The sequence below is a fragment of the Anabrus simplex genome, chromosome 6 (assembly GCF_040414725.1).
Source record: "Anabrus simplex isolate iqAnaSimp1 chromosome 6, ASM4041472v1, whole genome shotgun sequence".
NCBI lineage: Eukaryota > Metazoa > Arthropoda > Insecta > Orthoptera > Tettigoniidae > Anabrus > Anabrus simplex.
This window is the reverse complement of record NC_090270.1, coordinates 109779806-109923984: the sequence shown is the minus strand read 5'-3', so window position 1 is coordinate 109923984 and position 144179 is coordinate 109779806. Positions and strand designations below refer to the sequence as shown.

At 38.8% G+C, this 144179-nt stretch overlaps 1 long non-coding RNA gene across 1 annotated transcript; it reads left to right on the top strand.

Annotated features, from left to right (window-relative positions):
* The first annotated feature begins 54266 nt into the window (after window positions 1-54266).
* On the top strand, window positions 54267-143642 carry LOC137501199 (uncharacterized). The gene is made up of 5 exons (XR_011018404.1): window positions 54267-54345; window positions 64453-64566; window positions 99776-99868; window positions 120968-121097; window positions 143543-143642. It is a non-coding gene; the product is annotated as an uncharacterized lncRNA (long non-coding RNA).
* The last annotated feature ends 537 nt before the right edge of the window (window positions 143643-144179 follow it).

The following is a 144179-nucleotide window of genomic DNA, read 5'->3' as shown; positions in this document are numbered from 1 at the left end:
GCCTCCGCAGAGGTCGAGTGCAGGTCTTTCGAGTTGACGCCGCATAGGCGACCTGCGCGTCTATAAGAATGGGGCCCTACCTGTGATGAATTCTAATGAATTGGAATTAACCCATTAACCAATAAAGGTTAAAGGGAGTCGAAACCGGCGCCCTCTGGCCCAAAGGCCAGCACTCTAGCCATTTAGCCATGGAGCCGGACAAGATCAGTGATAAATGTATAGTTCTTGAGGTCAAGTGGATTGTGTTTGTGTAGTCTGTGTAGTTGTCAGTTCGTGCTCGTGTTCGTGCGGGGTGTTCTTACTTCGAATAAAAAATGCAGAAGGATGTACAATGGATCGTAAAATTAAAAAGAAACGTTCCGTAGGTAAACTCAGGGGAAAAGAACGCAAAAGTATAATGAGTGTCCTGGATTATTTTTTAAAGACTATGAATATGAGCAGCGCAGTCAGTGAAACAGCTAAAGCTACAGGTTGTTCCGAAAGAACAATCTATGCTATAAGGAAGGAACACACACACGGTCCTTTACGAACTCACGCAAAAATAGAAAGAAAAAAAAAGAGCAAAGAAGAGAAGGACGGCAGAAAAATGCAAGGACAATTAAATATGATGAAATTGTGCGAAGTGGAGTGCGTCGGATGGTTCACTCTCTTTTATTTGCTAACATACCACCGACATTGAACGTGATTTTGAATCGGGTAAATGGAGAAGATTCTTTGCCACGATTTTCCAAAACTACGTTGTATCGCTTCTTACATGATATAGGCTTCCGTTATTTAAGACGGGGTAATAAAGCACCTTTCATTGAAACCGATGGAATTATTAATTGGAGGCATAGATATCTCAGGGAGATAAAACGTTTGAGGGCACAAAATAAAGCTATAATTTACACAGATGAATCATGGGTAAATATTGGGCAAACAGTGACAAAAGAATGGAAGGATACGACAGTGAAAAGTGCACGGCAGGCCGCCATTCAAGGGGTGAGTTCGGGACTTACTGTAGGCCACCGAAAAGCCGAGGACTGTGATTTGTCTTAGTCCACGCGGGTAATGAACATGGTTTTGTTCCAAATGCTGAATTAACATTTTTATGCCATAAAACATAAGACAATTGGGCAAATTACGTGAACGAAGTAAAGAAAAATGAAAGAGATTTGTGGAAAGCAGACGAATTACAGGACGATGTTGACGATGAAAAATTTTTAATACGACTTTCTTCATTGTCCGGATCATCCTCAAGTTCATCTCCCGAACACAGTTCATCCAAAGCGGGAACATCAGGCCTTGATGAAATCAGTGGCGGCCGGTCAGTACGTGCTACCGGGCTCCAGCACGTAGCTTGGAACTGTAAGGAATATTATTTATGTACAGTACAATTATCCTGGTGCCGTTTCGTTGTTTTGAGTACGATATGAATTTGTGTTTTGTGAAAATCAGGACGAGATCTGTCGAACACCTAGCGCCGTTCTCCCGGGGAACAAGTCTCGTGCTCATGTGAAGTGAGCCCTTGCCTGTAGCCTGAAGGAAGCAATACGCAGGCGCAGCCAAGCTTGCAACACTCCCCCTAGCCGGTGGAGTATACCGTAAACCGGGATCAACTTTCACTGATCCCGTTTATAGTTACTTCCTCTCCCGCAAGGGGGTAGAATTACTCGATGTCTCCCGCTACCCGGAGCGCAGCGAGGGATCCAGTCGGCCGTGCTTATGTTGAACGTGGTAAGCGAATCTGCCACTAGAGAGTAGCATCGTCTGGGTTCGAAAGTAAAGCGTAAGTGGAGGCAATCTATCTCACACATGCTTATTAAAATATCCATCTTCCTTTTGTGTCAAAAATAAGGAATTGGTAGGCGAGTCAAAGAATCTTTGACTGACCCTAAATGTTATCCGCATTACAATGTAATTTACTCTGGTGAAATGAAATAGCGTATGGCTTTTAGTGCCGGAAGTATCCGAGGACATGTTCGACTCGCCAGATGCAGATCTTTTGATTTGACTCCCGTAGGCCACCTGCGAGTCGTGATGAGGATGAAATGATGATGACGACAACATGTACACCCAATGATGGTTAAAATTCCAGACCCTGCCGGGAATCGAACCCGGGATCCCTGTGACCAAAGACCAGCGCGCTAACCATTTAGCCATGGAGCCGGACATTTACTCTGGTAATAGGGGAGGTCTCAATGAATCAGTTGACAGCTCTTTCAGTTGCTTTGTGCGGTTTTTAATCTCGCGGTTATATTACTGGTGCGTGTTTTTTCTGTCATTGTGTTAGTGCTAAAGTTTATACGAAGATTTATCAAATTATTTATCCACTGCAGTGTATATAAAGTGAAATTAAATTAGTGTTCTTAGTGGGGATCTATATTCCCACGATTCTATTTGCACTGATGTAAGTTGCGCCATTAGGTTAGTAAAAACAATATTTCTCCAATGAATTATTTATCTCGTAGACAGTTGTCGAAGAATTCATCTGCTTCCAAATTAATGTTGTTTTTGTTTGTTCTGAGTTATAAATTGTGAGAAAAGTTGTATTATTATTATTATTATTATTATTAGTAGTAGTAGTAGTAGTAGTAGTAGTAGTAGTAGTAGTAGTAGTATTACCAAGTTTGAAGTATGCGTTGTTCATCATGGCAATATGCAGATTTAAAACAGCGTATTTAGCTTGTTTTTTGTAGCACGTAGGACGATTTTTTCACGAGCCGCCACTGGATGAAATGATAAAAGGTGTACGTCCAATGTCTGAGAGCAACGCCAGTGATTAAGGTATGTTTTATTTATTTTACCATCCTACAAATATTAATTTATGAATGAATGAACTTAAAATTACAAAATTACAAACAAAAAATGTGGAACAGTGCCGCCCTGTTTGAGTCATACTCGAGTGTGATCTTCACGAGTCGATTTCGCAACAGCGCGCTCCATCTACGCTGTACTGCAATTTAAGGTTGGAACGCTCTATAGTCATATTTTACTAGAATAACTTAATGCAAACTTAATTACACATCATAAACCATCAATCACCGTTTATCTTTACAAAGTCTGTAAGTTTATTTTGTCGTAGTGATTGGAACCTACTCGAAGATGCAGTGTTAAACCAGCGTCTCATAAACGTCACATCAGTGGGCGTAGCAGCGGAGTGTTGCTCGACGTAGCGTACGGCAAGTTCTAAGGCGACCGCGGCATCTGAATGTGACACTAGTAGTTGTTCATTGTGGTCTTCTTCGTCGTCACTCTGTTCCTCATCAACTCCAGATTCTTTCTCCACCATAGCTACAATTCCTTGGTTTGTTTGTAATCGATGACAGTCAGCTTCCATCCACTCGCTAATGTCATTTTCACTGTCATTTCCTCGTCTACGGGTTCTTAAATACCCTACTGTAATTTTGTATTTTGTTCATGTAACTGCTGAAGAATGGACGTTTCAAATTACAGTATGTACTGTACTGTATTGTAGAAACTATTTTCCGCAGACGGTTAAGGCGCTGGCCTTCTGACCCCAACTTGGCAGGTTCGATCCTGGCTCAGTCCGGTGGTATCTGAAGGTGGTCAAATACGTCATCCTCGTGTAAGTAGATTTACTGGCACATAAAATAACTCTTGCGGGAGAGAATCCCGGCACCTAGGCGACTCCGGAAACCGTAAAAGTAGTTAGTGGGACGTAAAAAGCAGTAACATTATTATTAGAAAATATTTTCCGGTTAATCCGAAAATGTCGTAATCCGAACAGACTCCGGTCCCAATTAGCTCGGAGTAACGAGACTCTACTGCCGATAGTGGGATTCGAACCTACTATCTCCCGGATGCAAGCTCATAGCCGCGCGCCTCTACGCGCACGGCCAACTCGCCCGGTATTATTATTATTATTATTATTATTATTATTATTATTATTATTATTATTATTATTATTATAACCGTATGACGTATACCGCCGGGAGTGTCCGAGGACATATTCAGCTCGCCTTGTAGGGTCAGTCAGGGTAAATATGAGGCATTTTCTACAACTTTGCTCATAAATTATAAACTACAACAGTGACAGTTATACAAATAATCATAATAAGTTGTGACTAGTGTTACAAAAAACACTGGAAACAACAGATTACTATATATTCATTAACTTTTGAAAAATAAATATAAATGTGTGTCTAATTTTTAACCTGCAAAGGGGGAATTATGAGACAACCCAGGGGAAAAGTGAGACAGTATTGTAGCAGAGTTGGAGAGTTAATAGGGTAATTGTGAGACAGCTTAGGGTCAAAGGAAGACAGGAAAAAATCTGGGTGTAATAGTTTGCAACACTTTCCTCAGTTTTATTATAGGAACAAAATGGCCATGTTTTGATACCACCGAATTAAGGCTTGAGATACATTTTTATACTTATTTCTGACAAAAATTACTTCGTATAGATTGTTGACATTATACCATCTAATTAAATGGTACTTGAGTTTTATGTCTGAATTTATGTTACATTTTAATTATACTAAATAAATACATAGTGCCCATTGTAAACAGAATGGTGAAAAAATGAGACATATCACTTGGTTAAAACTGGCTTAACAGAAACTGTAGTTCTAGTCTTTTTTTCAAAAACATCAACTGTTCCTGGGAATGCAAATGCAATGCCTCTACCTTTCCCTGTTATTATTGGAACAGGTAATTTCCCTAGTAATTTTAACTTTTCCACAGCAGATACATCATTTTCATTAAGCCTGAACACAGTTTTGTTATTTTCCACACAATTGAGACATATAATTTGCATGTCTCCACCTTCCAGAACTTTCTGAACAGTAGCAACATATTTATATTGAAAAGAATGCCGCTTTCCAGAACTTTCGAAAAGTACAAGTACAAAGTCACCCGGATTTACTTCATCTGCCATGGTCATTTCCACAGCATCTTTGTCGAGCAGATCAACTTCGTCAAGACTGTCACCGCTACCTTGTTAATCTTCATCTTCGCTTGTAGCTGAGTCAGAAGAATGAACTTCTGCTCTTGTCTTAGATGGAGGTTTCACTACTGGAACTGTTGCCTTTTGAATACCTATACCCTTTCTATCCTTCATATGAAGTGGTTTCTGCTTTTCCCTCAAAAGCTGGGAATACTCCTCAGATGTTATCACCTTTGCTGTTGGGTCCACTCTTCTTCGCTTCATCGTGGTTTTGTCAGTGTGTTTGACATTTGAAAGTAGGATATTCTCAAAAGAATTTTCAGGAAGTATATCAGGAAAGGAGTCTGTAGGAATGACAAACATAAATATTTAGGTACAGAAACAAGTGTACCAACTGTCTCATTTCCCCCCTAAAAGTGTCTCACTTTTACCCTAATGATGTCTCATATTTACCCCTTTTTAAAAAAATGAATTTTCTTCTCAAATCAAAAACTTAAAATTGTGTTTTCAAGCTGAAAAAGAAGATTCTCCATTACACTACCAAATAAAACCAGAAACACTTTCCTGGATATTTGGGTTGGACCAGAATAACAAAATACAAAGTTCAATGCATGAAAGTTTTTGGTTAGAAGAAACACCACGCAGGAAAAACTTGTCTACTGCTAGATATATAGTTCGGGCACTTTCCAATTATTTTACCATAATGGATATAAGACTAATATATAATAACATTCATGCAAAGTGTTTAGATTATTAATCAGAGCAGAAAAAACTGAGTGTCTCACTTTTTCCCTTTCTTTTGTCTGTCTCATAATTACCCTGACTGACCCTACAGGTTCTTTTTATTCGACAGCTATGAGCGATCTCCGCATGTGGGTGTGATATGATGATGATTGTACCGGGCGGTACACCTCTACGCGACGCAAGTTCATATCTTGCGCCAATTGAAACTCCTCTACTGGAGAAACCCGGAACTTTACCACTGAACTAACTCTACTAGTTATCAGAAGAGGTCACTGGGTGTTTTTGATTTGCTTTTGTTTTTCATGTATCAAGAAGCGTGGACATTCTCTAACAGATGTCTCTACCAAAAACTATGGTAATACACTCGGGTGTAATGGAATGTACTCTCCTGAAGAAATTTTGTATTCCTACGTTTTGTTTTTACTAAATTTTGTTCTGTGGTTTGTGGGTTGGCAACAGTTATCCTTTCTCTCCGCCTGTTTTGAATTTAACCAATCACTAATTTTTGTAATTAATTTTTGACCAATAGTGTATGTCTTCTTCGATATGGATATGTAACTCTAAACTATCCAATAAAGTTGAGGGGGTGTGTCTATTCATTCTTGAGAGGTCTCGAATTTTCCACGAGGGTATAAAAACTGCTGATTTTCTTGTCTCGGAGCCACTTCAGTAACATCTAACTTAGTGTGTGGATATGTAGCAGGGGGCGGGAAGCGCCTCTTTCTTCAAGCAGCAGCTCTTCAACAAGGTAATGGCCTGTTAACATCTTTATTTCTCGCTTGCTCAGCAATTTAACTCTCGGGGAGGGTTCGAAACCTTTTAATATGTAACCTACCACTTTAAAATGTAAATTCCTCTTCGGTCTATGTAAAACTACAAATCTCTTCTACTGTAAAGCGGGGATAGAGAGTGCTGTACCCTCTCGAGCTCCCCTTCATTTTTGAAATTGAGGTGACCACGTTTTCATAACCGTTTCTTCTCTTCCTTAATGTATTAAAGTTTTCTCATACGGGTCACCTCCCTAGCTTGGGACTAGCCCCTGTGTATCGGCCTAGAGCCACTTAGGTTTTAAAAGTGTATTTGGAGTGCAAGTTCACGCCTCCAGTCCTCTCGGTACTTTGGGCCAATAACTTAACCTGTGGTTTTATTTTCATTGCGAAGGCCCTGTAGGTTGGGTATTAAATACCCCTGTTTCCTTGTGTGCCTTGAGGGCAGATAGAAGTAAAATTCGTTGTGGCCTTTGATAGGCTTGAACTTTGAGAGCGGGTCTGCTCTTTCCTAAATTTGATTTCTGTGTGCCTCTAGGAGGCTTAACATTGTAGTTAGGAGCAAGTGCTCCTTGGCATGATGGGGTTTTCTGCCCCTTTGTTTAATTCTGTACCTTGGTAAAGTTGGGCTAATAGCTCAAGGATTGTGATTGTGGGGCTCGAAGCCCAGACCTTGTAATAATCCTCTAACATTTGTAAATTTTCTGTCTTTGATTTTTGGCTTGTTGTTGACTTGTTAAGTTTTCAAATTCTATGTTACCATTGTTAAGTTTTGAAAATATAACCTTGTTGAAATTTTAATTCATCTTTCGAACTTCTGTAGTTGAGACCTATTCCAGCCCGCACCTTCTTTCACCTCTAACTACCACGGATATCTCCGTAACAATGATGATGATGATGTAGGGAGAGAGTGAATCCCGGTGTCGGCATATAGCCTTCTCCTGTGGAAAAAACACCATGGAGTCTGCACAAGGCTTAACATCACCATCAACAGTGTTTTATGTCCTCACTACTCATTCCGCTAAACTAATGTCTTCTTGGCGTTGGGATTTCATTTTTCGCCGGCGTATTATAATACGAAAAGCACTAAAAATTGTGAAGGCTGTAAGTAAAGTAACACAATAACTCATGTTTGCATTATAGAAATTATTTTTTAACGGGTCTCTATTTTACAAGAATTAAGGAGGAGACTACAGAGGACGCAACAGGTGTGTAAAACTACCACACAGCGTTGCGCATCGAACCTGGAAACTACATAACTTACTGTACATCTGTAAAACGAGCATCGAGCTACCTTCGACAATAGAACGGGACATGTTAGCTTCCGAAAACACTGGACAAGTCAACCCGTCATTACCCGAATAAGTAACGACTAACATCACGCTCGGTTAAGAGGTTAATAAATATTCAAGTTAAAATGTTACAATTGAAGAAAGAATAATTAATACGAGTAATATTGAATATGTGAATTCGGGACACGCCATTGTGTTCTTAAAACACTCTTCTGTTGTTGTTACTTCATAATCCTAAATCTTTAGGAACACTCTGCTGTTCTGGAAGCTTCCTTCATTGCATTACTCATGTAAATAAACTACAGTACTAACCTTAGTACTCCTCATACATATAATACATAGTCACAACATAGGGCAGATCAACGAACTGGTTGAAAGAACATCGAAATATCTCAGGAAGGGTTCTCTGAATCTCCGATAAGTTTTATCTTATCTTGCGTAAGCACTTCCTGTAACTTAACGACAATGGAGATTGCGGACATAAACACATCGCTAGGGATAGGACAGCAAGAAGTAATGGACGCTCGCTTCGGTTTCATTTGCTGAGCTGGGGAGCATCAGCCCATACCTACTGTGCATTTATAGAAATAAATTCAGTTCAATAAATTCAAGTCGTTAATATTTTTCAAGTTTTCTTCCCCTATCCAACATCAAAAACAAACAGACAACTACAGTACGACAACTGTTCATTCATTCATAAACCCGCAGTATCAGACACCTGCGTTCTCGTTCAGTATCGCCCCGTCATTACCAATTGAAGAGCCCGGGGCAAGAACCAGACAGCTCCAAAATATAAAACTTTTCAGGAGACATAAAAACTTCATTAAATAATTATATGTTGAAAAGGTGAGGGTTATCTACGTACACCAGCTAGAAGTAGTACTAACATACATAATGAAGTGGAAATGATACGGTTTCTGTTACTGGACTCTTCTCAGTTTATTCCTACAACCGCTGGAGCTGTCTTGTTTCATGCCCCGGTAAACTATGTTTACTATGGAGAATGCAATAACCAGTACTATTTACCTGAGTTATCAATGTAAGATACTTTATTATACAGCAGACTTACTGTGAGAGTAAATATCGTTACAAGATTTATATACACCTCCGACCTCGATACCTGCAGTCGCTTAAGTGCGGCCAGTATCCAGTATTCGGTAGATAGTAGGTTCGAACCCCACTGTCGGCAGCCCTGAAAAAGGTTTTCCGTGGTTTCCCATTTTCACACCAGGCAAATGCTGGGGCTGTACCTTAATTAAGGCCACGGCCGCTTCCTTCCCACTCCTAGCCCTTTCCTGTCCCATCATCGCCGTAAGACCTATCTGTGTCGGTGCGACGTAAAACTAGCAAATATATATATATATATAGGCCTACGCACCAAGGAAATGAGGTGCATTATTCAGCACCAATATCACAAACTACCAGTTGAAACTATCATATTTTTTGTAGAACCACAAACAGTCAGGTGGAACATATGTCGAAGCTGTATCTTTAACATTCTTTACCTTATTTGCATTGACTTTTAATGTACTGCAATGCAGAACACACTTGATGCGTCTGGTAAGGAAAGAGTAGTTCCTGCTTTCTCCAAAACAAAGACATCCCTTACCGTGGTAGTCGCATTGACACTTCACGACAGTCCATTGTCGTAGTATTCAACGTGTCAACTTTACGAGGACTGACGTTTGTTAGAAGAAGGTTCTGAAGTGAGTTAAGTAGTCCAAATACTTTGTTCGTGTTACATCATGAGCAATGAACTTGCGACTCGCGTTCTCTACCAAAAGCAAAAGCAAAGTAAAAAAAGCAAAGTCATTTCCATACAGGCCATGAAGGCCCTTGGAGGGGTCCGTAACCTCGGCACTTGATGGGGTAGAGTGGTTAGCTCTACGCCCGGCCGCCTTTGCCCCCAGGAATTAACCTGCTACTCATTTTTTGGTGTAGGCTGAGTGAACCTCAGGGCCATGTGCACATCCGGGAGTGGAACTCTCGTTTCTTAAATTTTACGACTTTCTGACGGAGATTCGAACCCACGTCCTTGTTGTCATAAATATGTCTTTCAGTAAAATGTGTCACTCGATGTTACCTAGCAACCATGCAGGCTGTGTTGTGAAGTACTGTATGGATGGATGGCCATGACATGCAGATCCACGGCCGGCGCAGCTCTCAAGGTACTGTTGCTAGGTAACATCGAGTCACACATTTTGTTCATCATCATCATTATCATCATCATCATCATCATCATCATCATCATCTGTTTACCCTCCAGGTTCGGCTTTTCCCTCGGACTCAGCGAGGGATCCCACCTCTACCGCCTCAAGGGCAGTGTCCTGGAGCTTCAGACTCTTGGTCGGGGATACAACAGGGGAGAATGACCAGTACCGCGCCCAGGCGGCCTCACCTGCTATGCTGAACAGGGGCCTTGTGGAGGGGTGGGAAGATTGGAAGGGATAGACAAGGAAGAGGGAAGGAAGCGGTCGTGGCCTTAAGTTAGGTACCATCCCGGCATTCGCCTGGAGGAGAAGTGGGAAACCACGGAAAACCACTTCCAGGATGGCTGAGGTGGGAATCGAACCCACCTCTACTCAGTTGACCTCCCGAGGCTGAGTGGACCCCGTTCCAGCCCTCGTACCACTTTTCAAATTTTCGTGGCAGAGCCGGGAATCGAACCCGGACTTCCGGGGGTGGCAGCTAATCACGCTAACCACTACACCACAGAGGCGGACCACACATTTTGTTACATGACACAATTTTCGTAGCAGAGTAAATTTTTGAAGGGCTTTTTTTTTTTTTTTTTTTTTTTTTTTTTTTTTTTTTTTTTTTTTTTTTTTTTTTTTTGACCGATGACAAAGTGTTTTCCTTCTCCGCTGCCAGGAAAGCGATAGTCCCAGTTCTGATCTTGAAAGCCGGTCTGTTGCCTGCGAAGTCAAGTGCTCAATCGAGGAGTGTTCAGGTGTTCAGTCGAAGATCGAAGCACTGGATTGTTCATCTGCAAAGATGCTTTCATTATAGCAGCGCACCTTCGTGTGTTATAAAAGTATTTTAAATACGAATCATCTAGTCGGGTGCGTGCTGAATGTGTTCGGAACTTTCCCGCTGAAGTGCTTCTTTCTAGAACAGCAATACATACTATTGTAAATCAGTTTTACAGTACTGGCTCAGTGGAAAACGCAAGCGCAAACGAACAATTTTAACAAGGGAAAAGCTATTCGAAATTCGTGCGAACCTTGAACAATCGCAGAATAAATATTCTCTCGAAATTAGCGCAAGTAGGGGTTTCATTTTCTTTTTTCTGCACACAAAGCAACAAAGCTACTAAAACTCAAACCGTGCAGATTTACATGGGCCCATTGTTTAAAACCTGCCGAGCTGAATGGCTCAGGCTGTTGAGGCGCAGGGCTTCTGACCCTAACTTGGCAAGTTCTATCCTGGCTCAGTTCGGTGGTATTTGAAGGTGCTCAAATACGTCAGCCACGTGTCGGTAGATTTACTGGCACGCAAAAGAACTCCTGCGGACAAAATTTCGGCACCTCGGCACCTCCGAAAACCGTCAACAGTAGTTAGTGGGACGCAAAAACAATAACATTATTATTGTTTAAAACCTGGTGATTACATCACGAATGAGATCAGAAACATTACAGCGGAAGAACTCACTCGCGTCAGTCAGAACGTGCTTTCCAGATACATTCCGTCCGGCTCCATGGCTAAATGGTTAGCGTGCTGGCCTTTGGTCACAGAGGTCCCGGGTTCGATTCCCGGCAGGGTGGGGAATTTTGACCATAATTGGTTAATTTCACTGGCAAGGGGGCTGGGTGTATGTGTCGTCTTCATTATCATTTCATCCTCATCACGACGCGCAGGTCGCCTACGGGAGTCAAATCGAAAGACCTGCATCTGGCGAGCCGAACTTATCTTCGGACACTCCCGGCACTAAAAGCCATATGCCATTTTTTTTCTTTTTGCTTGAATAATCGAGGAAGGACGATCACTTCCAACAACTGTTATAAAGTGAGATGGCAGTGTACTGTACCGTACACGCATGCACACAAATGGTGTCTCGATATAAACAAAGCCTGGAGTTCCTCCACCTCCTCGCTTGATGTATTGTTGCAGGGGGGGCATAGTGGTAGATGTACTGTATTGCAATACACACACTGACACTACCCATTCACGCCCTTCCCCTCCTTTTATGGTATTGGAGTGGCTTTCAACGCTACCCCTTCACTTCCTCCACTCCTCTTCAGTACTAGAGTGGGGCATTGTTCAATGTTTATGCCGGGACACCATTTAGGTCTATGTGCATGCGTGTACGCACAGTATTTGAAGCAGGGAGTCCGAGAGTGCGCGCTGCACGTACTCTTGCTGTCGGTGAGGCGAACGCATCGGTCAAGTGTTAAAAATAAAGCCCTGTATAACTTATATTTACTCAAAAATGTTCTGTGGGTTTGAAAATCTATATATATAAAATGAGAGTTTTGTCTGTACATTGCTCAGAATTTGAAAATAATTGTATTTCTGTATCGGTCATGTCCATAGCAACAAGGAAATGCATTTTTACTTTTCCGTAATTTCTGTCTGTCTGTCTGTCTGTCTGTCTGTCTGTCTGTCTGTCTGTCTGTCTGTCTGTATGTATGTATGTATGTATGTATGTATGTATGTATGCATGTATGTATGTATGTACACGCATCACAAGAAAACGGCTGGAGAGAATTTAATGAAAATCGGTATGTGAAGTCGGGTGATGAGCCCGTACAATCTAGGTTATAAATCATTTTACTCACGCTGAGTGAAATGGTAGTTTAGGGGAAGGCCTAAAATTTAACCATCAAATATTTATATTATTAGTGGTCCTATCGATAAATACTACATAACTAAAGTTATACAGAATTAAATTTCCGATCATTTACGTCATACATTGTTACCGTACCGGCTTTGAAACACAGATATTCATGAATTTGTATTTTTGTTGGCAAGTCCATATCAACGCCGAGCCACGAGAAAATGGGTTAACAGAATTTAATGAAAGTTGGTCGAGGAATAAGAAACTACAGACTAAACTATAAACATTTTTATGCGCCCTGTATGAAATTGTAGTTTAGGGGAAGATGCCTAACATTTAATTTTTAAATACCTATGTTATTGGTCCTATCGGAAAGTTCTACATAACAAAAGTTATAGAGAATACAATTTCCGACCATTTATGTTTTATTCAATTTTATCGTACCGACTATGATAAGAGTGGTATTTCAGAGTCGGAAGAAAACTAAATGTGAAGGCCTACAATATTGAAAGCGCGTAACATTGATCAACAATAACATTACATTGACCATTGTTTGTGTGGTAGGCATTGTGTCTTCTGTTGCCACACATCTACGATAGTTAGGATGAAAATTGCCTTACGTCGCACCGACACAGATAGGTCTTACGGCGACGATGGGATAGGAAAGGGCTAGGAGTGTGAAGGAAGCGGCCTTGACCTTAATTAAGATACAGTCCCAGCATATGCCTGGTGTGAAAATGGAAAGCCACGGAATACCTTCTTCAGGGTTGCCGACAGTGGGGTTCGAATCCACCGGATGCAAGCTCACAACTGCGCACCCCTAACCACACGGCCAACTCGCCCGGTCGTACCGAGTGTAACAGCCTGCCTGAATACAGGGTGTTTACAAATGAATATCGGAGTTTTAACGCCTTATAATATTGAATACGTTAAACATACATTTATAAATTATATAGCAAATGAAAGAGCAACTCAAACAGTTTTGTTTGTTGGCACCAGTGCGCATGTACGTGCAATGGTTTCGCCGCAATCCGCTAGACAGCGGTAGTAGCAAAGATGGCGACTAGTGAACAGAAAGCTTTTTGTGTTTTGCAGTTTGCAAAGACAGAATCTGTTGTTACTGTGCAACGTGCGTTCCGCATTAAGTTCGGTTGTGATCCTCCAAGTGATAATAACATTCGCAGATGGTATCATACGTTTGAAGACACCGGTTGCCTTTGTAATGGGAAGAGCAAGGGACGACCAAGATTAAGTGAAGAGACTGTTGAGCGAGTGAGAGAGTCATTCACTCGTAGCCCAAAGAAATCAGTCCGGAAGGCTAGTCGTGAATTACAACTTCCTGCGTCGACCGTTTGGAAAGTTGTAAGAAAACGCTTACAGCTACGTCCTTACAGTTTACAGTTATTACAGGCTCTAAAGCCGGCAGACCACAGATTACGTGCCAACTTCGCAAACGACATGTTGTTACATGATTATGAGTTTATGAATCGTGTTGTTTTCAGTGATGAATCGGTCTTTCACCTTAGTGGACATGTAAACACTCATAATGTGCGATTCTGGGGCTCAGAAAATCCTCACGAGTTGGTACAAATGCAACGAGATTCCCCTAAAGTGAATGTTTTTTGTGCCGTATCCCGGCGAAAGATTTATGGGCCTTTCTTTTATGGTGAACGTACTGTAACTGGTACTTCTTACCTCGATACACTAGAGCAATGGCTCTTCCCTCAGTTGGAAGAAAATGTACCAGAGAACTTCATTTTCCATCAAGATGGTGCGCCACCTCACTGGCATAACGACGTACGCGATTGGTTGAACGTCACCGTACCCGAGCGCTGGATAGGCCGCAAGGACCCCAATGACAGGACTTGCTTGGCATGGCCTCCACGTTCTCCCGACCTAACGCCATGCGATTTTTTCCTTTGGGGCTTCAAGGATCGTGTGTACGTGCTTCCGTTACCAGCTGCCCTTCCTGAATTAAGAAACCGGATTGAAGCAGCTGTTGCTGAGATTACTGAAGACACACTTAATAACGTTTGGGAAGAACTGGACTATAGACTTGATGTATGCCGTGTAACAAATGGTAGTCACATTGAACATTTGTAAAGTTCGTAATAAAACTGTTTGAGTTGCTCTTTCATTTGACATTTAATTTATAACTGTAAGTTTAATGTATTCAATATAATAAGGCGTTAAAACTCCGATATTCATTTGTATTAGCGGGAAGTAGTTGGGGAGTTAGATAACTTTCTTCTTTAGCATGCTATTCCTCTGGTTCATAAATTTTCTGATACTACTGGTACATAACACACTGGTTCATCATAGCATTCGAGCTGTTCAATCCGTACTCTGAGGCACTGATTGGTATGAGGAGTTTGCATATTTAAGAGAATTATGGCAGAGGAGTGATGACGGATGTCTGTGGCCTGGTCATTCCAGCTCTGGAACTTTGGACTGTTGGATCGGCACCGTAGTACTGTTCGTTAAAATTGAGAAAATGTGCGGTTTTTCATTTGATCAAGTATTTTGTACGATAACATTGTCCGGCTACGTGGCTAAATGATTAGCGTGCTGGTCTTTGGTCCAGAAGTCCCGGGTTCGATTCCCGGCCGGGTCGGAGATTTTAACCTTAAATGGTTAATTTTCTTGGCTCGGGGACTGGGTGTTCGTGCTGTCCCCAACATCCCTGCAACTCACACACCATACATAACACTATCTTCCACCACAATAACACGCAGTTACCTACACATGGCAGATACCGCCCACCCGCTTCGGAGGGTCTGCCTTACAAGGGCTGCACCCGGCTAGAAATCGCCACACGAAATTATTATTATTATTATTATTATTATTATTATTATTATAACATCGCTACTTTCCTACTGACGTTTTTGTAATGGACTTTACCGAGCTCGATAGCTGCAGTCGCTTAAGTGCGGCCAGTATCCAGTATTCGGGAGATAGTAGGTTCGAACCCCACTGTCGGCAGCCCTGAAAATGGTTTTCCGTGGTTTCCTATTTTCACACAAGGCAAATGCTGGGGCTGTATCTTAATTAAGGCCACGGCCGCTTCCTTCCCACTCCTAGCCCTTTCCTGCCCCATCGTCGCCATAAGACGTATCTGTGTCGGTGCGACGTAAAGCAACTAGCAAAAGGAATGGCCTTTGTTTACTTCAGTTAGGAAAAGCACAAGGTCAGTCTTTCTGAGAATCCCGTAGCGAAGCGCGGGTACATCAGCTAGTTATCTATATTTATTCAACAATATGCCCCCCATAAGTCCAACCCCTCGTCGCGTTGTGGGGGGCAAGCAACGGTATGAAGTAGGGGATAGCCTGTAAGGGCGAATTACAATGGGGACCTTGTGTGCCCCAGGACCGCTACAGTAGCTGTGAAGCCCTTACAGGAACCCTGAAAAGTAACGACTTTCGGGGTTCTGGTGAACTCCTTAACAACTGAGGCGGAGAAGGAGACCTTAGGTACGGCAAAGTTGGCGGAGGAGGCAACCGTCCATTTTGGGGTTACATGAAGAGGGAAACTATTGCCTGTGGTGAGGGATCTTCAAAGGCTAAGGGAGACATCGACAACAAAAAACAGCATGCCTGGAGGCTTCAGGTGGCAGCCCCTCAACCAGGCACGGGTTCTGGGGGCCAATAACTCGCTCATCCTTAGATTAAGCCATTGCAGAAACATCAACAAAGAGAAACCGGACTGATCCAAAGATGACGACTTTTGGCTTGAAAAAGGTAAGGGGGACCCAAGAAAACGTGGCGAAGATCTGTTCACATGGAAGCGCTGGAAGAAGGCAAGACCTGAAGTGAGGTAAAGAGGCTGGCTGTCAACATGACCAGATGGAGATACAGTACTTTGTTGATGCCCTATGTTCCACGAGGAACAGCAGGAATTATGTCAAGTAAGTCATTAAACAATAATGGGTTTATCCATCACACTTCTCTGGTAGTATCCACATAATTATATTGTTTCAGTTACCACAAAAGCTGCAACTGAATATGACAGCTATTTTGGTAATTACGAAGTGATGTACTAGGATTCAACAAAAGAATTACGTGCGAAATTTCCTTTTCTTTTCTTTTTTTTTTTTAAATTTTTGTCACCCTTGGAATGATCTTCGGGTTTAAAATGGCCTTCTCATATGCGGATTTTGATGTTTAATGATGTTCAGTGATGGGAAAAGTATAAGGAAAAAGTAATTGGTAATTTACAGTTAATTGAGGAATGTTGTACTCCATTACTATTATAAACTACTTTCTCAAATCCTTTTTCTTTCTTTCTTTCTTTCTTTCTTTCTTTCTTAATCCGTTTACCCTCCAGGGTTGGTTTTTCCCGCTGACTCAGCGATGGATCCCACCTCTACCGACTCAAGGGTATACTGAGAGTCAACTCAAGACCTAAGCGGTCCCTTTGATGTTGGCCAGACTTCTGGTCAGTGAAGAGGTTTCCGCAGTGGTAAATAGTCCTATGTTTGTTGCTTGTTGTTGTAGTCAGGAGCTTCCCTCAGTTTGGTCAGATATTCTGGTGAGCTCACTTGACTAATTAAGAAATTTTGCGCTGTAAAAATATGGAAAACATTTCACAAGTTGTATGTTATTCGGGTTCTTTACCAACTCTTATATTTCATACTAGATGGCTGTGAATAGTTATTGTTCTCGGTAGTATATGTAACAAAATAAATAATTATTTAACATGAGTTTGATATCTGTGTACTTAAAGCTTTGTTCGAGTTCATTCCATTGATGTATAATTCACATAATTTTTACGGCGTTGAAGATGGATTCAAGAAAACTGTTGGCAGTACTGCCATAATGGCTGCCAGCCGTGAGCAACACGTGGGCGATTCTGTGACGCTTGAGTCGCAAGTGAAATACGTTAAAGCTAATGAAAAAAGGGAAATGGGGGGGGGGGGGGGAGAGAATTATGTAGGAAGTCTAAACAAATTGTTATTAACGTTTACATTAGCCTACGAGATGAGAATCCGCTGAGGACTGTGGAAAAAGTGGTTTAAAAAAGGAACGGTATGGGTATAGGATCCTTAGCGTAGTCGAAATAATAATAATAATAATAATAATAATAATAATAATTTGTACTTTATTTTCGTAACAGCCCTCTATCGGCAGAAATGTAGCCGTGAGGGGATTATGAGTTCGTTTTTACCTTCCAAATGAAGAGACTATAATATTTACAACATTCCTGGAAACACTGTATTTTGCAATCCCACTCATAGGTGGGTTTTCAGCTTGTTGAACTGTGAGAAACTGCCACTGACAGTCGTTGCAGGAGAAAGGATTCGTATACTTATGTCGTCATACTTTTCATTGCAAGTCCTATTGTGCCTCAAACAAACTGCCTTATGAAATAATAATAAATCTTTCTCTCTTACCTCGGTATTTACCAGTAATCCGTAGGTTTTACATGGTCAATAAAGGAATAAATAGGCATAATCAAAGTACAACTATGAAGTAATGAAATGGCGTATGGCTTTTAGTGCCGGGAGTGTCCGAGGACATGTTCGGCTCGCCAAGTGCAGGTCTTTTTTTGATTTGACACCCGTAGGTGACCTGAGCGTCGTGATGAGGATGACATGATGATGAGGACGACACATACACCCAGCCCTCGAGCCGGCGAAATTAACCAATGATGGTTAAAATTCCCGACCCTACCAGGAATCGAACCCGAGACCCCTCTGACCAAAGGCCAGCACGCTAACCATATAGCCATGGAGCCGGACAACTATGAAGTGATTTATTTTGATGCTACATATTTGACAATTAAGTACTTGTCAGATAGACGACGACGACGACGATGATGCTTGTTTAGAGGGGCCTAACATCTAGGTCATCGGACCCTAATGGTACGAAATGAGACGAAATGCAATGACAATTAAAAAGTAGAAAATTCATCCACTGACCAGAATTCAAAACGTGATTATGAAGAATGAAGGAATGAATATGAATTTAAAACAATCAGTGGATCCGACCCGCAATGCCTCACCTAACCAGAAACAATATTACGGACCAAGGGACTGTTTCCAAAGCACAATCCGGAATCGATGATTCTTGTTGTCTAAAGGAGTTCAATATCCCTATCAACGGTCCCTCATAATGACACTTATCGCTAGTAAAGGAGAACCATGGTATTTCTCAGGTTGCGGTACTAATCAAAGGTAGCGTAAACTCACGGTGTTCCGAACATTATGGCACTACTCACAAGTAGTCCGACGCACGACGTTAATAATAAGCTGGCTATGGCGGAGAAGGAGAACCGAGACGGGAAGGGGAAACAGGGGACGTGCTCACATGCGGAAGGATACTTTTCCTCAGCTCTTGAGTTGACTTTCAGTATAGTGTTCTGGAGCGTGAGACTTTGGATCGGGGGTACAAATGGGAAGGATGACCAGAAGCTCAAACAGGCGGCCTCTCCTGCTATGCTGAACAAGGGCCCTGTGCGGGATAGGAAGATTGGAAGGGATAGATAAGGAGGAGGCAAGGAACCGGCCGTGGCTTTAAGTTAGCTATCATCCCGGCATTTGGCTCCAGGAGAAATGGGAAACCACTGTTCAGTATAGCAGTTGAGGCCGCCTGGACGAGGTACTGGACCTCCTTCCCAGTTGTATCCCCCGATCCAAAGTCTCACTTCTAGGACACTGTCCTTGAGGCGTTGAGCCCGGAAGAAAACACCAACCCTGGAGGGTAAACGGATTAAGAAAGATTAAATACGCAAACTACCAACTGCTGAGTTTTAAAACGTCTGTAAAATCGCTAGGAATTTTTTCCTAGTGAATTACTGAATAACACAATTCGTCCCGCAAGCGCAGTACCGAAAATTCTTGGTTTTTGCATACTAGTTTTCTGTTTAACTCTTAACAAGTTGGTTAATAATTCTCTGTCTCATTCTAACACATCATAAATCTTTAGTCACTTTGTATGTGTAAAGACGATTGACATGTGCTCCCGTAGTTCACTATTCAATGTTTTAATGTTATTTGCTTTACGTCCCACTAACTACTTTCACGGTCTTCGGAGACGCCGAGGTGCCGGAATTTAGTCCCGCAGGAATTCTTTTTACGTGCCAGTAAATCTACCGACACGAGGCTGTCGTATTTGAGTACCTTCAAATACCACCGGACTGAGCCAGAATCGAACCTGCCAAGTTGGGGTTAGAAGGCCAGCGCCTTAACCGTCTGAGCCACTTAGCCCGGCATTCAATGTTTTATATCACAGGTCAATTGTACAAGAAATCAGTATTTTTGCATCTTAACTCGCTCCTCGTGTAGCCTATCCAATAACATCTACGTAAATTCGCATCTAACAAGTGGCTGTGCGGGATGGGTCACGTAGCTATTACTTTGCATTCGGGAGATAGCGGGTTCGAACCCCACTGTCGGCAGTCCTGAATATCGTTTACGGTGGTTTCAGATTTTCACACCAGGTAAATGCTGGGACTGTGCATAAATTAAAGCCACGGTCGCTTCCTTCGCACCGAGCTGGATAGCTGCAGTCACTTAAGTGCGGCCAGTATCCAGTATTCGGGAGATAGTGGGTTCGAACCCAACTGTCAGCAGCCCTGAAGAAGGTTTTCCGTGGTTTCCCATTTTCACACCAAGCAAATGCTGGGGCTGTACCTTAATCAAGGCCACGGCCGCTTCCTTCCCAGTCCTAGCCCTTTCCTGTCCCATCGTTGCCATAAGACCTATTTGTGTCGGTGCGACGTAAAACAAATAGCAAAATAAAGATTCCTTCGCACTCCTAGCCCTTTCCTATCCCATGCTCTCCATGTCGGTGCGACGTAAAACATAGTGTAAAACATAAAAGTAAATTCGCAACTTTAGGCTTCCTTACCCGAACCTTCCATTCTCAAACTGAAAATCAAGCAAAGAATTTTGCACCCTTCTTTGTAATGATTGACTACTGCGTCTATCAACCAGTGCAATAGGGTGGTGCTCCAACATGGAATTTTATTTCTAATTGCTGTTACTAAAAGTCATTGAAACGCAAAGCATCTTACGTATTTAATTTGTTTCACCTCATGATATGCCACGCTGAATCGTTCCCTTTCCTACTTGTCTTTCACGTACACGACTGAGGCAAATTCGAGCTTTGAATCCCACGCACTATATTATACCTGCGTAATTTAATGTCATATAAAATCAAACCACTAAAATCAGAGGAGGAACGAGTAAAAAAGGCATTTACAACTTCAAATCTTACCTTTTAGTGTCACAGAAAGATGAATGCAATCACAAAGAACGCGTGGAATATCAAAACAACAAGCAAATGCCTGCTTATAATCGTAACAGCCAGCTGCAGCTTTCTCGTTGGTCATTCCTGCTTGCTAACAGGGTTACCAACCTCGTGATGTCAAATGCCACTCTCAAGTCATCGAAGAAACTTGAGATTTGTTCCACCAACTTAAATGAAGACACATTTTATTTACAGCAGTAAGACGATTGATAAGTAACTTGGAATGATATGAACAGGGGTATCAAAAGTTTGGGTTTGAGCCATCAGAGTCATCAAAACTCCCTCCCTTGTACGTAAGCCGGACACGTTTTGACCTACATTTTGAGCTTTCGCAGTAATTGTTTGAAATTTGAAATGTAATCTACTTGAACAAGTTTTCAAAATATTAATTAGTATTAGAGAGCAGATAAAGTCTTTTCCATGATCTCCTCAGTAGTGGATCCACAGTTACGGAAATTTAGCAACGTTGCGTTTCCAAGCAGCCTCAGGGATTCCCCTCATCTTCCCCAATGAATCCCTCTTGCGTTTTAAAATACATGTCCTGCAGAATGTGGGAGAAAATAAAAAATGAAAGCTCTTAGGAAGGAGGACAATCATATTGGTGGAATTACGCTTGAGGAAGTGGAAATTATGGTAGATAAACTTCATTGCCATAAAGCAGCAAGAATACGGTAGATGAAATTCGATTCGAAAAGGTGAAATAAAGTGGAAAGGCAGGGATGAAATGGCTCCACAGAGGTATGAGATTACCATGGAATGTTAGTAAGGTACCTTCTGATTGGACGAAAGCGCCGGGCTGAGTGGCTCAGACGATTGAGGCGCTGGCCTTCTGACCCCAACTTGGCAGGTTCGATCCTGGCTCAGACCGGTGGTATTTGAAGGTGGTCAAATACGTCAGCCTCGGGTCGGTAGATTAACTAGTACGTGAAGGAACTCCTACGGGACTAAATTCCGGCACCTCAGCGTCTCCGAAAACCGTCAAAAGTAGTTAGTGCGACGAAAAGCTATTATTATTATTATTATTATTATTATTATTATTATTATTATTATTATTATTATTATTATTATTATTATTATTGGACGAAAGAAGTAATTGCACCTATCTATAAGCAATACGAACGATCGAAAGAGCTATTGAGGTATTTCATCCATCAGTATAACAGGCAAGGTGTTCACTGGGCACCGGCATTTTGGAAGAGAGGGTGCGATCAGTGGTTACGAGAAAGTTGGATAAGATCCATTGACAGAAGGCTGTCAGGATCAAATTTTCAGCATGCCCAGGTAATAGAAAAATGCTACCAGAGAAATGCACGGTTATATTTGTTTCGTATGCCTTTGCTGGCAGGACCTAGTGTTTGCAGTGCACTGTGTCTTCTGGTATAGGCTAGAGCAATTTTGCTACTTTCATAGATCTGTCTCTGTCTTATCCTTGGCTTTGACAATATGAAAGTGACTGAGGTATGAGTGATGCTAGTAATGCCATTCCTTATGCAACCAGTCCCTGCTACGAATGGTGTGAAAATGTTGCTCATAGGGTCAGGCGGTGCATGCATTTCAGTGGGCTTGGCAGACTGATATGTAATAGCAACTCTGGCTCGGTGAGGAAAGCAACGGGAAACTACCTCACTCCTCATTTCCCTAGTACGCCTCTTCAGTGATGCCTAGGCCATCTATGACAGCTGATGGCAGAGCTGTTGAGGATCCAACCAGCCTTAGGGCTGAGGACTCAACATACATACATACATACATACATACATACATACATACATACATACATACATACATACATACATACATACATACATACATACATACATACATACATTTGTTTCGTAGATTTAGAAAAGGCATATGACAGGGTACCTGGGAAAACAATGTTAGCCGTAATGAGGGATTATGAGATTAAGTGTAGATTATTAAAAGCAGTCAAAGGCATTTATGTAGACAGTTGGGCTGCAGTGAGAATTAAGGGTAGAATGAGTTTTCGGTTCAAGGCACTTATAGGTTAAACAAGGCTGATATATTTTACCTTTGTTGTTCGTAGTTTATACGAATCATCTACTGAAATGTATAAACTGGCAGGGAGGGGTTCAGTTAGGTGGAAATGTAGTAAGCATTTTGTCCTGCACTGACGAGTTGGTTTTAATGGCAAACTGTGTGGAAAGCCTGCAATCTAATATTTTGGTACTTGAAAATAGTTTCAGTGAGCATGATTTGAAAATTAGCATTTCCAAGAATAACATCATGTCAGTAAGAGAAATGAATGTCAGATTGAGAATACGAACCTGGAACACGTAGATTATTTCAAGTATTTAGGATCTGTATTCTCCCAGGATGATAGTATAAAGATCGTGTGCATGGAAGGTACTACTATTGATTTATTTTTTACTTTACATCGCACCGACACAGAAAGGTCATGTGGCGACGATGGGATAGGAAAGGGCTAGAAGTGGGAAGGAACCGTCTGTGGCGTTACTTACGGTGTAGCCCCGGCATTTGCCCGGTGTAAAAATGGGAAACCACGGGAAACCAACTTCAGGGCTGCCGCAAGTGGGACTCGAACCCACTATCTCCCGAATGTAAGCTTACAGCTGCGCGACCCTAGGCCGGCCGCAAAATTAGACGCAGGTGCATGAGGGGACACAGGGTGACTGACGGTAGGTTTGTGCGGACCACAGAACTGATCAGACCACCCACGTTAGAGCCCAGGGTGACGTGATGCAGTTGCTGACCTACCACTACCCCATCTGAGCTGCAACTTACCCATGACAGTTGTCCTTTTATAAACAACCCGAACAGAACCAAACGGCATTCCTTTAATAAGCAGTACTCTTCAAGAGCATTCCGTTCATTAACTCTGCCATATCTCACTGCAGAAGTGTTCATATTCTTAGATAAAATAAACACTGATGTCAGCTTTTCGTAATCTCCACTCTGAAGAGTTCTGACTGGCCGAAATGTATAGGCCTAACTTCCTTTGCTGGAATCAGAATTGCTCCCTTGTCTCAAAAGCTATTGCATTCTTCTGTGAATTTGTGACTTTTGACGTTTTCACAATACAATTTCAGTACATCAGTTGGCGAAATGCACTCATAATTTATGTAAGCTAGCGATATCTTACCACCACGTAAATGTTTAATAATATAGCATCTAAAAAGTTTATTAAGTATTTTGTTTCGTCCAACTGTTGAGGACTCTGAAATAGCCCGATTCCATGGCCAAATGGTTAACGTGCTGGCCTTTGGGGTCCCGGGTTCGATTCCCAGCAAGGTCGGGAATTTTAACCATCATTGGTTAATTCCGCTGGCACGGGGGCTGGGTCTATGTGTCGTCTTCATCATCACTTCATCTTCGTCACGTCGCGCAGGTCGCCTACGTGCGTCAAATCAAAAGACCTGCACCTGGCGAACCGAACATGTCCTCCGACACTCCCAGCACTCTGAAATAAGATTTCCCTTTAGCATAGTTCTACGGCGCCATCAACAATGTTTTGAACAATGCAAGTGGAGATAAAAAAAGCTTCTCCTTCACACTCTCGCTTTCAAAATTTTCGAGAAAGGACATTTAATGTCCTTAATGTGTTCATACGATCGTATTTTATCGAATGATTCAACATTTGCACCTTCCGACGCGCAATACATTGGTCGCTTATTTAATCGTTGATTTACTATTTCTTTCCTTCTTTCTTTCTTTCTTAATCAGCTTACCCTCCAGGGTTAGTTTTTCCCTCGGACTCAGCGAGGGATCCCACCTCTGCCGCCTCAAGGGCAGTGTCCTGGAGCGTGAGACATTGGGTCGGGGGATAAACTGGGGATTATGACCAATACCTGCCCAGGCGGCCTCACCTCCTATGCTGAACAGGGGCCTTAGTGGGGGATGGGAAGTTTGGGAGGGATAGACAAGAAAGAGGGAAGGAAGCGGTCGTAGCCTTAAGTTAGGTACCATCCCGGCATTCGCCTGGAGGAGAAGTGGGAACCCACGGAAAACCACTTCCAGAATGGCTGAGGTGGGAATCGAACCCACCTCTACTCAGTTAACCTCCCGAGGCTGAGTGGACCCCGTTCCAGCCCTCATACCACTTTTCAAATTTCGTGGCAGAGCCGGAAATCGAACCCGGGCCTCCGGGAGTGGCAGCTAATCACGTTAACCACTACACCACAGAGGCGGACCAGAACTCCGTTCAAGCTTCGAAATCCTGCCCATGGTGCTCTTGGCGTAGCTCAAGATCAGTAGCGTAGCCAGGATCGGCCAATGGGGGGGGGGGGGGTTACAGTAACAAAATTAAGATATAACATAATGAAAGTGCTGTGACTTCCCCTCTCGGAGAACAATCATCAAACGAGAAATGCAACCAAGCAAGCAAAGGGCGCCAATCTTTAAGTTGATGACTTAAAGATAAAAATTTATAATCAAGCTTGGACGGACTCTTATCACAGGGGTGGGGTGATAGTGCACTAATCATTAAGCAGGAGAATTAAAAATCAAAAGGCTAATTAAGTCAGATTGATTAAAGTGAACAAGAAAAATACTATTTATTATATTTAATATAAATGACGACGGTTTAACGAGAACTGAATTTAAAAATAGAAATTGAATTTAACAAAAAATTGAATGACTCTACTTCGCGAAAACTTGCAATATCTTTAACTCGCTTGCTCACCATGTAGTCTTGTTCTGCTGGTCCTTGGAAAGCTTCCATCCTCGTAGCGGGAACATCATCGGTCGTCTTTGAGATCTCTTCATCTGCAGCTAAGTACCATTCCTGCCTTGCCAATTGCACCTCCCACTAATTGGAAAATGACTTCAAAACTAACACTCCCTATTATGCTTTATCCCATATATTGGAGATAAGCCCTATGTCATAGTTAGAAGAACCACCTTGGGTTATATGGAGAGGATACTCAATTAAGAATCCTTCCAACTTTACTGAAAATGTTCTCTGAAGTTTCATTTCTATCTAGATTAAAACTATCTATTGACTTAGACTGGTTCAAACCGGTCTTGTAGCCGTGCTGTACGTAATTCCTGATGAGAGTGGCTCTACACCCCTCATTCAGAATTTCTAAGTATCGAGACGAAGAATCAAGTCGATTATCACTAAGAAAATCACGTAGAAGATGTAGAATAACTCGTAGAAGTCCAGTAGAAGATCAGTAGAAGATCATAAGATCATAAGATCATAAGAAGATGAAGCCACGAGCTCCAGCACGCCCTTTTATAACCTTCTCTCGCGCTAATTACAGGTCGCTACACATGGTCCAATCAGATGACACGTCTCTCCCCACTCCAGATATTAGAGTTGACGGGCCATAACCAAGATATCAACTGTTCTTCTATTCGTCCTTTCACTCAGTATCCATGGCAACATGACGCTCCTTTGAAAATATAGGCGGTGATCAGTTCGAATAATTCTGGTCGAAATACGGTAGCTTACGTTACCACGCTTGAACACGTGCTCGCTTTTCTCAGAACTTGATGTCTAAATTTGTCCTTCCTTTCTCCTCGGTGATGTGGCAAGATAGAGGAAATCTACTGCAAGTTAATTTTAACCGACTGTCGCAAGAATTTAAGTGAATATTAGGATATTCAGCCCTCGTTTATAAGTCGTAGTTACAAAGTAATGAAATGATAGTGAGCAAATGATTAAACATGAATTATAATACAATTACATACCAAGATAAATATCATGACGTTAAATTCCTTAATTAATTACACATAATAAAATTAATATAATTACACTGTAACGTCTGGAACGTTACAGTGCTTGTGCGTGTCTGGTACGCGCATGCATGACTGTCATAAGGATACTGATACAAGAGTGAATTACTGTATGTGATATTCAGATTGCAATACACTACAAAATTCTTACTTTAAAATACAGAACAAGAACAATATGATCGAGGTCAGCAGTTTTATCTCAAACGGTATGTTCAGTTTACAATCTAAAATCTAATTTTCGAGGCTTCCTAGAAAATAAATTTAACACATCTGTTGGTTTTACAACTATGTGTCTGTGAATGTTCAAGGGAGCCAACCCGTTGAGTCGACTTTCACTTGTGGTATTTCTGAGGTAGGTTTTAAGGCGTCTTAATTTTAAAAATGATCTCTCACTGGCTGCAGTGGTGACAGGTAGGATGGCAAACACTCTCAACAAGCAGTAGATTGCAGGGAGTTTATCTTGATCACATAAAAGAAGTTTATTGTTTACTGTCAGTTTCTATTTATTTTCTTTTTGTGAAAGTTCAATTGGGGGGGGGGGGGTTTCTAACCCCCAGTAACACCCCCCTGGCTACGCCCCTGCTCAAGATGGTATGGGTGAAATTTATGTTCATGCAGTATTCGGCAGACGGACGGCTGGCTGGTGTTCACGTGTCGTGCATTCGCCCTTGCACTGATTGATGTGTCGGTTATTACGAGCTGCCTCCAGAACGGCCTCTTCTAACTGAGCTGATACATAGGCCTACTGACGACCAGTCAAATCAACAAACGTTTTCTGTCACATAAATCTGGCATGCAGCTTAGTTGAGTTACGTTTTGTTTCATTTTCCTTATCACCTTGATTGCTTGTTTACATCATTCTTTTTTCTTTCTTTTTTTTTCTTTTTTTGCTATTTCCTTTGCGTAGCAACGACACAGATAGGTCTTATGGCGACGATGGGATAGGGAAGGCCTAGGAGTGGGAAGGAAGCGGCCGTGGCCTTAATTAAGGAACAGCCCCAGCATTTCCCTGGTGTACAAATGGGAAACCATGGAAAACCATCTTCAGGGCTGCCGACAGTGGGATTCGAACCCACTATCTCCAGGATACAAGCTCACAGCTGCGCGACTCTAACCGCACGGCCAACTGGCCCGGTTTTACATAATTCAGATACTTTCTTAAAACTAAATTTTCGGCGATTTTAAGAAAACGTATCGTCAGAAACCCTCACGACATATATAAACAACCACAGGCCAGCATATACGATATGGTACCACAAGAAAACATACGAATTCCTTTAAACACTGTACGTAGAAAAGCCGGTTAGCTGCGCGGGTTTTTTTTTTTTTTTTTACAACTTCTTCCACAGTACACAGCGGATTCTCAGCTTGTAGGTACTGTAAACGTTCATAACAATTTGTTTAGACTTCCTACTTAATTCCACCCTACCGAGCCCGATAGCTGCAGTCGCTTAAGTGCGGCCAGTATCCAGTATTCGGGAGATAGTAGGTTCGAACCCCACTGTCGGCAGCCCTGAAAATGGTATTCCGTGGTTTCCCATTTTCACACCAGGCAAATGCTGGGACTGTACCTTAATTAAGGCCACGGCCGCTTCCTTCCCACTCCTAGCCCTTTCCTGTCCCATCGTCGCCATAAGACGTATCTGTGTCGGTGCGACATACAGCAACTAGCAAAAAAAAAAAATCCCCCCCTCCCCCCCTCCCCACTTTTGTTAGCTTTAAAGTATTTTACTTGTGACTCAAGCGTCACAGCATCACCCACGTGTTGCTCACGGCTGCCAGCCATTATGAATATTGAGCATTCTATTGCTGCCAGTATTACCAACAGTTTTCTTGGATCCATCTTCAACGCCGTAAAAATTATGCGAACTAAACAGCAATGGAATGAACTCGAACAAAGCTTAAAAGTACACATTAAGATATCAAACTCCTGTTAAATAATTACTCGTTCTCCTGCATGCACCACTGAGAACAATAACTATTCACAGCCATCTACGTATGAAATATAAGAGATGGTAACGAACCCGAATAACATACAACTTGTGAAATATTTTCTTTATTTTTACAGGGCAAAAATGCTTAATTGGTCAATTCACTTCACCAGAATATCTAATCAAACTGAGGGGAATTCCTGACTGCAGCAGCAACAACAAACATAGGAACTATTTACCGCTGCGGAAGCCTCTTCACTAATAGAAGTCTGGCTAACATCAAAGAAACCGTTTAGGTCTTGAGTTGACTCTTAGGTAGTAATATTAATAAACAGCTACCTACTACTTACCTCGTCATAAAGACAATTCACTGGTCAAGAATTTACCTATCTATGTCCATTTTTTTTTAAATTCGCAATAACTTATTATCCAGCTTCCTCCATAGTATATTTACATGTATTAAAGCTCTGCTAAAAACTTCATGAAATTGTTTCTAAGAAACACCAGGTGACTGAGAATAGAACTGCTGCATCACTTCTGGAGTAGATATTTTTCTCTTGGACAGGTGCTTGCTTGTTTGTTAATGATGGTCGATATGATTTCTTCTTCTTCTTCTTCTCCTCCTTCTCCTTCTTCTTCTTCTTTTCTTCTTTCTAAGCATATTTCAGTCCACTGCTGGATGTAGGTCTCTTCCATATGTTTCCATCGTCTTCGGTCTTGAGCAACTTGGAACCAGCGAGTTCCGGCCAACAGCTTTATGCCATCGAACCATCTCTTCTGGGGTCTTCCAATGCCTCTCTTGTGTTCCCATGGTCTCCAGTGAACAATCCTAGAAGTCCACCTGTTTTAGTCTTGTCGAGCTAGTGCCCTGCCCATTGCCATTTTAGTCTTGCTACTCTCTCCAGAATGTCTGTTACATTCGTTCTTCTCCTGATGTCCTCTGAACGGATCTTATCCCTTAAGCTGATCCCTAGCATCTGTCGCTCCATGGCCCGTGTTCGCTGAAGATTGCGAGCACTTGCCTTAATCAGAGTCATCGTTTCCAGACCGTAAATAGTAACTGGCAGCACGCACGTATTATAAACCTTGATCTTCAGGTTAATTGGAACATCCTGTTGATCAGGATGAATCTTAGTTTTCGGAATGCTATCCAACTCATATCTATTCTGCGAGGAATTTCTGCACGTTGGTTGCCTTTTCCAAGTTTTATCTTGTGTCCAAGATTGATGTATTTGTCGACAGCTTCTATATATTGGTTTCCCATATTAAGTGCTTGACTGCCTGGGCTTAGTATTTTCATATTACCAATGTTCATTTCCAAACCAATCTTAGCAGAGGCAGTTTTTAATTCTTGGATCAGGTTTTCTAGCTCTTATAGATTTTCATTTATGAGCACAATGTCTTCGGCAAAACACAGGTGGTTCAAATATAATCCGTTGATTTTTATTCCTTTATTATCCCAATGAAGAGTTTTGAATACATCTTCCAAGGCAAGGATAAACAGCTTTGGAGAGATTGTGTCACCTTGGCGAACTCCTTTGCCAACTGGGATTTTATTGGTGATGAGGTCTTCATCCACTCTGACTATCATTGTTGTTGATCATAAATGTTTTCCAGGAGCTTTATATACCTTGAGTTTATCATGGCATTTTGAAGTGCCTTCATGATTGCCCAAATCTCCACCGAGTCAAAAGCTTTTTTCACAATCAATGAAGGCCAGATGAATCTTGATGTTGTACTCAGTGGTTTTTTTCAAGAAGGCGGCGAATAGTCTGGATATGTTCGACAGATGGGAAACCTTTACGAAATCCCGCTTGCTCGGCAGGTTGATAAAAATCCAGTTCTCTTGTTAGGCGGTTGGTTACAATTTTAGTCAGGAGCTTGTAAAGGTGTGATAACAAACTCACAGGAAGATAGTTCTCTAAATTTTCTTTATCACATTTCTTAAAGAGTAGTATCACTTCAGCATTTTTCCAATTTTCTGTTATTCTTCCAGAGTGAACGCACCTGTTGAGGAGTATTCTCACGGCTTCTAGCAGATCGATTCCACCTAATTTCAGCATTTCATTCGTTATTTTATCCTCCCGAGGGGATTTTTTATTCCTTAGTTGTTTAAGTGCATTTTCAATCTCAGCAGTGGTTACTTCCGGTGTTACTTCATGTGTATAATTCTGGGCTAGTTGTTCATCACTGGATGGTTTATTAATGGTTGATGTATACAGCTTGTAGTAGAAATCTCTAATAACTTCAGTAATGTTCTGTCTATCTGTGACTATTTCTCCATTCTGGTTCTTAAGTTTTGTAATTTTTGGTCTTCCTGTAGACATGCTGTTCTTTAAAATCTTCATGTTTTTATTTTCTTTAGTTGTCTGCATTATCGTGTTATTATTAAATTTCCTTATATCTTTTCTTATTTCCTTGCGAATGGTCTTATTAAGAGTTTTGTACTCTGCTGTATCCCTGTCCATTGTCCACCTGTCCTTAATAAGCTGTATGGTATTAAGTGTAAGTCGGCTCCTCTTATTAGTTTCTTCAACGGGATCTTCTTTGCTGCATTTTGAATACTGACTGTAATTTTCTCCTAATTCCAAATATTCTATTGGGTTACGTTTTTCGGTAAGAGCTTGTTGAAATGATGACTGATGTTTTTCTAAATCCTCTACTCTTGGAAAAGTGTGCCCCCTTGTCATTTTGGACCCTTCAAGTTTGAGGTCTAATCTGAAGGTCGCTCGAACTCGCCTATGGTCACTTCCTGTATCAAATCTGTTGAGAACAGTAACATCTGTACAATATTTCTTCTTGTTGGTCAGGATAAAATCTATCTCAGTCTTGGTTTGTCCATCAGGGCTCTTCCATGTCCATTTTCGTTAGCTGAGCTTTTTAAAGAAGGTATTCATGCAATAGAGATTTTCTGCTATGAGGTATTCTAGCAATCATCTCTTTCGTTTCGATTGCCTAGCCCATATGCACCAATGTTTTCTGGGTCTCCGATTTTCTTTTGACCCACTTTTGCATTGAAGTCTCACATGATGATACAGAGTGGAGTCTTTTCTGAATTTTTTGCTTTGGTGATATCTTCATACAGCTGTTCCACTTCCTCTTCGTCAGAAGTACTGATTCGAGCATAGACGTGTATGACTTGTATGGAGAATTTGCTATTCAATTTGAGGAGTACATATATCACTCTGAGAGAGACACAAATCATCTTGTGTATGAATTCTTTGATATTTTTATGGACAAGAATAGCACCCCATGTGTAGAAACATCCTCCTTATTACGTAAGATGACATGACCTGATGGAAGTGTCTCAGCTTTTTCTCCTTGAAAACGAGTCTCACAAAAACCCAGAGTATCCCATTTTATGTCATGCAATTCTTGTTCTAGTCTTTCCAGGTTTTCAGCTAATAGTTCTTATGTCGTAAGTGGCTATTCTAGCCTGTTTAGTCGTTCTTTTCAAATGTTTGCCTCCCCTAGAATCCTTGAGGCATACTGATGTATTGTCAGTGTGAGATTTGAGTATTTCACTCTACTAACCTGGGGTAGTTTCGTTTGAAAATTCGAAGTCATAGGAGTTTGTGGAATGTACTTGGCAATAAAACACCACGCTTGCCAGACGTGTTGGTGAGTTGTGATTCAGCCGCCGCTAACGTGGAGCCGTCGTGCCCTTTGTGTGTTGTACTCGTATTAATCCCCAAGTACAGGGCTGCCTCTTCCAACATTTCCGCCGTACCGAAGTCGTTGAAGTCTTCACTCGTAACCCTGAGCTGGGACCCTTACCAGATACTACACTCCGGGTCAGTGTGCTCTGGGACTGGGACTCACATAGGCAGGGGCACCACTCCCTGGGTAAAGCTGCCTCCAAAGAGGGTCTCTACCTGCTGCCTGTAAATTATTAGAGATGCGCAATGCATAAGATAATGCAACTTCTGTAGTATAACCCTGTTAGGATCGTTGTTAATCCACTGCTAATGTTTTCTGCCTTCGATTTTTGGATGGAAACTACTAAACATACGCTACTGTTTACTTGTTGCTCCTCGACAGTCTTTTGTCAGCCGTTCTGCTACTGGTTATTTGAAAAGCCGCTAGAGTGCGTTATCGTCGTAATGATTTTGTTGCTGTTCTGCTAAAATTACTAATACTAAGCTATCTTACAGTTTATTCTAAATCTTTCAGCCACAAGGACCGGCGCTCGATATTCATTTTTTTTCATTTATTTTTATGATGCTATATTTGCTAAAATTTGAGAAAAAGTCCGAAAAATATAAAATAAGCAGAAAATAGGTGTACAGGGTCTCTCAATAGAGAACGCACAGTGTTGGTACTCTACGCTACGGCAACTGCCTCAGCAGAACTTGCGTTGCGCGCGGCAGCCCTGCTTTTAAGCGTGTGCAAAATGTGTATGAAATATTACCTTATAAACAATGCTAGAAGTGTCGTCCTTCCTGGGTTATACAGGCATTGTTTCTGGCTGACGCGAGTGAGTTCTGCCACTGTAATATTTCTGATTTCATTCGTAATATTTTCTTTCAGTTCCTCCAATGTGTGAGGATTTGTTCGTTACACTTTTTTCTTTCAGTTTACCCCACAAGTAAAAATCTGGAGAACGAGAGGGAAATAGACGAGCACTGATCACTCTGTCTGCAAACACTTCCAAGATTGTAAGAAGGGAATCTTTTGTTGTATGAGCAGTGGTTGAATCTTGTTGAAACCATCAGCGTGATTTTTCTTCTTCCATTAACTGATGGAAGAACGTGAAAATGCCATCTTGGTACCTCTCTGCATTTACTGTCGTCTCGAAAAAAATAGTCCCAATTATTCGTCTTGCTCTAACAGCACACCAAACACCAATCTCCCTATCATAACGAGGGATTTCACAAACACAATTAGGATTTTCTGCACACCAGTAGCGAGATTTATGACTGTTCACACGACCATTAAGATGAAACCAGAACTTTTACATAAGAAAATACGGTGTTGTAATGTTAACAGCTGAGATTCAGACTGGCGAGTTATGCTTGCCAGGTCGAACACGTGCAGGCTGCTTGCAAGGTCAAGAACTATGCGCACGCCTCCCATACTACAGCTTACGCATCGCAGAGTAAAAACGCCGTTTCGACGGTCGTAGTTTATAAGAGAGACCCTGTATATGTCCAAAACAGGCAAATTTAGGCAAAGTGAAAATGTATTGTGTTGACTCAAACTGAACTAAAACGCATAAATACTTAACATCGTACGTTTTAGGCCAAAAGAGGGAAAGGCAAATAGGCAAAATCCCCAACCTGGTAATACATTTCAGACTGGGACAGTTGATAAACAGGCCGGGATACTGGGATCAGACTGTCCAATCGGGTAATTCCGATGAAACAGCGGCATCTAATAAGCCCACTGTATAACCCATCATGTTTCAATTTCACGACATTTTTATCCTGTCCTATCAATTGTCGATCGCTTCATTCTGGACGCCTTGTGTTTTCCTCTCTGACTGGAGTTTTAAGAGGGGAGGATTACCCAGTTGTACTTCCCCTCGAAATAATTATCATCACCACCTGTATGTTATCAGCCCGGAATTTGTTTGGAAACTCAAATCCCACTGCCCAACTTTATATGGACGAATCAATCAATCAATCAATCAATCAATCAATCAATCAATCAATCAATCAATCAATCAATCAATCAATCAATCAATCAATCAATCAATCAATCAATCAATCAATCAATCAATCATAATTGATTCGCATTTAAGGCAGTCACCCAGGTGGCAGATTTCCTCTCGGTTGTTCACCTAGTCTTTTCTTACATTATTTCAAAAAATTGGGAATGTATAGAACATTTCCCTTGATAAATTATTCCAATTCCAAATTCGTATTCCTATAAATGAATGTTTGCCTCCGTTTGTCCTCTTGAATTCCTACATATTATGACCTTTACTACCTTTAAAACTCCACTTAAGTTTATTCATCTACTAATTTTACAACACGCCTTCTCTCCACTGACAGTTTGGAACATACCGCTTAGTCCAGCAGCTCGTCTCTTCACTCCCAAGTCTTCCCAGCCCAACGATTGCAACATTTTCGAATCGCTACTCTTTTGTCTGAAATCACCCAGAACAAACCGTGCTGCTTTTCTTGAGCTGTTTTCCAATTCTAGTATCAAGTAATCCTGGTGAAGGTGTCATACACCAGAACCATACTTTCATTGGGGTTTTACCACAGACTCATAGGCCCTCTCGTTTACATCCTTACTACAATCCCTAAATACCCCCATAACCACATGAAGAGATCTGAAAACTTTTTGTTGTTGTTTAAATTGAGACGTCGTTTTTAACAAGATACATGTTATCTGCGTTCGAGTCCGACTCATTGGCTGAATGGTCAGCGTTGAGGTCTTCGGTTCAGAGGGTACCGGGTTCGATTCCCGGCCGGGTCGGGGATTTTAATCACGTTTGATTAATTCTGTCGGCCCGGGTACTGGATGTTTGTGTTTGTCCCAACACTTTCCTCTTCATATTCAGACAACACACTACACTACCAACCACCACAGGAACACGCAATAGTAATTACGTCCCTTCATATCGGGTTGGCGTCATGAAGGGCATACGGCCGTAAAACAGGGCCAAATCCACATGTGCGACACAGTTCGCACCCGCGACCCCACAGATGTGGGAAAAGTTGTGGAAGAAGAAGAAGAAATTATCTGCATCGAGTTTCAAACACAGGATTTAAAATACTGTAGTAGATGTATCTTTCTTTCTTTTCTCGAAACAGATAGCAGATTTAGAAGAAGTTATTTCCAGAAAGAGATGCTGTACGAACGTAAGACGACGGTTACCAAAAAGCATGCTAATACTTCATTTTTGGCATACAGGAGGTAGTGGGTTCGAACCCAACAGTCAGCAGCGCTGAAGATTATTTTCCGCTTCCTTCCCAGTCCTGACCCTTTCCTATCCCATCGTCACCATAAGACCTATCTGTGTCGGTACAACTAGGCAACCATCCTCTATTATTACGAATAGGAGAGAAAAACATGGAAGGGCCATGAAGGGCGTGAAAATGAAAGACCCCCTAGGGCTCCATACGTAATACCGTCGGGGTCGGAAAAGAACAAGATTTTACCAAGGGAGACTATATGAAAGTAAGGAGCCTGGCACAAGTAAGTGGAAGCAATGCTAGGACTCAGCAGAGGGCTCCGTGGTCGCCAACCCATGCTCCCAAGTTAAGAGCCCGGTTCAATTCTCAGAATCTAGGCCCTCGTAAGCTTAATTCCCCTGGCATGTGGACTGGGTGTTTTCACATCTTCGCCATTCGTATCATCCTCATAAGGACACCACTAAGTCTTTACAGATGCCATGCACCATTATTATTGTTATATTATTATTATTATTATTATTATTATTATTATTATTATTATTATTATTTTCTTGTTTCCGAATTTGGCCGCCTATGGACCGCATTGAACTCAAAGCTTCTTCTTCTTCTTCTTCCTTTCACTTCTGATCTTCCTTTCTTTCTCAGATATTATTATTATTATTATTATTATTATTATTATTATTATTATTATTATTATTATTATTATTGTTGCTATTGTTATTATTATTAAATTAAAATTTTAAATTTTATAGCATTACCAGCAGTCCAATCGTTCACTGGTTTATTAGCTTCCTCGGGAGATCAGTGGTGGTGTCCTACCCATGATCACAGGTTTGATTCCAACCAACCAAAGAGAACACTAAACCTGAAAGATTGCATTTCATTTTAGCAAATCAACTTATAAAGAGAAAACTATATTACTCCTATAAAAGTAGCATGCAGTGTCTTTCTACAAGGATGTAGAAGCAAAAGGGAGTGAAGTACCAGCACTCTATTATCTATATAATTAAGTCAGAAGTATGAAGTGTGGAAGTATGTACAGGTCTTTTTCTTTTTTAGCTCGCTCCGCAACACCACTCAAAGCACGGCAAGGCTGGCGCAATGACACTCCGTTGCTAGCCGGTATAATGCACGCATTTCCTCCCCACTACTCACGGCAATTTACACATATAGAAATCCATTTCTAGCGAAACTATTAGTTTAAAACCTACCTGATATTATATTTGATGTTGTCCCTCAGCTGTCAAACACGCCTGACACCTCGTAAATAGGTTTGCAGACACTTGGCGAATCTCAGCCCGTGTGATGTTCGAAATAACTTGTGTAATGTTCTCTCTTGTAGTTCTTCTCTTGTGTGAGGGTTGTTCGCATACACTTTTCCCTTCAGCATCCTCCACAGGTAATAATCACAGGGATTTAAATCAGGAGATCTAGGGGGATAATTAACCACACGATCTTCGAAAACTTCCCATATTACCTCCATAGACTGATTAGCAGTGTGTGCCGTCGCATTATCTTGCATGAAGTAACCATTACTCCTTTCTTCTTCCGTCAGCTCTTGAAAGAATGGTCTGAGAATGAGGTCTATATATCGATCAGCATTTTATTGTTTCACGGAACAATATAGGCCCTATAATTCTGCGAGCACGTATTGCGCACCAAACTCCTATCTTTACATCATGAAATGGATGGACATGCAGCTGGTGGGGATTTTCTGCACACCAGTAGCGATTGTTTGACTATTTCCATAGCCACTTAACTGTAGCCATGCTTCATCACTATAAACTAAGAGTTCTGGGTCAACATACCCTCGTGAACTGACTGAAGCAACCAGTTACAATACTGAACCCTAGCGAAACTGTCAGGTCCTCTTAAACATTTTGTTGCGGCTTTTATGTTGGTACTCGTCTGCCGCATTTCATTTTGTAACAGTTGGCAATGTGCTGCTGCGTTTTTGTTTTATACACAGACACTGAACATGGCAACCGGCAGCAGTACACGTGTTTTGGTGTACCTTCGAATTTGTTGTACATAATGTGTAAATATGCAGTGTTTTATTCATGTGTAATAAATGTTTGAATCACCTTGTGAGTGATGTGTTTGTGTCTGCTCGTTTGGGGCAGTCTGGTCCTCCATTTGATTTGTTTCAAAATTGTATTTGTGCGCCTATGGAACTGAACTTTGTTATGTGCGGCCGATATGTTGTTTCGTCGTTCGTAACATAAAATTTTGGTCCTTCCGGGCCGCGATGAGAATCATTGTGAACTTTGAACATTGTGCTAGTCACCTAAAAATTGTTGTCGTCATGAATTGCTGCCTGCAATCGCCGTTGGAACGTAGCAACGAGCTTGGCGCGAAAAGCATCGTGAACAGTTATTGTATAAAAGCACCAGGATGTCGTGCTTAAGGCTAATTACTACGAATGTTTGAATTCGTCATATTGAGATTTCAACGAAGTCTACATTGTTTTGGAACTGCTTTGATATCGCACGTTAACAATCTGTGGAAGTTACCACGTGCTATTTATTGCATTTGTTCTTGTGAGCTGTTTACGCCAGCCTTTATCTGATACCCTGATGTTCGAGATGTTAAATGCTACTTGGAATTTGGACTCTAGTGAACATTACATCGCAAACGTCATCCTTTGGACTTTCCAGTCACTTTGGGCATGTGATTCCAGCCAAGGAGTGTTTCCAGTGGTAGTGATGATTGATGATACAGCACCGCCAAGTACTGTAAGTCTGTTCCATTTGTCTTTATTGTTCCTATCTTGACTAGGGTGGACATCCTGCCTGATATCCTAACCCTACTGCTAGCACTTTCCGTGTATAGAATAACAGATTTGTCTTGACTTCTCATGGGCATTATACGATTTCGTGCTAATAATTTGTTGGGCCGCTTTGTGTATTTTGCATATTTTAGAACGTACGTGGTTTATTATACGTTATTTCCTGCTTTTGTTCATCTACCTACATTGTTGGTTCCATTCAAAGACTGTCACTCATTTCAACAATGCAAAATGAATGCAGTGCACTGAATATAGAGCTTATTGTTTGTATAGTCACCATAGTTGTAAGATTGATTTCTATTATTATCTTGTCAATAATTGATTACCTGAACTATTCATCATGGTGTTTGAATCCGAAGCAAAGGCTGTTCAAAAACGTGGTCTACTTAAAAGGTCATTAACTCACCTTGAAAATTACTTAAAGCAAGATAATATCAACCACTACGAACTGATCTCCAAACAGAATAGGTTGCCAGAAATTTGGAAGGAATTCAGTGCAGTTAGGGAGTATTTAGAATGTGAATTAGACTCAAAATCTAGCGAAACTCACTTCAGAGAGCATGATGAATTTGAAAACAGGTATGATACAATAGTTGATAGGATTCAAGAATTGCTTTGTTCATTTGAAAGACCCAGGAGTCCTAGTAACACATCCATTGTCTCTGATAACTCTACTCGATCTAGCTGTAGCTTGAAGCTCCCTCCCATTGAATTGCCTGTTTTTAAAGGAGATTTGACAAAATATTTGAGTTTCAGGAACACCTTTCAAAGCTTGGTTATTAACAATACCCGCATTGACAATGTGCAAAGACTACACTACCTATTGTCGTCTCTTCAAGGCGAACCCAGGGATTTGTTAGATAACCTATCCATATGTGCTGATAATTTCACTGATGCTTGGAATTTAGTTGATGAAAGGTACAATAACAAACGCTTGATTGTTTCACAGCATGTAAAACATTTGCTCAATCTCCATAATTGTACTAGTGGATCTTCCGTTGAATATCGCAAATTGATAAACCAAGTAAAATCTAATCTTAGTGCTGATGACAATTTAGAGGGTCAGGTTCCACTACATGAAATTTTGCTACAGGAATTGATTCTAAGTAAGATCAAGTCCAACCATAGAAGTGAGTGGGAAAACAAATTTGCCTCTACTGATATTCCCAAACTAAATAATTTAATTGATTTCTTGGAAAGAAAATGTCAAACACTAGAGCTAACAGAATGCAAGAAACCTGTTATTGAGCAAAAAACGAGACTTAAAATCCAACCTAAAAGCCCTTCACATTGCCAACAATAGCACTTCCTTGAATTGTAGGTTTTGCAAACTTGATAATCACAGCATTTCTGATTGTAGAAAGTTCAAACAAGCAAACATTGATCACCGTCGCAAGTTTGTGAGGAAAAATAAACTTTGTTATCTTTGTTTTTCCGCTTCTCATGTTTCTAAACATTGTAAGCAAAACAAATGCTCCCAGTGTAATGGGCCCCACAACTTATTGGTTCACAAGGAACAAGCAAGTCCCAATAATAACAATAATATGAATGCTACAAGTTCTGCAATTGTTTCACCCACTGCCATGAAGGTTGTTTCAGGACTAGGTTCTAATGTTTTGCTGAGCACAGCGTGTGTAGGAGTAAAAAATAGCTCAGGAGAGATTATACTAGTTAAAGCTTTGTTAGACTCTGCGAGTCAATTATCCTTTGTGACTTCTGATCTTGTCAAGAAGCTTGGTATTCGTACTAGGTCTTGTCGTCTACCTATTGTTGGTATAGGCAATGCGAATGTGCCTCCTGTAAGTTCCACATGTAACCTTGTTTTATTCTCCAACGTATCAGATTATACATTGAAGTTGAACTGTGCAGTAGTGAACACAATCACAAGTCCACTTCCGGCGCAGGAAATTGATTGTTCTAATTGGGTTATTCCTCATGATATTACTTTGAGTGATAGGACATTTAATCAGCCCTCTACTATTGATATTTTGCTAGGTGCTGATGTCTACTATGAAATTGTGTCTTCTAACATTTTGCATAAGAAGGGTTATCCCGCCTTATTAGACACCGAATTTGGTTGGGTGCTATCAGGCACTTTCCCTGAGTCGTGCATTAAGAATAATGCCAAGGCTCGTCGTGCCAATCTTGTAAAACTTGATTCTATTGACACAAAACTCCAAAGGTTCTGGGAGCTTGAAGAACTTCATCAACCAATTCTTACTCCTGAAGAAAGGGCTTGTGAAGAACACTTTGTGAATAGTGTTCAAAGAGATGATTCTGGTAGGTTTGTTGTCAAACTTCCTATTCGTGCGGAAGTGCCACCTGTGGCTGAGTCTAAGCATAATGCAGTTAGAAGGCTCAAACAGATGGAAAATAAATTTGCTAAGCTTCCAGACTTGAAAAGGAAGTATGTAGATTTCATGCGTGAATACAGTGAAATGGGTCACATGGAAATTGCACCTCCAGAGACCTCTAACTCTTTAAGCTTTTACTTGCCCCATCATTGTGTGCTCAAGGATTCTAGCACTACAACCAAGTTGAGAGTTGTTTTTGATGGAAGTTGTGAATCATCAAATGGGATAGCATTGAATTCTATGTTAATGGTTGGGCCTACTACTCAGCCTGACTTGCTGTCCATTGTTTTAAGGTTCAGAACCTATTTTGTTGCTCTTACGGCTGACATTGCTAAGATGTATAGATGTGTGCTAATTCATCCTGACCACAGAAATCTTCAGAAAATTGTCTGGCGTGAATCTACTGATGAAGAAATCAAGGACTACTGTCTTACTACTGTCACATACGGTACAAGTTCCGCCCCTTTTCTTGCTACGAGATGTCTAGTTCAACTTGCTGATGAACACAAGGAATCTCACCCCACTGCATCAGAGATCATTCGCTCTTGTTTTTATGTTGACCTGCTGACAGGTACTAGTTCAGTTGAAGAAGCTAAGGAGCTTCAATCAGAAATTTCTTCTGTGCTCTATAGTGCACATTTTCATCTTAGAAAGTGGACGTCAAATTGTCCAGAAGCTCTTGCCCATGTCCCTGTAGAGGATAGAGAAATGTTGTCACCTTGTAACCTCACTAAGGATGAAGCTATTAAAACATTAGGTATCTTGTGGCATCCTAAATGTGATGAGTTTCAGTTTCAAATAAACTTGAAGAAAGCACCTAAGGAAGTCACTAAGAGAAGCATTCTCACTATCATTGCTTCCATTATTTGATCCCCTTGGATTGTTAGGATGTGCCGTAGTTAAGTGTAAACTTATCCTGCAGTCTCTTTGGCAGTTGAAAATTGATTGGGATTTTGTGTTAGAACCTTCATCTGAAATTATTGAAATCTGGAATGCTATCTACAGTGAGCTTCCCTTGCTTAACGAACTCAGAGTTCAAAGAAATGTAATGCCCTTTGCTAAGAATAAGGTTATTGAAATCCATGGCTTTTCTGACGCTTCAGAAGCTGCCTATGGTGCTTGTGCGTATATTAGGACAGTATCTGATAATGATGAGGTATCAGCGATCCTGTTGACTTCTAAATCGAGAGTTGCTCCATTAAAACAGCAATCTATTGCCCGTTTAGAGCTTTGTGCTGCTCTATTGCTTTCTCGCCTAATGAGTAAGGTAACTGAATCGCTGAAATTGCACATTCCTTTCTCAACATACTGCTGGACTGACAGCACGATAGTTCTGTGTTGGTTACAGAAACCCGCCAATTGTTGGAAAACCTTTGTCGCTAATAGAGTTGCTGAAATTCAATCCCTCACTTCAGTCTCAGATTGGAGACACGTACCTACCCACAGCAATCCAGCTGACCACTTGTCTCGAGGTGTTTTACCCTCACAAATGTTTTCTCTTGATGTATGGTGGCATGGTCCATCCTGGTTGCGCGAATTATTCCCGGTGTACCCTGATTTTGTTGCCAGTAATACACCATCTGCTGTGAATGCAGAATCGAAACCCTCTTTGAGAGTCTTGCTAGTTAACATGTACCCACCTGAGTTAGAGAAGTTTTCGTCCTTTCTCAAACTTAAGCGAGTTCATAGCTATGTTCTGAGATTTATTACCAATGTTCGCTCCACTAAGGATGCTCGTGTCATTGGTTCACTCACCCTTGAAGAACTGATGATTAGTGAAATGAAAATAATAAGTCTGATGCAAGCTATTGAGTATGGTAGGGAACTTCATGACTTGAGGTCTAATCATGTAGTTGCCTCTTCGAGCTCATTGAAAACTTTGAATCCATTCCTCGACGATTACGGGTTGTTGAGAGTCGGTGGTCGACTCATGAATTTTCAGTTGGAATACAATGAAAAACACCCTATCATTCTTCCTCCGAAACACTTTGTTACTAAATTGATTGTTAAACATGAACATGAGATGCTATTGCATTCCGGCCCTCAGGCTGTATTGTTTTCCTTGAGTAACAGATTTTGGATTCCATGTGGGAAGACAGTTGTTCGTGGTGTGATCCATTCATGCTACAAGTGCTTCAAGAGCAAACCTCCACTCACCACTCACATAATGGGTCAGTTACCCTCGTATAGAGTTGAACCATCATTACCCTTTGTTAAGGTTGGTCTTGATTATGGTGGCCCAATCATCATTAAAGGTGATAACCCGAGGAGTAAGATAAAGTTTAAAGCGTACATTGCTCTCTTTGTTTGTCTTGTCACTAAGGCAATACATCTTGAAACGGTGAAGAGTCTAACGACTCAGGACTTCCTCGCCGCATTTAGAAGATTCACGGCGCGTAGAGGATTTCCAAATCTCATCTTGAGTGATAATGGCACAAATTTTGTTGGAGCCAATAATGAGTTATTAAGATTTATTAAGGATAGCTCTACTGAAATAGAGGAATATTCATCTAATTTGAATGTGAATTGGAAGTTTATTCCACCCTCCAGTCCTCATTTCGGTGGGCTTTGGGAAGCTGGAATAAAGTCTACAAAATCACTTTTAAAGCGGACCCTAGGAAAATGCATTCTTAATTTTGAAGAGCTGAGTACTCTTTTGTATCAAATTGAGTCTGTGTTGAACTCGAGACCTCTCTGTTCAATGACTGACGACCCCAATGATCAATGCTATTTGACACCTGGACATTTTCTAGTAGGGAGACGATTGACCTCTATCCCCTCTATCCAACAGCTCCCACTCCTGTCTAACTAAATGGAATTTGGTGCAACAGCTGTATCACGATTTTTGGCAGAGGTGGTCAAAAGAATACATACAATCACTTCAACAAAGACGTAAATGGTCTTCTGTAGGAAAGTGGACTCCAACTGTGGGAGATTTAGTGCTTCTAAGGGAGGATAACCTTCCTCCTCTGGTTTGGAAAACTGGTATAATCCAGGAGCTCCATCCTGGTTGTGAAAATATTACTCGTGTGGTCAGTGTTAAGACTAAAACTGGTCTTTTGCGCCGTGCCATAGTGAAATTGTGTCCATTGCCCAAGGATGTTGTATAGTTGTATATTTGTATATGTTGTATCTGAGTTTACTTTTTTATTAATTTGTCTGTGATGAACATGAACACTTGACTTTGATTTTGAGTGTTGAGATCCCTCAAAGGGGGGAGTATGTTGCGGCTTTTGTGTTGGTACTCGTCTGCCGCATTTCATTTTGTAACAGTTGGCAATGTGCTGCTGCGTTTTTGTTTTATACACAGACACTGAACATGGCGACCGGCAGCAGTACACGTGTTTTGGTGTACCTTCGAATTTGTTGTACATAATGTGTAAATATGCAGTGTTTTATTCATGTGTAATAAATGTTTGAATCACCTTGTGAGTGATGTGTTTGTGTCTGCTCGTTTGGGGCAGTCTGGTCCTCCATTTGATTTGTTTCAAAATTGTATTTGTGCGCCTATGGAACTGAACTTTGTTATGTGCGGCCGATATGTTGTTTCGTCGTTCGCAACACATTTTAACAGTTTTGTTGCTTTGTGGGCAGAAAATAATGACGCATTAGCTTGTACGGCGAGACACGACAGGGATTTTGTTGGAGTTCTTTCCAAGATAGCTTTTCGTCAAGATTTTCCTCTGTTAAAACGGTTCGCCTTCTGCGTGATTTCTTGTTGAGAATGGACCCGGTGGTGCGAAACTTCTTTACTAATTTACGTACCGTACTCCTATGGGCAGGGAGGATCCTAGGAAATTTGCGAATGTACCGAAACGGCACTCTGTGTAAGAAGAATTATTCGCATAGCACAACACAATGAATACACGCTGTTCTACTGTATACATCACTCGTTGAACACACGATTAGTATTCCTACAGAAACTGTTGAACTCAACTGGTTCATGTTATTGGCGTCCAGATATAATGTAATGAGAAAGGTAATATTTGAAAAAGTAGAGTTTGTATTTTAAGCAGGATGTATGTAGCAATCCGGCCTACTGAATCATATCTTTAACGGCACACGTGTAGAGGATTGGCGGATGTTGCATCATAAAGAGGGTAATGGAATTTTCCACTGTGAAGAGAGAGAAACGTGATATCGAAATGAGGCAGAGGTAATGAGTTATGTTGGTAGAATTTTTGAATCAACGAATCGCAAGGTAGCGCGCAAAGGAAGGTCTAATAGCAGTAGTACCAATGTGAAAACACTATGAAATAAGTCTAAATCCAGGAAAAATTATTACTAAAATGAAATAAAACTCTCATTAATTTTGTAAAATTGTAATTAAGATATCCTGGTAAGCTTATGTGATTAAATACAGTATGTGGTTATCAGAGACAGGACGTGGCGCAATTAAGCAGGGGGATCCCTGACGTATGGTATGTACAGCAAGCGAGCTGGATAACGCCACGCGCTGAGGAGAGGCACTCTGAACTTCGCTACTGGACGTGTCGGACGTGTTTTAAGGTCGTCGCCAGAGAACGTGAATACTGGGTATTTCTGTAGCAGGAATAATAACTTTCATTATAGATCTTGAACTTAACCCGCTGTGATTATTCCTATACGGGAATTAATAGCGCTAAATTGTCAAAGAATAAATAATTATTGCGGTGAAGTGCCGAGAGACTTGTTTTTCAAGCAATGTTCGAATTGATTAATTATGAAATTGCGAGACATGCTAGAACTTGTAGATAATGTTGAATAATGGATTACGGTGGAAATAGGATACAGATCGAACTGTTACGTGAATGGAGTTTTTGAGAAGAATTATTTATTGTTTTTTGTAACTTGTATAATAAGTAAGTGTAGGTCTTAGGCTCAGTGAACTTCAGGACTGTGCGAACACGAGTTTATCGATTGCGCCGTAAATCAGATAGCGTCGTAGCCATGAACTTCAAGGGGAGAACCATGGAGGAAAGCCCGCCCTAAAGACGGTCATATTTCCGTCGTAATGGAGTGAGCATCGCATCGATGGGCCGACCCGATGGCTGAGATGGTGCATTGCTGAATTATGGACCAGGGCGGACAGGGATTAGTACATCTGATTTTATTCAAATTCATAACATGCATGACTAGCTGCCTGAATAAATTTGTAAATAGTAACTTTTTTGCATGTAATATTTGAGATTTGTTGATTTAAACACGTAGCAAGGGTCAGCTAGACTTATATAGTTCATTTTGCAGTAGTAATGCCTGGGGTTGTTTAGATTAGTGTATATAATTTTCGTGTGATAGTGTTAATTTTGATCAGAATCTATTCCTAAGCGTGTGTTAAATAATCTTCTGAAATGATATCAGCGTGTGTTAGTGTAAAGTTTATCCAAGATTAGATGCATTAAGTACATTTAAGTAGTTCATGGGGCATGTTAGTTGTAAGTCATGTAGCATGGTTATTTTTCGCTCTTCGAGAAAGATTCATCATTGTTGTGCTACGGACTCGAACCAGTGAACATCAGTGAATATTACAGTTTATATTTAAAGTCATTGTTCAAGAATAAGTGATTTAATTTTGTCAAGTTAGCGATATGTGCTGTGAGTTAGTTCATGTTTTTCGATATTTCTTTATTGAGTATATTTTGCGCCTTGTTTGATATATAATATTTAAACATTCAGAACGTTAGTCAGAGGAAGTGAACCATTGATAAAGGTGGAATGAAATATGACGAAGTTGATAACTGAATGTAAGAGATTATGTATTCTTGAGTATAGATTGTGAGGAATAATTGTTGTGAATCCTTGTGAGGTTTGAACCAGTGTATGTTATAATTGAAGGCAAGATATTGTGTATCCTTGAATATTGATTGTGAGGAATTTTGTTACGAGCTCAAGGGAGGCCAGATTATACAAGGTATTTGGAAGATACTGGATTAACTTGCCTTGTTACGGAGATAGCGCGGAGCGCTGACAGATATATTATGCCAGAGGGCGAAGAAACGAATGTTTTATTTTCAAGTCAAGAGGCTTCTCAGCACAGCACTCGAATTTTCTGTTGAGATAGGGTCATTGAAGGCTAATTGCAATGTTATCTTATATAATTCCAATTGATTAGGTAGAACCACAGCACAAGGTTATTTAAATATGTAACGCCATCTGAATATCACTTTAGTTAAAGGTTAGGGAATTTCAGGTCACTGTAATTGAATGTCATGAGGGACATCTCTTCGATTCTCGACCAGGTCAATGGACTTGGGGTTCATTGATGGCCATCATTTCTGGATTTATTTTGTTGATGTGTGTGAGATATAAGTTTTTATGTGTTCGTGACAACGCACATTCTGTTTTGTGGTTGTTGTGATCCATTGAGTGTGGACTCAGTCCCATGTGGTTTCATGTTTTGAGGCAGGGGTTCCATTCCCACTGCAGTAAAGCCAGTGTAGTTGTGAGATTTTGGGGGATTTGTGTTTGTGTATATTTCGTAGGGCCCTTCGCTACAGATTTTTTTAGTATGATTTAATAATGTGCAGTTTCCATGTTGGTGGAATTTAGTACTGAGACAGCTGGTTGTACGTGTGTGTGAAATTGTTTTCTTTTTCCTAATCGGATTTGGTCATGTTTGTAATTAGATCGGATGTTCTTGTTCGGTTCGCGTCTGTTTCGTGGTAGTTATTGTAGATGAGATTCAGCAAAGATGATGACTTAATGAATTGGAAATTTAATGATTTAATAAAACTTTAGTTTTGGAAATAATGTGCAGTAACTTAATAACGAAACCCAATTAGGGGAATTAAAATGAAATTATACAATAACTTAAGTCGGTTAAAATTTGGTACAACGAAACTGTAAAAATGGATCCATCGAACTATGTAATGAAGTTTCAACCACTCGATATGTATTTTTCTTAGCAGTTTGAGATTAAGGAAAAGTGTTGTTCTTATGTTAAAGATTTAATGAGTGGAACTGAAATTAAATTTTAAATGAGCCGACTTAATAAATTTAACAGATGAACCATTTGTGATTATTGGAAAATAATATTCCGAAGATATAACCGATTTTATAACATTGATGAATAATTAACGGGTTTCAGTTGACCTTGTGTGTTTTAACTAATGAATTTTAATATTTTAGTGTTGTTTTTCGTTGCCGTTAATGCCAAAGTTTTTAAATATATTTGCTTGCAAAGAGGTCCTCATTCATAATCTTCTTCTTACTTTTATTTCTCTTTCATCCTTCCTGCTTATTCAATTAAGATTAGTGTGTTTTGTTTCGAAATATCACCGGGGATCACCCGTGTACGACCCTGGGATTATAGCCGGTGCCCAAAATCATAGGCTGTAAGGGTAGACTACGCTATTTTAAAGCGAACACATTGAACACGCTGCAAATACCACAGATGTTAAATTAAACTATTGTTGTCAAGCAATGGTTATCGACCGGGCGAGTTGGTCGTGCGCGTAGAGGCGCGCGGCTGTGAGCTTGCATCCGGGAGATAGTAGGTTCGAATCCCACTATCGGCAGCCCTGAAAATGGTTTTCCGTGGTTTCCCATTTTCACACCAGGCAAATGCTGGGGCTGTACCTTAATTAAGGCCACGGCCGCTTCATTCCAACTCCTAGGCCTTTCCTATCCCATCGTCGCCATAAGACCTATCTGTGTCGGTGCGACGTAAAGCCCCTAGCAATGGTTATCGCTACCGTACTGCATTAGATCATCTTAGCCAGTCATGAAGCAATATATCTCTCGGCAAATGAGTTGCCCGGCCGCGCTATTGCCTTCCGTTCATGTTCCCCTGACACAATGAGCAAGCTAAAAGAAAAACGACCCTGTACGATGAGGAACGCAAGTTTCATTTCGAAACTTCCGGAGAACTTCGAGTTTTTGAGCTGTCCCTCCTTCGTTAGCAGTGGCGATCTGGCGGACAGAATCCTAGCACACCTAATTCCCCCGGTCCCTGCACCTATCGGATGTCAGCAGCAAGCCGAGCGGGAAGGGGTGAAGGGAGAAGGACGTAGTGCCTCGGCTGCAATATCATTCTCCGATGCCTTCCTCTCAGAAATAGTGCGACGTTTTATCTCGTTGCGTTTAAGTTTTGTAAATGGAACAATGTGTCAGATGCTTCCATTATAATGTACTTTAGATTTCCATCGTTCTGATTTGAGGTTTACCGGGCGAGTTGGCCGTGCGGTTAGGGGCGCGCAGCTGTGAGCTTACATCTGGGAGATAGTGGGTTCGAGCCCCACTGTCGGCAGCCCTGAAGATGGTTTTCTGTGGTTTCCCATTTTCACACCAGGCAAATGCTGGGGTTGTACCTTAATTAAGGCCACGACCGCTTCCTTCCCACTCCTAGGCCTCTCCTATACCATCTTCGCCATAAGACCTATCTGTGTCGGTGCGACGTAAAACAAAATATCATTTGAGGTCAGGGCTTCACCGATAGCTTTGTTAGTCCTCAGTATACGCCACTGTGGCCTCTCCATTGACTATTGGCTGCAGCTCTAAACCAACCATAGAAAAGGGGTACCTAAATTAAGTCTAGTAGTAGACCAAGTTTTGATCCCAGCATACGCCACTGGTGGACGTTGTCTCAGAAATGAGAATTGCACTACCACTTATGCTTTCCATCATTCATATACTTTTCTGAGGAAACTATTTCCTCCAAAAGTTTGTGATCTTTCAACGCGACATTTTTACCGTTTGTTGATAGGACAGCTGATACCAAATACAGTAGAGACAATACACGACACTTACGGATTTCGCCTTGCTAAAATGGGAGACAATTCGACGGTGGCGCTCGTAGTGACTTGACCTGAACAAATCGCGCTAAATTCAAATATCAATGGAAATGTATATACGGAAATGGATAAATAAATTACGTCTAGAAAGACAGTGGTATTGAGATATTAACTTCGAAGTTGCTAAAGCAATTCTGGATAAATGAATGAAGAATTATTTAAAAGGTTATTATTCAAAGACTGAAATTAGACATATAAACAAGGTGTGAAATGGCTTGATCTTGCATTTATGCATTACTTTTTTAGCTTTACCATACCTGCCTGAACTTTTACGGTTGGATTTGTCTTTTTTCCTCATTTAAAAACAATGTATCATCATATTAAGACATTTGTCAATAAAAATATCGGCACATTCCTTACACATATGATGCAATGAATTAACATTTAATAGCTGGACAATTTTCCTCTTAACATGAAGCCTACTAACAGAAAGAAAATCTATAAAATCCCGGCTTTAATCTGAGAAGAGGGATAAAAGAAAGAAAAGTTTGAAAATGTTGTCGATAGTGATGCTTTGAGGAATATTTACGTACAATTAGAGTAAAAATGTTACATACCCTTGGCTGTACAGTCGAGGATTTTTAAAGTCGCTGGCCTGGAAATGATCTGAACAGATCTTATAATTCTTATACAAGCGTAACGTCCCTTCTTTCTTGTACACTTTATCCAAATCGCTTCTGTGACATTTCAAAACCCACAGATCACACCTACAACAACACATCGGTATTGAAGGTTAACTGCTGCACTATACAATAAAATATGCGTATTATATTTTAAGCCCGTTAAAACATGGTTCGAGCAGGTCAGAAGATTATGAAGTACTATAAAAATATCTGTCACTGGAAGAATATATATGCAAACACAATATTACTTACATGTTCTTGTCACGAGGGAACCTGAAGAACGACCGCGCATTTTTCTCTACTTCGTAATTACTGCAGCCAAACACAGCACATACCTTTCCCCTCATGTTGACAGGAGATATCAAGGAATGGCACACGCTACTATTTAATTATGTCAACTCACTGAAAACGCATAATTAACACCAAAAACTTCACACAAAAATACACGTGCTCTTATGACAGAATCAGTACCGTTCAGGTCTATCCGCTAGAGTGAGCTCCAGTAGCTGTCCCTCGATATCTCGCTCAGTGTCGTGTATTGTCTCTACTGTATTTGCTGATACAGCTGTGCTGCCTCACGTTTCAGCATCAAATTTCGACTTATCGAAGAGAGAGAGAGAGAGAGAGAGAGCTTTTAGAATTCTGTAGACATTCTATTATCCGGAGCTCCCTACGTGAAAAGCTATTTTTCTTTTTTTTTTTTTTTTTTTTTTTTGCTACGTCGACATCTTACGTAAGCTGTGAGGCTTCATAATTGTTCATAAATGTTTTGTATGTTGTACTGCGTGTTTATATTAAACGTTGAACATTTTGGATTCATAATAATTATTCACAAATGTTTCATTACATACTACTAGGTACTGTACCTATTGTGTGTTTATTTTATTAAAATTTTGAATTAGATTATTCGGATATTTGCTTATTCGGACGCCACCTAGTTCCAATTGATCCAGATAATCCAGTTCTTATTGTAATTTTCTATCACGCAGCGTACAGATACCGGTATTCGATTTCAATCAATCAATCAATCAATCAATCAATCAATCAATCAATCAATCAATCAATCAATATCAATCAATACTGATCTGCATTTAGGGCAGTCGCCCAGGTGACAGATTCCCTATCTGTTGTTTTCTTAGCCTTTTCCTAAATGATTGCAAAGAAATTGGAAATTTATTAAACGTCTCCCTTGGTAAGTTATTCCAATCACTAACTCCCCTTCCTATAAATGAATATTTGCCCCAGTTTGTCCTCTTGAATTCCAACTTTATCTTCATACTTTTATAAATGCCACTCAAACTTATTCGTCTACTAATGTCATTCCACGCCATCTCTCCGCTGACAGCTCGGAACATACCACTTCGGAATATGATGGTTACTTAACGCACCATTTGCAGACGCTTCCGCGTATTTAAAATGCAAAACTTCTACAACTACTGCAGTCATACGATTATTAAAAAGAGGGGTCATAATGGGGCCGGAATTAATAAAAAAGGGACAATTTAGCGTTCCATTTGAATGGCATGGGGACAAAGGGTTGACAGTCGAAAAAACGGGACGTCTGGTCACCCTACTGTAACATAAATAGTAAAACTGCATTCACCAACGCGGTTGACATTAGTGATTAGTGTACCAGTACCCAGTAGCGGTGATTAGGGGGGCGAGGGGGTCAGTCGCTAGCCCCCACTTTGTGGAGAAAAATAATTACTCCATTTTAGCTGCCTGAAACAAGGAATTATAAAAAAAGATGTGCACACTGTTGTCTTTTCAGCTAACATTTTCCTTTAATTTCTTTAATTATTAAGAAAAATACTTAGAGGAATTACGCGTAAAATATTGTTCGTCGCAGTTGACTGAACTGTACAGCGCCACAGCAAGTAGTGGAGACCCGCGGAGCAATGTGTAGCACCAAATACAGTAGAGACAATACACGACACTTACGGATTTCGCCTTGCTAAAATGGGAGACAATTCGACGGTGGCGCTCCTAGTGACTTGACCTGAACAAATCGCGCTAAATTCAAATATCAATGGAAATGTATATACGGAAATGGATAAATAAATTACGTCTAGAAAGAAAGTGGTATTGAGATATTAACTTCGAAGTTGCTAAAGCAGTTCTGGATAAATGAATGAAGAATTATTTAAAAGGTTATTATTCAAAGACTGAAATTAGACATATAAACAAGGTGTGAAATGGCTTGATCTTGCATTTATGCATTACTTTTTTAGCTTTACCATACCTGCCTGAACTTTTACGGTTGGATTTGTCTTTTTTCCTCATTTAAAAACAATGTATCATCATATTAAGACATTTGTCAATAAAAATATCGGCACATTCCTTACACATATGATGCAATGAATTAACATTTAATAGCTGGACAATTTTCCTCTTAACATGAAGCCTACTAACAGAAAGAAAATCTATAAAATCCCGGCTTTAATCTGAGAAGAGGGATAAAAGAAAGAAAAGTTTGAAAATGTTGTCGATAGTGATGCTTTGAGGAATATTTACGTACAATTAGAGTAAAAATGTTACATACCCTTGGCTGTACAGTCGAGGATTTTTAAAGTCGCTGGCCTGGAAATGATCTGAACAGATCTTATAATTCTTACACAAGCGTAACGTCCCTTCTTTCTTGTACACTTTATCCAAATCGCTTCTGTGACATTTCAAAACCCACAGATCACACCTACAACAACACATCGGTATTGAAGGTTAACTGCTGCACTATACAATAAAATATGCGTATTATATTTTAAGCCCGTTAAAACATGGTTCGAGCAGGTCAGAAGATTATGAAGTACTATAAAAATATCTGTCACTGGAAGAATATATATGCAAACACAATATTACTTACATGTTCTTGTCACGAGGGAACCTGAAGAACGACCGCGCATTTTTCTCTACTTCGTAATTACTGCAGCCAAACACAGCACATACCTTTCCCCTCATGTTGACAGGAGATATCAAGGAATGGCACACGCTACTATTTAATTATGTCAACTCACTGAAAACGCATAATTAACACCAAAAACTTCACACAAAAATACACGTGCTCTTATGACAGAATCAGTACCGTTCAGGTCTATCCGCTAGAGTGTGCTCCAATAGCTGTCCCTCGATATCTCGCTCAGTGTCGTGTATTGTCTCTACTGTATTTGGTAGCACATAGGTTGGTAGACCGTCAACCTTTATGTCTATCGAAATTCGCTCATAGAGCATAAAAAATCTTACCATTTTTTCGCTTTTTTCAGTTTGGATGTCTAACCCCACCCCCGCTATATCCCCAGACCCGACTACCTTTTGGGACAAAGGGTTGACAGTCGAAAAAACGGGACGTCTGGTCACCCTACTGTAACATAAATAGTAAAACTGCATTCACCAACGCGGTTGACATTAGTGATTAGTGTACCAGTACCCAGTAGCGGTGATTAGGGGGGCGAGGGGGTCAGTCGCTAGCCCCCACTTTGTGGAGAAAAATAATTACTCCATTTTAGCTGCCTGAAACAAGGAATTATAAAAAAAGATGTGCACACTGTTGTCTTTTCAGCTAACATTTTCCTTTAATTTCTTTAATTATTAAGAAAAATACTTAGCTGAATAACGCATAAAATATTGTTCGTCGCAGTTGACTGAACTGTACAGCGCCACAGCAAGTAGTGGAGACCCGCGGAGCAATGTGTAGCACATAGGTTGGTAGACCGTCAACCTTTATGTCCATCGAAATTCGCTCATAGAGCATAAAAATCTTACCATTTTGTCGCATTTTTTTTTTTTCAGTTTGGATGTCTAACCCCACCCCCGCTATATCCCCACACCCGACTACCTTTTGTTGTCTATACATTGTTTGTAGCGCCGGTACCTAATTAATAAAGTGACGAAATGTCACCTAATTATACTCAACAGTATGGCATATAGAAAATAATCGGAATCGTTGGCGAATTTAAAGGGTGGCTCAACCTGTTTCTAGTGATAAAATATAAAACTAAGGCATATTGCAAACAATTCTTAGTGTGAAATAAAATCTAAGTTGTTTGAACACATGCACTACGCAATAAACATAAAAGAACAGCCCATTCTTTCACCTGTCGGCGTCAGTACAAGGTCCACCCCCACCCACAGTAGGTACTTTACAAGTTCAGGCTCATAGTACGGGAGGCAGAAGGTAAAATATCAATATTTGTGTCAAAACATTGTGTTCTACTCGCTAGTGACCACTTGTCAGAGCACAGTAAATGTGCTTTTTCGGACTACTTTTCCTGACATTCGTTTGCACAGCACTTAATACCCAAAAATTATACAGAAAGTGTTGGCACCTCATTTTTAAGCCAGGGTTTGGTTGCCGTGTTGCAGATATAAAAATCAGAAATTCAATCTGATAACATGTAATATTTTTAATACAATTTAGCTACTTTTGTGTTCGTAAGTTGGCAATACTGACCGCTACTCTCCTTTTTGTTGTTGTTGTTGTTGTTGTTTTGTTTTGTTTTGTTTTGTTTTGATGGAAACATGTTTATGTTTATGTTTATGTTGTGATGATAAGAGAAGTATTGGAACTGACTAAAATATACCATGTTAGTAGTTTATATATTTGATTGTCAATAGCTGTGTACAATATAGTTATTGTTATTCATTTATAGAATCAATGCAGATTTTATTTATTCCGTTTTCTGACGTTTGCATGTTTTGGTTATGTAGGAACGGTTATCAATTGCCTATGAAGATTTGTATCATTTGACAGTTTTGGAAGAGAATGGTGCTTCTTAATGTATGACAGATTATGAAAATGGTTTGTTCCTATATGTGTTGAACACAATTGCAAAAAAATCGAATTGTATGTAAGTAACCTACAAATGTAAAGAGGTTATGTTATGTTTAATTAGAGTACTATTTCATCTACCTTTGATTGACGGAGTTTCAGGAAGTGGTGGATCAGTCCCTGTATAATTTTTTTAATGTGAGGGCGAAATTTTATAATTATTTTCTTTCAAACCGGTATGGTGGGAGTTCCACTTCTTGATCATTGTTTTTCTGTTTTCAGTTAATTGCCTTTATATTCACATGACAGCTCTAGATTTCCATATGATTCGTTTCATGGCATAGGTTCAACAGTTCACTTATCAGAGGAAATTTTTTATATTATCTACAAACTTGTAATTCATAACGTAGACATAATGGCTTGGGAATACCATTCTATGATGTCAGAATCCAAGAAGACTGTCTTGCAGGAGTACTTTTACATCATATGTATGTTGTGGGAAAATTTCAATTTTAAGAAGAAGAATCTGTTTTCCCAGTCCAATTTTTTAAATTCGTAAGTGCTCTGTTTGTTTTTTTTTTGCATCGCACCAACACATATAGGTCTTATGGCGACGATGGGACAGGAAGCGGCCGTGGCCTTAATTAAGGTACAGCCCCAGCATTTGCCTGGTGTGAAAATGGGAAACCACGGAAAACCATATTCAGGGCTGCCGACAGTTGGATTCGAACCCACTATCTCCCGGATGCGAGCTCACAGCTGCGCGCCCCTAACTGCACGGCCAACTCGCCCGGTAGTGCTCTGTTTTAAGGGTTAGGTGGGCCTCTATTATAAAATCATAATTTTTTGCACGTTGATCTACATTGTATGAATAGTTCAAGAAATTGCATATTTTGTGGGTTACGCTATATTAGTACCATTGTCTGTGTTCCTATTAGCTGAGCAGTTTGCTGTTGTCTCTAATAGAACTCGCATCATGTTTGGCCACAGGGCTGTCACATGAATATATTACGTACAGGATGAGTGAAGTTCACTGATATTTTAGCCAGGCCAGTGGGCTTGTCACCAGCCAGTGGTCTAACCCAGGCTTTTCGTCCCATGGGCACACATCATTTAAATGGGCGGGCGGGTGACCATCGTGCATACTTGAGCCACAGTGATGTGGTTATGTTGGTATTTCTCCAGCCTGGTTGACAACATATTTCTAATGTTATAAGTAAGTGGAAATTAATGAACTCTTACTTGGAGTGCGTCTTAGAGTTGATGTGTGTTCATTGCAATGTTCAGGAACCCACCATCCGCCCCAAGAAGTGCACTTACTTTTATAACCTAATAAAGAGTATTACACACCATTTTCATTTCTGAAGTAGCTACTTGCATTCCTATTGGCCACTGTAAAGTGGCACGTGATCTTGTTCCCGTCTATAATGTTAATCATTATCCCTTACCAACCCCAGCATAGTAAAAGCGCAAGGAAATGTAACAGGCCTAGGGCCGTTTTGTGGCTTCTATGTCCAATAACGGACCATTATATTGGTATTAACCTAGAGGCTTACGCTCCCAGACCCTCTTTGCTTGTCCCTATATCACAGGTCTTGTCCAAATCCTATCCTAACGTCCGCACGGCAAGAAGCACTTCAGACCAATGCTCTTGTCCAGGTCATGTCCTAACCGTCAGTTCCTAAGTACAGATGGCAGCTCTGAGCACCGCTTGACAACATCCTTCCCGAGAAGGCCGCAAGCATGTAAACAAATGGCAGTTGTTACACGGGTGTGAAAGTCTTGTCAACTGGGCTGGAGTAATAATGTTATGGCCTATATGTCACGGCCATGAAATGTCCACCCCATGGTGGGCGATGGTCTGCCAGTCAGACTTGATCATTGCAGCGATACCCTACTTTGAAATGGAGACAAAACAAACTAACAAAAAAGAGAGGGCCTCACCGGATCTAATTGCACAGTCAGTTGGAAGAACAGTATGTATATATTTTTTGTGTACAAGCAGGATCCCATGCAAAATGCTTACCATGAGGGCAGTCTGTTGTATCGAGAAAATATAATATTGAGCGTCGTTACAAAAACAGAACATGCTCATTCACACAATACTGTTGTAGGGGCTGATTGAATAAAAATGGTTGAAGATATATTCTAAGTACTATTTTCAGAAATGCAGTGAACAGGGAAAGTCATTAAAAAGAAAACTACAACATTGTATAAAATCAAGCATAAAACTTTTTAAATTATGTATTACATTTTACTAAATGGATAACAGGAATTTTGTTATGGAAATTCTGTCATTCTAAGCCAAAAAAAATTGTAAATCATAGCTTGCATGCATCAACCCTGTATCTTTGTGCAGCTGCTCAAAAACAGAATGAGCGCATGGTGTCGTATCAGTTCCTCGCAGATATATATATTATTTCTCAGAAACACTTGAAACTTATAGATACAATGTTTTGGGTAACCACAGGGTTTTTATCTACATGGGAGGTGAGTTATCCTTTGATAATAATAAAATGAAGTATTAGTGTATACTGTAAAATATTAAGTGTAAGGAACAGACAGTACCATGTGCTCATTCCATGTTTTAGTGACCGTACATTGTAATAAAAATTGTAATGTGTCACTTTTCTTCGAAGTGTAATTATAGGAAGATAAAACAATATCTGTTAACATCGAGCGTGGTATAAATCAAACACAAATATTTCTGATGACTAAATAATACATATTTTTTACTAACAAAGTATAACGGACTAATCCGTTTTCATACCTAGTTGGAATTATCCTCTTGTACATCTTTAACTGAGAGTGCCACTGCGAAGTGCAGTCAAGAGACTTAGAAATGAGGTCGTTGATTTTGCTGAAAGTCATCAGAACAAAATTGATTTAATAGTACTGAACCCTACTTCGCAGTGGCAACAGTTGGTCTTATCACTGTCTTCAGAAGCATATGTAAATCATTGTTATAGTCCGATGAAAACAATTACTTTTCATTTTTAAAAGGGGACAGTTTTGAAATTCATCTGCTCCAATATACAGTATCGTAGGAAATCGACTTTCGCGACCGCAGACGCGATGATCAACAGGGAGTGGAAAACTGCTAACTATGAACAAGAGGCACACCATGACTTGATTTGCGGTCCATGGTTTTCCCTACAAAATCTGCAAGAGAGATACCTACCATGATCCAAGTAAACTGTGCCAGTGAAAACTCTGTGGCGACCATTATGATAGATACCATGTGATAAAATGCAAAAGCAGACAAATCTCGCTGACAAAATTCTGTAATAGTTAAGTGCTATATAAACTATAGAACTACATTGACCATTATGACTATAACTGTATTATTGTATGGCCGTTGGTTGACTTAAATATTATTATTATTATTATTATTATTATTAAATGACATTATTTTTTTTAATAGTAAAGATTCGCACAATGTGCAAAGAAAATAATTTTAGCTCTCATTTTCATCGAGGCAGAATTTAGTCAGTGACACCAATCTTTTCCTGCATGACATTGCGTGGTACCTTTCACAGCCCTTGCCACACAATTTGCAGAAGCACTGTGAATCGTTTGGTTCATGGTAGTTGGTTCTGCTGCATAACCGGTGGTGAAATCCATGAACAGCAAATCGCTTCATTAGGCCTACATGTCTAAGCTGATAACCGGGCTTTTTCCATTCACTGTTTAACATAGCGTCTGTAGAGTAGAAATCCAGCCATATTTCTTCCCTTTTTCTCTGAAGGTCAATGAGCAAATTTTCGTATGCCGGTGTAGAGGGTAGTTGCAGTTTTAGGCGGAGATCTTCTGTGAAAAAAGTTTCTCTTGCCAGCACATATACCAGGCGCGATCGGGTGTACTTTGATACACATAAAGCTTTTTTTAAGAATTTGGTAAGATACTCCCAAATTAATGCCATATCATATGTTATTACGGGGATAATTTTCAATTTGAATATTTCCATTGCGGTTGCCAGCGAGATATTTGGAAGGTTTTTTATATCAGTCATGGCTAAGGTTGCAGCTGTTATTCTTTCTTGGACATGTATCGTGAAAACAGTACCATATGTCTGCAAGGTGATCCCTAGGTATTTAAAGTAAGAGACGATTGATAGTGGCTCGTTCTTGTATGTGATCTTGTCATTGGCTGCTGGCCTGCCTCCTTTCCTGAACGTCATTGTCACGGTTTTCTTTTCGTTAAGTTGCAGTTCATTTCTGGTGGCCCACTTTTCCAGTTGATCGAAGGCTTCTTGAAGTTTTGTTATCTCGGGTGACATAAGAGCCATATCGTCAGCATAGATCAGTATTTTGACGTCCGCTTTGATGTATTTGGTGATATCTGACGTGGCTATATTGAACAATAATGGGCTAAGTGGATCTCCTTGTAGCACGCCATTTTTCTGTTCTAGCGGTCTGGATCGGTCAACACTGTCGTCTATCTGTACCAGGTTATCCCCAAGAATATTCCTAATAATTCTTGTGATGTAATTTTCCCCTATGTACCCTACCAGCTTTCCTATTATTATGGATCTGCTTATGAGGTCAAATGCTTTGGTATAGTCCACAAAAGTCACATGGAGCTTTCCTCTCGGATTCCTCAAGGCTTCCTCAATTTCGTCCATAAGACATTTCACAGTGTGTAAAGTCGATTTTCCCTTGGTGAAACCGAACTGCTCTTCAGGGATGAATTCCTCTATCATTTTGTATAGGCGGTTATTCAGGAGACTCGTTAGGATTTTGAAGGCTGTACATTCTAATGCTATGCCCCTGTATGCATTCGGATCTTCAATATCTCCTTTACCCTTATACAACAGCTTCAGTGTGGCTTGCCGCCAGATTTTTGGCACTGTACCTTGTTTCAGGCATTCGTTAAAGATGTCCTTCCATAAGTCTAAAAAGTATGGTGCCGTGCTTTTTATATGTTCATAGTAAATTCCATCTGGTCCTTTTTTTTTATTGTTCTGAGTGTTCTTAATTTCTTTATCTATTTCTGTTCGAGTGAAAGGTTCAGAATGCATTTCCATATCATATCCCATACATTCATTGGTATATCTTTCAGGAAATGAGGCTGTTTTGTGTTAAGTACCTTGTACCACTTCTCTGTTGCTTCTTCTATCATCTTCTGTTCTTCGCGTTTTTTGAAATCTTCTTTTGCCCTTTTCACGTTTTCTCTGTATTGTTTCCTGGCATCGTTGTAATGCTGTAAATGAATAGCATTGGGTTGTTTTATAGCTCTATGTAGCACTGTTAAGGCCTCTTTCTTTGCTTCGATGCAATTTTTATTGAACCACGGGTTTTTCGTCTGTTTTCGTCGAGAAATGTCTACAGTGTTATCTTTGATGAGCTTTTCCACTTTTGCTACTGCTGAGTCCAACTTCCCCATCCGTATTTCCTGCTGTATATAGCGCGTGTTGATGAGGGCAATTGAATCCGTGTCTATTCTTCTGCTGAATTTCGTCTTATCCATTTGGACATTCGCTTTGTGAATGCCTGGCAGATTTATAGTAGTATCCACAGGCAGATGTTTTCTCGCAACTACATTCGTGATGATGTTTTGCTGAGCTATACTTGCGTTGCTAAAGACCAGATCTATTGTACTAGTGCCGTTTACTCCAATATAAGTTTTTTCACTGCGTTCATTAATTAAAGTTAGTCCTTCCGCATTTATATAATTTATTACTGCTTCTGATTTTGTTTGCATTAAATCGATTCTGCAGTTCAGATCTCCGGCTAGTATGACTGTGTCTGTACTGGATAACATATAGAAGGCAGTTGCTAGTTCATCTATTATATCCTCGTCTTTATATTCTGGTTGAAAATATGCACCTATAATTTTGCATGACTTTGTTTCTACAGCTAAAATTTGTTTGTTCTTAGAATCACTTTAAAGGGAGCTAGTTTGGGTTTTAGAAGAACAGTTATGCCGCCTTTTGGCCTTCCTCGATCGCCTTGTTTCGCAAAAGAGTGTACGGAATAAAACTTTCCGTGGCTCCATGATGTGAGGAAAGTTTCAGTTAGAATCACTACGTCGTATGTCTGTAAGAGGTCTCCTGGGACGAGTTGGACGGTGTTTCTAATTCCTTCAGAGTTCCATAATAATATTCTCACCGACTCTTTTTGGAGATTCGTTATACGTTCATGAATTGTTCTCTTTATGTTCTTTGGCGTGTTTTCTTTACATATGTGAGTCCAGGTTGACACCCTTATTCTGTCCGTTTGAATAGCGGCGTGAGAAACGAAAAGGTCTTACTACCACTCCTTGAGGCCAGAAATCTGCTCTTTCAGTTTCCCTGAGATGTGCCACCGGGAAACCTATCTTGAAAGTTTCAAAAAAGGCTTTCACGGCCGCAGATCTTATAATCACAGCAATAGAACCAGCTTTTGGGTGGTTAGGCCGTGTGCATTATGCAGAGTTTCGTCCAGACGTGCCATTTGGACTCATCAGCTGGAATGGCACGCCCCTCCAGGACTCTGCTTAGCAGTGGCAGACCAAACTGTGTGGCCCCGCCGAGTTAGCAAATCAAGTTTGCTAACCTGCTAAAGGAGAAATGATTTCTCCGTTCAAAAAATGCTCCCCCATTGGAGGGGCGTGCCATTCCAGCTGATGAGTCCAAATGGCACGTCTGGACGAAACTCTGCATAATGCACACGGCCTAACCACCCAAAAGCTGGTTCTATTGCTGTGACTATCTTGAAAGCTTTATTTAATCCTCTAGTGATCAGTTCTTCACATTATATATTATTTTCTATTCCTTTTTTGTTAAGGTATATTTGGAGTTTTTCAGTTGTGACTTGTCTTGCTAGTCTTCCGACATAGAGCCATGCCATTCTTTCTCCTGCTTGAATGGAGTCGTTTCCTTCAACCGAAGACCCTATTATAATTCGCTGCCGTCTTCTTTGACCTCTCCGTTCTCCTTGGGTAAAACTATCCATATTCACATTCTCCTCCTTGTATTCCTTAATTAATTCTGAATTTCGTATGTCCTGTCTGGAGGATTCTGTGTTTTGATGACTGTTCTCGGTTGACTCTTCTCGGATGGGTTCTTCTTGCGTAACTTCTCTTAAAGTATCTTTCCCTCGTCTAATGGCCAAGTCTTCAGATTCTCGGGTGAGTGGTTGTACTCTTGGTAATGTTTTGTCTCTTATTTTGTAGTTGGTTGCATTTGTTTCCCGAATTTTGTCAGGTTCCATTATGAAAGTGTTGCGTACTAATTTCTGCATATGACACTCCTCTGCCATTTTTTCAAGAGCCTCTATCATGTCTCCCAGTTTCTTGTTAAAATCAGTTCGCATGTCTTCCAGTTCTTTTCGCATACTATTTCCTGCTTTATATAAAGTGAAGTCTTGTTCGCAGTTATAGCACATCCATAGAAGTTTCGATTTCTTTTTGCTTGTCGATCTCAGAGCGTTGAATTGTCCTTGTTGTAGTTCCTTGCATGCTAGATGGTGCCATCTTTGACATAGGCATTTGCTTGCATTTGTAGTTTATACTATACTCCAATCAACATTCCGTTAAAAATGATGCGAGGAAAGCTTTGTAGTCACAGTTGAATGTCACTCTTCCTGTGCTGTACCGAATGTGTGCACTCGCTTGACTGTGACGTACGCTTGACATGTAAACTGCCTGCATGTACGTCAAGCCAGCCCGGCTGCACTGAGCTAGTGTCAATGGGCGCCCTGCTGAGCAACTCTGGTCTAACCATTCGAGACCAATGGTATTATCAGTAGCCAAAACTGTTGTAGCGGATACTAGAGGCCTGTGGGCTGCTTTGCGTCTCTGACCTGAGGGCTTTAACCGGCAGGCCCTCTCTGCTTGCCGCCAGATCAATGGTTTTGTGACTAGCCAGTAGTCTAAGCAAAATGGACCAATGATCTTGTTACTAGCGTATAATCTAACCAAACTACATCTATAGTCTTTTCACTAGCCACACGTAAGTTGGCAGCGTCGTGCGGTGTGTTTTTAAATTGTGCAATTCATGCCATGTGGGATTTCTGGCCTCTCTATTGCACCCCTGTTAGTAAGGTTTTACCTGTTCTGTGTTTTGTTCTAGGTAATTATTCTGGTGTAGGATTTGGAATGGTAGCGGAGACTGCTGTACCATGGAACAGTCTTGAATAACTTTTTCTGTTGTACAGTCATATTAAGGGTTTAAAAAATTGAAGCGAGGTGTGAAGTGTTCCATAGTACAGTGTGATCATGTACCATGGAATGTACCCTTTTGTACCTTGGAACATAAGAAATATAGATGAGAAATAGCTGTAAATAAATATTTGAAATAAGTTTAGAATTTGGAATTTTTTTTTTCTTCCAGCAGTCAATGCCAGAATTCCCCCATAACTTCCTCCACTCAGTAGATGCCTTAAGGTTTGTTGAGAACCCACCGATCTTTCAGCTAATTGAAGACTCCAGAGGTGAATAGACAGTTCAATCAAGAGGCCATCGTTTATGAGAGGTATAGGGGGAGTGGCTATTACAATGTCTGAATCATTCAGGAGTGGATAATTTGTTAAGAAGTTCTAAAGTTGCAATGAGGCTGGAGTGTTCAGAGTCTAAACCTTAGGAAAGATAGTAGTTCCAAAAAGAATAAGGTGATGTCTGCAGAACATGGCAGTCTTGTCACAGTTAATGTGGCAAACTGGGATTCATATTCCTCCAATGTTATTAGTGTTTGCTTGAGTTCATTTTAAACCTTATAGGCTTAAACCATACTGAGATGAGCTCGTCATCGCCAACAGAAAACGTTCTCTTTGGTGTCCGATTGGCCATTTTTGTTCTGCAGTTAACATTTCTTCGATATGTAATGTTCTGAACATGACCTAATATGTTGAAAGTTTATTTAGAGTGCATGTGGTTGTGAAAATTAAATACGGTATTCATGTAGGAAGGTTTCTTCTTTTGACCACCCTGAAGAAGTAGCCGTACAGATCGACCCAGGTGTCATTGATCACTTTCAACATTGTCAAAGAACAACGCAATGTTTATTTTGTTAAAACTGGTCACCCTGCTTAAACCTTTAAATCCTGAGGGTTCTTATGGATTCGTCAGGATAACATTTCATGAATCCCCTCATTCATTCCTCTCCAGCTATTTCTTGCTTATCCCATAACTGAGGGTATGGTAATTCTTATTGCTAGCATGGGCGAACTTGTAAGCCAGTTCCCTAACACCTGTTCTGGTTAAACCATACGTCATTTTTGCAATTGTTTTCAAGTACTTCTACAAACAATTTTCTTTGATCTCAGAAAATACTGTACTTTTCTCTTCCCTAATCGTGTGTTATAAGAGGAAGTTTCAGCTTCAAAGTTTTGAAATTTTGACAGACGTCTTAACAGAGTAGCTAACTTCACACTGTATATTTTGCAAGCTTTTCTCATAAAAAGTTTGGTTTCTAGAGGAGCTGTAGCTGCTTTACCAACATTCATTAAGACATCTGGGACCTTTAGGAAGCCCGACTTATCGTACTTATTGGCATACAAGAAACGATAGTATCGTGCCCCAGTACGTGATGTGTGTGTTTCAAAGAACAATAGGATGCACACTTCAACAAATTTAGTTCCCTAAGTTAGAGGTTATCATAATGCATTTACAGTACCCATCAGATGATAAGAAACACACAGCAGGTTGTTATAGTAAAAAACAAAATTTTGTTTCTGCATTACAAAGCATATAAAAACAAGCTAACTATCTACTTTTGATGCTAAAAATTTTGTTTTGTCTACAGCGTCCACACTTGTTAATATAACACGTCTAAACTACTGGCATTTTTTATAGTTTGTTTGAGTTTGCTAGAAAGCAGCACAAATCAGAATAAGAATGTTCCAAGATATACTATGCTCAAGGTGCCAGGGTCTCCCCTACCTATAACTGTGCTTGAAGTGAGTGCAGAAAGATGGTAATTGTGGTGATTCTCATTTTTAAGGTGTATTACCAAGGTTCCTGAATGCAACAAACCAGAGTGGTGAACAAATACTGGGCGATTCAAAGGAAGTCGTCTTGGAGAGAATTCAAACCACACAACTTTCTAGGTCATCAGGTAAGACATCATGTCATTTTTGTGCATCTTACAGTGCTTAGGGTAAGAGTATATTTTGCAATTAGGACCATGTAGCTGTGAGCTTGCATTGAGATATGGTTTGTTTGTACCCCACTGTCTGCAGCCCTGAGGATGGTTACCCATTTTATTACTTTAATTAAGGCCATGGCCGCTGCCTTCCCAATCCTAGCACTTTCCAATTGTTGCATCGCCAAAAATGTTCGATGTGTTAGTGCAGCATAAAGCCGCAACCAAAAGAAAGTTCATTTGTAGGGCACTTATCCAAAACTCTAGGTACTGTATATATGAATATAGCTTTGTTATGTTGCAGTAGTATATAACTGCAAATTCCCTTCAGATTGAAATTCATTGCTATCTTGCTCAGTATGATTGACTGACATATGAGGGATTTTCTTATTTAAAAAACTGTCATATGGTGCCAGTTTACATTAGTACATGCATAGAATGATTAGAGTTGTAGTTAGCAGTGTGGTCTGGAAGTTCGCACTTTTCTGCCCTCTTAGAACAGAAATTTTCCATCTGTGGTTCCGTCTTTGAACAGAAAAGTGGCATATGATAAAGGCTTTCTAATTTGTACATTTCTATTGGCCATAGTGATCTAAAGTGGTTTAATTACGGGTGTTCCTTCTGCTGAATTACGTGCTGGTAAGGACGGCAACCAGCCTTATAGCCCAAAATCAAATCAAGTCAGGATGTCTTCTACAACGCAGAAATAACTGAGATAAGCTTAACAAGTGGCTTTCCACCGAACAGCTGAGGTTCAAATCCCAGTGACTCATGAGTTGAAATTTTTACTTGTCGTATGACATCACAAAGCATTTCTGGCCAAAACCGGAAATAAGTCAGGTTAGCTTCAGTGAGCCCAGGAACACCTGGGATAAGCTGAAGAAAGTTTATAAAGAAGGAACAGAACCAGACTCCTTGTTTCTGTTTCCCTTGCACAAAACAATGGACAGTTACATTAAGCTATAATAATCCTTTCCAAACATGATTCAGATATCAGAATAAATGTGGATAGACAAAGAGGGAAAGACATTCATGTTACGGGAACATTATTATTTCCCTTGACCAGGCGAGTTGGCCGTGTGCGTAGAGGCGCGCGGCTGTGCGCTTGCATCCGGGAGATAGTAGGTTCGAATCCCACTATCGGCAGCCCTGAAGATGGTTTTCCGTGGTTTCCCATTTTCACACCAGGCAAATGCTGGGGCTGTACCTTAATTAAGGCCACGGCCGCTTCCTTCCAACTCCTAGGCCTTTCCTATCCCATTGTTGCCACAAGACCTATCTGTGTCGGTGCGACGTAAAACCCCTAGCAAAAAAAAAAAATTCCCTTGAGGGAGTTAGAAAAATTTGATAACTATGACATGAGCATGAATGAAAAGAAGCTATATAATACTTTATGAAGAACATTTTCCTCTTAGCAAAATCTGATCAGCATAGAGGGAAAGAATCTATTTCTAATGGTTTTTACTGATTGTAGAATTTAAGGAATACTAGCAAATGTACCCGTGCTTCGCTATGGTATTCTACACAGTATACAGATATCGACGTAAATGAGATTGTTTTAAAATTGCATGTCTCTTAGCGTTATCCGAGAAATAGCATGGGGAGGTCCCCATACGTTGTTTCCAATGTAAAGTGAGGGTTGCGGAGTTGTGATGATAACGGCAGGCTCACTTGCCTACTGCCATTCACAATCGAGTTGGCAAGTTTACATTATAATTGCAGGCCCCATTGCCTACTGCGCGGTCACAATCGTTTTGGGGAGTTTTAGTTACAATGGCAGACCCATTTCCTACTTTCAGACAGATTACAGTTGAGGAGTTTTTATTATAATAGCAGGCAGCTTCCCTAACACCAGTCAAAATTGAGTTGTACAGTTATCATTATAATGACAGGCCCTTTTACTGCTGCCAGCTAGCTTACTGCCAGTCACACAGAATTAGTGAGTTTCCATGAAAATAGCAGGCCACTATGCCTAATGCTAGTCAAATTTTAGATTGGAACATTTGTTTATAATGGCAGGCACCCTGACCTAGAGTCAAACACAATAGGGTAGGGGACTTTCGAACAAAACTGCATGATCCCTTGCCTTCTGCAAGACAAACCGAGAAGTGAATTATTCATTAAAATGGTAGGCCCTCCTTACTAATGCCAGTTACGCAGGAGTTGGAGAAGGACCCCATTTCTACTGCCAGCAGTCAAAGTCGGTGTAGGGAGTACTGATTACAATAGCAGACACACCCTTTCTCAATCACTACAAATCGACATCAATGAATATATATAGATGGACATACAATAGTATATGCATGTTTACAATATTGCAGAACTTCATTTACAGATTAACTGCTGCTAAATGGAACGTCATACTGACAAAAGATTGTACCGTAAGGTGCAGTAATTAGCAATCTAAATGGATGGTCCTATGATATTTTCTCGCATCTCTTCTATTCATGGGTCAGGTTGAGTCAGAAACGTTGAATAGGTTGAAATTTGTGTAAGATTATCTTACATTGCATTACTTTTCGGATAATTATGTGACATAGCATTTGGCTCACATATGGGTACTGGGTGGGCCAATCTTCGTGTAGAGTTTGATCACACTATCTTTCCTGTAAGTGATTGAAAGTATGAATTATATAGGTAAAGAGTCCAAATTTACTTAAAATCGAGAAATAGTGACGAATCTAACATATAAGCGATACAGATACGACAAAAAGTCATAAGACCAAGGTTGAAGATCACTCCTAATTCACCGAAGATTGTGCCATCCGTTATGTGATAGGACTTCCTGTTTATCCCACAAAATACCTCGAAACGAAGGTCTGCACCATCATTAAAATTGCTTCCATATTTCGATATTCTGCGGGGATAAAAAATGAAAAAATTAAAGATCCGTGAAGTTTTTCGTTTGTTACAGGCTGAAATGTATAATTTTGCCAAATTTCAATTTTCTTGCTTGTCTGGCAGATTATGCTGCAATCTGGTTTTTGGGTGAGGGAGTAAAAAATATGACTTTCAGGAAATTAAACCAAGAAATATGCAGAAGATCATTATTATCCCTCAAACGGGTATCTGTACGAAAATTTCACCAAAATAGTCAATGTACAGGCATACACAGTCGTTACGATTTTATTTATATAGATAGATAAGGAATCTGCTCCACGTACAACACATTTTGGCTATGTCCGCTGGACTTAACCTGCAAAACCAACTGTTTATGATATCTCACTTATTAATCCTCCTGTCGAAAAATTCACATGAGAACAAAAGTTTTAAAAATGGATTTCCATTAAGGATTATAGATTTCGATTAATTTCGGATGTGCATATTTTGAGGAAGTGCAAAATCATCGTTCCGGTTTCGGATAAACCCCCAGTAAATTTAGGTATTCAGAAATAATATTGGCCCTAAAACCTACAAAAGGACAGGTGGATTCTAAATATCAAGTTTGGTAGAAATATATTCAGTAGTTTTCAAGTTATAAAAACTCATACAATCAAACAGACAGACACCAAAGTTAAGAAATTAGCAGATGGTCATTATTACAACTGAAACGGATAACTGTACGGAAATTCCGCCAAAATATCCAATGTATAGACAGACGGTCGTTGCGATTATATTTATATAGATGACAGATAAGCATGGGCACGTTTGGAAGTGCAAAACTTCATTTCGAGATTTACTGCTCCTAAACGGTACATCATACCAACAAACGGTTTGCACCCTCGGACGTCCCATTTATCGCTCTACATGTTTGGTGTTAAAACATTTTCTCGTATCTCACATATTTAAGGGTTCGATTGAGTTACGATATTTGAATGGGGTGAAATTTGGGTACATTTTCATCATTTTACATTATTTTTCACATACTTATGTGGAAGCTAGAATCATAAAATTGGGTTTGCATATAGCCATTGGTCCTGTCAATGTGCATACCAAATTCGATGACTCTACCTTTCCTATAAGTGTGTCAAACTGAGTAATACACATGTAAAAAGCACAAAATTTACGAACCATCGAAATATACAGCCAAATCTATCCAATAATGGAGAGAGAGAGATACGACAAAATATCACAGGACCAAAGTTGTAGATCACTCGAAATTGAATAGAGATCGTGCCATCCGTTTTGTGATAGGACTTACCGTTTAGCCGCGAAATACCTCGAAACGAAGGTCTGCACCGTCATTAAATTGCCTATATTTCGATACTATTCAGCATAAAAAGTGAAATATTTAAAGATCTTGGAAGTTTTCCGTAGGTTACCGGCTAAAACGTATAAATTTGCTTTATTTCATTTTTTCAGCTCGTGTGGCAGATTGTGAGGCAATCTTGATTTTGGGCGAGGGGGGGGGAGGGTAAAATTTAGGACTTCCAGGGAACTATAGCTAAAAATATGCAGGTGGTCATTATATTACCCCTTAAACGGAAAGCTGTACAAAAATTTTGCCAATCTAGTCAATGCACAGACACACGGTCGTTACGATATGATTTATCTAGATAGATAAGGAATCTGCTCCACGTATAACACCTTTTGGGCTGTGTCCGCTAGGCTTAGCCTGAAAACCGACCTTTCATGTTATCTCCCTTATTAATCCTCCCGTTGAAATATGCACGTGAGAAAAAGAAATTAGAATTGGATTTCCAAACAGTTTGATCGATTTCCAGTCAGGTTGGTCTTGTACTGTATATATTGTGGGAGAGTAATAATCACCATTTTGGTCCCCTATAAAACCCCAGTCCATTCCGGGAATTTGAAATGGTATAAACCTTAAAACCTACCCTTGGAAGGGTGGATGCTAAATATAAAGTTTGGTTCAAATATCTCAGTAGTTTTCAAGTTGTAAGAAATACGCTTTACGCGCACCCGCTCTTGCGTTAAGTCCGGTGGGACTTGTAGCGAAAAACGGTCCGTTAATGATATCTCCGTTATTAATCCTGGTATCGAAATGATGCACATGAGAAAAAAAGGTTTAGAAATTAATTTACAATAAGGCAGGTAGATTTCCATTAAGTTTGGTTGTGTATATTTTGAGGGAGTGCAAAATCACGGTTTTGGTTTCGTATAAACCCCCAATTAGTTCAGGGATTTAGAAACAATATTTGCCTTAAAACCTATCCAAAGACAGGTGGATTCTAAATATGAAGTTTGGAGGAAATATATCCAGTAGTTTTCAAGTTATAGAAAGACAGACAGACAAACAGACAAACAAACAAACTAACTAACTGATACCAAGGAAACCTACCCTTGGACAGATGGAGGCTATATATAAAGTTTGGTTCAAATATCTTCAGTAGTTTTCAAGTTGTAAGAAATACGCTTTACAAGCACCCGCTTTTGCGTTAAGTCCGCTAGGATTTGTACTGAAAAACGGTCCGTTAATGAGATCTCCCTTATTAAATCCTGTTATTGAAATGATGCACATGAGTAAAAAATGTTTAGAAATTAATTTTCATTAAGCCAGGTAGATTTCCATTAAGATCGGTTGTGTATACTTTGAGGGAGTGCAAAATCACGGTTTCGGTTTCATAAAAATCCCCACTCAGTTCAGGGGTTTAGAAACAATATTTGCGCTAAAACCTACCCAAGGATAGGTGGATTCTAATTATGAAGTTTGGTGGAAATATATCCAGTAGTTTTCAAGTTATAGAGGGACAGACAAACAGACACCAAAGCTAAAAATGATACAGATGGTCATTATTACACCTGAAACGGATAACTGTATGGAAATTACGCCAAAATAATCAATGTACAGACACATGGTCGTTACGATGTTATTTATATAGATTACATATTATATATGTTTGGGGCTGTATTTGAAACACTCAGCAACGCTGAGAGCTATGCAATTTAAGACAATCTTGCTCACAACATGTACACTACCTAACCTAGAATTCTGTATACAATGTAGAATTCTGTAGCGAAGCACGGGTACATCAGCTAGTATATATATAAAATAAGAGTTTTGTCTTTATATTGCTCAGATTATAAAAAAGAATGGTATTTCTGTATCGGATATGTCCACAGTAAAAAAAATGCACTTTTTAATTTTCCCTCTCTGTCTGTCTGTCTGTCTGTCTTTTTTTTTTTTTTTTTTTTTTTGCTACGGGCTTTACGTCGCACCGACACAGATAGGTCTTATGGCGACGATGGGATGGGAAAGGCCTAGGAGTTGGAAGGAAGCGGCCGTGGCCTTAATTAAGGTACAGCCCCAGCATTTGCCTGGTGTGAAAATGGGAAACCACGGAAAACCATCTTCAGGGCTGCCGATAGTGGGATTCGAACCTACTATCTCCCGGATGCAAGCTCACAGCCGCGCGCCTCTACACGCACGGCCAACTCGCCCGGTGTCTGTCTGTCTGTCTGTCTGTCTGTCTGTCTGTCTGATGGTATGTATGTATGTATGTACGTGCATCACGAAAAAATGGCTTAAGAGAATTTAATGAAAATTGGTATGTAAAGTCGGGAAATGAGCCAGTACAATCTAGGCTATAAATCATTTTATTCAAGCTGAGTGAAATGGTAGTTGAGGGGAAGGCGTAAAATGTAAATCTAAAATATTTATGTTATTAGAGGTCCTGTCGATAATTACCACATATCTAAAGTTATATAGAATTAAATTTCCGATCATTTATGTCTTATACATTTTTACCGTACCAGTATAACAACAGAGATATTAATGAATTTGTATTTTTGTCCATATCAGCGCCGAGCCATGAGAAAATGGTTCTTCTCTTTCTCGTACCACTTTTCCCACACATGCGAGGTCGCGGGAACGAACTGCGTCGTACATGGGGATTTGGCTCTGCTTTACGGCCGGATGCCCATCCTGACGCCAACACTATGTGGAGGGATGGAAGCACTATTGCGTGTTTCTGTGGGGGTTGGTAGTGTGGTATGTTGTCTGAATATGATGAGGAGAGTGTTGGGACGGACACATGCACGCAGTCCCCGAGGCAGAAGAATTAATCAGAAGCAATTAAAATCCCTGACCCGGCCGCGAATCGAACCCGGGACCCTCTGAACTGAAGGCCAGTACGCTGACCATTCAGACGAGTCGGACCCCACGAGAAAATGGATAAACAGTATTTAATGAAAATTGGTATATAGAGTCGGGGAATAAGAAACTACATTCTAGGCTATAAATAATTTTATTCGCCTTGGATGAAATGGTAGTTTAGGGAAAGGTGCCTAAAATTTAATTTTTAGAGACCTATGTTATTGGTCCTATCAAAAAGTACTACATTACAAAAGATAGAGAATGCAGTTTCTGATCATTTTTGTTTTATTCAGTTTTACCGTGCCAATTATGGTAAAGTTGGTATTTCAGAGTCGGAAGAAAACTAAGTGTGAAGGCCTACAATATCGAAAGCTCATTGTATGTAATTGCCAGGAGATCGCACTGATAGACTGGCTGCCAAATATATTGTTGCTCGCTTAGCACCACCCAGGGGTCACGTGTAGGGTATTTTGAGGTTAAACCTACGGACGTGAGCAACATCAACGAAGATCTACGAACTATCAACCAAAACAGATTACGTTCACGCCATCCAACTTTACGTAACGCCTTAGACATGGTTGCTAGAAGCTACAACCCAACTACAGAGTGGAAAAGACGGTAGGAAGCAGCAACGGAGACGCACCTGCACAGTATGTTCTCAAATGCCAAACTTCCAAGTGGATTCCAACTACCACGTAAAACACGGTCTGCTCTGAACAGAATAAGAACAGGCCATGGCAGATGCAGAGACATGCTGTTTAAATGGAACAAGTTGCCGACACCCGCGTGTGACTGTGGAGCTGCACGACAAACCATACATCATATTGTCAGAGAGTGTGAAACGCGGGCATACACAGGCAGCGAAGTGGATTTCCTGATGGCAACTCCAGAAGCAATACAGTGGATCAGTGATCTTGACATTCAGTTGTAGGGAGCCTTTCTTTGTTCATTGTTTTCTTGTTATGTAAATATGTATATAATTTATATCTGAAATCAACTTGATTGTATGGGCCATACGCTAAATAAATAAAAATCGAAAGCTCATAAAATTGATCAACAATAATATTACATTGACCATTGTTTGTTGTGATGTTCTTTGTCTCTTATGCTGCCAGTCATCTCCGATAGATGGGATTACTGCTGCGTACCAAGTATAACAGCCTGTCTGAATGTTGGCGGGAAATACATGGGAAGTTAGATAACTTTCTTCTTTAGCATGCAGTTCCACTGGTTCGTACATTTTGTGATACTGCTGGTAGGTAACATACTGGTTTATCATAGTATTCCAGCTATTTGATCCCTACTCTGAGGTGCTGATTGGAATGGGTAGTGTGCACACTTAACAGAATAATGACAGAGGAGTTTTCACAGCTAACAGCTGTCTGCGGCCTGGTCATTCCAGTTCTGAAACTTTAGACTGTTAGATCTGCAGCATAAAAGTGAGAAAATGTGCTTTTTCATGTAATCGAGTATTTCATATGATAGCATTGATTTTAATCGCGACATTCCTACTGACGTCATTGTAATGATCTTTTTTGACTTCAGTTAGGGATGTAGAAAGGCAGGTGGAGAGTGAGAGCCTGCCATTACAATGAAAACTCCACAACTTGATTTGACTGATGGTAGGTAAGGGGCCTACCATTACAATGAAAATTTCCTAACCCAGTCTTCACATGAGAAAAGACATTTGGTGACTTCCCTGTCGCATTTCTGGGGTAATGTTAAGAGCTCTATGCAACTTAATACAATCTTACAATGTGTACACTACCTAACCTAGAATTCTGTATACAATGTACAGATCCGTAGTGAATCACGGGTTCATCAGCTAGTAACACCTATAAAAAATGTCAAAACATTCTAATAGATGTAGATGAAAATATACCTATGGCCAATATCAAGAAATTAGTACCGAGCGAGTTGGCCATGCGGTTAGGGTCGCGTGGCTGTGAGCTTGCGAATCCCACCATCGACAGCCCTGAAGATGGTTTTCCGTGATTTCCCATTTTCACACCAGGTAAGTGTTGGGGCTGTACCTTAATTAAGACTATGGCTGCTTTATTCCCAGTCCTATACCTTTGCCATCCTTATGTTGCCAAAACCTTAATTGTGTTAGTGTGACGTTAAAAAACTAAAGAAAAAGAAATAAGTGAACTCTCAGGATTATATGAACATATTAAGCTTGTTCACAGTAGATAGAAGCTCCAGATATAATTTTGAAAGCATCTACATGTACATGATAAATACAAAATATCCAGACCCTGAGTGGACAAGAATATACACAGATGGGTCACACATCATTGATACCCCTGGAACTGGGGTGTACTCCAAATTGTTCTCTCAGTACGCCCGGGTTGTCGTGCAATATACTTTACATCTATCTTTGATGTACGCTAGAAACATACACATTTCAACTAGCACTTAACAACCTTATGTACAGTCAGATATCGCACAAAGGATGTAATACTATAGTGAGTTTCTCTCATCGGCACACTCAGCTTATCTGCGTCCCGTTGACTCGTCATTTCCTGTTATACACCGCAGCGACAGCACGGGAATGCCCGCACTTTGCAGTTCAGGTCCGTGCTTAGAACGTGTACTAAGTGTTGATCTTAGATGTTGATTCCCACAGGGAATCTAAAATATTTGTCCTGAATGAGTAAATTTATAATACCAATATAAATGGTCCGTTATTGGACATTATAAATTTTCCAGCTAACTCATTCTTGGTTGCCAGCATTTCGCCCTCGTGTGCCAGGGTGGGCTCATCAGTTGGTACCTAGCACACCTATCAATACGCTGCCTAGTGCATACCGGTGGCTCCAGTTAGCCTACGCAGTGGCCTCTACGGTATGCACTAGGCAGCGTATTGGTAGGTGTGCTAGGTACCAACTGATGAGGCCACCCTGGCACACGAGGGCGAAACGCTGGCAACCAAGAATGAGTTAGCTGGAAAATTTATAATGTCCAATAACGGACCATTTATATTGGTATTATAAATTTACTCATTCAGGACAAATATTTCAGATTCCCTGTGGGAATCAACATCTATATTATCTGATGGCCAAGCAGGCATCAATTTTTGGTAATGAGACAAAGTCTCTTAGTGCATTGGCACTGCCGGTGGCTCCAGTTAGCCTACGCAGTGGCCTCCACGGTATGCACTAGGCAGCGCATTGGTAGGTGTGCTAGGTACCAACTGATGAGCCCACCCTGGCACACGAGGGCGAAACGCTGGCAACCAAGAATGAGTTAGCTGGAAAATTTATAATGTCCAATAACGGACCATTTATATTGGTATTATAAATTTACTCATTCAGGACAAATATTTCAGATTCCCTGTGGGAATCAACATCTATATCATCTGATGGCCAAGCAGGCATCAATTTTTGGTAATGAGACAAAGTCTCTTAGTGCATTGGCACTGCCGGTGGCTCCAGTTAGCCCACGCAGTGGCCTCCACGGTATGCACTAGGCAGCGTATTGGTAGGTGTGCTAGGTACCAACTGATTAACCCACCCTGGCACACGAGGGCGAAACGCTGGCAACCAAGAATGAGTTAGCTGGAAAATTTATAATGTCCAATAACGGACCATTTATATTGGTATTATAAGTGTTGATCTATCACTCCAATTTTTCTCAAGTTGTGGTGTTACTTCGGGGTATAATTCTCATAATGATTCAACGTGTGTACACAGTAGAGGAAAGGGTATTTATGTACAATAATTATGTGAAAACAGAGCCTTTGCAGGGTTAGTTGTTAGGCAGTTTGTAACACAATTTCCAAGTGTACACCTCCACATAGAGAGACCTTGCGGAAACTCATAAACAAATTGAGAGGAACTGGTTCTTTACTTGATAAGAAGCAAAGTGTTAAAAAACTTGTACTTAATGAAGGAAAAGTAAATGAAATTGCAGAAAGATTAGAACATACACCTACAAAATCTCTAAGACGAATTGGACAAGAAGTCGGGGTCATGCAACTCACCTCCATTGGGGGTGTGCCTGAAAAGAGCTGCACCACTTCGGGATGAGGACACGAGTTTACCTTTATCCATGGTTAAAGTGAGCAAAGTGCTGCCCTTGTTGCTATGCCGCAGAGCGGGGAGTGATGAGTCAACAGGAGGCAGATAAGTTGGGCGCGCCTGTCAACCAACCGATGAAAGAAACTCATTGTATCTGACTCTAGAGCAGTCATTCAGGCTGCCATCAAACCACTCTTCAGTGCAAGCAATCATAACTGACCTAAAACAAGCCCTAAATACCTTATGAGAAACAAAAAAAATGAAATGGCGTATGGCTTTTAGTGCTGGGAGTGTCCGAGGACATGTTTGGCTCTCCAGGTGTAGGTCTTTTGATTTGACGCCCGTAGGCGACCTGCGTGTCATGTTGAGGATGAAATGATGATGAAGACAACACATACACCCAGCCCCCGTGCCAGCGAAATTAACCAATGGTGGTTAAAATTCCCGACCCTGCCGGGAATCAAAGCCGGGACGCCTGTGACCAAAGGCCAGCACGCTAACCACTTAGCCATTGAGCCGGACACCTTATGAGAAAAAACTCAGATATGGTGTTCTAATGGATACCTTCTCATATAGGAATTGAAGGAATGACTCAGCTGATTTATTAACCAAAAACAGAACACAAGTACAGCACAGCCATAAACCCATTCTGCCTGAAGTACTGAAAAAGCTTGTTCTGAGAAATATTATTGGAACTTGTAATACAGAGTTAGTAAATAAATAAAAAGAAAATAATAATAATTATTATTATTTTACGTCCTGCTAACTACTTTTATGGTTTTTGGAGATGCCGAGTTGCCAGAATTCAGTCTCGCGGGAGTTCCTTTACTTGCCAGTAAATCTACTGGTTCTGAGCCACTCAGCCTGATATATAATAACAAAAAGAAAAATGTGGATAAATATTATAGGCCTACAAGAAAACTGACAGTTATTCAGTAGCAAACAGAGGAAGGAAGTGGTGACCAACTTTATATTAACAGCAAGTCATGATTGTTTGGCTGAACATCTCAACAGAATTGGAATACTACAGTAAACAAATAGATGCCCTAACTGCAACACTAGCATTATAATTTTTGACCATCTTCTGATTAGCTTAGTTTGAACGAAGACTCTCAGAAGTGGTGGAATATATGGAAATTGTATTAAGTTGAAATAAAATGTATGACCTAACCTTGTAAATTATTTAAAAACACTATTTATGTATTTGAAGCACTTCTGAAATTTTGACATTTGAAAATATAACATGATAATTGCTCGGTATTCTGAACTTAATGTGTTAAAGAATGCCAAATCTGTAATGGATTGACTTCCATTTACAGCCATAAGTAACAACAACAATAAACATTAGGCCTACAAATGAAACCAAGAAAAAAAGTGAGCTGGCTATATGCTGTGGATTGTGTAGGTACAAATGTGCATTCTGGCCAAAACCACTGTCACCATTTTTACTTATATTAGTGTATGCCATTAAACAGGTAGTAAAGACAGAATGGAGAACTTCATAAAAAGACATACCTTATGACAAAAAACCTTGATGAGGATTCATGGTAACGAACGTAGCATACATAACATATGTGTATAAGTAAATTATCATGGTAAAATTGTGATATAGATGTTGATTCCCATAGGGAATCTGAAATATTTGTCCCAAATGAGTAAATTTATAATACCAGTATAGTTGGTCAGTTATTGGACATTATACATTTTCTAACATCTGTATCATCTGATGGCAAGGCAGGCATAATTTTTTGAAAATGAGACAAAGTCTCTCATAGTGCATTGGCACTGCCGGTGGCTCCAAGTAGCCTACGCAGTGGCCTCCACGGTATGCACTAGCCATATGTCTTGGTAGGTGTGCTATTTACCAACTGATGAGCCCAACTTACCACACTGGGGTGAAACACTGGCAACCAGGAATGAATTAGCTGGAAAATTTATAATGTCCAATAATGGACCAACTGCATTGCTATTATAAATTTACTCATTCAGGACAAATATTTCAGATTCCCTATGGGAATCAACATCTATATCATCTGATGGCCAGGCAGGCATCATTTTTTGAAAATGAAACAAAGTCTCCCACAGTGCATTGGCGATGCCAGTGGCTCCAAGTAGCCTATGCAGTGGCCTCCACAGTATGTACTAGCCATGTGTCTTGGTAGGTGTGCTATTATCCAACTGATGAGCCCAACTTAGCACACTGGAGCGAAACACTGGCAACCAGGAATGAATTAGCTGGAAAATTTATAATGTCCAATAACGGACCAACTATATTGGTATCAGTATCTAGTATTCGGGAGATAGTGAGTTCGAACTCCACTGTCGGCAGCTCTAAAGAAGGTTTTCCGTGGTTTCCCATTTTCACACCAGGCAAAAGCTGGGACTGTACCTTAATTAAGGCCATGGCCGCTTCCTTTCCACTCCTAGCCCTTTCTTACCCATCGTCGCCATAAGACCTATCTGTATCAGTGTGACGTAAAGCCAGTTGTAAAAAAAAAAAAAAAAATCATCTTTTGCAGGTCTCATAAGTATGATGTGTAACCCGTAGACAGAGATTTGATAGAGAAGAATATTATGCTTATTAATTAAAAGGTCAGAAAGAATGTAGAAGCAAGGAAAAGGCTGGGAATCCAACATATAGTCATCGTGTCAAGCTGTTTTAATATTTTAGCCATCTTTCTGACGCATGGTGCTTCAGCATGGGCACTAACTTCTTAACCAGGTAGTTTCCGCTGAAAAAGGAAAATTTGTAGCGGGGAATATATTTTGACTGAAAATAATAATTCTTCGCGCTCAGTACGTTGATTCAAGTGACAAAGTAATTCATCCCACCCATTACATGTGTATGTATACATGGAAGGCGAGTTACCTAGTCTTATCCCTTTTGATTTATATGTCATGATTCAAACCTTAATTCATTGCTTTATTAGACCTTAAATTATATTGCATCAAAACTAAATGTGACAATAAGATAGTAATAATGTTATTGGTTTTACATCCCACTAGCTACTTTTTTGATAGTTTTTGGAGACTTATTACTATAATTAATCATATTAGCACACTAAATTGTATCAGCACACTAAATGTATGATACAACTGTATAAATGATTAATTATAATAAGTACTACCGGCACCATCAGCACTGTTAATAAGATGGCTTTGATATTTTATATTGATTATAATTCATTTTCGGAGGTGCCAAGGCACTGGAAATTTTGTCCCGCGGGAGTTCTTTTACATGTCAGTAAACCTACTGACACAAGGCTGGTGTCTTTGAGCACCTTTAAATACCACCGGACAGAGCCAGGATCGAACCTGCCTAGTTGGGGTCAGCCTGGTGTGACAAAAAAAAACTAATGTCCTGTAATATTATATAATGAGATTACATTATTTGAGTGTGAACAATGACAATATTGGAAACATATAATAAGCACACACTTAAAGTTGTAAAAGCTGTACATAAAACTACACAAATGGCGTAGGGATGTGGCGACCCCATTGCCCAGTGGGAAACCACTGCAATCAGCTACCCGAGTATTGGCGGGAAAACCATAACATATGCGGAGTATGGAGGAAATGCCTACTCCCAGTCCTGAACAACTAGGATGAACTTGTAGCACTTCATTCATCACCAATTCATACTTCATTAATCACCTTTCCAGATCACATCTGGAATTGTAAAGCCTGACCTTGGTCAGAAATGTTTCGATCGAAAGATCAGACAATCAATGATGATGAGTCTTCTAATGAATAAATCCACCGGTGTGGACAAACAACAACAAGGATCTGCACAAAGACACCACTCGGAATCGGTGGGGTGTCAAGTAGAAGACCTAGGCGAATCGGAGCGCCTGGAAGCCCAACAGACAATCGACAGACAGCTGACAGACAGTGGACTAACCCAACAATGTAAGAAGAGACTTAAGTTCAACAAATCAGGAAAATTTTCATACTTTGCAACATTAAACATTAATTCACTAAGTAAGGTGGGCAAGTTGAAACATTTAACTGATGTGATGGACCAACATAGGATTTTAATAATGGCTTTACAAGAACTTAGGAACACAGACCAGGACCCAATTGAATCAGGAGGTTATCGTCTCTACAAAGGACCTCCAGGAGAAAGAGTAATGAAGAATGTCCCTCAATTTGGTGTAGGTTTTCTTGTTCATAGTAGCATAATAGACTCAATTGAAGAATTTTCTTCAAAATCTTCGAGGATGGCACTTCTAACAATTAAAGTAGGGAATAAAACTTATACTTTAATAAATGTCCATGCACCAACAAATGACAAAAACAATAAAGATAGAGAAGGAGTTGAAAACTTTTGGGAGGAACTTGATTACATATTAGCGAAGATCCCTGATGAGCATATAAAAATCTTACTTGGAGATTTCAATGCTAAAATAGGCAGAGAAAAGAAGTATCGCACAGTTGTAGGAAAATGGCCAGCTCATAAATTAACGAACAAAAATGGCCAAATTAATTGAACTTTGTGCAGATCATAGACTCGTTTTGGAAACCACCAGATTCATGAGGCGACCACATAAACTTATGACATGGAAATGCCCTAACGTAAAATTGGGAGAGTTTCAGATTGATCATGTTGCCATGGATAAAGATTATCATAAAGAAATTTATAATGTCAGAGTCCTCCGTGGGGTAGACATTGACTCGGATCATTATATCTCAAAAATAAAAATCAAGTTAACACCAAAAAGGAAACACAAACATAATCATCTCAAAGCAAGGAGAAATTATGATCCCAGTTACTTAATAAATAATAAAATATATTTAGAGAGATCCAAAACACCTTTAAATGACAAATTAGAGACAATGATCAACAAACTTAAAACCATAGCTGAAGAAATTGCCCCAATCAAAAGGAGAAAGAAACATGCGTGGTGGAACGAGGAATGTGACAAAGCAATTCAAGCAAGACACAAGGCATGGATAAATGATCAACAGAGGAAAACGGAAAAATCTCGAGAAGAACTAATTAATGCCAGAAGACAAACAGCTAAAGAAATTAGGACAATTAAAAGGAATTATCAAAAGGAAATGCTTAGCACTATAGAAGAAACATTCAATCAGCATAAAACAAGAGACTATTACAAAACATTCAAGCAATATCAATCTAAATTTACCCCTCCCACACTTATGTTAAGAAATAAAAATGGTAAAATGGCACACAATAATCAGGATAATGCTAACATTCTTGCAGAATACTTTAAAGAGTTACTTAATTGTGAGGATCCTGTGGAACATTTAGAATTTGATCCTAACCCAAAAAATAAAACTCCATTACAAAAGATTATACCACCAGTTTACAATGAAGTGAAAACGGCAATTAATGCACTTAAAAACTACAAAGCAGCAGGAGAGAATCAAATAGTAGCAGAAATATGGAAGAATGCTAATGATCAGACTATTCAAAACCTACATAAATACATCATTGATATTTGGAACACGGAGAAGCTTCCTGAGGAATGGAATACAGCGATAATCCACCCGCTGCACAAGAAAGGTGATCGCTCCAATCCAAATAATTATCGGGGGATATCCTTACTTGATATTACATACAAGATTTTATCCAAGATTATATACACAAGAATCCAAGAACAACTCGACCAAGAACTTGGAGAATATCAGGGAGGATTTCGACCAGGTAGAAGCTGTCCAGATCAAATCATTAGTTTAAAATGGATAATGAAGCACCAAAGAGTTCGAAGTAAGGGTCTGGTCATCACGTTTGTAGATTTTAAAAAAGCATACGACAGTATTCATCGTGACTCATTATTAAAAAGCCTTAAAGAATTTGGCTTACATCAAAAACTTGTTAACCTCATTAATATGACTTTTAAAAATACGAAGGCAAAAGTTAAATTTAGAGGTGAATTATCAGAATCATTCACTATAAGAACTGGACTTCGACAAGGAGACGGACTTTCACCATTGTTATTTAATTGTGCATTGGAGAAGGTTATGCGTGAATGGAACAAGAAATGCCAACCAACTATCAAGATCGGTAGAAATATTAAACTCAACTGCCTTGCTTTTGCGGACGATTTAGCATTACTTGCAAATACAATAGAAGAGGCTAAATTTCAAATTGAACAACTAGAAATTATAGCTAAAAAAATGGGATTACAAATTTCATTTGAAAAAACAGAAATGATGCCAACTTTTAAAGTTGATTTACCAGTTATTCAGCTGAACAGTAATAAAGAGATTAAAATTGTTCAGAAATTCAAATATCTTGGGGAAATAATAACATGGAACACAAATGAAAAAGAAGCAATAGAACACAGAACAACTAAATTTAAACAAGCACAAAGACTTACCTGGCCAACCTATAAAAAAAATCTCTTTCGATAAACGCTAAGCTGAAACACTATAATTCCATAGTTAAACCAGAGGCAACCTATGCTAGTGAAACTTTATTCAAATTAAATGTAAAATCTACAACAGACAAATTACAGAAAACTGAGAGAAGAATTCTTAGAACAATTATTAATAAAAAACACCAAGTTGATGGACAGTGGAGATTGTTGCCTAACAACATTGTCTATCGTGAATGTGAATCAATAATATCTACAATGCGTAAAAGAAGAATTTCCTTTTTCTGTCACATATCAAGATTAGCAGACACCAGGATATTGAAACAACTATTCGATTACTTTTTGAAGAATAAAATCAATAATAATTGGTTCAAAGAAGTTCAGGACGATTTGGAAGAATTGGGTATAACTCGGCAACAAATCAAAGACAGAAAAGAGAAGAGGATTTTGAAGAACAAAAGCATAAGTCTCAAACTAAAAGCAGTTGAACGGAAACAATATACTATATCGGACACACAAAGGGCTTCCAGGTCGGAGAGGATGAAAAAGTTCTGGGAGAAGAAGAAGAAGAAATTAACTCAAATGTATTGATTTCAGTGCTCCAATGTGGGCGTAAAATATGTAAATAAAATAAATAAATAAACTACACAAAATCTCATTAGTGTGGAATAAAGAAATCAATTTTTCAATAAGTCTCCATTTACAGTGGTAAGCCATTGAAGCATGGAGCCATTAAAATGGAAGTACAGTGATGAAATAGACAATTAAAACAGAGATATTATTACAAAGCGTGGTGCATGAAATATGAAAACCAGTGGCATCTGTAAAATGATCTTGGAACTACTTTCGATGAAATAAGCAACGTGTTAGCTCATCCTGCCCATCAGAAAACTGTTTTCAAAGGCACTTGTCATTACACAAATAAATAGCAACTACTGGCAGACGATTACACTCGTCATGCCCGTTTTAGAGGTTAAAACTCGCCATCCTTGATTTCAAGAATTGGATGGTGTAAAGTGAGTAGGCAGAAGAGAAGACAGGTAAATGAGATGGACCACAGAAGTGAATCAAAGAAGGGAATGAAAGAGGCTGCTGGAGATAGATTTATTAAAATGCTTCCTGTAATGGTTATCCAGGTTTGCATAATTTGGCCACTTTTCTGAATGAAGTGAAATTGTCCATTTCTGAAGGAACTTCTCTCAAAGTGGGTAAGAAAACATTACCCTAGTATTGCTTGAAGTGGCACAAATATCAATACAAGCAGAAATCATCCCCAAGTATTTTTGCTGTAGTAGATGGAGATAGGTGTACAAGGATTTCTATCTCTGGCTAAATCTCTTGCCCTGAAGAAACTTCTGTTCACTATTTATCCAGAGGAGGAGATCATCGTGTCTAGAGCACAGACTGTGATTTGGCGTCTGCTGATCAATGTACTATAGGGAAAATACCTGGAAAACACCCTCATGGAAGGTGGAGAAATTGCTAATGAAGAATTGTGAAGATGCTAAAAGTATTGACCAAAATACATTCACGTGGAGGAGACTCATAATGACTTACCAGTTGCAAGACTGAATATACGTGATAATGGTATAGTACTTTAAACATGTTGTATAATGTGAAGTATTGTACAGTGATAATAGCCCCTGTGGCTGACGCGGCAACACGCCGGCCTCTCACCGCTGGGTTCCGTGGTTCAAATCCTTGTGAGATTTGTGCTGGACAAAGCGGAGGTGGGACAGGTTTTTTTACGGGTACTCCAGTTTTCCATGTCATCTTTCATTCCAGGAACACTTTCCAAAATAATTTCATTTCATCTGTCATTCATTAATCATTGCGTTAAGAGATAAGAATTTCATAGTTTTCCATATTGAAGTGAGTTCACTATTAAGTTGAAAGAAGATATATGTTGGTTCCACCATTCAGTACTATTAAAATAAGAAATGTAAGTTTTATATTGCTGCTTAATTATATTTGGTACCGGTTTTGACCAGTATTCTTGGTCATCATCAGCCGATCACACGTAAGTATAAAAGACAATGCACAGTTAGATAAAATGTGAAGAAGTTTAAATAATTCCGTCAGTTGTTGTTTGTGAAGCACTAAAACGCTTTAGGGAGCACTGTGTGTTGAAAATTCAGTCAATCACAAATAAGTATAAAAGATAATGCACAAGTAAACAAATGTGAAGTTCAAATAATTCTGTCGCATGCTGTTTATGAAACAATATAACACTTTAAATCACTGTGTGTTGAAAATTCAATGTTATGAAGTAGTCTAGAATCAAATACATATTATTCAGTTGCAGTTCATGAGGCACTGTATAATTTTAGCATTGCGTGTCGATAGTTCTGAAAATCGTGAAGAAGTCGTAGATCAAATACATAAATGTAGTACGAAGCAAGTTCTTGAAGAGTAGCAAGACATATGTTCTGATCGGCACTGTGCTTCCAAAGGTTTGTGGAAATCCGATGAAAAAATTAAAAAGTTCAAGTATCAAGCCTTTAAATGCTGATATGAGTGAAATAGTACAATATAGTTGTATATTATTTGTCGAAAGGAATATGTCCAAGTTAAAGAAATTTGTAAGTTAGATTCTTGAAGATAATGAAACATATGACTCAAAAAAACAATTGTGAAAAGAAAAAATAATAAAAAGCACAAGATTGAAACAGTTGAGGAGCGTAATGACATAGCATGTTATATCTTGAAGGTAAGAGTTGGTGTCAATTTTTGAATAGCGAAAAGTATACATTTGTAAGTTAGAGTGGTCTAAATCATTAGAGATGTTAGAAAATATAATTCAGTTAGGAGAGGGAAAAAAGAAGGAAAGTAAAAAGGAAAGAGAAAGTTGGAGTAGAAAAGTAATGATTAAAACAAAGGAAAAATAGGGAAATAAATGAGGAGGTGTAGTAGTTTAAGGTGGATCAGGTGGATGGGTTATAGGAAGTGGAAAAAGTTGGTAGGAACTGTATAAGGCGTGGAATATTGAATTTGGTTTTGTAAATTTAGCATTTTTGAAAAAGCGTATAAGGAAGTTGAATAAAATATTAGGTTTTTCAGAAATGTCATTTAAATTGAAATTGGGGTTGAAGTATTGTTAAGGATGAATAAAACAATTTTCAGTAGCGTTTAGAAGGGGGCCTTTGTTAATAATTTTAAATATTTTTATGTCTGTATCAATACTGGTGAAATTATGTTTAGAGTCTTGAATGTGATGTCCTATTGCAGAGAATTTGTTGTATTTTATGGCGTTGATGTGTTCAGAGTGTCTGATATTAAAGTTATGTCCACCGGGCGAGTTGGACGTGTGGTTAGAGGCGCGCGGCTGTGAGCGTGCATCAGGAAGATAGTGGGTTTGAATCCTACTCTCAGCAGCCCTGAAGATCATTTTCCGTGATTACCCATTTTCACACCAGACAAATGCTGGGGCTGTACCTTAATTAAGGCCACGCCCGTTTCCTTCCAACTCCTAGGCCTTTCCTATCCCATCATCGCCATAAGACCTATCGGTGTCGGTGCGACATAAAGCCACTAGCAAAAAAAAGTTACGTCCTGTCTGTCCGATGTACGAAGAGCTACAGTTATTGTATTCGAATATGTATACTCCAGATTTAGAAAAAAACATTAGATGTATTAATTGAGTTAGAGTTGTGCAATAAATCAAGATTTCTGTTATTAGTTCCAAAAGATATTTTCATGTTGTGTTTTTTTTTTAAGAATGTTGGTGATTTTATAGGCTTCGTGAGAAAAAGTAAAGTTGGAAAATGCAGTGGGTTTTGTTTTATCTTTTGTTAATGTGGTTTTGGGGCGTTGTTATAATTTATTAATAATACGGTTTATGAAAGAGTTGTTAAAGCCATTTAATTTTGCAATAGTGCGGATGGTGTTTAATTCATTTAATTTTTTTTAGACAATGCGGTGTTAAGTGCACGAAAAATTAGGCTGTTTCAGGAAGCTCGTTTATGTGCTTGTGGGTGTGTAGCATCTTGCCGGATAGAGGTTGCTGTTTGGGTTGGCTTTCTGAAAATTTTGTGAATTAAAGAAGAAGAATATCTGGTAATAGTCAAGTCAAGAAAATTAAGTGTTTTATTATGTTCAGATTCAAGGGTAAATTTGATGTTAGGGTCAATGTTGTTAAGCAGAAGAAGTGTGGAATCAGCACTGGATGATTCTTCATTTAAAATAACTATAGTGTCATTGACATATCTTGCTGAAATTATGTTTGAGAAATTACTATTATTATTAATTTTTGTATTTTCCAAGAAATCAAGATATATTTCAGCTAGGATGCCTGAGGCTGATGAGCCCATAGTTAGACCATCTTGTTGGTAAATTATGTTATCGACGGTGAAAAAATTATTGTTGATTACTAATTTTAATATGGGCATGAGGTCCTTCATTTCTTATTTAGTCAGATGACTGATTTTATGTAAGTTGTTGTCAATTATTGGTAATAATTTGGAAATTGGAATACTGGGGTACATGCTTACAATATTGGAAGAATTGAGAGAGGGATTTGGTTGGATGTCAAAATTTTTTAATTTTTCGATTAATTCGGAAGTGTTTTTGATAGATTTATTAGATAAAAATTGATTATGTTTTAATAAAAAAAATTTGGATGAATTTAGAAATGTTGTATCAGGGGCTAGGTCTGTAATTGATGACGTTGATTTTATGAATTTTGGGTAGGCCTGGGTTCATGTTTAATAATTTGGTTTTTTCTTGATCTGTGAAGAGAAAAGAGGTGTTTTTTAATGTTTCTGTAAGCAGACGTTTGATTATATTGGTTGGGTCTTTTTTGATTGTAGAAAAGGAAGGATTGTTGAAGAAATCTTTAGTTTTAGATATGTAGTCGGATTTATCCATTAAGACAGTTGTGTTGTCTTTATCAGCTTTGGTAATGATGAGTTATTATCATTAATTTTCTTTTTGAGATTTAAAATATGTTTATTATCATTAATTAAATGTATATTATTGTATTATATGAACTTTATTGCGCACAAGTGTTGCAATATTAGAATACATTAATCAATACAGAGGTCTATGATTGATTTCTAACGATTTTTACACGACAGTACGTGATATCGGTCACAATGTTTACCACAGAGTTCACATATGCACATCGAGTCCGGGTCGTGGTATGTCTTCGACCTACAGATTATGTGATGGTAGCCATGGACTGCCATGGAATTTACAAAATGTCTCAGCTCCTGGTTTGTGCCCGTCCATGCTCTGTTCATCATGGCCTCTGAAGAGTAGAACTCTGGCCATATCTCCTTTTTCTTCTCCCTCTCTAACCACAGTTTCTTCCAGTTGTCTGTACAGGGCAGATTGAATTTCCATCTCAGGTCCTCTATTAGACATGTTTCCCTCGCGAGTTCGTACGCTAGTCTTGATTTGGTGTACTTTGAAATTCCGAGGGCTGCTTTCAAGAATCTGGCTTTCACTTTTTCCATTTGTATTAGGTCTTTATAGCTTAACTTTTCCCATGTTATCTCTATTCCGTATGTTATAATAGGAACGATTTTGGCTTCAAAGAGGGCTAAAGCTGTATCCAGGGAAAGTTTGCTTAATGACATGATGTCGTAGATGGCTTTGGTTGTGGCAGCTGCTCGTTGTGTCCTGTGAATTCTGAATGAGTGTGATGTTGTCTGGACCGTTACGCCCAGATATTTGAAGCTGTTCGTAGTTTGTAGAGGTTCATGTTTGAGGTAAATTTTGTCCTTTGCGGATAGACGTCCTCCTTTCCTGAAGACCATGTGTACAGTCTTTTCCGCGTGTATTTGCAGTCCGTTGTATTCAGCTGTTCCTAGAGCGTTTATTCCTTTCTGGAGTTCATTAGTATCGTGAGAACCCATCACCATGTCGTCTGCGTATATATAAATCTTGAGGGACAGAGCGGAAGTTCTTATTGCTTGGACCACGTCATGTGTGGCTACGTTGAACAGAAGGGGACTAAGGGGGTCTCCTTGTAACACTCCGTTTGTCTGTATAATTTCTTGCGAGGTTGTTACGTTGTCTGAAATTATGATGGTGTTTTTACTCAGGATGTTGTATATCAAGACGCTTAGTTCCTTGTTTTGTTCCACCAGCTGTTCTAGTTTGGCGCATGTTAAGGTCCTGTTGAGATTGTCGAACGCTTTTGTAAAATCGACGAATACTGCGTGGAATTTTCTTTTTGGGAATCTTACTTCCTCCTCGATGTTGTCTATGAGGTTTTTGACTGCATGTAGGGTGCTTCGGCTTTTCCTGAATCCAAATTGTTCCTCTGGGATCTTGTTGTCGATTTCTTCTGTTAGTCTTATCTTCACTAGATTTGTCAGAATTTTGAGAAAGTTGTTCTCTAGCGCGATTCCCCGGTATGAGTTTTGGTCAAGTGGCTCTCCTTTTCCCTTGTATAGCATTCTAATTTTTGAGGTTTTCCAGCTCACCGGGATTTGTCCTGTATACAGACATAAGTTCATCATATTCATGATCGCTGGGATTAAAACTTCCGAGACTGCTTTGATATGCTCATTAAATATCCCATCCGGGCCTGCTGCCTTCTTGTTTTTCAATGTTGATATAGTGTTTCTAATTTCCTTTGTTGTGAATCTTCTGATGTCATCGTATTGTCTTGTTATTTCATGAGCTTCGTTGACCTTTTGTTGGTTTAGGATGTTTGTGAAGTGAGCCTCCCAGATTGGCATCTCTATTTTACCCATTGTCTGCGACCGGCGTGGCTTGAGAGCAATGTAGGGGTTTTCTTTTGCTTCTTCCACCATTCTTCTAGCCTCGAGTTCTGTGAAATTGTCTTAATTAACGACAAGAGAGACGAAGAGATCTCAATAAACAACGACAAAAAGGAAGTAGACTTTGACGAATCAACCGGCGACGGAAACAACCAAACATGGACCGCAAGAAGGAAGCGCCGAGGGAATCAACAGAAGATGACCCCAATAGTAATGGGCACGCAGCAACAACCCCAACAAGAAACGGACGCAACAGCTAAATCTTGTTAGTTATTTTTTTTTTCATTTTTAGCATGTAAGGAGAAGAATGTGATTTTCTAATACAACCTTGAAGAAATTTAGGAGTAAGGTTAAAGGAAATGCATTGTTTTAGGAAGTCGATTTCCTTTCCTAACTTAGCAATCTTAATCTTTAAGCCCATATAATGGAAGGCTTTTCGTTTTGTTTGGTTAGCATAATCATTAAGAGAGAAGAATTTGATAGTTTTCTGTATTGAAGTGAGTTCACTATTAAGTTGAAAGAAGATATATGATGGTTCCACCTTTCAATACTATTAAAATAAGAAATGTAAGTTTTTCATTCCTACTTAATTATATTTGGTACCGGTTTCGACCAGTATTCTTGGTCATCATCAGCCGATCACACGTAACTATAAAAGACAATGCACAGGTAGATAAAATGTGAAGTTTAAATAATTATGTCACTTGTTTTTGTTTGTGAAGCACTAAAACACTTTAGGGAGCACTGTGTGTTGAAAATTCAGTCAATCCAAATAAGTATAAAAGAATGGCTAAAAACTGAAATCCATTTCTTATATAAGAAAAAGTTATTTTTAAACAGCAGATTATATGAAACACACCTAGAAATAGCTAATCTTCCCCCTAGTGCACAATGGAACCTCTTTCAAACTCAAGTAGATAATAAATTATTTTATGAATCTATATATATAAAATAAGAGTTTTGTCTGTACATTGCTCAGAATCTGAAAATAATGGTATTTCTGTATCGGCCATGTCCATAGTAACAAGAAAATGCACTTTTTACTTTTCCGTAATTTCTGTCTGTCTGTCTGTCTGTCTGTCTGTCTGTCTGTCTGTCTGTCTGTCTGTCTGTCTGTATGTATGTACATGCATCACGAGAAAACGGTTGAAGAGAATTTAATGAAAATCGGTATGTGAAGTCGGGGGATGAGCCTCTACAATCTAGGCTATAAATCATTTTACTCACGCTGAGTGAAATGGTAGTTTAGGGGAAGGCCTAAAATTGAATTCTCAACTATTTTTGTTATTATTGGTCGTATTTTAAAGAAAATGGGTATGCAAAGTTGGGGAATAAGTTGCTACAATCTAGGCTATCAATAATTGTATTCACGCTGAGAAAAATGGTAGTTTAGGGGAAGGCCTAAAATTTAATTCTCATATATTGTTGTTATTAGTAGTCCTATCTTGATGAAAATCAGTATGCAAAGTCAGGAAATCGCTATAGTCTAGGCTGTAAATTATTTTATTCACGCTGAGTGAAATGGTAGTTTAGGGGAAGGCTTAAAATGTAATTCTCAAATATTTCTTATTAGAGGTGTAATCGATGAATGCTACATAACTAAGGTTATATAGTATTAAATTTCCTATTATTCATGTCTTATACATTGTTACCATACTGGCTATGATCACAAAGATATTCATGAATTTGGATTTTTGTTACTAAGTCCATATCAGCGTCGAGTTATAAGAAAATGGGTAAACAGTATTTAATGAAAATCGGTATGTAAAGTCGGAGAATAAGAAACTACAGTTTACGGCATAAAATATTTTACAAATCACAGAGTCGAAAGGAAACTAAATGTGAAGGCCTACAATATAGAAAGCTCATAACATTGATCAATAATAACATTACATTGACCATTGTTTGTCGTGATGTGCTTTGTGTCTTCTGTTGCCCCTCTTCTCCGGTAGATAGGATTACTGCTGCATACAGAGTATTTTTTATTTGATATACGTCGCACCGACATAGATAGGTTTTATGGCGATGATGGGATAGGAAAGGGCTAGGAGTGCCTTAGGCCTTAATTAAGTTACAGGCCCAGCATTTGACTGGTGTGAAAGTGGGAACCACGGAATACCATCTTCAGCACTGCCGATAATGGGGTTCGAATCCACTATCTATCGGATGCAAGCTCACAGCTGCGCACCGCTAACCACACGGTCAACTCGCCCAGTCGTACAGAGTGTAACAGCCTGACTGAATATTGATGGGAAGTAGCTGGGGAGTTAGGTAACTTTCTTCTTTAGCATGCCATTCCCCTGGTTTATAAATTTTCTGATACTACTGGTACGTAACACACTGGATCATCATAGCATTCGGGCTATTCAATCCCTGCTCTGAGGCACTGATTGAAATGAACAGTGTGCATATTTAGTGGAATAATGGCAGATGAGTGTTCATGGCAATCTGCGGCCTGGTCATCCCAGCTCTGGAAGTTTGGACTATTAGATTGGCACCGCAATCTAACCGCAGCACTGTTCGTTAAAAGTGATAAAACGTGCGGCTTTCCATATGATCGAGTATTTTATATGATAGCATTGCTTTTAATCGCTACATTCATACTTACGTTTTTGTAATGATCTATGGAATTTCAGTTAGGAAAACCACAAAGTCAGTCTTTCTGAGAATCCCGTAGCAAAGCACGGGTACATCAGCTAGTTATCTATAAAACAACAAACCCTGGATAAAAAGCTTAACAACCTGATGAAAAATTCTCTTCCACATAAAAATCAAATCAAAAATAATTAAATAACTAAGGCCTCAAACACAACCGGCCCAACCTCAATCCTCTCAACATTGCCACAAATTTAATAATTGAATCTGAAATAACCATTAATAAAATGCCGATTGAACAACAAGATGAAATCAGACATGACATAAAAAGAAAACTCAAACAAATGTTCTTCAATAATAAAAATAACACTGCCCCCAAACTTAATAATAAACATTTAATTAATGATAATAAACATATTTTAAATCTCAAAAAGAAAATTAATGACAATAACATCATCATCACCAAAGCTGATAAAGGCAACACAACTGTCTTAATGGATAAATGCGACTACATATCTAAAACTAAAGATTTCTTCAACAATCCTTCCTTTTCTATAATCAAAAAAGACCCAACCAATAAAATCAAATGTCCGCTTAAAGAAACCTTAAAAAACACCTCTTTTCTCTTCACAGACCAAGAAAAAACCAAAAACCTACCCAAAATTCATAAAACCAGCGTCATCAGTTACAGACCTAGCCCCTTATATAACATTTCTAAATTCATCCAAAAATTTTTATTAAAAAATGATCAATTTTTATCTTTCAATAAATCTATCAAAACACTTCCAAATTAATCGAAAAATTAAAAAATTTTGACATCCAACCAAATCTCTCTCTTTCCATTCTTTCAATATTGTAAATATGTACCCCAATATTCCAGTTTCCAAATTATTACCAATAATTGACAACAACTTACATAAATTCAGTCATCTGAGTAAATTAGAAATGAAGGACTTCATGTTAAAATTAGTAATCAGCAATAAATTTTTCACCTTCGATAACATCATTTACCAAAAAGATGATCTAACTATGGGCTCACCAGCCTCAGGCGTCCTAGCTGAAATATATATTGATTTCTTGGAAAATCCAAAAATTAATAATAATAATTTTTCAAACATCTTATTTTGGGCAAAGTATGTCAATGACACTTTAGTTATTTTAAGTGAAGAATCATCCATTGTTGATTCCACACTTCTTCTGCTTAACAACATTGACCCTAACGTCAAATTTACCCTTGAAGCTGAACATAACAAAACCGTTAATTTTCTTCACTTAACTATTACCAGACAATTTTCTTCTTTAACTCACAAAATTTTCAGAAAACCAACCCAAGCAGCAACCTCTATCCGGCAAGATTCTACACACCCACAAGCACATAAACAAGCTTCCTGAAACAGCCTAATTTTTCGTGCACTTAACACCCCAGTGTCTAAAAAAAAAAGAAAATAATGAATTAAACACCATCCATACTATTGCAAAATTAAATGGCTTTAACAACTCTTTCATAAACCGTATTATTAATAAATTCAAACACCGCCTGAAACACATTAACAGAAGATAAAACAAAACCCACTGCATTTTCCACCTTTATTTTTTCTCAAGACACCTATAAAATCACCAACATTCTTAAAAAACACAACATGAAAATATTTTTGGAACTAATAACAGAAATCTTGATTTATCACACAACTCTAACTCAATTAATAAAACTAACGTTTTTTTCGAAATCTGGAGTATACATATTCCAATGCAATAACTGTAGCTCTTCGTACATCGGACAGACAGGATGAAACTTTAATATCAGATAATCTGAACACATCAGCGCCATAAAATACAAGAAATTCTCTGCAATAGAACATCACATTCAAGACTCTAATCATAATTTCGCCAGTATTGATAAAGACATAAAAATACTTAAAATTATTATCAATGGCCCCCTTCTAAACGCTACTGAAAATTGTTCTATTCATCTTGACCAATACTTCAATCCCAATTTCAATTTAAATGACATTTCTGAAAAACCAAATATTTTATTCAACTTCCTTATCCACCTTTTCAAAAATACTAAATTTACAAACCCAAATTCAATATTCCAGGCCTTGTATAGTTCCTACCAACTTTTTCCACTTCCTATAACCCAACCACCTGATCCTGCACCTCCTCATTTATTTCCCTATTTTTCCTTTATTTTAATCATTATTTTTCTACTCTAACTTTCTCTTTCCTTTTTACTTTCCTTCTTTTTCTTGTTCTTCCTAATTGAAATATTTTCTAACATCTCTAATGATTTAGACCACTCTAACTCAAGATTTATACTTCACACTATTCAAAAATTGACACCAACTCTTACCTTCAAGGTATAACACGCTATGTCATTACGCTCCTCAACTGTTTCAATCTTGTGCTTTTTATTATTTTTTTCTCTTCACAATTGTTTTTTTAGTCATATGTTTCATTATCTTCAAGAATCTAACTTACAAATTTCTTTAACTTGGACATATTCCTTTCGACAAATAATATACAACCATATTGTACTATTTCACTCATATCAGCATTTAAAGGCTTGATACTTGAACTTTTTAAATTTTTTCATCGGATTTCCACAAACTTTTGGAAGCACAGTGCCGATCGGAACATATGTCTTGCTACTCTTCAAGAACTTGCTCCGTACTACATTTATGTATTTGATCTATGACTTCTTCACGATTTTCAAAACTATTGACACGCAGTGCTAAAATTATACAGTGCCTCATGAACTGCAACTGAATAATATGTATTTGATTCTAGACTACTTCATAACATTGAATTTTCAACACTCAATGATTTAAAGTGTTATATTGTTTCATAAACAGCATGCGACAGAATTATTTGAACTTCACATTTGTTTACTTGTGCATTATCTTTTATACTTATTTGTGATTGATTGAATTTTCTACACACAGTGCTCCCTAAAGTGTTTTAGTGCTTCACAAACAACAACTGACGGAATTATTTAAACTTCACATTTTATCTACCTGTGCATTGTCTTTTATACACATGATTGGCTGATGATGACCAAGAATACTGGTCGAAACCGGTACCAAATATAATTATGCAGGAATGTAAAACTTACATTTCTTATTTTAATAGTATTGAAATGTGGAACCATCATATATCGTCTTTCAACTTAATATTAATCATAGCCCCAGAGGAGTGGAACAGACTTCGGCAGCTGGCACAATTCCTATCCTCGCCACTAGATGGGGGCTTCATTCATTCCATTCCTTGAGTGACTAGAAACAGGCTGTGGATTTTCATTTTCATTGTACAGTGACCATCATAGCCAGAGAAAAATGTAGAGGAGAGGAAATCATTTAAGAAGGTCTATGAAGGAAATATACTGCCCTAGTTCTTCAGTATTAAGGCATCTTAAAAATTTTAGATGTTGAGATATAAACAAGGACATGCAGTGTAATCTTACTCTTTCTCATTCTATACTAATATATCTTGAATTCCAGTGTGTTCACACTCTGAGTACAATATCCTTGTGTTTCCTTAATACATTTTCTGAATTACAGCATAAAAACTGTTCAAATGCTCTTATCTCAAAACCATCTATGATGTCTTCGTATTGAGGTAGGGCAGCAATGTATGGGAGAAAAGTTTGACATGGAAAAAAACTATTTTGATCTTTATCGGTCAAAGAAGAGATGAGACTATAGACTGTCAAGTGCTCTGAAGAAGAGAGAATCTATAACGAAGGTGAAACATCAGAAAGAGTTTAATGATTAAATGTAAACAGCAAAGGGATGGTCAAGATGGAACTATGTGACTTGGACGTGAGATTGAACTGGTTTTATAATCTCCAAATTTACAGGGCATGCACTTGTATATCTCTTAAAATCCGTGGAGGTTGAATGTTCACAAGCATTATTATCAGATAAGCCTTTTGATGACTTAAATAGTGAATGGGTCATCAAAAGATACAGTTTGGAAACATAAGTTTAAGGGGAGAGAGAGCAGTTATTGTGCTGTTTACATATGCTTCTATGTTGATCATCCATGGGGTCAGTGGGTCCTATATAGAGGAGCACAACGCATTTCCTTTCACCTATAACAGAACCCTGTATCTCACGGCACTGTTGCCTGTCAAATGCCTGAAAATTAAAACTTTACCCAGATTGATAGAAGGGCCTACTCATGAGTCAGTTAACAAAACAGACTAAGTCATGAAAAGGAACAAACAAGTGACAATTCAAGACATATATAGAAAGATAGAACATATGAGGAGCTCTGGTGCAAAACCTGCCAAATGTTTTCTGAAAAACGAGAAAAATGTTTAGCGGAATAACCATTAATGTTATAAATTTTTTTTTCTATTTTTATTATTTGTATTACTTTCCTTCTGTATTCATGGTATGTTTCATGAGTTTAGTTGTAATGAATCAATAGAAATTTTCATTTTACATTATGCAGATTTTGCTATGGACATAAAAATCATTTTAAAAATAATCTTTAAATACTAGTTTGGGTTTTATATTGTTTCAAATTTACTACTACACAGATAGGTGATAGTGATAATTGCACAATAAACGGTACTTCATAGCTTTTGGATACCGTTTACAAGCTGTTTTAGTCCAACTATGTGTTATTCACTTTGGATCACTTTAAACAAATTGTGTACTAATATCAGAACCTCCCTCTGAATCACATGGTTTGCAAGTGTATCTGGGAGTTCATCTTTTATATTTCCTATCTCTCCATCCACCACACCTTTGTAGTATGACAAATCAGGGACATCCCTCCATGAATCCCTAAAGTGTTTTTTCAGTAGCATCTTCTGAAACAGAAATTCCAATGTGGGATCTCTTCGGCGACATGCATGTAAAAGTCTTTCCTTTCTTTAAAACATTTTATGCTACCTCGAGATGACCATGGTAGGTGCTTTCTGCTCTGACAAGAATGGATTTTCTTTCTCGCATGAAGAATGTTCTTCTGCACTTGGATAATTGTAAAGACAAAGCTGAAGAATTGCCATGACATTGTTGATTTATATCTTCCAGTCATTAGGAAACCATTCCTTGCCCATTTCCCGTACAGTTCCAAAACGTTTTATCACATCTCTATAACTTAGTCTTCAGGCTTTATTATTTCATCTGCCTTCTGTACTTCCTTCTGTATATTCCCAAAACGCCTATCAGGTGGAATATAGGAGTGTCCGGGCACAGGGAAGTTCATCTCAACATGAGAAAGAGAAGCTGGAGCGCTGGTGTGAAACCATTTTGAAATCATCCCGATCATGGTCCGGTTTCTGTTCTGCCCTGCACAGCCATTTGAGAAAAATTGCAGTACTTTCACACTTTCCAAGCACATATTTTGTATGCAATGGTACAGACCAGAGGTTATCTCATTATAGCTTTTCGCACTTTGGTCTTCTGTCCAAGTGTAACCGAACACATTATTTGATCCAAGTCTTCCTCCAGGTAGGATGTGATTCACAATAGTAAAGTTATAGTAGGACAACTGCCTACTGCAATAAGCAGCTTGGTCAGCAACCTTAGGTAAGGGCAGGTTTTTCTGACATTCAAACACCTGTGTCACAGTGTGGTCTTTGTGTAATTTCGTAAGACTGTAAGTAAGCTTTGGCTCGAGTAAGATGAACTTTAACTTCTGTGCGCAGCTTGTCCCGTTCTGTGGCTCTTGGGTTCTTTTTAGAATTGTTTTCAAGCTTAGGCAAGTGTCCCAAATCATAAGTTAAAGGATACGTTGAAAACATCCCTGAAGTAATGAAGACTCACACGGAATTCAGGAGCGCACATTCCTTATCATACTTTTGGTGTAGTTTACGCATATTTAGATTAGGAGGCAAATATTGTCTCTTACATCCTGCCCTGCAGTAGTGAACTTCTTTAACAGCCAGTTTCTTTATGAATGTTTTCACGGCCAGCCTCTTTCTCTCAAATGTGATACGATTTTCTGTCACCTCTACAGTGTTCAGCTCGCATCTGTCCAGTATGATTAAAATGAGAAGCAATTCCCTCCACATGCGTTTGTTGTGTATTCAGTATACCTAGAAACGCATCACATAACATAGGCAAAATATTCTTATCAACAGTTCTCACAGAGTAGTGTGTAGATAGATGTCTCTGTCCAGTCGTCTTACTCTCAGCCCATATCAGACATGTATTAACACTTACGTACTTACATATGTATGTATGCATCTTGCAGTTGCTTGGTCGTATGTTGAAGAAATGGGGTTTCCATTCATCTGCTGACATTGTTAAGGAGTGCCCAATTCGAACATTTAACGGTGATCTGAGGCTTATACACCAAGTGTCTCCGAGTGCTGTGGACTGGTTGTCAAATTTAGACATTTCCATTTGATATTAGATATTTTGTGTACTTGTAAAGCCTTACTATATGCAGGGTTATTCACCTAAGATGTTACATGGAAATAACTTCTAAACCATTAAAGATATCGGCATTCTGTTTTCATATTCGTAAATGGTACCCAGGGTCTTGTAAAATAACATGCTACTTATTCTCGTGGGGTGATTAATAACCGAGGTATTGATACTAACTCCGTATTCTTAATTGAATGGTAGGAATGCATACAGTTGGCCTAAAAGTTCAACTGCTTACAAGTTCAAATATCTAAGTATTTTCAAAATCAGGCAGTTACTTTTTGAGATATCAATAAGAACGCATTTGGGCTTTTGCGTGCCACATCAGACAGGATACGGTCGGTCAAGGACATATTGGCACGCAGGCTGTTTCCTGGCATTGATAACCAACCACAGAATGGATACCAGGCATGTACTGTAAACTATCGTACACATAATGTGATGTACCATAACATCCCTGGGTGTGTAACATTATTATGTGACTGGCGAACACACAATGGGGAAGGGAGATTATTCAGACATTATTAATTTCTTTTCTAGAAGGAGCTCTTTCGGTGTCCTGTATTATGTTTATTTCTCAATTCATACGGTAGTACATACTGTAGTCTATGCTCAGAGCAGTGACAATTATAGCTTTCGTTATGTTCCTTTGAAGTCAAAGTAATTATTGTATTCCTTTTAAAAACATCACACCTTCCTGTCCTGTCATGAGTTTGCCTGTCATACACACTTTGCAAATCCATCACATGTGTACGATATGCTTTACATTCCTGGTATCCATTCTGTGGCTGGAATCACACCCAAGAAGCTGCTTGCGCATCAATATGTCCTTGCCTGACTTCACGCTGTCTAATGTGGCATGCAAACAACAGCGTATTCTGTTCTTATATTTCATTTATGAATATGAAAACAGAATGCCGATATCTTTAATGGTTTAGAAGTTATTTCCATGTAACATTAGGCGAATAACCCTGTATATATAGGTCGTATGAGAATAAAATGTTTTGTTGAACTGACGGACATCTGCTTTTGTCGATTCGTTGCATTTAAAAGCCTTAGCTTTCGTTTTGTGGACACATGCCAGACACTTTGGTGGCTTTGTGCTGTACTTACAGAAAAAATGCGAACATAATTAATCTTTCAAACTGCATGAACTATCAGGTTCCTGACAAAAAAAAAAGGGAAAAAAGGATTTTCTCCGGGACTTGTAGACAATGGTCTTGGTGTTCCCTCCATAATTTAAAAATCTTGCACTAATGTGTTCCCCAATAGCATCTGTGATGTCTGTAATAATGCAGCTAATCTTTTGATTGTAGACCTTCAACAAATTCCGACAGATGGCTCCTAATTTGTAAGTGCATTAAGCAGGTTTTGCAGCGGAGCCTCATATTCAACAGCCCTTTAACATGGCTAAATAAATGAGTGTGATACAGACGTTCGCAGTAGCTTATATTCCGGACTTTGAGTAATAACCCAAATTGGCCAAAAATGCATTAAGCAGGTTTTGATATGGAGCCTCTCATATATTAGAATAAGCACAAGAAGTCAGTTTAAGAAAACGAAGCAACAGAAAGAGGAAACTAGGACAAACATGAAAACACATAAGGACAGTGCATCTTCAGGCACTGCCTGTCATGCATGGGGTCTCTTCTCGTAGTCCTAGTTCTTCTACATCCATTTCTCCTCAGCACCTGACAAGCTCATTTCTGCTTTCCAGCTTCATCTAGATGGGGGACTTAAATACTGTTCACAGATCTGAGGAGAAGTGGATGTAGGAATACTGAAATGGGAGAGAACTCATCTGTGTGTATGTAGATGTGAAGATTGTCTTTGTTATTGTGGTTTATTTTTGTCTTGGTCTCCCCTTTCTGCTCGACAGTGGACAAGATTTTCTACTGAATTTAAGCTTATTTTCGTATGTAGTTGTTGAACTGTAATAGATGTACAAGTGTAAATACTATGTCTGAAGACCAGCAAAGTGATAGTATAAATGTAATCTTCTTATAGGAATTATATGAGACATCTGTGAAACTAAACTACAAATTTAGAAATCAATAGCCTTCTGATATAATAGTCTTTCCTATCTACATTGTCTTCTAAATTTTCCTTTCAGATCAGTTCTGGTTGGCAGCTGTATGGTCCTCAACAAAACATCATGTACCTAAGAAGATAACACTGTTAGAAGAAATGGACTTCAGCAATAATGGTGAGAATCTGTATGTTGATATACTGATGTAGGCTTTCATGGCCATCTAATTGATGTCTGTAGCAGGCTTTTGGGTTGTTAGTGTATCACAAACTCTCACCATTTACGGATGATTTCCAGCCAGTGAGGCTGGAACTTCTGAGTTGGCTGCCTTTACACCAAGTCACTCCCTGTCTAGACTAGTGCACAGTCCATTCCTATTTAGTTCAGTCGAGCCCATCTGTCAGACTGGACTAAACTAGACTAGACAAGACTGGGCTGTCCTGAAGCAGTCATTTCTTTAACGCTTTAACACTACCATATTTTAACATGGACCCTGGTGGTGAGCTGGGTTTTTTTCATGAATTTTAATACATTATTACACAACAGCAAAACGTAGTGCATACCAAATTTTTATATTGTATGACAGTGTTAATTAGGAAGTACGTATCTAAAGTATTTTAATTTTACTAGTCTTACTAAAACCATAAAAACATGTATGAGAAAAAATCTTTTACATTAAAGATTTGCCAATAAGCCTGCTCAAACAATAAAAATGAATCATTTAATGTGGCTATTTAAGCCGCACTTAAACACAATTACATTTGAAATACACATTTTACGTATTTAGGAACAGTTTGTTTTGGTATAGTAGCCTTGAAAACATTGGGCTATGCATAGTCCAACTATGCACTCCTTGCACCACCATCTGCTTTCTTTTCACACTACAGGTGAATCATCAGCCTGCGTCTCTTCATGTAAACGATAAAGTAAGCCCAAATTTCTGGAGAGGTGAAGTATTTTTATCATTTGTATTCGGAGTAAAATAGTACAGCTTAAAAACTTGCACTCGAAAGTGACGTAAAAAACAAAAATCTTGCCCGAACTGTCACTTGATATGTTATCTGGTTCGTAAGCAGAGTATTCATCACTGTCATCCATTTCTGAACCCGTTTCTCCCGATGAAATATCCAAGATATCACTGTCATTGAGCTGGTGAGGAGATGTTTATACAGTAACAGAGCTGACAGATTTGGCACACTCAGCTCCTGGCAAATCGAGTGCTTCCATAAAGGTCACCCCAAGAAGAAACTACCATTTTATCGTTTAGATTTGAACTTCCTGATAACTGCTGCATTCTAGTGGACACTAGATAAACTAATACCTCCAAGCAAGGGACAGGAACCATGTAGGATACATGCAGCTTCCTAAAAACACGCGTGAAAATCACGTCCGTATTGGATACGGGCGCCGTCCACTACCAGGAAAGCAGTGCGCCTGTATCCTGTACGGGCATAGTGTTGAAAGTGTTAATTACAGTTCAACTGATAACAAACATCAGTTCCTCGAGTAGGAAGGAGGAAACAATGTAGATAGGTGATTGGGTTGAAACATGTGGATTTACCCAATAATTACTTAAAGACTAGAGTTTGGTATTTTCACAATCTTAATCCTGATTTATTGGACAAAGAAAATAAGTATGTTTTTTCTGAATGGACTACGTATCTTTCATGAATCCGGTTGAATTGCTATGATGGACTCCGCACTAGTTTACAAAGAACAGCTGGAGCAGGAATGGAATTTGTAAAGTACAAGGTACTTTGTACTGGTGCCCTTGATGGACAAGAGACAAGACTAATGCTGTTATCACCTGCTGCTTGATATGATTATACAGTTCATGCTAGAATATTTTCCCTTCTGTGGATGGGAGCGGTAAAATAACACCCACGGTATCCCCTGCCTGTCGTAAGAGGTGACTAAAAGGGCCCCAGGGGCTCTGAATTTTGGAGCTTGGGTTGGCGACTGCGGGGCCCTTAGCTGAGTCCTGGCATTGCTTCCACTTACTTGTGCCAGGCTCTTCACTTTCATCTATCCTATCCGACCTCTCTTGGTCAACTCTTGTTCTTTTCTGACCCCGACGCTATTAGGTTTGTGAGGGCTAGGGAGTCTTTCATTTTCATGACCTTCCTGGTCCTTTTTTTTATCCTATGTCTTCATTTTTTGAAGTGTTGGATCCCTTCCATTTTTTCCTTCTGATTAGTGTTATATAGAGGATGGTTGCCCAGTTGTACTTCCTTTTAAAACAATAATCACCACCACCACCAATGCTAGAATAAATATTACAGTATGGATAAATTCTGTCCATTATTATATGTGTAACAAATTGAGTGGCATCGCATATTAATGTGCTATGGCTATGGAGCCAAGCTCTGCATTCGGTGGATGAGTAAGTTCGAACCCTACTGTTGGCTGTCCTGAGAATGGTTTTCTGTGGTTTCGCATTTTCACTTCCAGGCTAATACCAGGACAGTTCCTATTCATAGGCCGCAGGAGTTTCCTTCTTCCACCTTAGCCAGTTCCATTCACCATCATTTATTTCCTCTTCATTAGCTCCGTAACAGACGTTGGCATTAGGAAGGCATCTGGCCATAAAAACATACCATGTAACTTCATCTCGCTTCATGCCCGACTCCGTATCAGGAAACGGGGCTAAGGGGTTGACATGCATTATACGTGTGCTTATTACGTTCAGCATCCATTTCAGAAGCAATATCTTTCCATACTTTGTCAATTACATCTTTGTTTTATGTGGTGAATATGATGTTACCATAAATATTTCTATGTGCTCTCACTAATTCCATAAGCTTTTCATATTGAATCCCATTATCATCACTGATGTCCAAATGACATTTTGGAAAGGAGGAAAAATCACATGTAGAGATTCCCTCACTCTTAATGGAAAACCTTTAAAAATTGTCAATCATTTTAGGTACCTTGGAATTACCCTGCAAAGTACTACAAAGTCATTTGATATCATATTCAAGAAAGAACTGCAGCAACCACAAGAACAATCCCAGCCATAAAGAATCGTTCATCTCTGTCCCTAGATACAGCAATGAGACTTTTTAAAACCGCCTTATCTCTAATACTAACTTGTGGATTAGAACTGATCTGGGATCGTCTAAACCTCAGATTTTGAATTACAGGTTTTCCATCTTGGTGGTTTTTTTTTTCCCCTTAATTAGACTGTCATTGCTCTTATTGTTTGTCTCCTTGGCTAAATGGTAAGCATATGGGTTCCAGGTTCGATTCTGGGCTGGGCTGAGGATTTTATTACATATGGGTAATATGACTCCTCTAGCTCAGAGACTGGTTATTTGTGTTCATCTTAGTTCACTTCTCTTCGTATACATATAACCCACCACACTATTAATCACCACAGAAACATGCAACAGTGAATACATCACTCCACATAGGAGGGGCATCCATCTTTAAAACTGAGCCAAGTCCCTGTTACATGCTGACTAAAGCCACGAAGAGGAAGATGCAGGAGACTGGCATTACTCTTATTGTCGACTCGCTAGGATTTTGTTCTTGTTGACAACTAGTACCCAAATGATACGTGATTCCTTCCCCACTAACACAATTTTTTGCGGTTACCATTTGATTGGTGATTTCCTTACCTTCAGAACTTTTGATAGGTAATTGGCACATTTTGGAAAATTTGTAGGGAAGTGTGCAGTGTTCACTTTGATGTTTTGTGTTCTTTTGCAGTATCCTAGTACTGTATAACTAAATCCTGCAACAGTCGTAGATCCCTATTGATATCTTTCTGTAGTGGAAGCAATTTCTTTTTAGTTTTGACTTAGTTAACGTATAACTGCGGAGTTCTCAGTCTGTCAAAACTAACGCAGGATTTAAAAATTAGAAATTACCTGAAAAGGAAAACATTTATAGTAGAACCTCAATAATTCGAAATCGGTTAAAACAAAGTGCCGCCAGATTCGAAGTATCTCTCGTTCCCGGAAACTCGAGGTACGGTTTTTCATGTTATTTAAATTGTTTAATTTGAAATACTGATAATTCGTAATTTGAGGAACAATGTCGGTCCCAGTATAGCAATCCAGACTTTTCATTCGAAACTGTCCTTCATTTTTTAAAAATAATATTTTACGGCGTAATATGAATTATAAATTCTCCGCATCACGATGAAATGCTTCTTCCAGAACATGCAGGGGTATCTTTCCGAACTTTGACTTTGGTGTGCCTACAGTGTGCTTCAGAGTTTCCAAGTTCTAGTGAAATCATAGTTCTTTCGTATTCTTGTAGTTAACTCATTTTGCTTTTAGTGTATAGTTTTAAACTTTGAAGTTGTTATATTTTATTAATACTGTGTTTTAGTTTATTGCTACGGTATTTTAGTTTAGGGCATGTGTGTTCCTTTTTTGTGTTGTGACTTGGCTAAGCGTCAGTATTCCTCCAAGACACTGAGCGAGAAGATGAAAATTATAAGGGAGGTCGACAAAGGACAAAAAAACGAAAACTGAAATAGCTAAAGACTTGGGAATTCCTGTGTCCACGCTTTCAGCTCTTTTAAAAAATCGTGAGAGCATAGAAGCTCAAGAAATGCAGGGCGAAAATACAGCAAAGTGAGCGAATGTGCATTCGAGGAGCTAAAAACTCTGATTTGGAAGTGGAATTGATCGAGTGGTTTTGGCGTGTTTGAGCGAACAATATCCCTGTTGATGGCGAGATTGTTAAGAGGAAGGCAAATGAATTGGCGCTAAGGATGGGACTTGAGTTTCAGTGTTCAAACAGGTGGCTTCAGCGTTTTAAGGAACGGCACAATATTACATGGCAGGCAATGTGTGGAGAAGCAGAATCAGTGAACACCAGCGATGCAGACAGTTGGCAAGAAAGCGTGGATCACATAATCAATTCATATGAACCAAACAATATCTTCAATGCCAATGAGATTGCGTTGTTTTTTAATGCCGAGCCCAAACAGACTTATGGTTTTAAAGGAGAGAAGTGCCATGGCGGGAAGTCTTACAACGATAGGGTAACAGTCCTGTGTTGCAATGCGGACGGAAGCGAGAGACTTCCTCCCAATGGAAATTCTAAGTTCCCATGGAGGGAATTAGATATTTTTCCACCAATAGAGCATATCAAAAATCAGATAAAAAATTAGATGTATGGCTTTTCAGGCGTTTGCTCTATTAACCAGCATTTTGTCTTAAGTCTGACACTAGACTCATCAGAGTGGGATGTGTCAGACCCTACCCAGTGACGCTGGAGAGTATGCAGGTAAACTTATCAGAAGCTTATTTAAGAGGCACAGTCTGATAACTGCATACGGGAGATTATTTGCTGACGACGTTAAGTTATATAAGACCATATATAAATGCAGTGACGTGAATGATTTGCAACAGAATATTAAAAATATTATATTATGGTGTGATAGCAACAAATTATTCCTGAATGTTAAGAAATGTAAAGTTCTAGTATTTACCAGGAAAAAGGAATATATAAATCCGACATATTATATTGGTGAAACGACACTTGAAATTGTAACGTCTATTAATGATCTAGAAATTACTTTCGATAGCAAATTAACTTTTAATAGCCATATTGCAAAAATAATAGGTAAGTCTAACAAGATGCTTGGTTTTATTATTAGAAATTTCAAATTATTTACTCAACCTGAAGTTATTATTAAGTTGTATATAAGTTTAGTACGAAGCAAGTTAGAATATTCATCGGTAATCTGGGACCCCTTTTATAAGGACCAAACACGTCACATTGAGATTGTACAAAATAAATTTCTAAGATATTTGTGTTATAAAACTTTCAATGTATTTTGTCCATTTGACATTTCAACCCACTATTTAAGAAGTTTATTCAATTTCACGTCTTTGAAAAACAGGAGAACATTAATTTCGTTACATATATTGAGGAAAATTTTGTATGGAAATATTGACTGTCAAGAATTACTTACTTTCATTCCATTTCATGTACCACAAGTAACATCACGACAGCAAGTATTATTTCACATCCCAAGATCTGGAAGCGTTCATCACTCTAATTCACCACTAGTCAAAACATTGTCAGTTTATAATTCAATTAGTGCACAAGTTGATTTATTTGCTGGCGCTAGGTTGTTCAATAAGCAAATAAAGGCCATTTTTTTACTAAATCATTATTAAATTCCTTTTTGCTGGAATGCTAGGTACTCAAGTTTTTGTTTGTGTTCTTTTTCAACTTGTTTAGTAATTTTCTATGGCTGATGTATAGCCTATATAATTATGTTTTTCAATTGTAGTAATAAATTTAAAATGTGTTCTGCTTATTAGTTTTCTGCTGTACTTCTTTCTATTATTTTTACTATTGTTATTATTTTTGTTTGATGTATTTACACTTTAAAGTCTATATGTCATGAAGGAACGTAATTGGGCTTAGTCTGTGTACCTTCGTATTATCAAATAAATAAATAAATAAATAAATAAAACTCCACAATGGAATTAATACCCGTCTAGCAATTCCGAATGGAAATTCTAAGTTCGCATGGAGGGAATTAGATATTTCTCCACCAATAAAGCATATAAAAAATTAGATGTTTGGCTTTTCAGGCGTTTGCTCTATTAACCAGCATTTCATCTTAGGTCTGACACTAGACTCATCAGAGTGGGATGTATCAGACCCTACCCACTGACGCTGGGGAGTATGCAGTATGTTGCGTTAAAATATCACTGATTAAAAGTGGTGATGGTAATAATAAACTAAAACCTATTGATTGAGCATGGACATGAGTACATCAACACATTAAAATATATATGCCACATCATAAGACACTAAAAAATATAGCACATTAAACACATTAAAACATGGTATATTTTAAAAACGTCTATTAAAATTTGAGTTCATGTTGCGTTGCATTCATTCTTCAATCCACTTGTAGTTCTTGTGTTGATTAAGTTGTATTAGGTGAATATCGAGAATGTTCTATGGCTGATATACTTTGTATTGGTATGTTATAAGAACTCTTGTCATTAAAATTTGAAAATTAAGTACTGTGCAATTCAACTGTTGATGTAGTCAGGTAAGATTTATATATACAGCAAGATAGGGTTTAATTTTAGAGCAGTTGGTGGTGACGCCTCTCTTGTTTATGCACGTTATATGGTTGTTATCTGTAAAGAAAAGCTAATATGAGTATAGCGTATGTGTGAAGGAATGCCTGGATGTATGTGTGAAATGAAAAGAGTACTTACTGTTGTTGCTGTGGAGGTTGTGTACCGATATGTTTGGAGATTTGTTGTGTTCTGCTACGAGTACGTCTGGGGCTCATGTTAGCTGTGTGGAGGGATGTTGGTGGAGGGGATGGAGGAGTGGCTATTGTGAAGGTAGGGGCGGGGTTAGGTTTGTGATTCGTCGGTTTGTTATGACGTGTGTTTACTAATTTGAGATAATCATTTTTTATTGCAGGAATTACTTTGTCAAAGATGATACTGGTTTTCTCTGTAATGTCGTTAATGTTATGATTGGGGTTAGCGTATTGATCCAAAGAAATATAGAAATCTTTGGTTATGTTGAGCAGGGGGCCCTTAGAGTTTATGTTTAATATCATCATGTCATTATTGATGTCTGTAAAGTTGTGCTTAGATTTTTCTACATGTTGGCCTATTGATGAGAAATGGTTGTGCTTTACTGCATTTATATGTTCATTATAACGGACGGTGAAGTTTCTGCCTGTACGTCCAATGTAGCTTGTATCACAGTTGTTACATTTGATGTGGTAGACACCTGATTGGTTGTATTTATTATTATTATTGACTGTTTTGGTGTTGTGTATAGTGTTGGTGCTGTTGTGTGTGATTTTGAATGCTATTTTCAGGTTGTGCTTCTTAAAGATATTAGTTATAGTATATATATTGGTGTTGTTGAAGGTAAATAGGACATAATCTTTTTTTGGTTTGGGTGTTTTGATTAATTTAGTTTTAGGTTGGGATTTTATTTTGTGGATGATTTTGTTGACCATTTCTTTGCTGTATCCATTGTATTTGGCTATGTCGTGGATTAATTTTAATTCATTATTTCGATCTTCTATTGTCATTGGGATATTGAAAGCTCTATGTATCATACTATAATAGGCTGCTCTTTTATGTGTGTTAGGATGAGCGGAGTAATTTTTAATAGTATTTAAAGTGTGTGTGGGTTTCCTATAGATCCAACCAATAATATACAAAGGAATTTAAAAAATCTACTCAAGAACACACATTTTATTCTCACCGAAACAGAATCTGCTAAACTTATAACTATGAACCCCCAATTACCATCCGCAAGGGCCTACCCTAAAATACACAAAGAAAATGTTCCCATGAGACCAATTATAAACTATAAAGCCAGTCCAATCTATAAGTTATCACAATTCATTCAGAAATTTTTGAAAAAGCATTATTCATTTTTAGCAAACAAAACAATACAAAACTCAATAGATTTTTGCAACAGAACCAAAGAACTAAAGATCGAAAAACATCATACCCTTACTTCATTTGATATAACAAACATGTACCCTAACATTCCTATTAAACAAACAGTCAAAATAATTGAATCTAACCTAAAAAACCATAGTAACTTGAGCACCTTAGAAATAGAAGAATTCGTGATTCTGCTTAAATTCGCCTTAAACAATAACTACTTCAAATTTCAGGATACCATATATCAGCAACAAGGATTACCTATGGGATCTCCTGCTTCCGGAATATTAGCAGAAATATATATCGACTACCTAGAACACACGTCAATTAATAAAATAGATAATATATATTTTTGGTGTAGATTTGTCGACGATATCTTCGTAATTATAGATAATGGATTCACTGATGCAGATACTATAATAGACAAACTTAACAATTTAGACCCCCAAATTAAATTCACTAAAGAAACAGAAAATAACCGTACCTTAAATTACTTGGACTTAACAATAACCAGGTATGACACTCACTTATCTTACAAGATCTATAGGAAACCCACACACACTTTAAATACCATAAAAAATGACTCCGCTCATCCTAACACACATAAAAGAGCAGCTATTATAATATGATACATAGAGCTTTCAATATCCCAATGACAATAGAAGATCGAAATAATGAATTAAAATTAATCCACGACATAGCCAAATACAATGGATACAGCAAAGAAATGGTCAACAAAATCATCCACAAAATAAAATCCCAACCTAAAACTAAATTAATCAAAACACCCAAACCAAAAAAAGATTATATCCTATTTACCTTCAACAACACCAATATATATACTATAACTAATATCTTTAAGAAGCACAACCTGAAAATAGCATTCAAAATCACACACAACAGCACCAACACTATACACAACACCAAAACAGTCAATAATAATAATAAATACAACCAATCAGGTGTCTACCACATCAAATGTAACAACTGTGATACAAGCTACATTGGACGTACAGGCAGAAACTTCACCGTCTGTTATAATGAACATATAAATGCAGTAAAGCACAACCATTTCTCATCAATAGGCCAACATGTAGAAGAATCTAAGCACAACTTTACAGACATCAATAATGACATGATGATATTAAACATAAACTCTAAGGGCCCCCTGCTCAACATAACCGAAGATTTCTATATTTCTTTGGATCAATACGCTAACCCCAATCATAACATTAACGACATTACAGAGAAAACCAGTATCATCTTTGACAAAGTAATTCCTGCAATAAAAAATGACTATCTCAAATTAGTAAACACACGCCATAACAAACCGACGAATCTCAAACCTAACCCCGCCCCTACCTTCACAATAGCCACTCCTCCATCCCCTCCACCAACATCCCTCCACACAGCTAACATGAGCCCCAGACGTACTCGTAGCAGAACACAACAAATCTCCAAACATATCGGTACACAACCTCCACAGCAACAACAGTAAGTACTCTTTTCATTTCACACATACATCCAGGCATTCCTTCACACATACGCTATACTCATATTAGCTTTTCTTTACAGATAACAACCATATAACGTGCATAAACAAGAGAGGTGTCACCACCAACTGCTCTAAAATTAAACCCTATCTTGTTGTATATATAAATCTTACCTGACTACATCAACAGTTGAATTGCACAGTACTTAATTTTCAAATTTTAATGACAAGAGTTCTTATAACATACCAATACAAAGTATATCAGCCATAGAACATTCTCGATATTCACCTAATACAACTTAATCAACACAAGAACTACAAGAGGATTGAAGAATGAATGCAACGCAACATGAACTCAAATTTTAATAGACGTTTTTAAAATATACCATGTTTTAATGTGTTTAACGTGCTATATTTTTTAGTGTCTTATGATGTGGCATATATATTTTAATGTGTTGATGTACTCATGTCCATGCTCAATCAATAGGTTTTAGTTTATTATAACCATCACCACTTTTAATCAGTGATATTTTAACGCCACATACTGCAATATATTTTACTTCCATTTTTCATTAGACATCTGGATGCTCTAACGTAACATCTTTGTAATTTTGTCTAATGACTGTAAATTTGTGTGCTAACTGATGATGGCCAAGATAGGCCGAAACCGGTACTAGTGCAATAATTCATTCACAATAAATGTATTGATCGGTGGAACATTTTTCTTGTCTATTACAAGGCATGTGCATCATCGGTACTGAAGAATGAGATAATATCCTTGATGCAAGTAGACGCACATGTGCGTCATCGATGTGCATGTTATTGATACAGAATATTTGCAATCCATTGTAACATATGATGTTACATTATTATGTAATAATAGTTTACATCAAGAATACCCTTCAGTAACTGTTTTTGGTGCAGTAGTGTATATTACCATAGTCATTCACATAATGTAATGCACTAGTGGTAAATCCTAAAGCAAGGCTCTAAGCAAAGTTCAGGAGACTCAGGGAACTGAGGACAGTAATAAATGGGGTCAGTTCTTTTCCCTTGTCATGGCACAGTGTACATCGCTTTTTTTTTCTTTCATTTATTTGCCTTTAGGATTAACTTCTTGTGTTGTAATGTGAAGGACCAGTAGAATTGTCATTGGCAATTTCATCCCTTATTACACCATGTTTGAAAGCAACAGGTCACAAACCAGAAACCGAAACATGTAACTTGAGCCTCGATCTGAGTGTCGTTACAAAAGAACAAATCCCAATCACTGTGCCATCTAGTAAAGACAGGCAAAAACAGATCATATACAATGATGCACACGCGTGTCAACGGCATGTAGTGCAGGAAAGACATGACGTACATGCGTGTCAGGCAGCAGCTAAGGTGTTAAGAGTAGAAACCCAGCTTGGAAATGGTCTGAAGATCGTCTCGTGGCACAAGGAACACTCCATATGTTCCAACAGTGGTTAACTTTAAGTACACATTAGTCCTCTGTATGTCTACCCGTTTAGTCCCATTTCCTGATATATGGATGGGGATGAGGTGAGATGAATTTATATGGCACATTTGTACGGCCGGATGCCCTTCCTGACGTCACCCTCACTTGAGGAGCTAATGAAGATGAAATGAATGATGGTGAATGAAATTAGGTAAGTAGGTGGAAGGAAATGACTGTCCCGGCATTCGTCTGGAAGTGAAAATGGGAAATCACAGAAAACCATTCTCAGGTCAGCCGACGGTGGGGATTGAACTCACGCGTCTCCTGAATGCAGAGCATGGCTCCATAACCTTAGCGTGGCTATTCCTATTATAAAATATAGGTACAGAAAGCTACTTTGAATGATTTTTTTGTTTTGTTTTGTGTCTTTGTTTGTTAAAAAAGTCAAAAAATTAGTCAAACAATAGTCACAGCAGTTGAACCCATGCTCCAGTTAAATAATATAAATAAATAATAAATATTCTACAGAGTGTGTTTCAGTATCAGAATTTGATGGCAGCATTGATCAATATTATGAACGGGACTTATAGTCATAGTTCCAGGACTGTTATTACTTATGTGTCAGAGCCACTCTGTCACTGCCAGTGTCACCTGTGTGGTTTTGCTTTCAAATGAGCTAGAGAAAAAATGTACACCTTCAGAGTCACACACACTAAAATCCGACACTTCTTTGTCTGTATCATCCATTACTGACACCCTGTCAGTGTCACTAATCTGTTTTTGCGACGCCATTTCATCCCAAAAACGCATTCATTATGCACACGGAAAAACTGCACCACGCAACGTGTGTATTACGCAGCTGCCAATAACAAGAGAAAAAAATATTGCAAGATACTGAGCTGATTTCCCTAATCAGTAGAGCTAAAGCAGCAGCTTCTGCCATCTATGAGCATATTTGTGTTCCTTCTCGGTTAGTAAAGCCGCAAAATTTGAATGGAACGGACACACAGTATACATATATATACAGAGTATGTTTCTGCCCTAAAAGAAAGAAAAGTATCTGCCCACGAAGAGTTAAATCCCATAGATAATGAATTGGATTTTCAGCATCAGAAAGGGTCTCCTGTCTTAAATTCACAGCCAAAATCCAAAATGAATCAGGATACCTCCAGTAACAGTGCACAAATTCCAATAATGGCACATTAACAAATTAAAAGCTATAAAAGATTTCTTCAGATCTCACCTACATTAATTAAAATTAACTTAATCAAAATAGAATGTTAATTAAATTGTTCCTTTTGCAGGTGTAATACTGTTACCATATGTTTTCTCTTTCAGGTAGTTTATAAATTCATTTACTCAATGTTAGTTTCGGCAGACTGAAGAGACTAACAGTTATAAATTAACTGAGCCAAAAGTGAAAAGAGATGGCTTCACATATTACAGTACAAAGTTTTGTAAGTTTAACTGGTCGTTGAGGCAGTAAGTTCATGCTGTAGTTCCATGAGTATGATGAGTCAGTGTAGATCAGGGCTGTCCAACGTGCGTTTCTATGTGAGCACATTCAAATGATTACTAAGGGTATGCGGGCGCCAGGTACGATTCCACTCATTCGACTACTGTTATTGGTACTACAAGGACTATATTATAATAATAATAATAATAATAATAATAATAATAATAATAATAATAATAATAATAATAACAATAACAATAATAATAATAATAATAATAATGATGATGATGATGATGATAATATGAAAATATATTTACTCACATAATTAATATGAAATCTGGCACTGCATGCTCGCTGCAAGTTGAGGAAAGTCTGGTGAGTAACTGGAACAGGCTGCTCTTAACGCGTCATGCAGGTGTGAGTCTGTCAGGCAGAATCGGAATTTGTTTTTTATTATGTTCATAGTCGAAAACATGACTTCACAAAGATAGGTTGAACTAAAACAAGATTGCATCTTCAGAGCAACACTGCGGGTAATGGGATAAATTTTACCATCCACCAGTGTCCAGAAATTGCCATATGTTGCGTAGGAGGATTTCAAAGAAAGGTCTGACTGAAGGCTTAAAATTTCCATTTCTAATTCTTCAGAATTCTAATTTTCGAATATTTCACACACCCTCCCTCCAAGCTCACAAACGTCAACAGAAGCGAAGGGATTATTGACAAACATGATCACTGGTTCAAGCATTGAAAACTGGCTAAATCTGCTACCAAATTTGGACCCAAAAGTTTCAAGATGTTTAGCAAGAGATGAAAAATTGCGCTTGCCGCCATTTACTGTAGCTGCCATAGATTTCAAATTTGGAAAATGTGAAAGGGAATTTCTATTTAAATGGACAATCCATACCTTAAGTTCCTTCTCAAAGGCATCGACAATACTTATCATACATGAAATATTATGATCTTTTCCTTGCAATTCGAGATTTAACACATTTAATTTTGAGGTGATATCTGCCAAGAATGCTAATTCGATTAGCTAAGATATATCATCAAGTTCCTGATAATATTTCCCAGGAGATGATTTCATAAAGTCTCGTATCTCATCCAACAGGCAGCAAAACCATTCAAGTGTTTTCCCCTTACTAAGCCACCTTACATCTGCATGAAGGATGATATCACCATACTCCGAATGTGACATACTTAAAATATTTCTGAACAATCGATCATGAGTAGATGACGATCTTATATAATTCACGACATGAGTTACAATTTTCATGACATGATCGAACTTTAAAACCTTTGCGCATAAAGCTTCTTGGTGAATAATACAATGATAAGAAAGAAATTTTTGAAATGATTCATCCTTAGTTCAAAGAGAAAGAAATCCATTATTTCTACCAGTCATAGACGGTGCCCCATCTGTTGTTATAGCGACAAGCTTTAACAGTGGTAAGTTACTCTCTTTGGTGAATTTAACGAAAGCATTAAATATGTCTTAGCCCTTAGTACCTGTCCGTCCATGAAGTGGCAATAGCTTGACAAATTCTTCCTTTACTGTAAAATCATTAAAAACCATTCTAGCAAACACACACAACTCAGCAGTGTCAGACATATCAGCACTTTCATCAAACTGGAGTGAAAAATGTCCACACGATTTCAAATCCTGATATAATTGAGATTCCATATTATTAGAAATCAGTTCAACCCGCCTAGCAACAGTTTGGTGAGACAACTGAAGTCCTTTGATTGAAGATATCAATTCAGATTTATCTTTGTGAGATTCAAACAGAGATTCAGTGGCATTTAGTATAGCTTCTTTCACTACTTCCCCATCACTGAAAGTTATTTCCTTTTAGCCAGGACGTAACAAACTTTGTAAGAAGCTATTGTCACGTTACGCATTTGCTGAATTGGCTTCTTAAACACACATTGTTGCAATGCTAATTTAGATTTTAGGTCTTTCACTTTGTGTTTTCTTAGTTCAGAATTAACAGGAAATTCACTGTCAAATTTTTTGTGATTAGTCAAAAAATGTCGCTGTACATTACTTCTTTTAGGAACAGACACGCTAACATTACACAATAAACACACAGACTTTCCTTTGTTTTCAATAAAGCAATACTGGTCCTCCCATTCACTGTTAAAGTTATAATTTCTTTGCCTTTTAGCTATGTTAAGAAGTGGTATGTTTAATGAAATATAACTGATTATAAACTGAATAATTTAAAGTTTAAATAGTAATGAAAAAAGCACACGAAACATGTTGAATGTACAACTTATCACAACACAAGGCACTCAAAATGTATTCCATAAGCCCTGCATAAGCTCACAAGTAATACTGAATGTTTGCCTGAAAACTAGGAACTGGGAACATTCCAGTTGCAAGACTTTCATAAATCGTTTGTTCATTGTTTACGGCACAGCTTTGTTGGGATTAAAGTTACTTTGTGGGGAAGCTGGGTGTCCCATTATCGTCCTGGTGAAACTCTGTCATGGTAGGTAGTTTATGGCATTGCAATCAAGTAAGGAAGCGGTTCTATTTGGAATAAATATGCGGCTATATTTGGCTCCGTGAGTAGAGAGGGCCTTATACCTGGCGCTAGCCCCCCCCCCATAGTGAGAGGTTTGTGGAGGATTTCCCTTTGACGCAACTACTTACATGTCGAATAGCTCTCTTTCTGAACCTTTCTTCTACCTCTTCACTAATTGCGGACACGAGTCAGTTAGGCCTAGATCACATTTATGGCTTATTCAAAGCTCTTTGTGTATTTGGAGGTACGGATATAACAAATTTCCTGACTTAAGAGGATGGTATTTTTAAGAGAAAAGTAAGAATATTTATTGAAATGCAAAAGTATTGTTTTAAAATATTAAGTAAAATTTAATTTGGAAATTAATTGTGAAGGGCGCCATAAAAGGGCACCTCGGGCGCCAGGGCACCCGCAACCTCATTGTTACTGTACTAGACAGGCGTGCCAGTGTGCAATAGTGTTACCATACTTTCAATTGTGGCTTAGTTGGGAAGGTCAGTGCATATTGCAGTGTCTTGTGCAATGCTTAAAATTTAACATGGGAGACATCATGCTTAGGATAAAGCCGAAACCTCCATGGTTTGTTGTGCAAATTACGTGATAATGTATATTCAGTTACAGATATGGGTCAAATGAGAAAAGTGACACATGGAAAACCTTTAATGCTGGAATCCATGCCTCGAACAGAAAGCTTAAAAATATTAGTGCATTTTTATGGTAAATATTTCAAACAATCCGGGATCCTGTCACATTCAACATACAAAACCCTTTATGAAACAGGTGGCATTAATTACCTACCTATATTCATCATCTTAAATCTCTGTTTTTAGTCCTGAACATTGTGATGAATACGTAATAAGATGTCAGATCAGAATATATTCTGCTATCATATGCGACAGTAGATGGTACTACCTGCGACTGTCTGGCCGAAGGTCTGGCGGAGGGAAAACCAACAGCTGCGAGCAGAGGAGTTTTCCCTTAGAAGGTTGGATAAGATGAGACCTTTGAGTGGGTAATAACACATAAATTCATCAGTTGCTGCCTTGCAGTGAGGCAGGGGACTGCCAAAGGCTAAGGAAGACCACCCTGAAAGAAAATCCTCTAGTACGTTAGGCCTAGCAAGTCAGTACAGGAGTACATTGCAGTTGCTTTCAAAACGAAAATGAGCCTCGGAAAGAAACATATTCTGAATGTCGACAATACTTCAGGTACTCTTGGAACTAATGACGATGTCATGTCCGATGTTCATTCAAGATGCACGAGAAGAACCGATCATAGAAACAAGCTTCGGATTGGAACCTTAAACATTATGACTCTAACAGGAAAATGCAACGAAATCACGGATTTAATGAACCGTAGACATATTCACATCCTAGGGCTAAGTGAAACCAAATGGAAAGGTTGCAACACAAGAATGTTAGAGGACAGATATAAATTATACTGGAGTGGTAATCCTGCAGTGGCGAGGAATGGAGTTGGTTTTATACTCCATAAATACATTGTTAGTGTAACAGATGTCCCCTTCATCAATGAGAGATTAATCAAAGCTAAAATATGCCTAAATGGAGAAACTCAAACTGTAATCCCAGTTTATGCTCCCCAGCAGGGTTGTAGCGATGACCAAAAAGCAAGCTTCCTAGAAAAACTAGAGGACATCATTGATGAAGAGAACATAATGATAATTGGGGATTTTAATGCCCAGGTAGGAACTGATAGGTCAGGTTATGAAGGCATTATTGGTCTATATGGATTTGGTAATAGAAATGAGGAGGGTGAACTTCTACTTGATCTATGTACACGAAACCAACTTCTGGTAAAGAACTCGTGGTTTCGGAAAGAAACGGGATAGCCACAAGATAACGAGATACAGCTGGGATGGTCAATATAGATCAGTGATAGACCTTATCATCACAGATAGGTCAAGTGGAGAAAAGGTGCATGGTGTAAAAGTGATACCTAGTGAGAGCCTTGATAGTGACCATAGACTCCTCATTGTAGACCTAAAAGTCACTAAACCTATTATTAAAGTAAACAAGAAGAAAAAAAACATGCATTAAAGACTGGAAATTGAAAGATGTGGAAGTCAAACAGCAGTTTCAAGAGGAAATCAGAGCTAAAATACCAATAACAGACACAAAGAAAGGTAATGAAGAATGGAATGATTTTAAGGCAAGTCTGGTTGGTAGTGCAGATAAAATATGTGGAAGAACAAGCAGAAGAGTGAGAGAGAGAAGAACATCTTGGCGGAATGATAAAGTGAAAGAAGCCATAATGAAAGGGAATAAAGCCAAAAATGTTCTTGATGTGGCTAAGTCTGACAGAAGAATCAGCAGCGACCAAATAGACAACAATAAATTGGAAGAGGTGGCAAAGGAATATAGATACAGAAAGTTGGAAGTCAAGAGAATTGTACGGGAAGAAAAAGAGAAAAGTTGGAAAGAATGTTCAACTAAACTGGAAGAAGACAGTAAAGGGAATATGAAAATTATATATGGAATAGTAAAAAGTAAAAGATCAGATAAAGAAGCAATTACAGCTCTGGAGACAGCAGATGGGAATATAATTCACAATGTGAAAGATATCACGGATACAATGGAGCAGTATTTTGACAAGCTCCTAAATGGCCCTAAAGAGATCTCTGTTGAGGATATAGGACAGAAAACAATAGAGAAAGATATCTCAATTACATGGACAGAAGTAGAGCAAGCTCTCCATAGGATGAGAAGTGGTAAGTCAGCAGGAGCTAATGAAATTACAGCTGACATGATTAAAGCTGCTGGTCTGCCAGGAATACAGCGGCTGTATAGAGTTCTCAGAACAATATGGAAGGATAACGAAATACCTGATGATTGGACAAAACGGGTGATAGTTCCTATCTTTAAGAAAGGAAGTAGAAGGAAAAGTGAAAATTACAGAGGCATTACCCTCTTATCACACAGCCTTAAAATTATGGAGAAGATCATTGAAGCCAGAGTAAGGGATATACTAGAGCCTATCTTAGAAGAGTAACAACATGGCTTTAGGACTGGAAGAAGCACAACAGATCTGATATTTGCTTTGAGGATGTTGGCAGAGAAACACTGGGAAAAAGGAAAAGACCTAATTATTGTGTTTATGGACCTTGAAAAGGCGTATGATAATGTTCCTAGATAAACTATTTGGAAAAGTCTTAGAAAACTTGGTGTACCGGAGTACCTTATTAGGAAGATCCAAATGCTATATACTAATTGTAAAAGCTGTGTCAGAATTGGAGATGGTCACTCTGAATGGTTCAGTACAACCAAAGGAGTACAACAGGGAAGTGCCTTATCACCTCTTCTATTCATAGCAGTTATGGATACTATTTTAAAGGAACTAAAAGGAAAAGGTAATAAAGATCTTCAGGCTCTGGTGTTTGTAGATGATGTGGCAATATGGGATGAAACAGAGAAGGGAGTGTAAAATAATCTGAATGCATGGTGTAAGAAGTTTGATGATTATGGAATGAAATTGAACCCATCAAAAACAGTAGCATTGAAAATCAGAGACATAATACAGAATGCAACATAAAATTACAGGACCACCAAGTTGAAGTAGTACACCAGTTCAGTTATTTAGGAAGCGTAATGGCTAGTAATAACACAGCTGAGATAGAAATAACAAACAGAGTAACCAAAGGCTCTAACTTTTACAGTATCATTGGACACCTACTAAAAATAACCTTGTACAAGTCATATTTCATTTCCATCCTTACACATTCTCTGGAAACCTGCACACTAACATCAAAGGATTGTAGTAGGATTCAAGCCTGTGAAATGAAATTTCTTAGAACTGCCCTCCAAAAGACCCGACTTGATCATGTGAAAAATGATGAGATCCGATCTAACCTAGGTCGATGGAGGAAACGCTCAGGTCATCTAGACTTAAATGGTTTGGGCATGTTAAATGAATGTGCTTATTTGGAAAAGAGAATAACAGGTAGAAGACCAGCTGGAAGACCAAGAAGAAAATGGATGAACCAACTGAGGGAAGACATGGAGAGTAGAAGATGGAATTGGGAATCTGTCTTGGACAACGAAATGTTTTTGAATAGGCAACTTGGAAGATGCTCGTTTTCAAACATGCCTACCCGGCTCGCTGGAAGGGCAAACCGATGATGATGATGATGATGATGACCTAATAAGAATTGCCCGGAATCAAACCAAAACTTCTCTCAGTGTATTCAAGTGTACCGATCATAGTAATCAATAGCTTTCTTTGATGTGTTAAGCATTATTGGTAGAATTTGCAATAGACAATAAGGTGTAGAAAACAACTGCACTTATTTGAACTTGTTTTATTAGTGTACTCTCGATTAATATTTGGATATCGCATGTTGCTCAGTAGTTTTAAATAATTTAAAATTCATATAATATAACAGCAATAATATCACTTCATAATACATTTTTTTTGTGTGTCAAGGAAAATATATCAAAAAAGAAAGATAAAGAAATGCATAAACTAATATAAATATCTACACGATTAATAATATTCATTGTAATTATGTCTACATCTCAGTGATAAACAGAGATCATCATTTGGAGTACGTTTACATATGCAGCGAGTCCAAGTACACTTGTGCTTGCTCTCCTCTCCACACAGTTCAGGACTCTTTATACCTGTTTGGTGAGCGTACGAGTACACAACCAGCACAAGAAGTCAACATCTCGCGAGTGTGCGGGCACGGGATGAGCACAGAGACAGGCGAGTTGAATCTGTGCAGATATGGGTTTGAACAAGTTTGGAGAGAGGAGTATCACTCCATCTGGTGAAGTTTCGGTGAGCACAAGGAGCTGGTTTCTTATCTCTAATGGCAGTTTTCCAACATACGCTCAGCAGTAGAGAATTCAGTACTCTCAGTGGTATCTGATTCGAAATACATTTCGTAGATTACTGTTTAACCCTAGACCCTTACAGTAACATGCACATACTGTACGTCTTTCCAGCTGTTAATCTATTGCCTCGATTCTCTTTTTACATTTCTTCCGTAACTGAACTATACTTGGTAAAAGGGCCATTATTTACTCTTCTCAATATCAATTGAATTTCAACACCATTTCCCTGTTATACGAGCTTCACTCTGGATCCTGATGAAGAAAGATATCCAGATGTACCATATGCAGCACTTCAATGCAGTTTGTACTTGTAACCAGTTGTAGTCGTTTTCATATATTCCGAGCAGTCACCTGTATAAGGGCTCACTAAAGCTCAAGTGCAGAGCAGTTGGAATATTTGGAATGAAGTGTTTGGTCTCAAAATAAGCCAGTAGTGGTATATTATCAGTCATCACCCCAGACAGTATAAAACGAAATAGTAGACCATTGCCAGAGAGTATGGAGACTACCGGGTGAGTTGGCCGTGTGGTTAGGGGCACGCAGCTGTGAACGTGCATCCGGGAAATAGTAGGTTCGAACCCCATTGTCGGCAGCCCTGAAAATGGTTTTCCCATGGTTTCCCATTTTCACACCAGGCAAATGCTGGGGCTGTACCTTAATTAAGGCCACGGCCACTTCCTTCCCACTTCTATTCCTTTCCTGTCCCATCGTCGCCATAAGACCTATCTGTGTCAGGCAACGTAAAAGCAAATAATAATAATAATTAAAGAATGGAAACTGAAAATAATTCATCCACAATTCCAATCTTTCCCGGGTCAGACTGGTGAAATTTTGCCCCAAAAAGGGATTCTTTAACATACGAGAAAATCTTCACTCAAACATTGCCAGCTTGAGTACTGTTAGGTGGCTTATCTCAGTTGTGTGGATATGTACATATTTTTTACTCTTTTTAAAAGTACATTTTGTTTGTATACATAACAAAATGATATGACCTAATAACTCTATAATTAAAATTACTCATGTCTTGAAAAGTTGCCTTTAATAACTTGATTGATGTGTATCTGATAGAAATATATTCTTCCCACACAGCTTTTCTGACTACTTCTGGTATCACTGAAGTATGCTGCCATGAATATGTTTTATTGCCAGTTGGTCACCTCTCGTGAAGCCAGCTTCCAAGTATATGCTTACACAACTGTTAAATATGTTGTCCATTAAGGTAAGTGTCTTATATATTAGCCAGGAATTGTTGTAAACATATAATGATGATGGTATGATGATGATGATGATATTATTTGGACATCTTTGATGTCTTGATGAGGGAACAAGGATTAAGCATGCTAGAGTTATACATGACAATTGTTGCTGTTCTCATAGTCTCAAGACCTCCAAATTTATATGGTATCTAAACCACGGAGACATAACTTCATTTAAGAAGTCCAATGTATATATATTGGCAGAGATTCGAGTCATGGCCGCTTTGGTTGCAAGCTTATGACAATATCACTGCGCTGGCTTTCTCTCTCAAAGACTTTCATAGACATACCATACCTTTGTGATATTTTGTGGTTTGGATTTCATTAATATTGCTGTGCATTTCACACTTTCCTTGACTGGATTGTTCACTTAATAATTGAAGGCTAATGTTAAAATGGAAAATTGACATGCTTACTGTAGTTTGGATTCAGTTGTGCTTCATTCCAACTCTGAAGAGTTACATTTATATAATGTAAAATTTATTATCTCATCATAGCATCATTATTTTTGAAATAACGTAAGGTGGATGTCCATGATTAGGATAAGGAGGCATGGGCAATCTCTTTGAATTGCAGGCAAAATGCAGATCTTTTGTCTTAAGAATGTAACTGATCCATGGATCAGATTGGTGTATGAATGTAGTGTTATTCAGTAGCTCCCCAATGAATAGTAATCATCATGAGAATAGCTGAAGTGGAGGAATAATGGCCAGCAGTCATGCTTGAAAACTGAAACTGAAATAGCTTCTGTGATCTTTTAGCTGCTGCTGTGAAAGAGGAAATGAGTCTGTCCGAATACCTCTCCAGTCTTCAGCAGTATCACACTGTCCGACATGTCTTAGGGAATTCAAGTCTAATCAGCACTGATATTAAATAAAGATAGTTCTCTCCTCCGAAAACATAGTCCATTCTCTGCGTATGAAACATTATGCCCAACTTTGACTTGCTATGAATTCCTTGTCCCTTTTGCTGGGTTGGATATCTCAGATGGTAGATCGCTAGCCTTTTGAGCCCAAGATAGCATGTTGAAGATACTCAAATAAACTGGCCATATGTCAGTAGATTTATCAGCACATACAAACCTCGTGGGACAAAATTCTGACATCTCGGCATCTCCGAAAACCTTAAGAATAGTTAGACTTAAAACCAGTAACATTATTACAAATACCTGAACTTTAGTTCACTGTGATGCAGTGTGCTTAGAAACACAAGAATTAATATGTTGAATTATGTAATCTCTGTTTCTTTATCAACACGCTCATTGTTTTTTCCATGTTGAAACATACATAAAATTTACACTATTTGCTTATAATCCATGCTCTAAATACCATTTAGTGGAATGTGTAAACAGACCTCAATCTCTAATCACAGAAATGACAGAGTGGCGAAAAACTTCATTGTACATATTATGTTTAATAAATTAAATAATTAATTTTCTTATAAAATTGGATAGCCCCCAGGTTAAAGGATTCTGTAAACTCAATTGTTTACCTATTTATTCATAATCGCACATTTGGTCCTCTCAGCTGCACAAGATACTCTTTAAACACTCTCTACACACTGAAATTAACACAAGTTGTAGCGTAGCCGCTTTCATAAAACTGATGAACAAAGACCTCAAATGTGAAGGACCTCTGCAAAATGCTGAGAGAATTAAACAAAAATTGTGAAGAGTATGGAATGAGCATAAACAAAAAGAAAACCAAATTCATGATACTCGGAGGTAAAGGTGAAAAAGGGACAATCAAGATACGGGAAGAAATTATTGAACAGGTGAATAAGTTTAAGTATCTTGGAAGTATTGTGACTGAAGACCTTCACTCTATAACAGACATAAAAGCTCAAATTGCCTTAGCCAAGGAAAGCTTCAACAAGAAGAAAAAACTGTTTTGTGGCCCGCTAGAGAAAGATCTGAAGAAGAGGCTTGCAAGGTGCTACATATGGAGTATAGCTCTATATGGCGCTGAAACATGGACATTAAGGAAGGAAGAACAGAGAAGAATAGAGGCATTTGAGATGTGGATTTGGCAAAGAATTGAAGGTGTAAAGTGGGAAGATAAAATATCAAATGAGGAAGTTCTGAAGAGGGCATAATAACTGGATAGGGCATAATCTAAGACACAACACGTTACAACGAGTAGCAATTGAAGGGATGATAAAAGGAAAACTAGGAAGAGGAAGGAGACGATATCAGTTATTAGACAGCATTAGAAAAAGAAAGGAAGATTATGTAGAAGTGAAGAAAAGGGCTCAAGATTGAGAGATATGGAGGTCACAGTCATGATTGGACCTGCCGAATGGCAGAACAACCTATGATGGTGATGATGATTATTTATACCTGTTTTCGTGATGGAAAGGGAACAAAAGATGTGTAGGAAAGCCTGCCTGATGACCATGATTATTAAGGTGTCATGTTTTCATGGTCTGACACTGTGGTTGGTTTGAACCCATTCGTGGAAAAAAAATGTCACCATCAGAATGTTGGCCGGCAGGGGAAGAAAGGTGGTGGTATACAATTCGTAATCAGTAATCACAAAATTGCGTGCCAAAGACCGGGCCCTTTCCTACATATATTTCTTCTCCGTGTGGTACTTTTCAAAGCAAATTCCAGGATGAAGTCCAGGTTTCTATGTACAGGTGTTACAGAATTACACTGTTTCTATTCTTCCTCCATTTTATGCCAGTTTCTGCACATTGCACAATCTTTAGAATGTCCCTTGGGGTTAGACTATATCAAGCGCAACTTCCTATTCAGTTGTTCTTCTTTATTGATAGTTGATGGCTGTCCTCTCTTGTTGACATTTCCATTATGGACATCACCAACCAACTCTCATACGAGTTGATTCCTGTACTGCTTTGCCTTAGTGGCTTCTGCAGTTGTGATTTCCTCTCCATGTTAAGTAGTAAGAAGCTGTTTACCACACAGACTTCCAACAGACTTCCTCCCAAAATTATATGTTGACGAAGATGTCCACTCCTCCCATATAATCAGTATAATCACAAATAATTTCAGGCTTCAAAATAGGATCAGTATCTTTCCTACTTTTAGGTGCATATTTCTGCATGCTGTTGTTGTGCAATGTACTCAACATTGACAAATCCTCTTGTCCTTCCATGAAAGAGCAACTATTTTATCTTCATTCCTATATGCCACAACATCATGCTTCTTCATCGTCTTCAAAGCCATTGACTTCATTTGAGTCGCCACTCCTTTCCTTTTGGTGTTCACTGTTCCTGTTGTGTGAAAACCTAATTTCGTCTGGTATAGAATCTGCCATAACTGTGGAAGCTAGCAATACCATTGATATTCTGAAGCATTTGTTGACATAAGTGAGGAACAATTCTTTTGAATGGTGAATTTGCATGTGTTAGTGCATTTGCTGTGGGAGAACCATAGTATGGAATGAATGAGCATACAACCGCTGTCTTCGAGTCTGTAGCTACAAACATGTGCAGTCCCCACTTAGTGGGTATTTAGGGATTGTAATACTTGAAAATGAAGCATTTTTGAAAGCCCACTGTGCTATCATCTATAAGAATATTATGCTGTGGAATATAATACTTTCTAAACTTCACTTCCAAACAGTCCACTACATAATTTGTCTCCCCTAGTTCTAGTAGTAGCAGGACTAGAAAGACACACATGAATCATCCAAAAAATGGTTAGAAAATGGTCCCTGGAAAACCCATCTTTGAAAAATGGGCATTTGTCTATAGAGTCTTCAGCAAAATAATCCCTCACATCTGGTTTAAGATTCATGCCCATGTGGAGTATCACATGGTAGCATTCTAGGATGGGGGCACAGGATGTAAAATACTACTTGGTGAGATGTATGAATGTTACCTAAAAATACTTGTAGAGGAGATGTGTGTACATCACCAGTTCTAATCCCACCTTCCCACCCCCAAAAGAAACTTACTTTTCTAACCAAACACAGAGAAATTTTCCACTATTATCATAAATGTGCACTGAACACTCACTACCATTGGCTGCATTTCATAAACATGGTGCCCCTCCCATAATTCAGGATAGTTAGACATAATAGCCAACTTTGTGTCTCTATTGGATTCCAAGAAAACGGTCATAATCTTAAATGCGTTGCAGGCGCCAACAGTGTGGGCCAATGGCTGACATGAAACAGAGTCCCCCACTATGCGGGGGCTGACTCCCTTCCCCCAGACGTGCGCAAACCAATGAAGGAAACAACAAACCTACGTTTCCTTCAGCAGTTGTTAGCACCTAACGAATCTCCCTATCAGCACTCTTGTTAACTAACAACAAAGAAGCATCACCCTGTGCCGAGCCTCCACCTCTGCTCTCCTGTGCCCCTGTCCTGTACTGTATCTCACCAAGTAAAGCCCTCATTTCTGCGAGTGTGACATCAGTCCAAGTAGCCCACATGCTCCTCTCCTTCAGGGGTGTGTTAATTTTTTTCTCTGGCATAGCATTTAATCTCACGAACAGTTTGTTGTAAAAATTCTTCCGTAAAAAAAAAAAAAAAAAAAAAAAAAAAAGCTTGAAAAATTCAATGGGAGTAAATGTTTTCTTGCCTATTAGAGGTGAGAATCCACTAATAAGAATGTGTAGTTTCTTCACAATCAGGGCGATAACTCTCTGACCATGTCTGATTCACTGCCATTTGCATTGCCTTCGTTCTTGCTTTCAACTACATCCACTTTGCTAGAACTTTTATTTTCGCTCTCAAAAACATTGAACTCACTGTCCATGACAGACATAATTCATCATCGCTCTTAGCAGTTTTATCCAAATATCTAGTTATACCAGTTAACTAACGCTATCCTACAGCGCGCTGCCATTTTCACAGCTAAAAAAACAAATCCAAACCCCATGGCACAACAGCCCCAAAAGGCCATGGCCTACCAAGTGACTGCTGCTCAGCCTGAAGGCCTGCAGATTAGGAGGTGTAATGTGGTCAGCATGACGAATCTTCTTGGCAGTTATTCTTGGCTTTCTAGACCGGGGCCGCCATCTCACCTTCAGATAGCTCCTCACTTGCAATCACGTAGGCTCAGTGGACCTTGAACCAGCCCTCAGATCCAGGTAAAAATCCCTGACCTGACCAGGAGATGAACACGTGGCCTCCGGGTAAAAGGCAGGTATCTTTGGAGCCAACATTTTCACAGTTGACTAACATAAATAACAACTTGTTCTTTACTTACCTGTAAAACTCGTAAAACAAAGTTAAAATACATTTAGAAGACTGTGACATTGCTACAAGTTCTATACGATAACCACAGATGGCAGCAGCACACATAATAGCTTTGCATGTGAAATATCGTTACCACGGAAACATGTGGCAGTTATATCCCAACAGGACAGAAAACTACGATGTCAGGAAATGCCTGACAGTCGTCTGCTGAGGGTTAATGTATGATATTGATTAGATCAGTTAGAAGATAGAAACAAAGGTGTAACTCTTAACAATATGAGTCAGACAAATGCATATTGACACAGCATGGAAGAAATGGCAGTATGTGGGTACTAAATGGAGCATTGAAGGCTCTGATGCTGTTGACTGGAGGGAAGGAGGATTTTACCCCATATTTCTGTTGTTTCGTGCATAAATCTTTCATCTCCATCTAAACTAGCTGTCTATTTTTTTTTTAATTGTGCAATAATTCAGAATTATCTTGTTTAATTTCTAGAATGCCCATACCTGCTTTATTCATTTTGCATGGAACAGGAACCTCTGTTTTATTTGGTTTCATAAGTCTTTACCAATAGCTGACTTGAAGTAGACGTTTAAAAAAAAAAAAAAAAAAAAATTCAATTCTGTAGTCTACCACATTACATACTGTACATAAAATTCAAATGGAACAAGCGTAAAGCTTTTTAATGCAATATTCATCAAGGAGAAAAATAATGGTAGCAGTGGCTTCATGTGGGTTGGAAAAAGATGCATTGCTTTTTGGTGGCTACATGTTTTTTATAATCATTATGTATGCAGTGTAATGTAATATTCCATTCTAGATTCTTTTACTTGTTTGATATTTCAAACCTCTCTTTGTAGGAATTAATTATGACTGTCTTTTATATCTAAAAATAAAAAGTTTCCTTGTTCAACTAGTCAACACATCTGCACAGTTTAATCCAGTACTATGTAATAATAACTTACACGTATCACTATCAGTTGTACAGATCCATCTTCTAGGATAGCCAAGAATGGAAAATTAACCTACTTCTCTAGGCAAACTCAATTCCAGGTTGTCAGATTTGGCTCAAAATCATAGCTGAGCCAGGAATCGAACCCTTTCCAACTGGGTGAAAAACTGTTGTACTGACTATCTAAGAAGCAGCCATTAAATACAAATTATTTTGAACAAAAGTGAACTCTGCCCACCACAATGGTGTTTGAAAATTTACTTCTTCTAAACATACAGTCACTAGTTTCGAGACATATACAGTGAAAAATATATCTGGACCGCTTTCATTGTGCTCTATTTGCAAAGTTTAAGAATTTATTTCAGCATCATTTGATACTAACAGTCATCTTTATACTTAGGATGGATTTTTTGTATTTCTAATAATGTACTGTATCACTAAAACTTGCCTCATTAATGCATAAATGCAGAGATAAAATAATGACTGTATATTCATGCCATATCTCTATCAGCTATCCTCAACATCAGGCAAAATTATCAGATGGCATACTACTCAAAAAAGAAATTTGGTCATTTTTTTGTATATTCATACCTCCTTGATATGCATCCTATATTGAAATGAAAATAGGCATGCAATCAAAACAAACCTTCCTCTTTGCAACAATTAAGAATTGAAATGTAAAGTGTTATTTGGACGCTGAGTACACAAAGTCATTGCACAACATGTCATAAGCAATGTAGTTCTTGGTCATACACTGAAATGGCTATGTGGTAATTAAGTGTCATCATACGAAGTTTTGCCACCCTTCACATGGATAACTGCTTCACAACGCCTTCTAATACTTTTCTTTTTCTTTTTCTTTTTTTTTTTTTTTTTCCCATCAGAAAACGAAAAGGAAAAATCTCATACTTCTGACAAGGCACCACACATTCCGTTGAGGCAGACCTCCCCACTCTTACAAAGAGAGCATCTTCAAGGGCTTTTAGTGTTGGTGGGCTAGTTGGGAGGTGGATTTCTGCTTGGATGCATTATTCTAGTGTGTCCCAGGCTTGTTTGATGAGATTCAAGTCGAGATATCAGGATGGCCACTCCATTCGTTGCACTTGGTATTCTTGCAGGAATTTCCGATTGACATTGACATCTTGTGCTCTAGCATTATCATGCATGAATAATGTGTTTACTCCAAGTTGCATTATGTAAGGAATCATGTGTGACATGAAGATCTCGTCTGTGTACCGTTGAGAAGTTAATGATCAGGAGATTGTTTTTTTGTGTCAAGACTTGTGCCTGCCTACACTATAACAGATCCACCTCCATAAGCAATAGTAGATTGTACAGCTGTCAGATGAAATCACTCCCCATGTCTTCTCCAGACTCCCTGACAATCATCTGAATGATACAAAGTAAACTGGGATTCATTCCAGAACAGCACAGGATACCAGTGTCTTAGCTGGCTGCCAGTCCAGAAGACCTCTAGCAAACTGCAATCTCTTGCCATGATGTTCTCTGTCCAGTGCAGATACTTGAATGGGACATTGGGATCTTAAATTGGTCTCTGAAGTCTGTTGGTCACTAACTCCTTCTCCAGAAGCCTGCTGTAGGTCTATCTATAGTGCTCCTGCCCTGGGTTGTTTGCCTTTGTCAACCTATGCCAGGGCTCTAGGAAACACTTCCAGTCTCCTGGAAACGTTTCCACAGATACGAAATTGCATTCTGATCAACCCCTAGTATTCTAGCAACACTAAGTAACCTTCTTGAAGCAGTAAGTGCAACAAGTGGCTTCCTTCACCGACAGCTGCTCCCCTTGTTGCCTACCTCAGTCTGCATGATCAGCCATGACTTGTAAACACTACACTCCACACAGTCCAACCTTTGTACACACTTTGAATTGAGGCACTCGTACCTTTCAACTGATACTGACACCTTCCAAACATCCAGGTGGCAGTGTAGCTCTCTGTTACAAAAACGGGGTATGTTATTGCCGCAATAATCCAATCCCCATTCCACTCTGCATTAGTACAATGTAGTTAGCAACATCCAAAGACTTGACCAAATTTCTTTTTTGAGCAGTTTATTTTCAATAAAGATTAAATACTGTAGTTCAGCTTGTAACAAGTAATATTCTCAGTAGCAGTGACAAAATCCCCATTGCCATGAGGTTATATCTTAACATCTTTCAAATTCATTTTTAAGGAATTTATTTTCTATAAGTACTACTGAGTATAATTTGGTTCAAGAAATGCAATCACTGAAAATAAACATATTGGGATTGAGTGAAACGAGATAGCCTAACTCAAGGGAGCTCTTCATCAATCAAATGAAAGTGTATTACTCCAATAACAGTGATAACTTATCACTAGAATGAAGTTGCTGTAATCATTGAAAAGCTTCATGATCACTAACTTCTTCTCCAAAAGCTGCTGTAGGTCCATCTATAGTGCTCCTGCCCTGGGTTGTTTGCCTTTGGCAACCTATGCCGAAGATTTTACTTTGCATCTCTTTTTACAGTTAAATTCTATATGGAGTACCAGTCTAATCTTAAACTGAAGGGAAAATTATACTTTGCACAACACTATCGGTATTTTATAAAGGCTTCTCATATTATTTGCTCTTCAGCTGCAAACACCAAGAGTAAAACTTACATAATTCAAGCCTATGCCCCAACTGCTGATAAGAGTGAAGAAGAACTGCAACAGTTCTATAATAAAATTGAACAAGCATCACATACTACAAAATCCAGGGATATCACAATCATCCTGGGTGATTTTAATGCAAAACTTGGCTAAGGACATGAGGGTGACTTATAGAAGATTTTGGACTGGAAATACATAATGGAAGAGGAGAAACTATGGCACAGTTCAGTCAAGAAAATGAGCTTATAGTTGTTCTAAATGAAATTTATTTTCTATTGGAATTCCATTAAGACATCAAAAGTCTATCCTGGAGCAAATGTGTAATGAGATCCCAATACACTAGTTGCAAGACTTGAAATGGAGCTTAAGAATATCAGGAAAGGATACTTAACTTTCAGTTACAAGACCCAATAATCAAAGAACAACTTGCAGAACAAATTATGAAATACTTGATAAAATCGAGAGAGATTGCCCATTGATGTCAATGATAAATGGAACTCCTTAAAGGCCATACTTGTGTATACAAGTCAAGAGATTTACAGTGAGTTACAGAGTCATGATTGACTGATAAAATACTGCAATTTAATGGAGAAGAGAAGACGGTGTAAGAAACCTAGATGAATATGCTAAGATAGGAAGGAAAATTTGAATGGCAAAGGAGAAATTGTATACAGAAAGGAAGGTTGAAGAATATCAAAATATCAAAAAATGAGTATAAGAAAATCAAGAACTGATTGATATTCATTCCATAAAGGGGAATATATTGCTTGACAAAAATGACATCATCATACCTGATAACTCGAGGAAGACTAGAGACGGAAAGAATATATTAAAGAGGTTGTCAAAGATGAGAGGCAAGAACATCAAGCAAATGAAGATATGGGTGATGAATATGGTCTGGATATAACAAAGGAAGTTCTATGCCAGTGATGAACAAATGTGGCTTTGAGAGCAGAGCTGAATGTGGATCTTGCCAACAACTTGGAGCTGACCGCGTCAGGCTTCCTATCTCATCACTGAGTCACCGGCTGTGTTACATGATGGAGACATTTAAACAGAAGTTCAGCAAATGTTGCTAGTTTTGATTAGGATTTTACTATCTTTGCATCTCTTTTTACAGTTAAATTCTATATAGAGTACCAGTCTAATCGTAAGCTGAAGGGAAAATTTTACTTTGCACAACACTATCGGTTCAACCTGACAGTTCAATTAATAAGCATGTTTGGGTTAACATACACTCATGTTCATAAAAACTAGAACACCCTTGAAAGACTAGAGATAGGAAGTTCATATTCACAGGACATGTGCATTAGTATGTTCTGAAGAAATGATTAGCATTTGAACCATGTTGGCCCTCAGGTTCAAGGTCCACATCAATATCTCGGTGCACCACCGACTGGTAAAATGTGCCTGCGGCTCTCGTTGTTGCTATAAACTGAAGGTAATGGATCAGTGTGACTTGAGCAGACGTGCAGGTTGCCTTGCAGATGTATGCAAGAACCGTACCGTCAGATGAGCAAGTTTGAAAGAGGGCGCATTATTGGTATGAGAGCACGTGATGCATCCATCTGGGAAATTGCTGCTCGTGTAGGATGAAGTGTGCCGGCAGTGCAACGGGTGTGTACAGAATGATTCACAAAAGGCCGTAGAACACGACGAGATGGGTCTGTAAGTATAAGAAATAAGTTGACAGGAGTGTCCACCTTTTCAATACAATATATCAAGTAAATAATGTTACATCAGTCTTGGGACTAGTTTCAACCACTTAGTGGCCATCTTCAGCCAAATAAAAATTAAACAGATCATGTTATAACTAAAACATATGTATACAAGACAAAGACAGTGTTTCAGGAATAATGATAACATTAACACATTGAGTGCCATGCGACCCCATTTGGGTACGTGAGGCTAGTCAAGTTTTTGAATTTCATGTCCTCATGTCGGGTCGTGCGTTTGTTTGAAATCGAGAACTGTGCGAACCCATTTGGGTGCACAGTAAGTGTGTTTCAAAGCTGTATAAAGTCTCTTCCTGCCATCTGTTGGCTATCTATTTATGTACGTGCATAGCAACCTTTCATTCATCAATTCCTGTTTCGGCGCGACCCCATATAGGTACGTCAAGAGTGCTTTGTAGGATGACAAAGTCATTGTCTATCTCGCACACGGATTGTTTATGTATGTGTGCAGTGCTTGAGTTTCCCTTTTCTTTAAGTCACTATGAGTAAATCGAGCAGTGCAGATAGTCTGGATGATATATTGAACTAGTCGGACAATGATGATGTAGACGAAGTATACAGTTACAGTGATTTTGAACCCAGTATAGAGCAAATAATGATTTCGCACTCCATCCACATGCGCCCTCTTTCAAACTCACTCAGCATACACTTCCCGACTGTACTCCGGGTTTCCAAGGACCCAGTGCCTGTTAGGCAACAGGACACATGCTGAACCAAGGTGACTGAAATGATAATCATTTCTGCAGAACATACTAATGAACATGTCCTGTAAGTAAGAATTTCTTATCTCTAGTCTTTAAAGGTGTTCTGTTTTTTATGAACATGAGTATACTTACATGGCAGTGCATTTTCTTTAATGAAGTTTACCAAGTTCCAACTAAGAATGAATTTATTTGATGCACACTTAAAAGCATTAGTTCGCCTGATGTGTGGTAACAGTTTGATTCCCAATGTTAGAAAGTCATTGAGTGACTACACTCTGCATTGTCCCATTACTTAAAAAGACAAAAGCTCGTCATTGCAGTGTCTAATGAGTCACATACTGAAAATATTCTTAAAAATTCTCCCATCAGCATATCTTCAGAAAATTAGAACAGGATATGAGTGAAACGCAGTTTGGATTCAGAAAGGAGCTAGGAACAAGAAAAGTGTTGTTCCCCCATAATATGCTAGTACAGAGATGCTTGGAAGTCAGCCAACCAGTGTTTGCTTTTTGCACAATGTTTGACAACATTTGTCATGACTACCCCATACAACTGCTTAGAAACAATAATTTGGAGATGAAGAACATTTGAATCACCAGCAACTTCCATTAGAATCAGAGTATTGATGAGGATAGAAATGAAGCAAGTGTGGGACAGGATTGTGTCCTTTCCCCCTGTTATTATTTAACCTATTTAAGTAGTTCTGCAAGAAGAAATGGCAGGTACCAAAGTTAACAGTAAGCCAGTTAACAACTCAAGGACCGGGCGAATTGGCCGTGCGGTTAGGGGTGCGCAGCTGTGAGCTTGCATCTGGGAGATAGTGGATTCGAACCCCACTGTCGGCAGCCCTGAAGATGTTTTTCCGTGGTTTCCCATATTCACACCAGGCAAATGCTGGGGGCTGTACCTTAATTAAGGCCACGGCCGCTTCCTTCCCACTCCTAGCGCTTTCCTATCCCATTGTCGCCATAAGACCTATCTGTATCGATACAATGTAAAACCAATAGCAAAAAAAAAAAAAAACTTCAGGTATTTAGGTGACACAATACTGTCAGCAGAATGTTTGGAAGGTTAACAATACCAATATAGTTGGTCCGTTATTGGACATTAACAATAACCAAACAACCGAGTCATGGAAGGTAGTGAGCATTGTGGCTTAACACTCAATGTCAGCAGAACATATTATATAGTAATATCTCAAATACTACACCAAGATAACTTAATGATCAATGGGGAAACAGTACAGAAAGTATCAAAATACAAGTATTTAGGAACAAATTGTGAATGAGGACAACTGAACTGATGAAATAAAGTCTAGACTATGCCAACCAAGAAATGTGTTCAATAAAATGATGAAAATGCTCTTCAATTAGGACCTTAGCCTGGATCTAAAAACCAGACTTGAAATGTTACATCCTCTTGGTCTTATTCTATGGAGTGGAAACCTGGACTCTGAAGCACAGGAAAATGTGTGAGGCTTTAGAGCTGTGGACTTACAGAAGAATATTGCAGTTGAGTTAGACAGCTCGGTTCACAAATGATCTTGTGATGAGACACATAGGGAAAAGAAAGGAATTCTTAAGTACAGTCAAGATCAGAAAGCTGCAATACCTTGGTTATGTGATGTCGAGGAGAGAACTATCACCTATTACAGTTGGTCACTCAAGGGAAGATACAAGGCATAAGATCACATGGAACAAGATGCATTTCATGGCTACACAGTTCAGCTGTACCACTACTGAGCTATTTGTGCTGCAACATCTAAAGCCCAGATCTCTGTGACGGTTGGCAAACTTCTGACAAGAGATGGCACTTGAAAAAAATTAAGTACTACTGAAACTTCTGAAGAAATTTAGTAAAAGATTTTATTAATCCTTTACAAATCAGACCGTACATAGTAGAGAATATTCAGTTTTATGTTTTAATAATGCCATATTTAAAGCCCATGGCACTACAGCCCTGAAGCGCCTTGGCCTACCAAGCGGTCACTGCTCAGCCTGAAGGCCTGCAGATTGCTAGGTGTCGTGTGATCAGCACGACGAATCCTCTCAGCCGTTATTCTTGGCTTTCTAGACCGAGAATATCATATTTAGCAAATTTTGTATCAAAATGGACTTACTCTTTCTAACTTGAAAATTTCTTCATCAAAAGGCATATTTAGATACAAAAATATGTCATCCAAAGGTAGAGAAAATTTTGAATTTCTGCCTTTTTTTTTTTTTTTTTAAAGTTTCACTTTTCCTAGTTTATCTATAAAATAACTTTTAGACTTTACATTTTCACCACATCCTTGGTGTTGGAATAGTGCCTCTGCCTCTTGCTTAAAGGCCTCAGATTCTATTCCTTGCTTGTCCTTTGATTTCAATTTTGGGCTGAGGGATGGATTAGGTTTTCATTTGAGGTAGTTGTGGAAAAGCCAAGTAATGTGACTGAGGAAGTCATTACGCTAACCACACAAAACTCCAATATCTGGAGGCCATTTGACTGGACCGCAGTAATTTTATCAGGCCAAAGTTCTTGATAAGCTTTATTGACCACTTTTTCCCCTGAAGAACAATGACCTAACTAACATTATGACTGCGTTATATGCATAGTTTTGTTTCTTTCATTATCGAGACATAGTTGTGCAAACTCTACGGATCAGTGGTGGAATGTCACCTTCCAGATCCCAACGTCACAGGTGAACTGGCAGTTGAATTTTTGAAGGACAGAAAAAATTGCATTTGACACACTCCACATTGTATGATGTTGGTATGTGAAAGATCTCTGGTGACACGTTTGGTGTTTACCCGACAAAACTAATTAAAACTCTGTCATAGATTGCTCAGTAGAGATATGTTTCTCTGCTGTCTGGTGGAGTAATTCAAACATCAAAATTGATACACATTAATAATAACAACAACAACAACTACAATCAGTAAGCCTTTTACATTTATAATTCTGATAGTCATAAAGTGTCTGGAAACTTCTGACTGTCGTTAAGGCCCTTAGAGGATATACAGGCAATAATCGTGGAATATTATTATTTTATCTGCTGGATAAGTCAAATTATTTTCAGTATTCTGTTGTCAATATGTATTGCAGAATGGAAATCAGTACTTTTATACAAACATGTGAGAAATCAGATAGTTTTGAAGTTTGCAGGGAACGTAAGCCATAAGACGAGCAATAATTTGCTCGCTCTCAGCAACCTCCTCCCAAACATCAACGGCTAGATTCCAAAGGTTATCTTGAGGCGGGGTCAGGCCAATTCTCCCTCATGACATGCTTTGTCTCAGCCTACAAGTCCTTGATTGGGCTGAAATCCGCAAAGAAACCAGTTCATAAGATTGATTCCGTCCTGTTTGGCTAACCATCTCTGGACCATATTTCTCTTCCATATGTGATTAGATGAAGTTGAAAAATATATAAGTTAAATCACCTAAAGCTTGCACCCCAGATATTTCCGAAATGGAAGTGCCTCTACAGAAATGAAGTGCAAGTGATTTGGTTTGGGTAGATTATCCATCATTTAGAACAGATTTGACTCTAAAGAACAACTCACTTTGAACTACTATATTCTATATAGTGTATATATCGTTGTTATATCTTCTTAGAGACTACAGATTTCTGCAGATGGTAAAGACTTGTGAAGCAATTAGTATGATATGTAGAGTCTTACATAGCCTGAGAGACATTCTGTTTGACAGAAGAGAATCCACCATAAACGTGGGTATAGTTTCAACTTATTGGATGTTAAAATTGCTAGTTATGCCTTCATATTTATTTACTTTTTGAAATACACTCTGTGCAGCACAATACTGTATGGTAGACTACTGTTGGAATTTAAATATGGTAACTCATTTATACAGTAATGTAAACAATATGGTGGTCTTGCTTTGTCAAGCAAAATGGCTCTGATGGAATCGGCATTGCTAACACACAGGGCAAAAGATTAATTAGAAATACAAGCTTCCTTCATATAGAAAATTAAGTCAGTAAGGGAGTGGCTTAAATTCCACTCTGTATCAGGAACTCTTTGAAATTAGTTCTTTAGAAAGGAGCTTACTTTCCATCTCTTAACTCCAGCTCCTGTAGGACCTAATTCCTTTGGAAAGGATGTTTTATTTTGGGGTTACATAGTTATCAGCAGCTGTGCATATGTCATATGTCTTATGAAAGATCAGCTGCATAGAATTGTTGGTTAGGCACTCTCCTCCTACACTTAATGTTGTGAAAGTAATCCTTGCCTAATTGGTTGGCATTCAAAAATGCATTAATACAGTAGATTGTGGACAGTAGATTTAGTGGCATGTTTAAGCAGGCAGCACACAATTATGGCACTCTGATCTCTTCAATTGGTATAGATTTTAAGAAACATACAGCATTATTATTTGCATTATCCATGTGAATTCTGTATTTAAAAAACCCTCTTTACATGGACATCAGTATAATAATCATAGACCCTCTTGCTTTATGTGGGTTCTGAACCATAAGAATGTAACTTTCTCATATTTTTTAAATCCCACATACATCAGCTAGGATTTAAAGTATGGCTGCAAAAGCCCATGTCTATGTTTCTGTGTATATTCTTCTTCTTCTTCTTCTTCTTCTTCTTCTTCTTCTTCTTCTTCTTCTTCTTCTTCTTCTTCTATTCAATTTGGGCCAGTATGGACCATGGAGTAATAACTTCAGTATATTGGAATTGTGTTCATCCTCTTCTACCCTTGGCTTTGACGTTCTGCCATATTGCTTCATTTAGTGGCTTATTCATTTCATGCGTTCTTCCGAGAAAACCACTTTTGGAGGTTTCCTTCCCATTTCCTCTCAAAAACTCTTAAAGTCTAATATCATATGTCATAAACAGTTTCTTTTCTGAATTTATCATATTGTTTGATGCCCATTTTGTCCATATCTAAATGGGTTTCAGTGAGCCACCTAGGAACAACTTTCTTCCCTTCAAAATGCATCAGGATCTTTTGTGCAAGTCTCTCATGGTTCATCGTTAAGAGATGCCCATAAGACTACTCTAGTCTAGTCTTTTCCTCATGGATTCCACAATTCATTCCGTTTCTTTGTACATTTCTTTGTTTGGCCTTGGTCTTTGTTGTCCATTAACATAGCTAGGACTTAGAATCTTCCTTTCCTTCTTCTCTAATTGTTGTATCAATCCTCTGTTAGATCCATTGTTTCAGCAACATGCAATCCTTCTGATTTAATCGCTGTGTTATAATGTCTTAATTTTGTTCTCAAACTAATCGACTTCTTGTTGGTATGGCAATTCGATCCTTTGTATTCTTGCTTTGATTGCTTCCTTTTCTAAGCCATTTCTCCAAGATATTTGAAGCTAACTTATCTTTCCTTTGTTCGTGTTCATGATTCTTGGAGCTACTTTTATATTTGTCATATACAGTACTGTATTTTGTTTTTTCAAATGAGATCTGTAGACCAGTCTTCATAGGAACTCTCTGAGGATGTTGATTGGTCTCCTGGCTGATTCAACATAATTCACAAGGATTGCTAGATCATCCGCAAAGAGTATGTGTGTTACTGTGGTGTCTGTTTTAATGCACATATTTCAGACTTTTTAGGGATGGGATGAGAAATGATACAGGTGAACATTTTAAAGAAAATACAATTCCAGTAAGTCATTCTTGAAATGATTTCCTGTACAACATGGAATTCAAACTCACTTTCCTTGCAGCACTGGCAAGTAGGGATGGGAATTCTTCTTCATTGAGAGTTTTGAGGCCAACAATCAAAATATAGAGTAAAATCGAATAGCATTATGCTCTCTGTGTGCGTGTGGAAGTCTCAGCATGTTCAATGCGGGACTCAAACACATCTTTTTAGAATTCCGTGCGTACAGAGTACCATATATTGTGGATCTTCTTTGCTAATGTCTGTATCAACATAACTACAGGGTCTTTATTTATGCTTGAAAGGGACTTGGCCGCCAGTGACGGTTCAGTGTCCGGCTACCGCGCGTGCGTGTGTACGGCAGAATACGGTGCTCAAAATCATTATCATGCATTTTACTCACCATGCTTACAGTTTAAGCTCAAAAATCATTATCATGCATTATCATGCGTTTATCATGCATTTTACTCACCATTTTTACAGTTTATGCTGAAAATGTTTTCCATGCGCTACCAAAATAATCGGCATCTCCTAATGAAGTTTTCGGTTACTCTACCAAGTTCTTCAACACTGATGGATGCAATTGCAACTCGTATGTCTTTAAGTTCATCTAGTGTGTGAGGGTTGTTCCCATAAACTACATTTTTTAACATTGCCCACAAATAAAAATCATACATACATACATACATACATTATCATTATAGACTGTTATGCCTTTCAGCGTTCAGTCTGCAAGCCTCTGAGAATTTACTAAACGTCGCCACAATCCTCGATTTGCAACTAGTGTTGTGGCTTCATTTAGTTCTATACCTCTTATCTTTAAATCGTTAGAAACAGAGTCTAACCATCGTCGTCTTGGTCTCCCTCTACTTCTCTTACCCTCCATAACAGAGTCCATTATTCTCCTAGGTAACCTATCCTCCTCCATTCGCCTCACATGACCCCACCACCGAAGCCGGTTTATGCGTACAGCTTCATCCATCGAGTTCATTCCTAAATTAGCCTTTATATCCTCATTCCGAGTTCCCTCCTGCCATTGTTCCCACCTGTTTGTACCAGCAATCATTCTTGCTACTTTCATGTCTGTTACTTCTAACTTATGAATAAGATATCCTGAGTCCACCCAGCTTTCGCTCCCGTAAAGCAAAGTTGGTCTGAAAACAGACCGATGTAAAGATAGTTTCGTCTGGGAGCTCACTTCCTTCTTACAGAATACTGCTGATCGCAACTGCGAGCTCACTGCATTAGCTTTACTACACCTTGATTCAATCTCACTTACTATATTACCATCCTGGGAGAATACACAACCTAAATACTTGAAATTATCGACCTGTTCTAGCTTTGTATCACCAATCTGACATTCAATTCTGTTGGATTTCTTACCTACTGACATCAATTTAGTCTTAGAGAGGCTAATTTTCATACCATACTCATTGCACCTATTTTCAAGTTCCAAGATGTTAGACTGCAGGCTTTCGGCACAGTCTGCCATTAAGACCAAGTCGTCAGCATAGGCCAGGCTGCTTACTACATTTCCACCTAACTGAATCCCTCCCTGCCATTTTATACCTTTCAGCATATGATCCATGTAAACTACAAACAGCAAAGGTGAAAGATTACAGCCTTGTCTAACTCCTGTAAGTACCCTGAACCAAGAACTCATTCTACCATCAATTCTCACTGAAGCCCAATTGTCAACATAAATGCCTTTGATTGATTTTAATAATCTACCTTTAATTCCATAGTCCCCCAGTATAGCGAACATCTTTTCCCTCGGTAACCTGTCATATGCTTTCTCTAGATCTACGAAACATAAACACAACTGCCTATTCCTCTCGTAGCATTTTTCAATTACCTGGCGCATACTGAAAATCTGATCCTGACAGCCTCTCTGTGGTCTGAAACCACACTGGTTTTCATCCAACTTCCTCTCAACGACTGATCGTACCCTCCCTTCCAAGATGCCAGTGAATACTTTGCCTGGTATACTAATCAATGAGATACCTCGATAGTTGTTGCAATCCTTCCTGTTCCCTTGCTTATAGATAGGTGCAATTACTGCTTTTGTCCAATCTGAAGGTACCTTACCAACACTCCACGTTAATTTTACTACTCTATGAAGCCATTTCATCCCTGCCTTCCCACTATACTTCACCATTTCAGGTCTAATTTCATCTATTCCTGCTGCCTTATGACAATGGAGTTTATTTACTATCCTTTCCACTTCCTCAAGCATAATTTCACCAACATCATTTTCCTCCTCCCCATGAGCTTGACTGTTTGCAACACCACCATGATGATTTCCTTTTACATTGAGAAGATGTTCAAAATATTCCCTCCACCTCTCCAGTGATTCCCTGGGATCTGTTATGAGTTCACCTGAATTACTCAAAACACTGTTCATTTCCTTTTTCCCTCCCTTCCTAAGATTCTTTATTACTGTCCAGAAAGGTTTCCCTGCTGCTTGACCTAGCCTTTCCAGGTTATTACCAAAATCTTCCCATGACTTCTTTTTGGATTCAACAACTATTTGTTTCGCTCTGTTTCTTTCATCTACGTACAAATCCCTGTCTGCCTCGGCCCTTGTTTGGAGCCATTTCTGATAAGCCTTCTTTTTACGTTTACAGGCTGCTCTCACTTCATCATTCCACCAAGATGTTCGCCTTTTCCCATCTTTACACACAGTTGTTCCTAGGCATTCCCTTGCTGTTTCTACTACAGCATCCCTGTATGCCACCCATTCACTTTCTATATCCTGAACCTGCTTACTGTCTACTGTTCGAAACTTCTCGCTAATCATATCCATGTACTTCTGTCTAATTTCCTCGTCCTGGAGATTTTCTACCCTTATTCGTCTGCAGACAGATTTCCCTTTCTCTACCCTAGGCCTAGAGATACTTAGTTCACTACAGATCAGATAATGGTCTGTATCATCGAAAAATCCCCGAAAAACTCGTACATTCCTAAAAGATTTCCTGAATTCAAAGTCTGTTAAGATATAGTCTATTATGGATCTGGTACCCCTAGCCTCCCATGTGTAGCGGTGAATAGCCTTATGCTTGAAGAATGTATTCGTAACAGCTAAACCCATACTAGCACAGAAGTCCAGCAAACGCTTCCCATTCCCATTAGCTTCCATATCTTCCCCACATTTACCAATCACCCTTTCGTATCCTTCAGTTCTATTCCCAACTCTCGCATTGAAATCGCCCATTAGCACTATTCTATCCTTGCTGTTGACCCTGACCACGATGTCACTCAATGCTTCATAAAACTTGTCAACTTCATCCTCATCTGCACCCTCACATGGTGAATACACGGACACAATTCTTGTCCTAATTCCTCCCACTGACAAATCTACCCACATCATTCGCTCACTTACGTGCCTGACAGAAACTATGTTGCGTGCAATGGTATTCCTGATAAAGAGCCCTACCCCAGACTCTGCCCTTCCCTTTCTAACACCCGTCAAGTACACTTTATAATCTCCTATCTCTTCCTCCTTATCTCCCCTTACCCGAATATCACTTACTCCTAGCACATCCAGATGCATCCTCTTTGCTGACTCAGCAAGTTCTACCTTCTTTCTTCCATAAGCCCCATTAATGTTGATAGCTCCCCATCGAATTCCATTTCGTTCGCCAAGTTGTTTCCAAGGAGTCCCTCGCCTGTCAAATGGGAGTGGGACTCCATTACTCCCATAGGTCCGAGGCTTGCTTAAAGTGTTCTGAGCTCGGTAAATTCATGAAGCAGGATGCTGCCCTACTTGCACATAGTCCAAGTGAGGATCTCTCCTCTAACGGGTTATGGACCACCGGTGAATTGTGTAGTCCTAGCCGCCTGAGCACAAGGAGGGCCACGACTCAGAATATGTCCGAGATGCCCACTCCCATTCCATAGCAACTGGTATCCCGACTCTCAGGACCACTTACTAGGCCACTCAGCCGTTGCCCATGGTTCACGAACTAGGACGTGACTACCGTAACCCACAAACATGGTTAAATCTGGGCTATGAGGTGGCCACAGATTTTTACTTATGATCCTCATACCAAACACGCTTCAGTAAGGAGATAACGACCTTTACATCTATTATTATTGTTTACTGAACCTGTAGGTTTAAATCTCTTGGCCAGTTGTTTTATTGTCCAGTTGACATGAATGGGTCTCCCTTGAAATTTCGCTCGAAACTTTTGTCTTGTCCTAGCACACAATTTTCTGCACTTAATGTAAGTATTATGCAGATATACACGTTCACGTAACGAATATTTCACATACATTACAGCACTATACACAATCACAATAAAACAGTATACAATACGACATACAGTACGCAGTAGCTTCATTGAACATCCTACTATCTCGGAGCTCAGCTCTCAACAACTGCAGAGTGCCGGAAACCGCGCGTGCCAGCGGCCGGTAGCAACCTGTCATCGGCGGCCAAGTTAGAGCGATAAAGTCCCTTCCAAGCATAAATAAAGACCCTGTACTTATTTGCAAAAAGAAAGCAAGTATAACAAAATCCAGGTTAGGGGCGCTTTGAAAACAGACAAAATATTATCTGCAATTAAATACCGGTAAATAGTGAGCATTGTCATTCCCTTGAATGTTTTGTTATAACTTTCCAGTTAAATACAAAGTATTTATAACTACATGTTCGGAAAAACAAAGTGGAATGAAGTAGAACGGAACATTGTTCAAGCTACAAATCCAGTTTGCAAAGCAGAAAGGCTACTGGTCGATGCTCGACCGTTTTACAATGTTTCATCTCGTCTTGACATTTTTTTGCTTTTGAAACTAATACACCGGGAATAGCATGTTCATACTTTTCATTTTTAGCCATCTATGTGCACAATATTACATTCAGTGTACTGTATGGTGGATCTTCCCATCCACCATAAAGTGAAAGCTCAAAATGGATAGATTCTGTGAGCTGCCTCAAGGGTTGACTGGAGTAAATCAGTCCTCCTACAACCTTTCTTCTCCCTTGCACATTCATCTATAAAATTTGCTCATTTGCAGTGCATGGAGACCAGGCCCCCTCCTGATTCATTCCGTTGAACAAAATTGCAAATGCGTGCTTACTCTTGAGAATCTCACAGCATGTATATTACCAATGAGAAGTTCTCATTCCTATTTGCAAGGAATTAATGTGGTGGCAGATATTTGGTTGTATACAATTGTTTTCTTTTGTAAACACCATCTAAATTTATTTTGCCCTGTGTGTTAATGGTGAGGTTGAAAGAAAGAAAAAAAAAATGTAGAAAAGTTAACAGTGAGCAATTTTATGCAGTAACTGGAAATGGTGAGGTTAAGAAAAAACAATTATGTAGGAAAGATAACAATGAGCAATTACAATGCAATAACAGGAGATGGGGTTCATAGTAAAATGGTTAAAGTATTTTCTTAATGGAAAAAAAAAAAAAAAAAACTAAGTCCAAAATGTAAACAATGTGTCCTGAATTTTTGGCTGATCGACATGTTAGTATTCTAATCCCATCTCCTTGCATTATAATTGCTTTGTGTTAACTTTCCTACATTTGAAGTAGGGACCTGTCTAATTACTTTTGTAAAATTTTTTTTCTTTTTGGACAGGAAACTCTTTGATTCATAGAAGTTTCGACGCTGGGGCTGGACACTTGAAATAAGGTGTTGGACTTAGGGGATATTTTTAGGCCTTTTTTTCTGCAAAATTCAGAAAATTTCATAATTTTCCTTTGTTTAAACAGCTTTTTTCTTGCATTTAAGCCATTTTCTAATTAAATTTGTTTTAAAATTTTTATTGTAAAGTTTTTTTTGTTATTCTGAATTTTGTAATTTGTTTCATTCTGTAAACAATGAATAATAAAATTAAAAAAGAAAACTAAGTCCAAACTGTGAATAAACCTGTTTGGTACAAAATCAAGTTTATTAAATTGGTTATTCAAAAACAATACTTTAAGACAGGAATGAATATTCAGGATTATTGGAAGGTAAGATAATACACAATGATGTGATGCTAGTCCAGTTTATTACTTTTTTGATCACTCATATTACAAACATTCATATTCAAAGTTTGACAGCAATTTTGCAACAGAACTTCATAAGAAATAAACTAGTAATAAATTCTTCTACACAAAAATTCTGGAAGCTAAGTATGACAACCATTAAGATTCATAGGATAATGAGTGTCTATAATCTAATATAATCTTTTACAATTTTAATGACAATATTTACAAAAGATGAAAGCATT